This window comes from Chiloscyllium punctatum, chromosome 45 (assembly GCF_047496795.1).
Source record: "Chiloscyllium punctatum isolate Juve2018m chromosome 45, sChiPun1.3, whole genome shotgun sequence".
In the NCBI taxonomy this organism is placed as follows: Eukaryota; Metazoa; Chordata; class Chondrichthyes; order Orectolobiformes; family Hemiscylliidae; genus Chiloscyllium; species Chiloscyllium punctatum.
Window position 1 is genome coordinate 44,431,828 of NC_092783.1, and position 140,578 is coordinate 44,572,405.

At 41.0% G+C, this 140,578-nt stretch overlaps 1 protein-coding gene and 1 long non-coding RNA gene across 10 annotated transcripts in view; one reads left to right on the forward strand and one right to left on the reverse strand.

Annotated features, from left to right (window-relative positions):
- The window catches only part of LOC140467325 (uncharacterized), a 7,488-nt gene extending 2,739 nt beyond the window's left edge, over nt 1–4,749 (reverse strand). Inside the window, exon 1 of the mRNA XM_072563604.1 lies at nt 4,480–4,749. The gene's annotated coding sequence lies outside the window, so the exon portion shown is untranslated. The remainder of the gene's footprint in view (nt 1–4,479) is intronic.
- A 17,700-nt stretch (nt 4,750–22,449) lies between these two features.
- On the forward strand, nt 22,450–117,441 carry LOC140467326 (uncharacterized). Of its 9 annotated transcripts, XR_011955415.1 has the most exons (9): nt 22,450–22,475; nt 22,599–22,682; nt 29,325–29,402; nt 60,069–60,279; nt 73,763–73,894; nt 80,789–80,924; nt 94,706–94,873; nt 114,960–115,093; nt 115,416–117,441. It is a non-coding gene; the product is annotated as an uncharacterized lncRNA (long non-coding RNA). The 9 variants fall into 9 exon arrangements; XR_011955414.1 differs by lacking the exon at nt 22,450–22,475 and having other exon boundaries at nt 22,506–22,682; nt 73,763–73,898; XR_011955409.1 differs by lacking the exon at nt 22,450–22,475 and having other exon boundaries at nt 22,506–22,682.
- The last annotated feature ends 23,137 nt before the right edge of the window (nt 117,442–140,578 follow it).

The following is a 140,578-nucleotide window of genomic DNA, read 5'->3' on the forward strand; positions in this document are numbered from 1 at the left end:
ACAGGAGGTTCCCCCTTCGGCCCATGGAACGGGAGGCCAAATAACATTTCGAAAGGGGAGACGCCCAAATCCCGCCTTGGCTGGGTGCGAATTTGCAACAGGGCAAGGGGTAGGCATTTGGTCCAAGGCAGGCCGATTTCACTAGTGAGCTTGGTTAGCTGCTTTTTGATGGTCTGGTTCATTCTTTCGACCTTGCCCGAGGAGGAGGGATGCCAGGGGGTGTGCAAATCTCAGTCAATCCCCATTGCTTGCACTACATTCTGGAGGACGGTCGAGGTGAAGTGGCTCCCCTGGTCAGAGTCAATAGTGCGGGGTAGCCCAAATCGTGGGATGATTTGCTCGAGTAGAATCTTGCTAACCTGAGTTGCCGTTGCCGTGGTAGTGGGGAAAGCTTCCACCCATCCTGTCAGGTGATCTACCACTACTAATAGATACTTCAGGCGACCTATGGGGGGGAGCTCAGTGTAATCTACCTGGATATACTCAAACGGCCTATAGGCCGGACTCCTACCCCCTTGTCTTGCATGCTGCCGCAGCCCCCTTTTGTTAATCTTTCGACATGTTATACAATCTCCTGTGACCTGCTTGGCTACCGTGTACAGACCAGGGTGAGCATATCGGCACAGGAAGGCATCACACAGTGCCTGGGCGCCCCAGTGACCCCCTTGGTGTAAACGGGCAATAATGTCCCGCGTCAACGGTCGATTTAGTAGCTGGCGGCTATCGGGTAAGGTCCACTTGCCTTCCCTATCCTTTGTACCCCCCAGAGACGCGAGAAGAGTTTCTTCTTTGTCAGTAAACGTGGGCACTTCGGTAATTTCGGATATCTGTGGAATCCTTACCAGGCAGTTTATTACTTCCTTCCCCATCCCAGCCAATTTTGCCTGTTCATCTGCCAATTGATTCCCCAGGGTCTCTATTTTATCGTCTTTCTGGTGTCCTTTCACATGTACTACAGCAATCTCTTGTGGCAGCAACAAATCCTCCAAGATCATGGCTACTAGTTCCTCGTGGACCAACTCCTTTCCTCTACTATTTATCATTCCCCTTTCTTTCCAGATCTTCCCAAAGGTGTGTACTACCCCAAAGGCATACTTAGAGTCAGTGTAGATTGTCCCGGCTATTCCCTTTAAAATTCCTCAGAGCCCGGTGCAAGGCGTACAATTCGCACGTTTGTGCGGACCAGGCATTCGGTAGCCGTCCACTTTCCACTAATTCCCAACCAGTCTCACTAATGACTGCATAACCGTTGTGTCTCTTCCCATCTATCACTCGAGAGGACCCATCAATGTACCACCGCCTACCTGCATGTAAGGGGGTATCCCTCAGATCTTCCCTCACTTTACTCTGGTACTCTATTATGTCTGAACAGCAGTGTTCCAGTTCCTCCTCCCCTTCCCCTTTCCAAAGAAAGTCCGCCGGGTTCTGGCAGCCCCCGACTTCTATTCGGAGGTCTTCTCGGTCTAACAATATGGCTTCATATTTCAGAATTCTCGAGTCAGTCAGCCACCTCCCGGCCTTCTGATTCAGGATAGTTCTAACCTGGTGGGGAGTAGTGACTGTCAAGGGGGCCCCAAAAGTCAACTTCCTGCTTTCCTCTACCAGCTTTGCCGTGGCTGCCACCGCTTGGACACACTCCGGCCACCCTCGGGAGACTGGATCCAGAATTTTTGACAGGAAAGCCACGGGCTTCCTTTTACCCCCCCAGTCCTGGGTCAATACTCCAAGAGCGGTTCCCTTTCTGGAGTTCACAAAGAGGCGAAATGTCTTACTAAAATCCGGCAAGCTGAAAACAGGTGCGGCCATCAATTTTCCTTTTAGGATTTCAATTAACTTTTTCTCCTCCTCCTCCCATTTTATTCTGTTGGGTGCCTCCTCAATGAGTTTTAGGTACAAGTCTTTAGTAAGGGGGGCATAGTCGTCTACCCATAACCGACAATAGCCTAAGAGTCCCAAGAACTTCCGCAACTCCCTCTTGGTCGTTGGGAGGCCTAGTTCGATTATTGCCCGCACTCTTTCCGGACTTATTCGTTTCTGTCCCTGGCTTATCAAGTGTCCCAGGTACTTAACCTCTTTCTCGACATATTGGAGCTTCTTCTGACTCACTCTTAAACCCTTCTCAGCTAGGTAATTTAACAGGGCATTAGTCCCAAGTAGGACGTCCTCCTCCGCCGGTCCGGATAAAAGGAGATCGTCCACGTATTGTATAAGCTTAAGGGCCGGGGACAAGGTTAGTCCCTCCAATAATTGTTCCAGAATCTGCCCGAACAGAGTCGGGGACTCAGTGAATCCTTGGGGGAGTACGGTCCACCTGTACTGTTGTTTTCTGCCAGTATCAGGATCCTCCCATTCAAAAGCAAAAAGATCCCTACTGTCCTTGTCCAGGGGACACGCCCAGAAGGCATCCTTTAAGTCTATAACACTAAACCAGCCGTGGTCCGGGGGGATTCGCCCCAGAATAGTGTATGGGTTCGGTACCACAGGGTGCCGTACTTGGACAATTTTATTTACCTCCCTTAGGTCTTGGACCATTCGGTAGCTCCCATCCGACTTCCGGACCGGCAGGATGGGGGAATTGTATCGTGACATACAGGGCTCTACCAATCCATCTTTTATTAGGTCTTCCATAACTGTCTTCAGGCCCTGCCTCCCTTCCCAAGAGATGGGGTATTGGCGCACTCTGACGTCGGGGCTCTGGGGCTTTAATTTTACCTCCACAGGTCGAATTGCGAGTCCCCCCCGGTTCCCTTTGGCGACCCAAACCCTAGGGTCTATCTCTGTCAATCGGGACTCACTAAGGTATGACATGGTAACGGCTAATTCTTCCTCTCTCACTTCTGCCCCGTCTCGCTTCTCTCCCTCTCCAACTTTTCTTCGACGTTCCTCTTTCCACCCCATAACCTCCCTCCCCCATTCCGGTGGACTTACAAGCTTCCCGTACGGCTGCCACCATCATTTTTGTCTTATGTTTCTCCCTTATTACATCCCTCTGAACGTACACCTTCTGTGCTTCCCGTAATAATTCTGCAACATCCTTTTCAGCCCAATCCTCCACTTTCTGTAATTTCTTCTGAATGTCAGGCCATGACTTAGTCACAAAGTGCACCTTAAGCATGCTCTTGCCTATTTCCCCATCGGGGTCTAAACCTGAATACTTTCGCATGGACTCCCGCAAACGGTCTAAAAACTCACTCGGGGATTCATCCTTTTTCTGTCCAACTTCAAATGCTTTTGCTAAATTCCGCTGTTTGGGCACGCAGGTTTGGATTCCCCTGATTATAAGGCTTCTGAGGTCTGTCATATTGGCCCTTCCCCCCGCGTCGTTATGATCCCACCGGGGGTCCTCTAAGGGGTACTTCTGCTCTCCACGCTGAGGGCCGTCCTGATGCTCCCTATCCCAAATGGCCATTGCACTATTCCGGATCATAACAATTTCATCGTAATTAAATAGTATTCTCATCATGGCCTGCAGTTCAGCCCATGTGTATATACTGGGCCCCAGAAATTGGTCCAGTTGTATTCCCACACTGACGGGGTCGTCCAGTAGACGGGGTAGTTCATTACGGAGTTGCCGGATATCCCCAGAATTTAAAGGTTGTACTACGAACCCGGTCCGTTCGTTCCCAAACGGCACCTCTCGTAAGGGGTTCAGCTGTTCAATATTGTCACTCCTCCCAGCTCTCAATCCCTCTTCTCAACCTCTCCGCATCTCGAGTCGGACTGATTTCCTAGTGCCTGGGGTGAGTTCTGTGCCCCCTCCTGTACCCCCCCCAGCAGTCCCTTCCTCACTGGTCGTAGCCTGCTGGGACTCGGAATTATCCATCGCAGGAGGGAGGTCCGCGCTGGACGCCTGGTCGTGCGCGGGTGGTATATACGGGGGCGGGGAAGACGGTGGCAAACCGTCGGTGAGGATGTCCCAAGACTTCTGGGGCTTCCTCGGGTCTGTTTGGGGAATCAGAGGATAGAGACGCGTGGGACTCTCGCCGTCTCCCGCCAACCAGGCGGCGGCATATTTGCTCTCCTCTGGGTCAAACGGTTGTTTTCTGTTAACATATACATTTAGGATTTGACACACCCAGTCTTCATCAGACCCATACTCGGGCCAAACTACCGAGGGGGCGCGGATAGGTTCTTTGGTCCATATAAAACAACAATATTTTATCATGGTCTCTTTCTTTAAGTCCTTCGTTCTACTACTGTCCGTCCATAGACTTAACTTCTGACCTAATGGACTATCGGGGGGTATTTCTTTCCCATTTGCAGTCTTCCCTGACTTTTCCTTAGTAAATCTAGAAGTCTGATTTCCCATGGTTTATCTTCGGTCCTGGTCTTAAACGCCCAAAGCGTTTTCACAGATGACCGTCAAAACCACAATTTCCCGTGGTTTATCTTCAGTCCTGGTCTTAAACGCCCAAAGCGTTTTCACAGATGACCGTCAAAACCACGCGGCCAACAAGGAAGAACAAAAGAATCTCTTACCTTGATCCGTGCACGGAGTTGTCTGGCCTTTTTAAATGTGTGTACCCCCGTGTATAGTCACTAACCGGTCGTCCCAGCACTCGTCCGTGTGTTCCTTTTCCAGGATTCAAAATTATTTTTAAATGAGCCGGGTCACATCGTCTCTTGGCCGACGGCCAACGGACCAAGCCGATCAATGAGAAGTATAAATATATACTAGACGCATCTTTGTTGTAATCAGGCTTGATCCGTGAGCCGAAGAGACTGCCCCCCCCGGCAATAATTATTTCATCCCGGACGAGCCCCCAATTGTGCGAGATAAGTGGCTATCCAGCCCCATCTACGGCACTTTTTCATTTCCCTTCCCAGGAACAAAGACACGGAGGAGTCAGTCCAAAACTTTTCATTCAACTTTGCAAAGTCGGGTGCTGTTCCCAAAGGTACACACACACAAGCATAGTAATCTCCACACATTATATACATGTATATGTGGGCTGGGTTTACTACTGCTGTCTTGACCAACGAGTGCTCGGATTCCCCACTGTTTTCCTTATTTGGGTTCTGGTGCCTGCGATTCTTTTATCATTCACTTGGCCAATCAGTGTTTGAGCTTCCCATTCTTCCCTTATATGGATGATGTTGTACAACTGTGGTTAAGGGCGGCCTCTCAACTATCGAGGAAAGCTGTTACAACTGTTTCATTCATATAAACGTGGGGGAGGTCCGGCAACAGTTGAGTGTCTGCTTGTGTTTACTATGAGGTAGAAAAGACTAAAAGGCAGCTAACCGTTTAAAAATTACACTACCCCCTACAATGGTAAGGTCCTAGGGAGTGTTGCTGAACAAAGAGACCTTGGGGTGCAGATTCTTGAAGTTAGAGTCGCAGGTAGATAGGATAGTGAAGAAGGCATGCCTTCCTTTATTGGTCAGAGTATTGAGTACAGGGTTTGGGATGTCATATTGTGGCTGTACAGGACATTAGTTTGGCCACTTTTTAAATATTGCATGCAATTCTAGTCTCTTTCCTATCAGAATGATGTTGTGAGACTTGAAAAGGTTCAGAAAAAATTTACAAGGATGTTGCCAGGGTTGGAGGATTTGAGCTATAGGGAGAGGTTGAATAGGTTGAGGCTGTTTTCCTTGGATGATCAGAGGCTAAGGGGTGACCTTTTAGAGATTTATAAAATCATGAGATGCATGGAGAGGATAAATGAACAAAGTCTTTTCCCTTGGGTAGGGGAGTCCAGAACTAGAGAGCATAGGTTTAGGGTGACAGGAAAAAGATATAAAAGAGACCCAAGGGCACCTTTTTTATGCAGAGAGTAGTACGTGTATGGAATGAGCTGCCAGAGGAAGTAGTGGAGGCTAGTACAATTGCAACATTTAAAAGGCATTTGGATGGGTATATGAATAGGAAGGGTTTGGATGGATATGAATTAGGTGCTGGCAAATGGGACTAGATCAGGTTGGGATATCTAGTCAGCATGGACAAGTGGGACCAAAGGGTTTATTTCTGTACTGTCCATCTCTATGAGTCTATGACTCATCTAATTTTAAGGTGTCCCTAGTTCTGAATTCAAGTACAAGACAAAGCATCCTTTCCATGTTCATTTTATTAAGTCCTTTCAGGATCTTTAATACTTAAATCCAGTCATTGCTCACTCTAAATTCTAGACAAACCAAACCTTTCAAACCTATCCTCAATACAACTCACATGTTCCAGGTAAACCTCCCATGAAAAGCTTAAATGCATTTACACCTTTCCTATTCTTTCACCCCTTTGCTACCAAGGATCTATTTCTTCCTTTATAAAAAATCAAGGACTTTGCTTCCACCACCTTTTGAGGAAGAGTTCCAAACACTATGACTGAGAAAAAAAAGTTTTAAATGGTGGTGATGGTGGTGGTGTTGCGGGGTGGGGGGTGGGGGGGGAGCGGGTGCTCTTACTTTAAACAGTGACCCTTAGTTCTAGATTTTTCACATGAAATATTCTCCCCACATCCACCCAATCACAGCCAATTATATACAATTATATATTTCAATCAAGTTGCCTCTTACTTTTCTAGACTTCAGGAATACAAGCCTAGCCTGCCTGTCCAACATTTCCTCGTGAGACAACCTGTTCATTCCAGGTATTAGTCTGGTAAACTGACATTTGCTTCTGTTTTTCCCTCCTTGGTGAAGCACTCTACAATTTGTAATCAATTTCACCCATCATTTTTCCCCAATTTCATATTTTGTCCAAAACATTCTGTCATTTCTAAGCTGCCTCTGACAATTCAAACTGCTCCTTCCCAGTTAGACATTAGCTGTACGTATGATAACTTTGCCTGGGACTTCTAAACTAAATTATTTATGTAAATTGCAAATAGTGATATCCTCACACTAAGCCCAATGAGTACTTCCATTCTCTCGGCCACAAGTCTCCTCACGGTTATTATTTTGTAGTCTGTATCTGTCTCCAATACAATTATATTTGTGGCAATTCACTTCATAGTTTACATTATGCCTATTGTGCTGCAAAAATTCTTTTTTTCAACAGTAAGTCTGTCTGCTATAAAAACTGTTTATGTTGTGTTTGTATGCGATTTTTTTGTAAACACTATATCCAGTTTCCATGATAGCTGTGTACTGCCCTCTGTTGGGACAGTTCTTTTGTCAGAAAAGCTGAACCTTACCAAATTAATTTCTACAGTCCCATAAGATATGGTTAGTGGTTCTTTTTAGCTGAAGTAATAATTGCATATTTCTGTACTCATGTATATGAACATTAAGAGCAACATTATGATAATATATATGTTCTAAGAAGTAGCTGCTCAACTGACTAACCCATTGGATTAAGTTATCCATTAGAGCAATTAATTTGACAGTGTAGTATGTGGAGATGATGAACTTGGCAGTAAAAATTAATGTATATTTAGGCCTGTAAGAAGGGGAACATCTGCTATTGCTAAGGATTCAATTTTAATCCAGCACATTGCTAGCGGTCACAAAGTAGAGATCTATGCAGGAGGCATTTATATGGTGGCATGGTGGCTAAGTGCTTAGCACCACTGCCTCATTGTGTTAGGGACCTAGGTTCAATTTCACTTTTAGATGACTGACTGTGTGGAGTTTGCACATTCTCCCAAAATTTACTTGGGTGTCCTCCCACAGCTGAAGATGTCCTGGGTAAGTGGATTGGCCATGCTAAATTGCCTTTAATGGAAGTACTCATTGGGCTTAGTGTGAAGATATTACTATTTGCAATTTACATAAATAATTTAGTTTAGAAGTCCCAGGCAAAGTTATCATACGTACAGCTAATGTCTAACTGGGAAGGAGCAGTTTGAATTGTCAGAAGCAGCTTAGAAATGACAGAATGTTTTGGACAAAATATGAAATTGGGGAAAAATGATGGGTGAAATTGATTACAAATTGTAGAGTGCTTCACCAAGGAGGGAAAAACAGAAGCAAATGTCAGTTTACCAGACTAATACCTGGAATGAACAGGTTGTCTCACGAGGAAATGTTGGACAGGCAGGCTAGGCTTGTATTCCTGAAGTCTAGAAAAGTAAGAGGCAACTTGATTGAAATATATAATTGGCTGTGATTGGGTGGATGTGGGGAGAATACTTCATGTGAAAAGTCTAGAACTAAGGGTCACTGTTTAAAATAAGAGCCCCCTCCCCTCCCCATTTAAAACAGATGACTTTTTTTCTCAGTCAGAGATTTTGGAACTCTTCCTCTTGCTGGGTTAGCCATAGGAAATTCATGGCTATAGAGTCTGAGTGGGATGCTCTTCAGAGGCTCAGTATTTACTCAATGGGCCAAATGGCCTGAGTCCACACTGTAAGGATTCTCCAATTTCTCGTTGTTAATTGTGGATGGACTATGGTAAGGACAATTGTCATTTTTAGGTTTAGAAGTTTCTGAAATATTTTGCACTGTTTCTAGAATTGAAACTTGAAAATCTTGCTTTGAAGCAGTTAACTGTTATGGAATCCCTGTGGAGAAACAATGTGGAATGTAGAAATTTGAAGAATCTGTCTAGCGATTATCAAGATGAATCAGAGCAGATGGTGTAGTTGTAATATCACTGGACTAGTAATCCAAATCTACAGGATACTCAGGGGAAAACAAATGCAAAGCTTATGAATGACACATACTGATCCTACACATCTTATAGGAGAAAGTGAGGACTGCAGATGCTGGAGATCAGAGCTGAAAATGTGTTGCTGGAATCCTGAAGAAGGGCTTATGCCTGAAACATCGATTCTCCTGCTCCTTGGATGCTGCCTGACCTGCTGCACTTTTCTAGCAACACATTTTCAGCTACACACTTATATACTTCAAAATGGAGCAACATTTCCTTTGCTTCTAAATACAATAGCCTTTAAAAAAATTTTTTTTTCCCCTCTTAGGAATGTCTTGGGGGCATGGCTCCAAAGCCCAACAGATAGATGGTTAAATTTGATATCAGTTAAAAATCTAGAAGGAAGAGCTATCAGAATGGTGACCATGTAACCGCTGTGAATTATTGTAAAAGTCCATCTAGTTCACTGATGCCTTTTAGGGAATGAACTTGGCTGTCTTTACCTGATACGGTCTACATGTGACTCCAGACCCACAGCAATGCAACTGATTCAACAGCTCTGAGCAATTAGGAATGTGTACTAAATATTGGCCGAGTTAGCAACACTGACGTTCCATGAACAAATCAAAACAAAAAAAACTTACAAATCCTTTCTGGCTCAACTTTACAGGGAGAAGATTAGCTAGAATTCTTGTTTTAGCCCCTGCTCAACAGTGTAAACACATATTAGTCGAAAACAAGGCATGTGATTGTGTTAGTCCACAGGCAATAAACCATTTCTCAGCGTACAGGCTCATGTTAATTTCCATTTATTGAAGGTGGCAAGATATTGTCTCCCATTATGTTCCAGGGCAGAGGGAGGAGAAAAATAGAATCTCTGAAAAACAGAGATAAAAGAAAATAATAAACATACTTCTCTGTAGGAGACTCAATCAATTTAAATGCCCGGTGAGAAGAGAAGGCTGCTCTGCAGTGGATGGGATCTGTGTGCCTGCTGGCAGCACTGGCTGTGGGTGAGGGCATTCTCATTTGAAGTCCCCAGCCCTAACAATCACAACCTGTCTTGGAACATCCCTTGGGCAGGATTGACCACAAGGCTCACCGTGGAGATAGGATGGCAAAGACTAGATCTGTGCTTTTATGTCCATTCATGGAATGCAGGCATTTTCTGGGTAGGCCAACACTTATTGCCTTTTCCTAGTTGCCCAGAGAATATTGATATGGGCATGGAGACACATGAAAACCAGATCAGGCAAGGATAGCAGATTTCTATACCTAAAAGACATTAATGAACCAGAATTTTTTATGACAAACAGTGATTACCCAGTCATTGTTAGGCCACCCACTTATTCCAGAATTTTTGAATTCTAGTTTAATCACATGCCATGTTGGGATTTGAATCCATGTCCCCAGAATGTTAGTCTGGGACTCTGGATTGTTAGTCCAATAAAAACTACTTATTGCCATGTTACCACCTCCCGTGTTGCTTGCTGTGTAGCAATCTATTCTGCCTGCCCCTTCAGCCTGAGATCTGCATCCTTGAATGCCCCCACAGTCACCTGCTCGATAATAGCCTTTCTTAGTCTTAAAAGAGGAATCTTTCCCCCTTGTCTGGATGTTATCCTGTGCTTCAAAGAAAGATAACTGAGTTTGTCTTATTAAGCCACCCCCGCTGTCTAGATGTTATCATCCTCCATCGTTCTGCTAGGTGAACCTTCAGTATCCAGACCCTCGTCAGTCAGAAGGAGGGATCCAGGAGGATGATGTGATCAAACGACTTTGTAAAGCCCAGGGATATGGAAATGATATTCTCCCTTTTGGTTTGTTTGTACTCCTAAAATCTCTGTTGCAGATGTGTCATGCTATTACTGTCCCTATAAATCCACATCAGTACTTCAAAGATCTGCTGGAAACCAATTTGAATATCTATACTTTTCCCAGTATTCCCTGATGGGCTTCCCTGCACTGATGTTTGATCGGGAATACTGCCTGCTCACTCATGTTGGGCCCCTTGCATGCCACAACCAGCTTCAATTGTAAGATCAGACAATTGTGGTCATCTCCCAAATCTTTACAGCTTCCTACTCATCAGCGTGTAGATATCCAATCAGGAATAACGCTTCCTTCATCCATAACAAAGGAAGATGCATGGCGAGCCTCTGTCTGTATTTAGCACAAAGGTCAAACTTCCTCTGCCAATAACTAAGCTTCTAATGAACATTACCACTTTCAATCCCTCCACTATCTGCTCCATTTTGGACAAACATTTTTCAATCTTGTCTGCCAATTCTTGACACCCCCCATTTTGTATTCCTGCCAAAGACATCAAAAAACATGAGATTAGGAAACACGGAATCCCCAAAGATCATGAAGCAGGGAGTCTTTGTTCCACTGACATTAGGCCATTATAAAGTTGAAGGGAAATTAAGGATAAAAGGGAACTATTTTGTGTATGTACATGGAATGAAGCCTGTGCATTATATTTTGCTAAGGAATCCTTTGACCATGCAGTGGCTTGCAGTTGAAGAACTGAGGAGGCTGGTTGCCTTGGTGGTTGCAGGAGTATTATCATCAAGAAAATTGGATGATGGCTGTGCCAAGCATTTACTGAGATGTATCCACCAAGTAACCACAAGGTTCTGCATGTCTGTAATTTTTGTGTCTAGTTTTGAGATGGAGGAAAGAAGAATTGGAAGTGGCATAAAGTGGAGTTTGAAGAGATGCTAATGCATGAAAATTAGGTTGATGCTGTTCAGTAGCAAGATTTTGAAGTAATTATTTAAAGCTCGAAAAGAAAATCCAAAAACATTCTCCTCAAATGTCGAGAATCCAATTTTCTCATTCTCTCTAAGTTCCACCTTTCTCATTAATACTCATGCCATATCATTTGTACAGAGGTCTTGCTGTTCCTGCAGAGACTTTTTAAGTTGTGTAATTTAGTGTATATTTCCCATCTTCATGCTTCCTATCAAAATGAATTACTTCTCACTCCCTCTTAATTTCTACCTGATGTTTATCATCCACTAGTCTAAATCATCAGGCAGTCTGCTAATGTTCTCACTTTGCTACCTTTCTCAATTTCAGGTCATCTAAACTTTGAAATTATGCCTTTTCTACCCAAGTCCATGTTATTAATATGGATCATAAAGAGCATTAAGGTTCTAATACTGACACCTAGTGGACACCACTTTATACTTCCTTCCAGTCTGAAAAACACTTTTTGGCAGAATTATTTTCATCAAGTTTCAAAATGGATTTGTCTCTGAAACCTAGTCTGTTCAGAGTCAGAGAGCATAGAACAGGCCCTTTAGACCATCGAGTCTGCGCTGACCTATCTAACTAATTGCACTTTCCAGCACTTAGCCCAAATCCTTAAACGTTATGACATTTCAAGTGCTCATCCAAGTACCTTTCAAAAGGTTAAAAGATTTCCTACTGCTATTACCCCCCAAGGTTGTGGATTCCAGATTCTCACCACCCATTGGAAAAATGTTCGTCAAAGTCCCTAAGCATCTTGCCTTTCATTTTAGGATTGTGCCCCATTGTTATTGATTGTTCAACTGAGGGGAACAGCTGTTTCCTACCCAATCTATGCATTCCCCTATATCTTATACATCTCAGTAAAGTCCCCATGCAGCCTTCTTGGCTCCAAATAGAAAGCCCAAGCTTATCCAGCCTCTCAGTGGCTATAATGCTCCAACCCAGCTAACATCCTAGTAAATCTCCTCTGTAACCCCTCACAAGTGTAATCGTATCCTTTCTAAAATGTGTCACTCATTGTCCAAGGTTGTCTGGCTAAGTTGCTCAAGAAATGGACCACAGTAAGTCCTGACTGTCCAGCCACTAAAAATCAGAGGAGATAACTATAAGGATGATTTGGAGACACTGGTGTTGGACTGGGGTGTACAAAGTTAAAATTCACACAACACCAGGTTATAGTCCAACAGGTTTATTTGGAAGCACTAGCTTTCGTAGTGCTGCTCCTTCATCAAGTACTTGTGAATAAACCTGTTGGACTATAACCTGATGTTGTGTGATTTTTAACTGACTATAGGGAGCGAGTGTTGCAAGAAGAAAGCTGGAGAACTTAACTGTGGTGATTGAATGTAGCATGCTGGAAGGGAGAGGAGATTAAAGTTGTGAAGAGTAAAATCAATTCTTAATGGAGAAAGATGATAAAGCATGGAAAGGTTAGGGCTAATCTGGGATGTTCGGGATCATCAATAGTTGATGGATTGATGGATGGGATTTGGGGAAGCTTAAAGCCTATGAGATGATGGGGGAGGACTAACAAGAAGAAATTTTTAAACTTACGAGTTTATCAATAATAAGAGTCGAAGCCTAACACACTGCATGAAGAGCAGCTCCATTTTCCTGGAAGTTAAGTGAATGATACCTCTAAAGTTTGAAACTTCTCAGTAAGGTTTATCTAATTAAAGTTGGGTTATCTCCAATTAAAAATAGACCCTGCTATGTTTTACTAGCACCATGAGGGGCAGCTTTCAGATATCTTTATGATGTATGTAGATGATTATTTGTTGGGTGGAAGCAATGAATTTGAAAACATTGTCATAAATGGACTTAAGTCAGAAGTCAAAATTGGAAGTCAGGCTTTTTGGGCTTTCAAATACATTGGATTGGAAATCAGACAGAACGGACCATGTATCTCTTCGCATTAGTAATCTTATTTAGGAAATGTTAGCCCCATTGCTATTAGTCAAAGAAGGGTTTCACAACAAGGTGCAGTGACTTCTGAAACTGGGATGAAGAAATTATGATATCTGATTGGACCGCTGAGTTGGTTGGCCACCCCAAAAGAGGTCAGATGCTAGATCTGAAGCATTAGAGTTGAATACAACTATGAAAAATCTCACAGTCAAAGATATCATTCAGGTGAATAAAACATCAAAAAAATTCAAAAGAAGTTTTGTGTTTTGAAGTTTCTATTATTGGGAGAAGGCAGGAACATGAAACATATTGTTTTTAGTGATGTTTCTTATGTCAAGAGTGTGATGCTACAAAAGCACATCAGGCCACACAGCATCCGAAGAGCAGGAGAATTGACGTTTCAGGCATAAGCCCTTCATCCAGGAATGAAGGATGCCTGCCTTGAAGAATTTCTCCTCTTCCAGTGATGCTTCTTATGCAAATCTCTCTGATGGGTTCTTGGATGCAGAATGATTTATCATTCTTTCTAGTGGAAAAGGGAGGTAAATGGTGCACTTTATCGGCCAATGGTAGAGGAATTCTCACTGTCAACTTCCACGGTGATGCAAATTGCAATTGCGCAATAGCGAAGATAATGGTTGCACAAACACACTCAGAATGGATAGGGAAAGTGACTTGGCCTGTGAGGGAGGGAACTGCAGCAACCACCAATCATAGAATTTTTAAACAAAAAGAACATTGATCAAAGATATGTGGATTGTATGGCACTCAATCTACTCACTTGCTATCTGACAGCACTGTCCCTTCTCTTTACGGCACCTTCCTGGCACATCCACAGGTGGATAACTCATTGACAGCTAAACCTTTGCATACAGAAAGTTGGACAAGGGTACTAAAGGTCGCAGTATGAACCAATGCCATGTTTACACATTGCTCCCCTGAATCCAGATTATGTAGTAGGCTATTATTGCTGACCTGCATCCTTTGAGCCTGGACTGTAGTCATGAATTGATGCTGAATGGTGTGAAAATGCTTTAGCTCCTACACAGTGAGCCTAATAACCATGTATACAGTTAAAGGACAAACACTTATACATAAAGTGAGGGTCACATATAAGTAAGTCACTGACACCCACACCTTTAAAATGCTCTCAATAAGTTTTTGCCTTCTTCTCTCTCCCACAGCATCTTATTGGCCTCCCTGGTTCTGCAGCTGGAGAACAGGGAGCCAGCTTGGCAGTGGAACTCGGTGTCCCTGGTTTACTGGAGTGATCTTAGGGCACTTCTGTCTGGAGAGGACACACAGGCTGAGGGACTTCTTGCCAAAGCTAAGTTGACTCTCCTTAGCTTGAACTTCCAAGTGTCAGAGGGGTCAGGCAGAGTGGGTATTGAGGTATCATCCACATCTGCAGTGTCCCGAGTAGAAACCGCATGGGGCCTGTGTTTGGTTCCTTCTCTGGAAGAGTCCCTCCTGGCACTACCCTGTCTCCTTTTGAGAGGGGGCACCCAGAGTGGAGTCAAAAATTGCTGTACCTCTGTCACCATGTCTTCAGTCCTGAGGTGAGGTGATGGAGTGTAGGCTTGTGCATATCTTCATCACCCTCTGAGGGGCTGACCTGGCTCACCCTGGAGGTTGCCAAACTGGCAATCGAGACAGACAGATGATTGTATGACTCATTGAACTGCTGCAGCTTCTTGGCAATGGATGAATTCCTTTACACCACAGGGTTAATTCCTGACTGAGGATGGTCCCCAACAGTCCTCTGAGTGCCAGCAGCCTAAGACATTTCCTTCTTTGGCTAGCTGCAGAGCTGTAACTATGAGATGCTCAACAGATTGTGCTCTCCCACTCTCTATGCCTAATGTTTCCACTGAGGTGACTGAATTCGAACTGCAGGGATGGTATGTGCAGGAGGCATCCTTGCCAAAACTTACTCTGAGGCTTCAGTATTGTCACCCTCAGAGTTTCAGGAGGGTGCTTCATAGGCAACCAACTGTCCCACCGCAGAGGTCATGGGAGGTTGGCAGAAAATATAAGCATGAGAGAGATAGCATCACGGGTAATAGTGTGCAACGAATAAGAGTGACAGCAGTGTTAATGGGAGTGGTGGTGCAGTGCAAACTGATACTTACTTTTTATAACATGGATGTTTTTGCATCCCTGCCAGAATGGTTCCAATCTTCTCTTGTGAGGTTGTAAGGTGTGGCGATCTGAATGTTAGGCACTCCTAGCCATGTGGCCTTGCTGTGCCCTGTTATGGGCTCAGTGCTCCTGTAACACAGTAAGTCAGAGGGAATGAGTGAGATAACAATGGGTGGTGCAACTCTTGTGCATGTTGCAAAAATATGGGGAAGTGTTCCAGAGGATTGTAGAAACAGTGTAGAGGACATGCAGAGTTAGTGACTTGGGACAGTGGGTGGGGGAGGGTTGCAATGACAGCAAGTGAGGGAAGATGTAGCATACATGAGTGAGAGTGGCAGAGCATGGGCCCTGGTGGGTGATGGGGTCTAGTGGCACAGATAGAGATGTATGAGGTAATAGAGAGAAGAGTGAGGCATTCCTGGAGGAACAGAGAAGGTCATTGGCTTTCTTGTGGCACTGCTGGCTGTCCCTCTATGCCCCAGAGATGGCATTGTCCTAGTGGATGATCTGGGATCAGGCTGGCAGGGTCTGGTAGCATAGACTTATGCTGTTTCTCCAGGCAGAAGATAGGTGGACTATCCTGCCCACCAGTGCTTTCAAGTCCCTGTTGCAGAATCATGGTGCCATTCTTCCTTTGCTGCTATTTTCCGATTCTGTTCTTCAATGAACAGGGCAGCTTCAGAACGCCAATGTTCATCCGGGTGCACAGCACCAGTTTAAAGATGACGCACATGCAAGGGATTCTGAACTTTTGGCAGATAGCCACTAAGTAACGAGTTGTTCTGGAAACAGTGTAGGGTGGGGTGAAAATTAGAAGTGAAAGATGCCATGGGGAGGAGTAGGTAATTGGTAAGCTTGGTAAGAACACAAAGCGAAAACCAGCTTGGCCTCATTCCAAAATCTCTCCAAAAAGCTTGGCGCAACTTGGACTTAGCACTCAATCATTATTTTGATGGTATTGTTTTTCACAATATTCTATAATCTCCTTTGCCAATAGAAACAAATAACGTTCTTGTAAACCCCTGCTGGCCTTTAAAATTTCCTGCTTACTAAATGGTTGAGCTACTACAGGTTGCCCACACAATGCAAATTAAACTGATCCCTAGAATATGTACATGGCCAACAAGTGAGCTGCTGGGAACCACTAACAGCATGTCGCCTGATTCACTGCACTGGAGGTCCCAAGCTATGGTCAACAGTGACCTGGGTCACTTTCAGCAGACTAGCAGATTGTTTGATTCATGCTCATGAATTCTTAGCATGCTACACGGAGTTGCAATTCTCTGTTTTGTTAAATAGTTCAGAGTGTCCAACTATGCAGTTGTTAAGTGGCTATTCAGGCTTAGACGATAATCCATTTTATTCCTGCATGGATTTTACATTCTTCTTTTGTTATTTTAGTTCCCACAGAGAAGATCTGATTTAAATTTGGTTTATAAGTCAGCCTATAAAAGCAATATTTTCTTCTTAGCTTACTTCTGCTTATAGCAGCTTCATAAAATCCAGATATAACTGATGGTAGCTGAGGAGGCAGGTAATTTTAATGAGCACGTATGAAAGACCAGCTACACAGCAGCAGTAATTTATAGTCCATTGAAAAGGAAAAAGGAAAGTTGCAGCCAAAAATCACTTTTCATCTGATAAGGACAAGAGACTATGGATGACATTGATTGAAATAGAAAAGATTGCAAAGGTATTTTCAACAATCTTTCAAATTAAAAGCAGATAATTAATTAATTGCATTCTAACTTTACACCCCATAGTCTTGCCCAGTTGCAGCTGGACCCCATTCTTTTGACAGTATGTGGTGGTGTGACTGATGTAGTACAGTATTTTGATGAAGTTGAGACAATTGTCAATATGCTTCATTTATGTGAATACATACCCTTCTTGTTACTATTTTCAATTATATTTGATTTTACAGTTAACCATTAAAATATATGGGCAGGGAAACAAAATTTGTAAATGTAGCTTTTTATTTACCAACAAGTTCCTTTTACAACCCAACACCACTTTCTTAAGCATACAGTAATTAGTCCCATAATAGGCATTCAACTATTATTGCTACCATCTTTGCCAACATATTGTAGTCTCTAAATTGTCAAAGAAATTACTCTTGCTCAATTTCATAAAATTAAATATCAAGACTTATGAAATAAAGATACCTGACTGTCTTTCAACTCACATGAAGTTCTGCTGTCAATCTATCATTCTTGAGTGTTTGCAGAGAATATTTTCATAGCAAACTGAAATTCAGCCTACTAATCAGTCAATATTTTTTTCTCTATGTGTGACAGTGTTACCTGAGCAAAGAAAAGGTGAAGAGCACAAAATATGTGAGGTTACATCACATCCTATTAAAAACTGTATCTCTGGTTCTACCTACCAGATTCTAACTTGCTTTGTAACTCTAATAAAAGGTCATTGAGTGAAATGTTAACTCTCTCCACAGAAACTGCCCGAGATGTATACTTCTAGCTATTTCCAGTTTTGTTACTTTACTTTTAATTACTTTTGTAAGTTTCAAAAATATTCACTGACCTGGTGAAAATTTGTCCCATAGGAATTTTGTCCTAGTGTTTTCACTTCAAGGTCTTCTTGTCAGTTATTTTCTTTGAAAATATGAGAATTAAGAATCGTAATATCACATATTTGCATGTTCTCACCTCTGAGAGTATTATATTTCTAAAAAGCTGACACCCTGAGCATCTCCCACTTATTTTGTTTTAGAATTCCCTCCCTGAAATATTCTGCCCCAACATCCTTCAAGAACTTCTTTAAAGCTCATTGTTTTAACTGAGCTTTATATCAACCCTCCTAATATTTCCAATTTGATGTCAATGCTTTTATAATTACTGTTTTATGCAACTTGGAATAATTTTCTGAAAAGTATCAAATGAGGAATGCAAGCTGCTATTAAATAATTTGTGTATTAAAATTGCAAATTATAACTTAGAATCAATTTACAAATTATTATAGTCCTAGACTCAAAACACAACTTTAATTCAAACTTGTGTCTGTCTCATGCTACACATACTAAAATTAGATATGGTTAAAAGGTATACAACTCCCCGTATTGGACCACAGATGGGAACCAGTAACATACAAAGCAGTGGAGCTTGATGACAAAATTCACAGATTTAGAATAAAGCTGGTCATCCTAACACTATAAACTTGTTCTGCAGCAAAATCAAACTCTGATTAAATGGTCATCAATCCAACTTCCTGTCTGAATGGACTTTGCCAAGTGCAAATTGGCTGCTGTATTTCCTTACGCAGTAACAGTGATTAAACTTTGAATTTGAGTCATTTTTGGACACCCTGTGTAAATGCTAAGGTACCATAATATGAAAAATTTGCCAAAATAACCAGTTACAACAATACAGTATCAGTGTCACTGTTGCAAAATAATTATTATTGTCTATGAATTAATGATGACTTCCTACTTATACCTGCTTTACTCATGAGATCGAACAAATCAGGCATTCTGCTGAAGAATAGATAAAACAAACTCGTAGCAAATTCCTGTGTACCAAATGCAGTGCCAACATTAATATTAATTGCCTTTTGCCTCAAGAACACAAAATGCAACTTAATCCTTTCTTTATGAACATTACTTTTCCTGTTGCTGAAGCCTTCTTCATTGAAAGGACAAGCATGGATATGATTTGAACCAAAGCTTTTTATTAACATTTCCAAGTATATTTCTCCTTCTGATAGCAAGTTCTAATTATTCCAAAAATGAAACAAGTTTTCATGGTTATTAAAGTTGTGGAATATTGAGTCCTGTTGTTTCTTTTGATCTTAATTACTGTTCTCTCTGGAGGATATTGCATCACTCTTGGTGATATTTACTGGAGAAACAGCAATGGAATGCTGCAGTTCCTTTGGCAGCCACTGATGTACACATTACTGTCACAGGAGGTCCAATTAGCTTTGAATTTTCCTTTCTTAGTCGAACCTGTTCTTGCTACATTACAAACTCCAATCTGTTGACTTTTTTTCTCCATTTCACTCAAACATTGACTGGCTTCCAATGACACATAAACAGAACAATTCCAATCATTTTGCATACACCTGTCTAAAGCATTCCATCAGGTCATACTCTTTACAAAGGCAAGGATGAATAAATATGACCTCCTTTATATTTCTCCAAATACTGATGCTGGCAAAGCAAGGTGGTCCAAAGTTGAATCTCTGCATGTGGGTGAGTGACTCCTCAATGGTGGGTGAGAGTTGGCAGCTCACTCAAAACATTAAGATGAAGATGGATCAAGGTCAAATGCTTCTTGAGCTAAGTTCTCTTTGTGCATGTTCCATGTGTTCCACTCAATTTGCAACCAAAAACAGATCTGGATGATTTTACCCCTTCACAATATTCCACTTCAAAAAAGAGACTTTCAGTGGTTTTATACACAAGCAATCAAGAACATGGGCAGGAATTTCCCAACAGCTTACAGGATGCCTCTCAAGTTCATATGGTCGTGAAAAGCCCACAAGGTGTGACAAACAGTTACTCTCTGAGGTGGGTATACACAAGTCAGGGAAGGGGATGTTGCTGCACCCAAAAAGAGAAGAGCGTCCAGGACTGCAGGTGTATGTCATTATTGGCTACCTCCAGGTAGTCCCCTACAGGCATCTGCACTGTTCCCTGTCATGTGCAAAGATCTGAAAGCCAACTGGAAAATCCCATTTCATCTCTGATAATTGCCCGTATGTGACTATCTGCTAAGTGAAGGGGTTACCCACTGAGGCAGGCAGGTAACCTTGACACTTTCCCACTCCTTTATCCTGCCTCTGTTCCTTTGATGCTGCCTGACCTGCTGCGCTTTTCCAGCAACACATCTTCAGCTCTGATCTCCAGCATCTGCAATCCTCACTTTCTCCTCTGGAGAAATAGTCCAGTGGCAAAATTGAGTCCAGGAATTATCCAGATTTGTTCAGAGACAGGCTCTACCATCTTATTTTTGGGACCTATACTGTAATGCCTAGCAAGCCATTTTACTGGAAAGTAAGGTAGGTGGCCTAAAATGTCTCCTACCATTCAATTCTATGGTTACATCCCATCCTTTAAGACAATTCCCCGAAATCAAGGCAACATGAGAGTGAGAGAAATTAAGCTAGTTCCTTGCCCCTTTTTCTTGAACTTTTGCATATGTGGAAATTGATATTTCTACATGGAAAAGTCTGGAAAATCAGTTATTATCATTATCAGTTAAGCTTTTATTAGTTTTCGTCTTTCTCCTGGTTAATCTCCATTTTCATGTTCCTCCCTTACTATTCAAAACATTGATGATAATTTTTTTCCATTTTAATCTCTTTTTTCTCCACTACAAGGAAATTTAAAAATACTGCTTTTCACTAGCCATTTGGAGGATTTCTTGCAATTAACTGTAAATATATGATACGCATGATTTACACTAATTTTTCTGTTTTATATCAATACTTTCTTGCATGATTTTTCTTTGTGTAAAATAATGACGAGATGTCTGAGTAGAAACAAAACGTACCAAGCCAAAAGATGGAAGAGTTCAGTATCCAACTTGTTCTCTGTTCAGAATACTCAATGGGACCCACCCTCCTTAGTACCATAGGATTCTATTGGGCGAAAGGTTTGGAGGAGGAAGGAAGAATATAAGCATAATTCAGCTACATAATTAAAACATGGTCAGTGTTTGTTTCCTCATTCAGTTCCATCCTGTTTTATAAATTATTTGTGTTCCTTGCACCATCATCCTCCCAATGCAACTGACATTCCAGGGCATCATTTAGGTTGACCTCTGGGAAACAGACGATAATGATAAAAGTTGACCTCGTCTCTCATTTTCCCTGCCCTTCTCTGTGAAAGAATTTAATTTCAGATTAGATCACTGCATTTAATGGACAGATAAGCCTTGGACGTCACTGTGTAAACAGTCACCATGGAAATCCATTACTCAATGTCTGCAGTCCAGAGAATTGGTTACATAATCGACTGTGAAAGTTAAGCAACCGTTAATTTAAAAAATACATTGTGCTGAACCTAAAAGGTTCATACATAGGAATTTCATATAATCCACTAAAATCCACATTACGTTCTACATGTATGTCAGTTTGCAAAAGCTTGATCCCTTTATTAAACTTTACTAAATGGGTGTCACTGGTTTCCACCTTGCCATCTTTCCTATCAAGAACTCCTTCTATAATTTTTAAGGCAATCTTGCAACCTTCTTTCTCGCTGGAGGAATAAAGATCTCCAACTTGCTCAAAAACAAAACACAGCAGATGCTGGAGATTAAATTAGATTCCCTACAGTGTAGAAACAAGCCTTTCAGCCCAACCAGTCCACACCGACCCTCCGAAGAGTAACCCACCCAGACCCGTTTCCCACTGACTAATACACCTAACACTATGGGCAATTTAGCATGGCCAATTCACCTGACCTGCACAGTTTGGATTGTAGGAAGAAACTGGAGCAGCCAGAGGAAACCCACACAGACATGGGGAGTATGTGCAAAGCCCACACAGTTGCCCAAGGCTGGAACCAAACCCGGATCCCTGGTGCTGTGAGGTAGCAGTGCTAACCACTGAGTCACCATGCTGCCCTGAAATGGATGGAAGATGGAAAGGGCCTGATAGCAACTGCAACATTAAAATCCCAGCTAGCTAATTCTTTCCTGAGGGTTACATTGGACCTCTTAGTGGTACCTTCCCGGATGCCCTTGAGGATACTTCAACAAATGTCAAGACAGATCAATGCAAAATCTCAAAAAAAAAGTGGAGGGAACAATTTGATTGTTATAATAACATCATACTGGAATAATTTTGCAGTTAACCCATCCGATTTACCAGAGGCAGGTGATGAGGGGATTGAGTGGTGGGTATTGTCCTGTGGTTGGCTGCTGGGAGTGGGGGGGGAGGTGAGAAAGGATGCGCGATGGCACGGTGTATTACAGTAATTTGGGTCCCGATCCCTGGAAGTTTCCATGGCAGCTGAAGGCAGTCACGTGCCCCACCGTGTTTTTGTTTTCAAAGTGCGTCACTGCCACGAGACGGGATTGATGGACAGCTGAATGGACCAACAGAGGAGCGCTCAGGCCACGGGATTGACGTCACAAGGAAGGTGGGCGGCGCCGCTACGCTTGCAACAAATGTGAGAATGTCAATAAGGAGGCGCGGCGGGAAGAGCGGGGATACTGTCAATGTAGCAATTGTGTGCAGGTGGGTTTCCAGTTCGCAACTTCTGAATACTGTTTATTTTCTGCTTTCTTTTTAGGGAGAAGAAATGATGCGGAGACAGCAAGAGAGCGGGGCGGGGGGAGACAAGCAGTGGCAGCGCAGTAACTAGTGGTCCAACAACGTGAGTGAATGTTTACATCACGTAACGACACCCCCTCTTCCTTAAAGGGGTGGGTTAAAGTGTTGAATCCGCTGGACATTGCCTTCCCCCTATATAACGCTGCAGTCTTTTCTATCACCTCCCTGCCCCCTTCATTCTCTCTCTCCCCCCCCCCCCCCCCGTGTCGCGCAGTTTGATGCAGCATCGTGTGGTAAAATCTGCTGCGTATGGTTTTCTAACTGTGTTTTCATTTCAGTTTAAAGATGCCCCTATCCATAGGGAGAGGGCTTCTTCAGGTGCCCTTCCTAAGGTTTGTGTTTGCTGTGGCATCGAACCCTGTGCATGGGGGTGAATTCATTTTGTATTGTACTGTAAGCAAGTGCAAGTGGTTTTGCCCAGCAATTGCAATATAGCATCTCTTGAATTTGGAGTGAAAGTAAGTTACATTTGAAGGTTTAAATCTGCAGTGTTCATGATGGAAGCTTAAGGAATATGATGGGATTTGGGAGGTGTTTCAATTTGCTTGACTGAATTTCATTTGTAACTTATCTTGTTTATGTTTCTTCAGATGTTTCTCCATTTTTGGAATGGAGTATAAACTGACGTTTACTTTGTTGATTATCTCTTTTATTCTCAAGAATAATCTGGTCAAGGCCATTAGTGTAACTGTCAGCCATGAAAGCTTAGTTTCATGTAAAAATCAGTCTGCTTGCAGTTTATCACAATTCAGTTACATTATATGCTTAGGAAATGTATTATTCCTTGGGCACAACTCATGTATGCTGTTACTATTCTGATCTGTTTTTAGAGCTGTAGGACTGCAGTGTTATGTAATTCTGAAAGCGATTTATTTTTTTTGGGAGATCTGAAGACGCTGGTTTAACAGAATGTGTAGCATCGTTGGCACGGCTTAATTGTACAGGGTACTCTGCGCAATTGATATGCTGCAGGTTTCTAGATTTTCCCATTTGTCAGCTTCCAATTTGTGATCTTTTGACTGCTGTTGTTTGATGGGCAGGAGGCTATTTCCTCTACAAGAGGAGAGAATTTTTGTTTTCAGACATGCACCTCTAAACCATCAAAGAAAGCCATTGAAAACTCTGTTATAGTGACTCTACAGTACTGCTGACCCTTGATATCACTATCTGAGTGGGATGAAGTGAGGATTGCAGCTGCTGGAGATCAGAGTCGAGAGTGTCATGCTGGAAAAGCACAGCAGGTCAGGCAGCATCCGAGGAGCAGGAGAATCGGCTTTTCAGGCAAAAGCCCTACGTCAGACCTCCATCACTATCTGAGTGGGCTAAGTGTCTTAAAGGGTTTGGAAAGCAAATGTTGAGGAATTTGGAGGGAATTTGATCTGAGAATATTAGAATATACCATTACTTTTTTATGCTGTAGCTCATCTGATTTACCTTCTCGAAAAAGTGATTTTTGTTTAGGTAAATGTGTAATGTATTATGTTATGACTCCCTTTTCACTTATCAGGGAAAACCTCAAGGGACATTGCTTGATAAACATTTTCTTTTTATCCACATCAATAGGATCAAACTTCATATTTTACTCAGTTTTTATCTTGATATACCTTTTTCCTTTTTATACTTGTGTGGAAATCAAAATTTTACCCATCTGTCTGAGGATCAGTAACTGTTTAAATATCATAAGTCAGGGAAAGAGATGACTGTTACAGTTAAAATAAGGTTTCAGTCATGTAGCCATTTTCCATCCTCGGCATTTCAAAATCAATCAATTTATTTTTAGTATTCACTAGTCACAGTAATTGCAACAGCATATGGTGAATATCGTAAAAGTTTAATCTTTAACCTGTAGGTGCATTGTAAATTCTTGAGAATAATAATTCTAGCTCCAGAAAAGTAAGGTGCATTCTCATTCCAGAGAGGCACAAAGTTTGGGAGAAATTGGGTAAACCAGAATATTTGGATTTGATTGTTAACTCCTGTGTCATTCTGTTTTAGTAGGAAAAGTGGGAAATTGTTTTGGGCAGGCCTGGTTTCCTCCAGTTGTAGCCTTCCTCATGGTTGGAAACATTACAACACCACTGTGGCAGTTAAGCTTTTTTGTTCAGGTACAAACCGGATTGGTTAGATTGTCCTGGAATAGGATTAGGACCAATCCACTTTGTAGAGAGGTTAACTTGTCCTCTGGAAGTGGGTTTAAACTCAAACTTGTTGTAGCAGAGAAAAGGAAAGCATATGGAAAATGTGAAGGAGCAAACAGAGCAATTGGATGTGAGGGGATGATTTTCAAAAAAAAAAGCCAACTTGCAACAAGGTTCTCAGGAAGGGTCACTTAGCCTGAAACGTTAACACTGATTTCTCTTCATAGATGCTGCCAGACCTGCTGAACGTTTCTAGCAATTTCTGTTAGTGTTTCAGATTTACAGCATCTGCAGTTATTTCGGTATTTAGCTTGGGACTTGTGTTGATTCTAGTTCTGGAATGAAATAGAAAACCAGCGAGGGCAAGGGATAATTGAAAAATAACTTATGGATGATAAAGAGTGAATGTGAGAAAGAAATGCATGTTTGATATGAGAGAGCCTCCACATTTTTAAAATATTCCAAAGAATGGTCAGTTAATTAGAGGCAAACAAAGTTTTCTTGTGGAGACAGGGTGTGATTGAGGTGCTAAATCAATGAAGTTAATGTCACAGTAGGAAAGAGGAAAAGAGGGTATATTGGATAGAATAAGCACTGTTAGCAGTGGGGAGTCACCTGGTCTAATGGAGATGTACCCTGGGTTACTCAGAAGACTGAGCGGGAATCATTGTGGCTCTATTGCAGTCTTTCATTCTGAATGATTGCAAATATTACAGCAATGGAAGAGAGAAGTAAATCCGGTAAATACATGTCAATCAGTCTAACATTAGTGAAAGAAAACTACCAGAGACCCCAGAGGGGATATTTAATTCTCACTTGGAAAAGCAATAACTGGCAACCAGCATGAATTTCTTAAAGCCAAATTATATCTGTGAAAATTGATTGGATTCTGTCTTGAAGTTGAAGAGAGGACTACAAAGGTGGTTCAGAAGATGGGTATAAATGTGCTCTTTCAAAAGACAATAAAATCAGAACAGATCTCTTCAGAAAATAGAAACACATTGCATTACGGGGACTATAATACCATCGGTACATAATTTATAATATTAAGAGTTAGGAAACAGAGGTGAATAAATGTCTTTTTAATTTGAGAGAAGAATGCAGTAGGATCTATCCGGGTTGGTAATATGTTAGTGGCTTTTTCTTTATACATAAAAAGCTGTACTGGCTGTGGGAATTCAAGTTTGAAGCATGTGGGTGATTCAGAACTTGAAAGTGTTGCAAGTAGTGAGCTGGACAGTCATAGCTCAAGGGGACATCAGTGGACTATTGAAATGGGCAGACATGTGGCAGATGCAGTTGCAGTGAGTATGTATGAAGTGATTAGCTTTGAGAGGAACAAAAGAAGAGGTAGTATAATCTGAACGGTGTTGCTTTGAAGAGTTAGCATACAAGAACAAAAGGACCTCCTGAGTACATATTCACAAATTTTTAAAGGTGGCAGAGTGAGTTGACAACTTACCTAAAAATGTGTATGAATACTGGCGTTTTAAAATAAGGAAATTGAATACAAAATCAATGAAATTGTGCTAAACCTTTATAGACCTAAGCCTTGGTCATTGTGTGTTTTGGAGGTCAAACTACAGAGGAAGGACAACACAGGTTGGTACAGGGTACACTAGGGAAGTACCAGATGAACTGGGGATGAGGGACGTCAGTTACTTGGAAGATAGAAGAAGCTAGGACTTCCCTCCAAGTAGACAAGACTGGGGATATGTAACAGATATTCAGAACTGAGGGATTTTAGGAACAACTGGGGAGAGACTTTTTTCTGACAATTGGGTCCGGAAGCAGAGGTCATATATTTAACGCCATTCTCAGAAGACCTAGAAGCGAACAAAGCTTATTTCATCAAGTAGTTAAAATCTACTGTGCATCATATGAAAGAATGATTGAATTGGATTCCATGGAAACTTTCAAAAGGCAATTTGGGACAGTTAAAAAGCTGGTGTTTGAAGCTGCATTGGACAGTTCTGGCAGAGAGGAACAATAGTCCTATCACTTGAATAAATGACTGAGTAATTCTGTCCCCTGCTGAGTAAAGTTTCACAGCTATTGATACTTTAATGCAATGCTGTAACATGTAAGGACAGTGTGAAATAAGGACCAAGGACTTTTTATATTCTCCTCTTTCCCTGCATTTTTGCAAGGGGTTAATTCATTGAGCATTGGCTTGTACCCCACTTGAATGGGTATTCTCATCCAGTGGCTCTTCACTATTATCCAGCAGGTTGGGATTGCAATTAGCTCGTTCCATTCTTAATAAATTGGCCATAGCCAGAAAATCACATGCATTGGCTTCTTTTCCTGCAGTGTGGGTCTTAGATGTCCCTTCTACATGTTTCCTCATGTTGTTATTTCAATCATAGTATCTATTTTTGGATTTAAAAAAAAATCAACCTATTTTCTAATCAACCTGTTGAAAAGATATTATTACACCCCTCTAGAGCAGCTGGGACTTGAACCCAGGCCCCTCTGTCCAGAGGGTCTGGGACACTACCATTGTGTCACATGAGGGCCCTCTTAGGATTTATTTCTGCATGCACATTGACAAAAAAATGCTGTGTCTTTTCAGCCCCTCTTTGACCCTTCCTGGGTTCATGTCCCGCCCGCTCCAGAATCTAAACTGCCTGATTAGATCATTTCTCCCTCCATTGTCTCTAAAATGTGAGATTGCTTGCCCAACATACAATAGTGGATGAACAGAAGTTTCCTCCAATTTAAATACTGACAAAACCAACAGCATTATTTTCAGTCCTCTGTTCTTGCTGTCATCTATTTCTTGATTAGATTCTCTACAGTGTGGAAACAGGCCCTTCGGCCCAACAAGTCCACACCGACCCTCCGAAAAGTAACCCCCCCCCCCCCGACCTGTTTCCCTCTGAATGATGCACATAATACTATGGGCAATTTAGAATGGCCAATTCGCCTTACCTGCACATCTTTGGACTGTGGGAGGAAACCGGAGCACCCAGAGGGGGGCCCATGCAGACACTGGGAGAATGCACAAATTCCACGCAGACAATTGCCCAAGTATGGAATTGAACCTGGGACCCTAGTGCTGTGAGGTAGCAGTGCTAACCACTGAGCCACCGTGCCGCACACTTGTGCTATCTATCTGTTTCTGGCCCTCAAATGTTTGAGACTGAATCAAACTATTCACAATTCTGCTACCTTATTTGACTACTATCATTAAGACATAGGAGTGGAAGTAAGGCCATTTGGCCTATCAAGTCCACTCCATCATTTTATCATGGCTGATGGGCATTTCAATTCAATTTGCACTCTCCCTGGAGCCCTTAATTCCTTGCGAGATCAAGAATGTATCAATTTCTGTCTTGAAGACATTTACCGTCCCGGCCTACACTGCACTCCATGGCAATGAATTCCAGATGCCCATCACTGTCTGGCTGAAGAAATGTCTTCTCATTTCCATTCGAAATTGACCCCCTCAAATTCTAAGGCTGTGCCCACATGTCCAAGTCTCCCTGCCTAACGGAAACAAATTCCCAGCTTCCACCCTTTTTAAGCCATGCATTACCTTCTGTTTCTAATAGAGCTCCCCTGAACTTTCTAAACTCTAATGAATACAATCCCAGGATCCGCAGCCATTTATCATATGTTAAGCCTACCATTAAGATGCCTACTTCCAGCCCTGTCACATCAAGCTCTGCCCTGACTCTCCTCATCTGCTGTTGAAACTGTCTTACTTTGTTACCTCTAGGTTTGCTTATTTTAAAATGTCTTGTTGGTCTCCTATATTCTTTCTTTGAAATCATCCATCTGTTTACCATCTCTCATATGGCATTTAATCCCAATGATCCCTCCATCTCACTCATGCTTACTGATCAGCTTCTGGTTAAGGCATATCTCAACAACGACGGGAATTTTAAAATTTTTCAAAGCGTTCCATAGCCTTGCCCTTTTTATCGTATTCTCCTTCCAGCCCTATAACTTTGTATTCATCTTATTCAGATGTTTGTGTATTCTTGATTTTAATTGTTCAGTTATTGCTCACAGTGTCTTCTGCTGATAGGACATTAATCTTTGGAATTGTCTCCCGATTCACCTCATCCATTTCCCCTCTACATTATTCATATAAGGATCTCAAAAGCATTCTCTTTGATCAAACTTTTGGTCATTTGGTGATGTGAATTTTATGGTAAATGTTTTGTTTGCATCTTTGGAATGCTATGCTCTCAAGGTGCAGTATGATGGCAAATTGTTTTTCATGTTTGTCATGTGTTATTAGCAGCTGTGCCCATTAGCCAAGCTTAATCCTATTCTTGCCCACAGTTCAAGCAGTTATTCTAAAGTCACTCCATAAACATGGAGGGTGACCTGTGTGAGCTGGTAAGAATTTTCTCCTCAACATCTATCTCAAAGCCACTAGTCCTAATTTAGCATTTTACTACTTTGCTTGGCATCTGCTTCCTTGATGAGAGACTGGAAATGGAATCTACAATCTCTTGCCTTCATGACTCAGTATTATACAGAGGTAGCGCTAAGTTACAGCAAATGCTGAGATATTTATTCTTGTCTTCCAGCAGCAGGACCTGCTTCCTCAGCAAGTTCAGCATGAGAAAACTGCAGATAGGCCAACACTACAGCAACATAAGTGCAGGGTAGGTAACCATTTTAAATTTTAGTTCCAGTTCCAAAATCAATTCCTGGCAACTTTTAAGGAGATTCAAGCTGGGTCTGAATAGAAAATAAGCAAAGTGCACCATACTTAGCATCTATATTACAATAATTCAATTTGTAAAAGCTAACAGTTGAGAAGTATACAACAGGAATCTAAACTTTAACAAATCAGGATCTTTTGTTTTTTGTAAAAGTACTAACATGATTTTACTTCACTTTTGGAGCTAGTTTACAATGTTATTGTATGACAGAAGGAAGCCTTTCAGATCACTGAGTTCGTTCTGGTTCTCCAGAGCAATCTAGATAGCACACAGGGACTGGGACTATCTACATAACCTTTATCTCTTCAAGTGCTGAACAAATTTCCTTTTGAAACCATTGATTATTTCCTGTTTGACTTCCCTCATAGGCGATGAGGTATGGCTTTTGGACTTCAGAATTTTAAAGAGAACAGAATTGCATGGATACAGGATTCGGTTCAAGTACAAACTTGATGTTTCTACTAAAACAACATCCTCTGACACCCTGATTTTTTTTTAAAAAACAAACTCTCTAAAGGACACAACACTTCAATCCTTTCAAAATACAACTTCTGCTCCCACACAGAGTATGCGGTCACTGTAACTTAATGAGGGAGGGGTGGGGAGGAGCTTTGAGAAACCACAGGCTAAACCTCATGTCTTGGATTTGGTTGATATCTTGTAATCCTCCAAACAAGTGGTCTTTTCAGTGAGAACTGTAAGTCCATGAGCAAACAATGTTCCTGACCCTCATGATTGTGGACCCTTCCAGACCAGGATCGTTATGATTTTTCAACATGGCTGGTCCATCCAGCATTGATTGTATCCCTGAGTGAAACTAACCATACCTGATGCTTCCTCCTTCAGTTGCTTCAGTTTCAGTCCTTTTTTTTTTTGTGAGAGCTTCACATCAACATTTCATAGCCATTTCAAATATTTTCCTGTTGTTCAGGAGGTCTGAGACCAAATCCTCTTTTGTGTATTTAGTGCGCACTCCAGCCAAGTATGATCATTGAAACAATGCTATCCTTTTCCATGGAGAAACCAGTCCAGTCAACATGATCAGTTCACCACGGGTCTAAACATCTCTCCTGTTGTCTGGTGATGATGCAGCACTTGGCCCTCAGGTGGACAAAGATTTAATTATCCATTTCCCTACTCAATGCTAAAGGATCATAGAAGCAATAATGAGTCACTGCCTGAATTTAATCCATGTATTTTTGCTGAGGGTTTTGTTTACAGCACTATGTCCATTGGTTTTGAGATTCTTTTTAATATTTCATGAAGTCCAGTTGGAGGAATTCCAATGCAATATCAACTCGAATAGTACAGAGTCTAAGGATATCGCCTAAACCGACAACTGCATAACCATTGCTGAAACCTCTGCTATCAAAATCCTAGGGATTGTTGTTGACCAGAAATTGATTAGGACAAATACCTGCTTCCCAAAGCTTCATCAACTATCAACAAGGCACAAGTTAGGAGTGTGATGCAATACTAGGATGAGCTTTTGAGCTCACCTAGTATTGCAACGGTGCTCAAAACTCTATACTATCCAAAACAAAGCAATATGTTTCATCAGCACGACATCCACAACACTAGGGATTACTTCCTTGCTGTTCAAAATTCCCTCACGGCTTGAGGGCAAACAGTGCCTTGCTTTAATTTGAAAGAGACGACCTACAAGAGTTCGGCACTCCCTCCCTACTGCACTGCTGTTTCAACCATGATTTTCTTACTACATTTTTTTTCTTATAGAATCCCTACAGTGTGGAAATAGGCCCTTTGGCTCAACAAGTCCACACCAACCCTCTGAAGAGTATTTCCCCCCCCCCCCCCCATGTCCATTCCCATACTACTCTACATGTACCCTGACTAATGCACCTAACCTACACCTCCCTGAACATTATGCGCAATTTAGCTTGGCCAATTCGTCTAACCTGCACAACTTTGGAGTGTGGGAGGAAACCAGAGCAGACACAGGCACAGGGAGAGTGTGCAAAACTCCATACAGATAGTTGCCCAAGGCTGGAATCAAACAGAGGTCCCTGGCACTGTGAGGCAGCAGTGCTAATCATTGAGCCACTGTGCTGCCCGCTTAATTCCAGAATTTTGAACAAGATGAGGGTGAGTCTGGAGGTGGGGAGCCATGAAAATTCATACCATCTGCTGGCCTGCACCATTCTTCCTGTAGGCAGTTTTCCTGGAGATGGGATCACAGTTGTCCTGGTTACTTGCCCAGGAGCAAGTTGTGGGTATTTGAAAGCCTATTAATGTTTGTTGATGAATTCTGAGTGAAACTTTCTGGTTGTAGAGGCTTTGAGGTACATGATTTCCCGCTTTCCTGACCCTAACTATGACCATGGTCATAATGTGTGGGAGGGGTCTCCCTCCCTAATGTTCATTGGATTGCTGATCAAATTTTAAAATTAAATAGAGGACAATTCAAAATTGAAGTGTTTTCTCTTTTGTCTTTTTCTCTCTATCTGTCTCACCTGATCAACAAATTGCAAGATGTTGATTGGACAGTAAACTCCTTCTCCAGCTACCAGTTGACTCAATCAGAGCACACATTGCCAGATGACTGTTAGTCACAATATGGAACCTCCATTGGTTCTGACCCAAGAAACAAAATGTCTGTAGTGTGGGACTTGAACATACAGCTTTCTGACTTGGGATTTTCTCTAATTCTGTATTACTTTTTGAGTAATGAATCTATCAAATCAACAAACATAAATTGTTTTTAAAATAAACTCTACCAATATACTGCACTTTTAATAAAATGAAAGAATGTTACATATGACAATATAGTACATTAATTTTGCGTACTTGAATGAATGAATTGATTTAGCTTTAGTGTCACATAAGCAATGAATACAGCGAAAGTTTATATGTTGCCACTTACAGCATCATCTTTGGTACAAAGGTACCTGGGTACAGCATCTTTAATCACAAGGCCGTAGAAAATCGAGAAATAAAATGTCCAGCATTGAAGTGAAGTATAACAATGTATTGAATATTGCCTTTTGAGTGAGAGGCATGGATTTTTAGCCCTCATCAGGATCCGGAAAAGGACAAACAAGCAGGAAATTTCACATTCAACTCCATGCTAGTTCTGGGTCTCAATCCGCACCTTGACCTTTTCCCATTCGTGGGATTAAGGAGAGGGTGGCATCTGCAGGGCTATTAAAATGGCCAGATCAATCCTATTATGGCCATTTAACAGGTAAACTAGGAACTTACCTCTGCCTTCAGGCTCTGTCAGGTGTTGGGTATATAACTTGCCTGAAGACATTAACCTTTCAGTGGACCAGATGGCCTTTGATAGCACTTCCGCTGTCCTTAATTGGCTGCCCTGGAGAAAATCACAGAGTGTTTCCCACCTTATGAAGGCCTCTTATCCCCATTTGAGTTTGATGGTAGAGTTCAAAGGTCCACAGGGCACATCCTGTCCAGGGTATCTGTTCACACCAAAATGTCAGTCAATGAATGAGAAGTAGTTGTGTTTTGCAGCTAGTAGATTCACTCAACATGCTGTGTAAATGCCAGGATGATCATTCATTTCATTTTGGTGGAGAAGTAGGGGATGGTTACATACAAAGTCAATCATGGTTACAGAGGAATTTCTTAATCCTCTCCATTCTGCAACTAATATATGTAGCCCCTGTTGAATGGGATCTCCACTGCAGATGAAACACTTTTTTTTCATGCTTTCTGGAGAAAGGAAGGATGAAAGTATGTCAGCACAGACCTAGGTTGGAGATGTCGTTGGCTGAACTATAGCAGTTGTTTGTTTGCCTGATGTTTCCAGTTTGAGATTAGCACATAACATTAGGATTATGTGGGGGTGAATAAGTACTGTGGAGCATACGAGTGCCCTGTTGTGGTTATGGGACATGTTCCGTGGTGTACCAGTGCTGCTTTATCAGTTAATTCTGAAATTACTGGAAGATCTCCCACTGAGACTTGTGCATTTGTCTTTTATTCAACCTTGCCAAGGACGTGTTATTTCATGTGTTCACTCTTGGATGTTTTGCAATGGAAGTAATTGTGCAGGAACACGAAGCTAGCTTTATAGCAGTTTGACATATATATCAGCAGCCAAGCAACCAATTTTGTTTAGTGAGACCTTTTTTATTCACCCAGTTGTACAATTTTAATGTAAACCTCTTTGAAATGATTCATTAATCCACATGTATAACTTGTTATTTTGATAATTATCGCAGGCATTTTTGTGTTGTTCACGTTACCGCTAATCATGATGCCAAAATTGGTTACCTCTTCTCCTGTCCACAAACTGCCATTTTGTGACATCTAAAAATAATACCTTGTGATTTCAGCTGGTAGTTCACTTTTTGATACCCATATCTTGTAATTAGATTTATTGTGTAGCCCTTCCTGATCTGCAGAACCCACTTCTGTCTTATTGTGTAGGCTAACATTCATTGCCCACCCCTAGCTGCCATAGCAGCAACGAGTCAATCACATTGCTTTTGGCCAGCTCAGATAAAGACGGCGATGTTCCTTCTCAGCTATTTATGACCATTGAAATGGTGACATGGCCATTATTTATTTCAGATTCCATTGAGTTAAATTTTACCATCTACCATGGTAGGATTCAAACCCATGTCTCCTGAACATTAGCTGGTGGTTCTGGATTGCTAATCTAATAACCATTAACACTGTCATGTTGTGACTATTTGGAAGTTTAGGAATTAAAAATTTCCACTTATATAAGCTTTTCATGACCACTGAGCAATTCAAAGCACTTTGCAGTCAATTAACTACTTTGGCATTATTGTTTAGTATAGGAAATGTAGCAGCTAATTTACATAAAATAATTTCCCACAAAGAATGATAAGATATTGATACTGGTATTTTGTTTATGTGATTGTTTTCTGAGGAATGAGTATTGACTAAAACAGGATGATCTCCCCTGTTCTTCAAGTCATTGGATCTTTTACATTCACCCCAAACAGGCAGTGGGTACTGCAGATCAGGAAGGGCTACACAATAAAACTAATTACAAGATATGGGTATCAAAAAGTGAACATCTCTCATTGTGCTGCTACGCTTTTGCAGAAGAACTTTCAATAATAAATGTGATATTTGCAAATTAATTTGAATTTTCTAAAGTTACTCTGGATGCAATTAGTGACTGGAATTGTCCTCCTATCAGAGTAATGTGTCATTAATAGTCACAACAGTTCATTTATATTTGCATTAGTGGTAATTTTGAAAGTTGTCAGTTGGTGGTCTGTCTGATCTTTGTTGCAACATCCCCTACATTCAGATTTGGTCTAACTGAAATTGAGATTCTGTGTAAATAAGACTACAATTCCCAGTGTGCCTATGGGGCCCAGAATGATCATATGACAGAAGGTTGCCTGACGTTGGGTTGCTATGGCAACAAATCATTAAAACAATGTTAAATATTTAGGGAGGGGAATTAATGTAAAAATCTGTTAAACATTTGCATTTAAATTTAAATGTTTTCTTAAGGTACCCATATGTCAATGACAACATTTTACAAAATAAGAAATTGTGCTAAGCATGCTGGGATTTGCCCTCCGATTACAGACTTAAACTAGAAGCTTGAAAACGCACTGCAGATTTAAGCTGTATATAGTAGGAGCTTTAAATTGCTTCATAAGCAGAAGTAATTGGAAGATTTGTTCTTTTATTAGCTGAGACTTTCTTCAGTTTTCAGAGTCTTATTAACAGGGTTAATAAGTCATATTTTCCTTATGTGTATTTGTACAATGATCTAAATGTGTGGATTTGAGAGCTTTATATGAAATATCTTGAATATATTTCACTACTGCATTTATAGTTGACAAGCTGAGGTTCAGTGTGGACAGTACATGCCAACAAAATTTAACTCTTCAGTGGCATTCACTAAATAAAAGATGATTATGCATTAACTTTTGTATTCTGAGATTGAGGAAATAAAAATTATATCTTGCCTGTATATATCTTATTCATCCCTTTCAAATATTTTGTAGGTTTCAGTGAGATCACCTTTCACTCTTTGAAACTCTAGAGAATATAGGCCCAGTTTGCCCAATCTCTCTTCATGGACAATTCCTCTATCTTGGGAACAAATTTGATAACTCTTCTTTGCATTCCCTGTAGGGTAATAAGATCTTTCGTAAAGTAAGGAGATCAAAACTGCACACAATACTCCAGGTGTGGTTGAACCAACCTTCTACAGCATTGAAACTAAACTTCACAACTCCTCACGAAAGCAATTAGATTGCTCCTTTTATTAATAAACACTAACGTGTTGATTTCAAAATTTTCAGTTTACCTGGTACCTCTTCACCACAGACATGCTATATCTCTGCACGTCTATCCCCTATCAAATGGTCTGAGGGCTCTCCATTTCTTCCTTGAGAGAAGGTCTGAACCGTCCCCATTCACCACTACCACCCTCCCCTGGCTGAGCTTGACCTTACTTTGACCAACTTATCCTTTAACTCTTCCCACTTCAACCACATAAAAGTTGTGGTCATGGATACCTGTATGGGCCCCAGCTTTGCCTGGCTGTTTGTTGGATATGTGAAACATTCCTTGTTCCACTCCTACTCTGGTCCTTCCCCAGGGCTTTCTGTGTTACATGGATGACGTCATATTGCTTCCCTCTCTTGTCTAGTATTGGAAAAATGTATCAATTTGTCATCCAATTTCCATTCTGCTATCGCTTTTACCTGGCCTATCTCTAACTCCTCTCTTCCCTTCCTCAACATTTTCTGTTTTTTAGGAATAGGCTGGCCCCTTTTATATCCATTAAAAACTAACTGACTTCCTCTGTTACCTTGACTCTCAACCTGCCTCCAGTAAGAACTTCATCACATTTTCCCAGTTTCTTGCATTTGTTCTGATGATTTGAGGGGGTCCTCTGAAAGATTTAGTTGTTCTTCTTCAACCGAGGACTCCCTGCTGTTGTAGTTGACAAGGCTCTCCAATCATATCTCACACTTCTGTCTTTCCCTTTCTGTTTCTCCATCTATTCCTACTTTGCTTTTTTTTTAAAATGAGTAAAAACTGTTAACAGTAACTTGTGGAGAGAAAGTGAAGTAGCAGATTTCAGGTCAATAAATAAGCTTTGCTAAATTGTGAATAATAGGAGTGTAAACGTTTTAAAAATTCTGTCGGAGGAGGAGTAGAATGAAATGTTACATTAGCACTAGCAAAGTGTAAAGGGAAATCCTTGCTTGACACTCGCTTTACACAGATGCAAGTTGCCCTCTGCTTAGTTCATGTCTTCCAGCATTCTTCCTCATTCTTGTAGATAAGAGCACTCCATTTTGTATGCCTTCGGAGTTGGGAATGGAAAAGGAGATGTTGTCTGGAAAATCCAAGAAGAATGGAATAGCAGAGTTGTTTTTTTTGTTGAAAGATGAGAGACTAGAAAAGATTGAGAAGAACTTACAATTGGATCATATCTTGTATGTACAACAATAGAGGGTAAAAAATACCAATGATATGTTCATATTTAATATAAGAGAATGGTGTATAACAGTAAGAAAGTATTGCAATATGGCAAGACTTTGGTACCTTTAATACTCTGTGCAATATTAATCTCCCTACCAAAAGGAGGAATTTTTAAAATATTCATTTGTGAGATTATGTGTCGCTGGCTAGGCCAGCATTTATTGCTTGTCCCTAGTTGCACTTGAGAAGATAGTGGAGAGCTGCCTTCTTGACCTGCTGAAGTGCCCCTGCTGTGAGTTGACTCACGATGCCATTAGGGAGAGAATTCCAGGATTTTGACCCAGCGACAGTGAAGGAATGTCGATTTATTTTCAATATCAGGATGGTAAGTGGCTTGGAGGCGAACTTGCAGGTGGTGGTGTTCCCATGTATCTGATGCCCTTTACTTTCTAGATGGAAGTGGTTATGGGTTTGGAAGGTGTTGTCTGAGGATCTTTGGTGAATGGCTGCAGTGAATCTTGTAGATAGCAGCAGTATATACTGAGCATTGGTGGTGGATGCTTGTGGATGTGGTGCCAATCAGGTAGGTTGCTTTTTCCCAGATGGTGTCAAACATCGAGTGTTGTTGGAGCTGTCCAGGCATGTGGGGAGTATTCCATCACACTCCTGACTTGTGCCTTGTAGATGGTGGAGTCAGGAGATGAATTGCTTGCTGCAGTACTCCTAGCTTCTGAACGGCTGTTGTAGCCACTGTATTTGAGATCAGTCTATTTGAGTTTCTGGTCAATGGTAACCCCCAGGATGTTGTGGGGAATTCAGTAATGGTAACACCAGTGAATGTCAAAGAGTGGTGGTTAGATTGTCTGTCTCTTATTGGTGATGGTCATTGTGTGGTGCAAATGGACTGCTTCAGTATGTGAAGGGTCGTGACTGGTGCTGAATATTGTGCAGATATCAGCTAACATCCCCACTGCTGACCCTTATGATGGAGGGACGATCATTGATTAACTAGCTGAAGATGGTTCAGCCTCTGATCTACCCTGAAAAGTTCCTGCAGACATATCCTGTAGCTGAGATGACTGACCTCCAACAACTACGCCCATCTTCCTCTGTGTCAGGTATGACTTCAACCACTAGAGAGTTTGCCCCCTGATACCCACTGATTCCAGTTTTTGTTAAAAAGGATATAGCAATTGATTCCTGAAATGAGGGCAGTCATGCAATAGGCATGTGATCCAACATTAATTGTTCCTTCTTGTTGGTTTGGAGGATGTGGTGGTGGTCTTCCTCCTTGACTACAGTCCATTTGCTGTAGATGTCCCTCTTGGCATCGTGTAGCAAAGTTCTAGGACTTTGAACCAGCAATACTGAAGGAATAGTGGTATATTTCCACATTGTGATGGTGACTGGCTTGGAGGGTGCTTGCAGGTGGTGGTGTTCCTGTGTATCTGCTGCTGTTGCCTTCTGAGATGGAATTGGACCTGTGTTTGGAAGCTGCCTAACCAGCTTCGGTGAATTTCTGCAATGCACCTTGTAGATACTGCTGCCACTGAGCATCAGTGGTGGAGAGATTGGATGATTGTGAATGTGGTGCCAATTAAGTGGACTGCTTTGTCCTGGATAGTGTTAAGCTTCTTGAGCATTGTTGGAGCTGCCTTCATCCAGGCATGTGGGGAGTACAGGGGTGTATTCTGTCGTACTCCTGACTTGTGCCTTGTAGATGGTGGACAGGCTTTGAGGAGTGAAGAGGTGAGTTACTTGCCACAATATTCCTAGGTTCTGACCTGCCCTTAGTGTGTGTGTGTGTGTGTGTGTGTGTGTGTGTGTCGAGTCCAGTTGCTTTTCTGGCCAATGGTAAACTCCAGGATGCTGATAATGAAGAATTTGGTGATGGTAATGCTGTTGAATGTCAAGAGGCAATGGTTAGTTTGTCTTTTATTAGAGAAAGCTGTTGCCTGTTGCCTGTGATACAAATGTTTCTTGCTGCTTTTCAGCCTAACTGTGAATATTGTCCAGGAGTTATTCCATTTGAATGTAGACTGCTTTAATAGCTGAGGAGTTGCAAATTGTGCTGCAACTTATGCAGTCATTGGTGAACATCTGCAATTCTGACCTTTTTATGAAGGAAAGATCATTGATGAAACAGCTAAAGATGGTTGGGTGTGGGACAGTACCTGGCGGAACTACTCCAGAGATCTACCTCAGAGATGACTGACCCCCGCCCCCCAAAAAAAAACAATCACAACCATCTTCCTATGTGCTAGGTATGGCTCTCCAATCAGCAGACAGTTTTCCCTGATTCCTTTTGACTCCAATTTTGTCAAGACCTCTTGATGCCACATGCAGTCACATGTGGCCTTGAAGTTAAGGGCTGTTACTGTTACCTCACCATGAACGTTCAGCTCTTTAATTCAAACATGAACCAATGCTGTAATGAAGTCACGAGTCGAGTTGCCTTTTGCAGAACATGAATGGGGCATCATTGGACTATTTTCCAGTGTTTGGTAGATGCCAGTTTTGCAGATGTTTTGGAACAGCATGGCTACAGGTCTGGCAAATTCTAGAGCACGACAGGAATGTTGTCAGTTCGCATAGCCTTATAGTATCCACTGTGTCCAACTATTTCTTGATATCATATGGAGTGAATGGGACTGTCCCCTGCCCCACAACACAACTGCTACCAAATTCACCCCTGTCCCTTCCAGAACCTATAGCCACCTTCCCAGTGCTTATAATCAACACAATAACTACTTCATTTGTACATCCTCCAAGTCCAGCTCTGCCAATGCTCCCATTTATTTCTGAGCTAGAATCCAAACCAGGTAGAACCATGACTTGCCAACACATGTAGTCCTCACAGTATATTTGTAACAGGAATTTGTTTTATTGTCATTAGAATTTGTAATTTCCACATGCCGATAGTCCTGCAGCTTGTCCCCAATCATTATTTAAAACACAATCTTGTGTCAGTGTTCAACAATTTTTAGTGTGCAGTCCTCACTGGAAAACATTATTTCCTGTGAATTACTGGGAGTAAATTCATGGGAAATCTGCAGATATGAAATGTTTCAACCAGTGTCCTTTTATTTGAATGCGTTTTTGTTGAAGCTCTCAGTGCTTAAAATGTTTCACCCTTGTGTTCCTCCTAAGGTTGCCAAGCATTTAGTGAATACAGATACCAACCTGCTTTCTAATGTTCTTTTGACACTTAAATCCCTTTTGTGCTGTGCTGTAGGTGGTGGAAGTAAATGACAGTGCAATGTTTATCTGGAACCACATTTTAGATGTTGTTTTCTACAATCATAGTTTTTTTTGGATCCTGTTTGTAGACTGTATAATTGATATCAATTTCTGAATTCTGTTTGAAGATTTCAATCTCAACAACTAAGAAGTTTGCAAACATTAAATTTGTTTTGTATTGAATTATTATAATTTAAGTAAAATCTAATTTGAAGAGAAGTATTTTTAAAGAAAACAGAAATGGCTTGTTTTTTTTTTCTCCATTTTCATTGAGACTGTGATTGGAAGCGTGAGAGTGCTTTAAAAACATGATGCTGCTCGAATGCATGTTGATTCCCTAGCTCCATCCCACGACAAGTCATTTTTGCTGAGGTGAGATGGTGATGACTGCAGGGCTAATCACCTGTACTTGGTTGTGCCAATCCAGTTTGCTAATATGGTCACTTAAGAACAATTAAAGGGGATCAACTGAGGATATCGAAGTTCAGAAAGGAAAATCTGTAGTATTTGGACATGAAAATGTTGGTTGTACTGGACATCCATGGTGAGGTATACAAGATGATTTGAGCCAGTATGGTATCATCTTTACCAGTTTTACTGGTTTTCCTTGCAGATGTCTGCAGGTGGCCAATTTACTACTTGGTTGCAGCAGATGGGGGACAGTGTTGAATGCAGACCTGGAGGCCGCCATGGTCTGTCTGCAATTTTTAATAATTCAGAGGTTGGAGGGAGCGAGCACCTGCATCTCCAAAGGATCTCTGTCCTTCTCTACACAAAAACAATTATAATTCCTGACTTTATTGCTGCTTTAAAACTGTGGTTTTGTTACAAAGCCAAATCTTCAGGGATGCAATGAGAAAATTGCAGCTTAAGTGCATAGTCATGACTCAACCTGACTCCGGATTGAAATGGAGGGGGATTTTAAAGAAATAATCTTTCCCTAATAAGCACAACATTTGATCAGATTTTTAACTCCAGTCTAGCAGAAGATGAAGCTGAGAGTGTGTGTTTCTCCTTCCCTCCTTATGTATAGATGCAGAAATGCTGATCACAGGAGCTTGTCAGATGAAGGAAAAAAAGCCTGCAGTTCTCAAAGCAACAAAAATGCTGCATCTAATGAAATTTGCAAAAGTGCTCGCTGTCCTTGAATATGTAAATTTCAAAATATAGGGACTCTCTTAAAATTTCAAAAATGACCATGAACGAAGAAAGATTCTGTTCCTTCCATAAACATGAAACATAAAACATTTTTACATTCAGTAACCCATTTTATGAACATATGGATTAAGAGCAGGCCCTTGAATATAGGCCATTCGTTCTCTTTTGTTAGCTCTAATCAATCAGTAAGAGCATGACTCATCAGACTGTGACTTCAAGTTTACTTCCCTTTCTGTCCTAGATAGTCTTCTTAATAAGACACTGACTCTATAAAATTTATCTGGTCATACTGCACAGAAACCGACTCTTTAGTCCAACTCATCTGCACCAACCAGACATCCCAATCTGACCTGGTCCTATTTACCAGCATTTGGCCCGTGTCCCTCTAAGCCATTCCTAATCATAAGACCATCCAGGCACCTTTTTTTAAATGTTGTAACTGTACTAGTCTCCATCAATACTACTGGCAGCTCATTCCATACATGCATTACCCTCTGCATGAAAAAGTTACCCCTCAGGTCCCTTTTTAAATCTGTCTCCTTTCCCCTTAAACCTATGTCCTCTAGTTTTGGTCTCCTCCTCTAGGAAAAAGACCACCCTATCCGTGTCCCCTCATTGTTGCATAAACCTCTATAAGGTCACCCCTCTGTCTCTGGTGCCCCAGCCTATTTAGCCTCTCACTATATATCAAGCCCTCCAGACCTGGCAACATCCTTGTAAATCTTCTCTGCACCCATTCAAGTTTAGCTATGTCCTTCCTATAAAAAGGTGACCAGAATAATATGCAGTATTCTAAAAGCCTCATCAGTGTCCTATACAGCTGCAACGTGATAGCCCAACTTCTGTACTCTGTTATGACCAATGAAGGCAAGTGTTTCAAATGCCTTCACCACCCTGTCTGTGTGTAACTTCACTTTCAAGGAGCTGTGCACCTGCACTTCAAGTCCTTTGTTCAGCAACACTCACCTGGGTCCTACCATTAACCGTATGAGTCCTGCCCTGGTTTGCTTTACCAAAATGCATCATTTGTTTAAATTAAACTCCATCTGCCACTCCTCCATCCATAGTGCCTCTGGTAAAGGCCCTCTTGTGATATCCTTCTTCATTGTCCACTACATCATGAATTTTGGTGTCATCTGCAAACTTCGTACCTGTGCCTTTAAAATGTTTAATGACCCTCTCCCTCTTCCATTTCCTGGGGATAGATGTGTGAATAAACTCATGACCATCGGAAATCCTTTACTAACTGTCTTCTGATGCTACTCTTTCCAACAAATGGAAATACCTTTTCTGTACCGAGATTGTCATGTTTCCTCAGGACTGTTCCATGTTGCAACGGGGTGATCTTCAAACTTTTGAACAAGGAATGTGTGAGGTTGTGGAATGATCTAAATTTTACATTCAAAGTGATAAATGATGGTCTCAACAAGTATTAACAATTGCTGGCTGCAAAACGCGCTAGGTAAAATGTTCTTATTTTGGTGGTTTATCAAGGGAGATCCATTTGTGTTTGTTCTACCATGGCTCCGTGACTTTTTATATTCGAGATAGTCATCTGCTCTGTACTTTATTAATTATGCAGTTGGGCTTTTGGATGCGCTTGCCACTGCTGCTGTGATGTTTGTTTGGAGCCAGGCTTCAATGTCAGATGTTGCAAACCAGGAATGACCCCTCACTTTGTGGTACCTGAGCCTTAACCTTTGGGAACTGGCCCAGAGAAAAGGAAAACTTGCTCCCCGCTTCAGTAAGGAATGTAGAGATCTTGAGCAGACTGGTGGGAAGAAGGCTATCCTTTTCCAACTGACCACTATAGGAGGCCACACCATCAAATACATTCAGCCTGGGTCATTGCTGCACTCTGAGTGGATCAGAGCAATGTATAATGAAAGAAAGTGTTTTTTACACTGAGTGGATACGTATTTAATCTTCTCTCTGTTACCTCGCACTTTCAGGACCATCACTCACTCAAATTCTGCCACTGTACATACATCACAACAAGAATCATGGACTTCAACTGTCTTTGCTTGCATCATGTCCACTCAATGGTTCTCGTCTACCTCATGCTCCCTAATAACTAAATGTTTCTGCCCTCTGCACTTCCTACTCACACCCACTGGGAACACTTCACTCTCTTTGTCTTGTTCATGCATCACCACCACCTGCTGTCCCATCCACTTCCAATATAGTTAATCCTTCTGTCTCATTATAGAAAACATTGACCCACGCCACAAATGATTGTCTCTGCAACAATCTGACATATCTTGGTCTGCAGGACTAACCAAAGCCCAACACACTAACTGCAAAGACCCATGTCTGGATTCTTGTGGCACCAAGTGCCTGGCTGACTGGTGGTACCTCATGATCATAGTGCCCCTTTACCTCATTAAGGACCTGCCTCCTTTAACTTTCACACAGGCCATTTGCTTGAAGCACGTGCAACATGTTTGCTGTGTAAGCTGCTGACGTTGCACAGTGCTACACTGTAACATGGCCAGCCATTAGCCATTCTGTGATTGCCACCTTGACAAGTTGTTTCTCTTCCTGTACAATTCCAGCCGTAGAGTTAGTGCCAAGGTTGGTGAGCGTGTACTAAGAATATAATGTGAAGTAAACACACGCTGACACAATGGGTGAGAGAGTGCTAAGAGCTATCAGATACATCCTGTGTATGTGCATGAGACGAGTGTGTGTCCTGTCTGCAAAGTGATTTGAGATGTTACCTCACGTTTGTACCACATAAATACCAGGCAATGTCCATTGCCAACAAGAGGTAATCTAACCATTGCTCCATGATTCCAATGGCATTGCTATCACTGGATTCCCCCACTCTCAATATCTTGGGTGTTATCATTAATTAGATGACACATTCCTGATGAAGGGCTTATGCTCGAAACGTCGATTCTCCTGCTTCTCAGATGCTGCTTGACCTGCTGTATTTTTCTGGTGGCACACTTTTTGACTCTAATCTCCAACATCCACAGTCCTAACTTTCTCCTTGAGGTTTTAATAGTTGTGTAACCTTATGATAATAGGCCTCAAAAGGGAATGTGATGAATGCTCATGTGTCTCTATATACACTTAGGGGGGAAAAACATCTAATTGTGGATATTGTGCTGATCAACTTGCTGATAGTAAAGTAAATTTTGCTTCTGTATTCACCTGTCAACTTATCATTTGTAAATTCCAACGTTCATATTTCTGATGAATCCAACTGCACAAACTTCTAAGCTGCAGTAAACATTCACTTGTCACTAAAATTACTGCCATAAATTAAACTGTATAATTGCAGCACAGGAAATATCCATTATAAAGGTAGACTGGAGAGTTAATTTTAAGGAGAGAAAATCAAGCCTTTAAAGTGCGGACTAAATTGTATCTACGTTGCCAGCTTTAATTAATCCTCCTCCTCTAACCTGTTTTTGTTGAAGACTACATTTAGATCTTCCTTTTCTGTACTGCCTTGAAAGATCAAGAAACCAGAAAAGCATAAAAATGCAAATAGAAGAGTTTCTGTTTGGACATTCTGTACACCCTGGCCAAGTTTGGTTGTGTCCACGTGTAACATTAGTCGTTTGGTAGATTTTCACTATTTCATTGATGGCAGACATTCTCTTGTGGGATTCCCAGTGTTAAGCTTGTCTGGTTTTGCTCAGAGCCTTTTTGATTTAAGTCGTGTATGTGCAGCAAACTAAAGATTTCCAGTGATAACTGAAATGCTGACCAAGTGGAAAATAGTCTGCTCGAATGATGCCCCATTTGCTGCATCCACTGATGGTGCAGTGTATACTATCCATATGAGACATAGAAGCAGAAATAGACCATTTGGTCCATCAAATCTGCTCCATCATTGAATGAGATTATGGCTGATCTGATGCCCTCAACTCAGTTTTGTGCCTCTTCTCCATATCCCTTGATTTCCTCCACTAATTCAAAGCTGAGAGGCAGATTTTTAATACTACTTAATGACCCAGCCTCTTTACAGCAGAACTCCACAGCTTCATCCACATTTAAGAGAACAAATTCCTCCTCCTCAATGTTCTAATTGGGCAACTCTTTATTCTAATATTATGCCGTCTAGTCCGAGAGCCTCCCTGTAAGGGAAACCACTCCACTACATCTACTGTGTCAAAACCCCATTAAAGCCAGAGTCATAAAGCATTGAAGCAGGCCCTTTGTCCCACCATGTCTATGCAAACTCAGCTAGTCCAATTGACCGCACTTGGTCCATGTCCTGCTATGCCTAGACCTTTTAAGTGCTCATCCAGCTGCTTCTTTAATGTTGCAAGAATACCTGCCTCCACCCCACCCTCAGGCAGTGCATTTCCATATTTCACCCTTTTGGTGCGGAAAGAAAATACTTCCTAAATCCCCTCTAAGCCACTTAGTCTTCACCATGAACATATGCTGTCTGATCCTAATCACATGTGCCATGGGGAAGAGATTCTCACTATCTACTCTATCGTAATATTGTCTACCTCCATCTATCCCTCCGCTTTCTCTGCTCTGAGGAAAACAAACCCAGCCAAACCAGTCTCTTTTAATTGAGATTTTCCATCCCTGGCAATATCTTGGTTCATCTCTTCTGCACCCTCCATAGTGTAATCACATCCTTCTAATAGTGTGGTGACCAGAAAAAATGCACACAGTATTCCATCTATGGCATAGTAGTGCTTTAAAAAGTTGTAGCAATACTTCCCTGCACCGATATTTTGTGCTCTAGGTAATGAAGGCACATATCCCATATGCTTTCTTCACCACCCTATCTTCCTGTGCTGACACCTTCAGGGATCTATGGTCTTGTTTACCAAAATCCCTTTGTTCCTTTAGTACTTACTAGGATTCTACCATTCATGCATAAATCTTTCCCAAAATGCATTGCCTCACATTTATTAGGATTACATTCCATCTGCCATTGCTGTGCCCAATTTATTAGCTGACCAATATTGGAATGTAACCTGAGACCATCCTTATCTCTATCAACGACACCACCAGTTTTCATACCATCTGCAGACTTACTAATTATACCTTCTACATTCATATCCAAGTCATTAATGTACGTGACAAACAGTAAGGGTCACAGCCCTGTGGTACACTGCTGGTCACAGGTTCCAATCATGAACAACTTTCCATCAATACACTCTGCTTCACATTTGTACTCTAATTTTTAATTCCATGGGCTCTTGTCTTTTGGACTAGATTTCCATGTGGGACTTTATCAAAGGCCTTCCTGAAGTCCATATAAACTGCATTAACTGCACTACTCTTATCAATATATTTAGTCCCCTTTTTCAAAATAAGGTTCCTTTAAATTAGACAGGATCTCCTTCTGTGTTGACATTTACGGATCAATCAGTATTTATTCCAAGTGTTAACTAATCCTATTAGTGTTAACTAATAATTTTCCGACCACTGATATTAGCAACCAGTCTGTAATTATCTGGCCTATCCTTACTGCCCTTGAACAAAGGAACTGCATTAGCTATCCTCCAGTCATCTGGCACTTCAGCTGTGGCCACCAAAGTATTAAAATCTCTGCCAGAGCTCCACCTTACTTCCCATAGCAACATGGGATACATCTGATCAGGCCCTGGGGATATATGCACTTTTATATCCATGAATACAGCCTCCTCTTTACTCTTCTTAACATGCTGTAGGATCCCTCTGTTTCTGAAATAGTCAGTTAGGATAATGTCTTTGTCTTTCTCTTTTGTGAGTACAGATGAAAAATATTCATTTAAGATCTCACCTATGTCCTCTGGCTCCACAGATGGATTGCTCCTTTTGGCTCTAGGTCGCATTCTTTTCCTGGTAATCCTCCTTGGTGTTAACAAACTCCAAAGCATTTTATAAGTATTTCTTCAATTCTATCTGCAAAAGACATTTTGTAGCTCCTCTTTGCTCTTTTTTTAAGCAGCACACTCTATACTTCTAAAAGGCCTCTTCTGTTTTTAGTGCTGTATACAGCCCTTTTTGTTTATCAATCTCTTGATATCCCTTGACATGACGCATGACAATAAATTCCGTTCAATTCAACTCAAGACGTCCAGGGTTCCCTAAACTTGTTGCTTTTGCCCTTCACTCTTGGAGGAGCACAATGGCCCTGAACGTTGCCTGTACTACTTTTAAAAGACTTTCACCTTTCAAATGTAGACTTAGCTGCTCCCAGTCTATTTTTTCCATATCCTGTGTAATGATATTGAAATTGGCCTTTCTCTGTTTAGATACTTAATTTCTTCACTATCCTTATCCTTTCCATAATGATTTTGAAATGTGGTTATGCTAACTATTCCAAAACACTCACCTACTCACACCTCAGTCACCTGACCAGCCTAATTGCCTAGGAATAGGTTTAGCACCGCTCCATCTCTGAACAGGACTTACTGGGACAAAGTGAGTCCATGAGAAAGCTTTCCTAATGCACTTTAAAAATTCCACCTAATCCTTTCACACTTGAGTGATCCCACTTGATGTTAGAAAAGTTGAAATCCACTACAATTATAACTGTGTTATCTCGCACCTTTCTGTGATTTTCTTAGATTTGTTCCTCAATCGCTTACTGATTATTGAGAGACCTAAAATCCAAGCAGATTGATCATCCCTTTCGCTATTTCTAAGCTCTATCCCGATGGCCTCATTTGAAGAACCTTCTGAGATATCCTTCCTTATGACTTGCTGTGATGGTTTCCTTTATCAGTGATGTAATGCCCCCACCTCTCTTAGATTCCTCTTCTTTCACCCTACTCTGCCTGAAATTCCTATACCCTGGAATGTTGAGCTGCCAGTCCTGCCCTTCCTTCAGTATATCTCAGTGATTGCAACAATATCATACTTTCACATGCTGATCAAAACTGTAAGTTCATCCACCTTCTTGCATTAAAACAAAAATCTAAAGTCCTCCCTCCTACACCGCTTCTTCAGCCATACATTCATCTAACGTATCTCCTTTTTCCTATACTTGGCACATGGCACTGGAAGTGATCCAGAGATTACAACCTTAGTAGTTTACTCTTTAACCTACTATCTAACTCTCTAAGCTCCTGTTGTAGGACTTCTTTTTTTTTGAACCCTTGTCATTGGCACTGACATATATCATAAATGCTGGATGATTTCCCTCCCCTTCAGAACACCTTGTAGCTCCTCTGAGACATCCCTGACTCTGACATCTGAGAGGCACCATTCCATTTGAGAGTCTCATTTGAACCCACAGAACTACTTGTGAGTTGCCATTACAACTGAGTCCCCAGTTACCAAAGCACTCCTGGTCTTGTTCCTCCCTTGGCTGTTCAGCAGAGCCAACTGTGATACTAGAAACTTGGCTGTTGCTGCTTAACCCTGAGATGAGGATGGCTGCAGGGGACTCCTGCACTACTTGCTCCCACTTACTGGTCTTCCTGGCGGTCACCCAATGCATTTCTGCCTATGTAGCCCTTGTTATATGATGAGCTCACTAAACATGCTACCCATGATGTCTTCAGCATCATAGATGCTGCATAGTTTGTTCATTTGCATTTCCAGCTGTTCCATGCAGTGAATCAGGAGCTGCAGCTCTACACTTTCTGCATATGTGGCCATATTGGATTTCACCATCCTGATTGATGTCATGTTGCAGGAGGAGTATTCCATGGGGCTGGGTTCTCTGCCATTGTGATCCTTGCCAACCACAAACAATAGATTAGGAACAACTTACTCCACCTTGCCTACTACTCACCAAATCAGATCTTGCTCTCACTTCCTCATGCTGTTCCTGACAAACTACAAAGCTTACAAATAAGGACTTTACCCTCTGTCTCTTTCCTGCTACTACTATCTCAGTCCCTAAAGCTGGTTCCTATCTTGTGTGTTTCAATAAGGATTCTTCTGATTCTTCTAAGTTCCTTTGGGCTCTCAACTTACTGAACCTTCTCCAGACTACATCCAATGCCAGTTTGTCTTTCAGTGCGTAAAGGAATCAAAACATTATGACATGTTGCATGATGCATTGTAGCAATTTGCCGCAATTGTTTTGACCTTGTCTCCCTAAAAGCATTACTTCTACCGTCTGCTAGAGGACAGTAGGTACAACAACATTATCATCACCTCCAGGCCTCCTATTTGTGTGTATTGCTTTAATGTTATTTGGTCAAAATTCTAGAGCGCCTTCCCTCACAGGTCTGCTGGATTAAACATGGTGGCACACCTCCATCTTCTTGAGAACGATGTAGTAAATACTGGCCTTACTTTGTCTGTGGCACCCACATCTTGGGATCAAACAAAGGGATGTAACAATGGCAATGTCATGGGGAAATATTTGGAATAACATTTTGAATCTACGTACATAATTTAACTTTCTGATTTTTGGAACAGATCTGTCAATGTTTGTTATTTTGAGGAAAAAATGACAGTACACTGATTACACATCTGTTGTAGCTTTAATTGCTACATTCTGTCGACTTCAAAAAATGTATGAAGCAGAGAGATGAAATGAGCTCTATTATCCATTGGATTTTGTTGATAGTACATAGAACATTTTGTTCTAAGACAGACTGACAGAAACCAAGACTGATGTGCCGGCACAATTGCGGGGAAAAAAACAGATTGTTGTTTTCAGAGATCCTTTTAGTAAGCCTCTGCTCAATTCTGGCAGAGATTGAATGAATTTATGTTTACCCTGCTGGATAGATTTTTGATAACCTTTCACCTCTTGCTTATCAGCGACAGATGGGAATGTGCATATGAGGTCAGAATGAGGTTTGCTGTGATCGTATTTACGTGATTGAGCAGGATGGAGAGGCTGAATGGCCTACTCGTCCTTGTTTGTATGTGCCTCAACCCTTGGCTTGTTACTGATACACACGCACACAATCTACTTGTAAACCAAACCTTGCATTGCACCCGCGGTGATGCTTTCAGACTCCAGGTGTTTGCCTTAATTCTGCCAACACCAGGACTATATTTCTCAATGCTATCAAAAGTCTAAGATTATTCTACTCCACCCCCCCCCCCCCACACACACACACACACACACCCTCTCTCCCTCTCTCTCCCTCTCAGTGCAGCTAAATGCTATTTCCTCCAGTGTCACTAAATACCAGCTGTCCAGCTCCAGTTTATGCATCATCCATAATTCTTAACTTTTAAAAATTGACAGGGGATTGAAAAGTTAAATACACGGGTAAGGGAATAAATTTTATATATATCACTTAGTTGTTTTTTTTCACAGATTAACGGAGCAAGCTGTGAAAGTTGATTCTCAAAGCACCAAGAAAGAAGAAATAGCAATAGTATTTCATGATTTTAGTGGCCCTGATGTTCTGCCTTTACTTATCATAAGGGATTCTATTTTCACAAAGCAGTGAAACCTCAGCTCATTGTGAACAATTATGTGGATTGAACCACCGTGGGTCGGGCAGATCTTGATGAAGTGTGCATGAAAACACAAGTCATCCACATTGAACTATTTTCCACATTGTATTTTCATTACAATTTAATGAACATTTGATCAACATGATACGGTTCATATGGATTCATTTCTAATCGTCGGTATTTGTCATAATGCTAATGTTAGTAACTCAAATATTTTGTGTACTGTGAGGTTGTATTGTTCGGTTTGCCTTTTAGTTGTCTTCCATACTTGCATGCTGCTAATATATGTAGAGCTCAATGAATTATCCTCAACTGTAGCCTTTTTCAGAGAATCAGCACTTTTGTTTTTCGCCTCCATTTTGGAGTTTAAGGGATGAGCCAGCCTTCAACTTGGATGAGGGATAACCTCGCTCAACATAAATGGGTTGAGCATCCCTTACATTGACTATAATCCCACTAAAATTGTATCTATCACGAACGTTTCATGTGTTTTTTAATAGCCAAGTATTTGTGTGCTTTTCTGCTTTTTCAGTTGGCAGATTTCGGACAGTGGCCTTTAGAAATTCTCTACCCAGTTGTGTTAAGCTTCTTAAAAACAAAACTGTTAAGCCTAATAATCACTGATAATATAATAAAAGAAATGACATCTATATGTCACATCTTGTAAGATTGTGCTAATGCATCCTTACTTATGAGTTGACCTCAGAACTCCCAAAGTCTTGGGGGTATTGGATGTAGGCTTGCTCGTTGAGCTGGAAGGTTCATTTCCAGATGTTTCATCACCCTACTAGGTAACATCTCCAGTGGGCCTCAGATGAAGCACTGCTGATAATTTCTGCTTTCTATTTATATGTTTGGGTTTCTTTTGGGTTGATGTCATTTCCTGTGGTGAAGTTCATTCCCTGATCTACCATCCCTGAGAAAAGGAACAGGAAGTGGCTTCACAGGAAGTGACATCATAGAACATAGAACATAGAAGAATACAGCGCAGTACAGGCCCTTCGGCCCTCGATGTTGTGCCGATCAAAGCCCACCTAACCTACACTAACCCACTATCCTCCATATACCTATCCAATGCCCGCTTAAATATCCATAAAGAGGGAGAGTCCACCACTGCTACTGGCAGGGCATTCCATGAACTTACGACTCGCTGAGTGAAGACAGGAACACAGGAAATGACATCACCAACCCAAAAAGCCCAAACATGTAAATAGAAAGTAAGAATTATCAGTAGTGCTTCGCCTGAGGTCCATTGAAGATGTTACTGTGTAGAGTGACGATATGTCTGGAAGTGAACCTTTCAGCTCAGCAAGTAAACCTATATGCAAATCCATTAGCTACAAGTCTTCTCAAACCTCTTGGGGGTATTCTACTCTGTTTTAAACTGTGGCCCCATCATTTATAATTAAAATGTGTCTGTGACAACAGCTCAACTTAACCTGACTTGTATCTAATTCCAGCCTAACTAAGGGCCAAAGCTTGTATCAGCTTATGGTTGCCTACAGGACAGGGAGATAAATTTAGGGGCCCAAAACTTTAGTGGTGTGCTGTGCCTGGGTTAAGGGTGGGTTTTCAGTGCTTGCATTGGTGATCAGAGCCCCTTTATTTCACTCCAGTTTCACCACTGGGTGCAGGAAGGTAAGCACTGGACAAAAAAATAAATTCCTTAAGTTCGAAACACTACTAATCAAAAATTAAAATGATTAGCATAGTCTGCTGTATTGTGCATCTCCCAATCCCATCAATAACTTTTTGATTTTGTTTTTGAACCCACATCAAAAGTGTAATTCTACTCCTTTTTTGAGTTAGTTGGAATGAACCCTGGACAATAGATTATTACATATTGTTGGACTGTCTTTATGGGATTGGAAATCTTTGTGGAGGAAGAATTATATGGCAGGCTTGACATTCCTAATACGAGATAGCACAAAGGATATAAACAGACTGGTATGTGGCCTGACTATATTAATAATTATGCTGGAAATGAAGTAGTGAGATAATTGAGCAGAGATCCAATTTAACAGTGCATTTAAATTCCTTGCATTTATAACTTTCATCAGATTGAGGGAATGTTATTTTGAAAAAAGGAGAATTTTGAAGAAAACACTGGGTTATGATATATTCCTGCAGCCTGTTACCTCACCTGTTCTCTTTAACATTGTTTATATTGCTGTGCAGCAGCAGCTCCTCTTGACTATCCATGTCCTGCTAGTATCTATTTGCTGTTGTGAATTCCACATTAGCTCTGGTACATGTCCTCCCTCTGTTGACTGGACAGTTCCATGCAGACCCTTGGGCACGACAGTGAGCAGGAGATGGAGGCAATACCTGTCACCTTGCCAGAACGATATTTTGATGTTAGAACATGAAGAGTGAGGAAAAAGCGAACATCCAGTTAATCCTATGATTACAGCAATGATCTAATGTTCCGTTCCATTCCAGGAGACAAAGCTTGAAAAGCTTAAAAAAAAAAGTAGTTTTTAAATTGATCTGTTCACACAAGAACATTTGTGATAGTTAATTGATTCTGAATTCGATTTCATTTAATAACAAGTTTGTTGGAGCTTTGGCACCACATTGCCCCAACTTAAATATTATTTTATAGAAGGTACCACTATCTTCTGAACCATTCCTTCCAATGTCAGTTGAACTGGAGTACGGGAGCCACTGTTTGATAGACTGCAGGCATATATAGTGCTGAAGAATCGAGGGAAGGGATGTTGTGTGCTGGCAGTTGCCAATCCCAGATTATTGTTTGCATCCTTCATAATCCTTCACCTTTTTTAAAATGTTCAAACCCTATATCTTCCATTGATCGAAACAGTCATGATCTAATGAACATGGTACGTGCATTTCCTTGGTGTGGTTCGCTTGGTACCCTTAAGACACAAAATGCCTTAGCTGAACTGAGCTCACTCAGCACTGTGTAAGATATGAAGCAAAGGCTTGATTAGTTCCTGTGATCACGTATTTGCTGTATAAGTACTGATGTTCGGCTAGCAGCAGCCCTGTAATTTTTAAACACTTGGTTTTTGCTTTCTTTTACACGCCTGCAGAAATTAGTTAATAGGTTTTTCTGGTCTTCATCAAAAACCTGTAGAGTTTTGTTATGTATGAGTGATAAGAACAAACATCTAAAATTGGCATTCTCCTAGAAACTCAATATTTATAGGTAAATTTGTGTATACTTTGGGACTCCTGGGTTGCACATTTCATGTGATTAATGTTTCAGTTTACAGCACTATCATTATCAACAAGATCACAATTCATCCCTGACTGTGGCCTTTTTTTGACTGTTTCACGGGTTATCTGCACGGACCTGAGAGATCAGTTTGTGCATTGAATGTTCTGGAAATGCAGTTATGTGAACAAGTGGAGGATGGGGGCAGAGTTCATTTTGATACAACTTTTGGGTAGCTATTAGTTTAGTTGAATGTGTCAAGTGTTTTAAGACCAGATTTAAAACATTGATAGTTAGGAGTGAACCACAGACTAACAATCAGTCTTGTGCCAACTGAGAGATCCGTCAAAGCAAAGGTCAACCCCAAAGCTGGAAAATAATTGATATTCTGCCTTTACACAGCACAGCAATTATCATTTTAAGCAGTTAGAAGAAATCTTATGGGTGAATAATCATCGTGTGATTGAATCAGTTGAAAGTGTTGAGATGCATAATAAACACATGTGCATTTTCTCTCTTAAAATTTTCCTGCTGGCCACATGCCATTCTGATTATGAAAGCAAATGTGGAAAATTTAATAGATGTTCTAGTCACTTTATTTAAAGTAAACTAAGGATTCCTTCTATTAGGAGTAAGGAGTAGGTACAGAGTTGTGTGGGGAAATTGACAAGTAGAGGCATTAATCTAATATTAATCATAGGCATTTGGGTGTGAATGCTCCTTAAAAGGCTCTGGATGCAAGGTCAAGTTAAACTTTCGAGCCTGAGACTGACTGGTGTTTGTTATGTAGGTATACCAGGGCGAATTTGAGATACAAATCAGCTGCAATCTCTTAGAATGATTGATTGAGCACGTTTTGAAGGACCTACTCCAGTTACTCCATCTACCACCCCCTGAAAAAAAAGTAAATGACATCACCACAAGAAATGACTACCACAGGAAATGACATCACCAACCCAAAGAAACCCAAACATATAAATAGGAATTATCAGCAGTGCTTCGCCTGGAGGCCCACTGAAGATATTACCAAGTAGGTTTGACAAAATGTCTGGAAATGAACCTTCCAGCTCAGCAAGCAAACCTACATTCAGGACCTCCACCTGAGCTACAAATCTTCTCAAAACTCACCAGTTCTTATATTTCAGTAAAAATCACAGTTTGCATTTGGGTGCTTAAACTCAGATGACAGTTTGCGTAAATTGTGCTGTTTGATCATGCAGGTGCTAAAATTTTTGCTGTACATCATATCCATCTTGCATTATCATCTTCCAAATATTCCTGCAGTCAAGAATGCCATGGACAAACCACAAAGCCATAACACTCTTCTGTCCTATAATGCTGAGTTAAAAATGTATGGGATAATTCCCCAGTTGATGCTGATTTTGTTCAAAGTGCTTCCTTCATTCTAGGGAGCAGCTTTTTGGACACACTTCTACTATAATTAATGTTAGTGTGTCCTTTTCAGCTTCTGCAGCTAAACACGCATGCTGCGTAGGACCTCTTTTCCAGCAAACAGTTCCCTGAGTATAACTGGGGGCCCACCTTAGATGCGTAATTGACCCAGGCTAGTGAACCAAAGATGCTCGAATTCCCCATTGGATTTCTGATATTCCCCATTCTATAACCCATCTTCAGTTTTTCCACTTTTCTCAACCATCTTCCCTGCCAACCCATTGAAAAGGCTGCACCATTTCAAAGCTCAATGCAATGGTGTAGTGGGAACCTGACTGAATTGGTGCTTTTAGTTTGACTTGATACATTGGATAAAATTTGTAGCTCAGGTTGTGGATCAGGTTGTCGGTCTGCTCGGTGAACTTTACCAGAGGCTTACTGATGATGTTATCAACCATGCTGATGAAACGTGTGAGAACTAACCCACCAGCTCAGCGAGCAAACCGACAATCTGACTTCCAAATGCCTTTCCCCATACTTGTCCTTAGCTTCTAACCTGAGGCTATTGATAGTGACGAATGCAGTTGCTGATTATTTGACAGGAAGTGCAACTCCACAATCTAACATCAAGGCACGAACCAAATTACTATGCATGATAAAGGGTGACTGTGAATAGCACAGTTGAAACACAGAATTCTATTGCAGTAAGTACATATTACAGTTTCAATTTGTGGAACTTGTTTGTATATTTGTTCCTAAGCTTGAGTTGTCATGCTTGCACTATTTCTGATGCGCAAAGTTAATTGAAGTATATGCAGTTCCTATTAATGTTAAGAAATGTAAAAAAGGTCGTCGAGTTGTGGGCTGCAGAATTTGCCAAGCAACTTTTCCAGGAGAGCACTGTAGGAATACAGAGGGAAGGAGGTCATATGTTTCTTTTAGAGCATCAAGTCAGTTGAGTTCCCATTGTGCCACTGCATTGAGCTTTAAAATGGTGCGGCCTATTCAGAGTTGGGTTGGCAGAGGAACATGGTTGAGCAAAGTGGAAAAAATGAAGATGGGTTATAGAGTGGGGAAAATCAGAAATCCCTGAGGGATTGAAGCATCTTATTTGCAGTAAAATAAGTTATTCTGTGTTAAAGGAGTTAAATGTAATGGCAAAGGCATTGGACTAACAGGGTTGAAAATGTATTATAATGTGATGCCAGGTCCTTGCCCTTTCCCACCCGTCAATGTTTATATGCTATTTGTGGCTGAATGCAAAGAGACCTGTTATGGGTGGGCACATGAAATTAGATTAGATTCCCTACAGTGTGGAAACAGGCCCTTTGGCCCAACAAGTCCACGTCAACCAAACAATCCAAACTAATCTAGTCCCATTTTCCAGCACTGGGCCCATATCCCTCTAAATCCTTCCTGTTCATATACCCATCCAGATGCCTTTTAAATGTTGCAATTGTACCAGCCTCCACCACTTGCTGTGACAGCTCATTCCATACACACACCACCCTCTGTGTGAAAACGTTGCTCTTTACGTCCCTTTTAAGTCTTTCCCCTCTTACCCTAAACCTATGCCCTCTAGTTCTTATTACTTGGAATTTAACAATTTAAAGAAAACTGTTCATTCTGCAGTCTGACTCTGTTTAATCTGAAACACACAGAGCTGGGGAAATGCTGGAGATCTGGCAGTGCCTGTGGAGGGAAAAACAATAATTCATGTTTTGGGTTTGGTATAACTCTTCTCCAGAACCATTAGGGTTTGGAAACTGGAGATTGTTTTTCATACTTTTCCTCCTGAGCCTCCATAATCATGTATTTTATTCACTCCTCCTACTTTGCTAAAAGAAAAAAAAGGTTGTTAATTGTGGCGAGAGAGAAATTAAATTTGTGGAAAGGAGAAAACTAGTTCTCTCTACTGAGAGCAAAGTAAACAAGACACCTACAAGAAATAGTCTTGGGGGGGAGGGGTGTGTACAGAATGTAAGAGAAATGGAGAGGAGACATCATGCTATCTAGCTCTGAAGTTATGGAATTCCGTAGTGAGTGCAAAAAACTGTAAAGTACCTACATGGAAAATGTGGTATTCCTCAAGTTTGCACCTTGTGCTTTTATTTTGTAACATTGCTGCAGGCCAAGGACAGAGAGAGAGTAACATGAGCGCAAGGTGGTTTATTGAAATAGCAAGCAACTGGAATGTCAGTCATTCCTACAGACAGAGTGGGAGTATTCCAGAAAGTGGTCACTGTGCCTGCTTTTGCCAAATGAAAGAAATTGCACTATGAGCAGTGAATACAGTAGATTAGATTAAAAGATTGGGGTAAACCACTGCTTCAGCTGCAAGGTACATTTGAGACCTTGGACAGTGATGAGGGAGGAGGTAAATTGTCAAGTGTGACATCTTCTGCAGTTGCATGGAAAGATGCCATGGGTTGTTGGAAAGTATGAGGAACAATGGAGGAGTGGACCAGGGTGTCACAGTAAGAACAGATCCTGTGGATTGCTGATTGTGGAGGGGAAACAAAGCTGTTTTGTGGCAGCCATCTGCTGGAGGTAGAAGATTATCTTCGAATGTGGAGACTAGTGGGGTGGAAAGTAGTGACAAGGAGAACCCTATTGTCCTCCTGGGATGCAGGGAAAGGGGGGAGGACTGATATGTGGGAGATGAGTTGGATACAGCTGAGGGCATCGTCCACTGCAGTATGTGGATTGGAATCCTCAGTTGAGGAAAAAATGGGGTCATACTGAAGGCACCTTTGTAGGATGTGACATGTTGGAACAGATATAAAAGAGAAACTAGGAGAATGGAATGGAATCCTAGCAGGAAATAGGTTATGAGGATATATAGTCAAGGTGACTATAGGAGTCTATGGGCTTCAGTAAGATATTGATAGACAGCCTATCCCCAGGAATCGAAATGATGATGTCAAGGAAGGGAAAAGTCAGAAATGGACCATGTAACCTTTTAACTCTGATTTCTTGAGTCTTAAAGTTTGTTGAACGAAATTTCAATATTAAGGACTTGGCAGGACGAGGATTCAAAGTCAGAAGCAAGCAGACATGAGTGATAATTCATTGAGTGAATTAAATCCTTTATTATCAACTGAGTCAGAATTACAATTCTAAGAATTTTATGTTTTTAATGTATTAGTTATGGAGTGTGGGGGAGGGGGTCAAATTGATGCAAAACAGTTGTTCATTTTCTTGGTATTGTGATTCATACTTTTCATTATTTTTGTTTAGAAAACACTTTGGGACTTGGTAGAATTTTTTCTCTGCTGAGGCTTATTAATGGGAACTTGCATTTTAAATTTATAGAAAAAACAACGTAAATGGATTGTTTGGCCATATTGACATTTATTCTTTATTTCCATGGTAGTTGTCATCTCATACAGCTGTGCTATTTAGATATCCTGTCAGTCTCCTTTTCTTCAAATAAAGATCTAATCACTTTAAATACTCAATCAATTCAACAGTGCATTCCATAGCCTCTCAAATATCTTTTTAGTATTGTAGAGTTTTTCCTGCTCTCTGTACGATGGTTCCAGCTACTCTACCCAATTCCTTCAGAAAGTTAGTCATCTCTAACAAATCTTCTCAACACCTCTTTTCAGTCATGAGAAGTGTACAGATTTACAAGCCTTTCTTCGTATGTTGAGTTCCTTATACCAGACCACGTCAGAGTGAATCATCTTTTATGACTGGCTGAACCTAAAAATGGGTAGAGGGATCACTGTGTTCAGCTAACCTATACCCCTTTGATGAAATGCTAGCAGCTTCATACTGTCCGCTCATTCGAATGATTTTTTTTATGTGCCGATTATGGTAACCTATTGTTCACTGGCTGCAAGCATCAGTAGGGGACCAAAATGTTAACTTGCAAGCAGCACTTAAAGCTAGCATGTGTCAGTTAGCGGAGGTGTATTATGGCTGCATTATATGCTGACAGTCATGCAAGAGAGGCATCTGACCCATGACATAGTAAAGAATGGCACATTAGGTAGAGTATGTAACATTTTTTGGGTGCAATTTATTCATAAGACCCAATTTAATTACAATTATAACTGAGTTTGAGAGCCGATCTAAAAGGTTACTCATCCTGATTTTGGTTACAAGACCCATTCCAGGTAAAGATATGTTTTTATGTTTTGAGAATTTATTAAGCTTATCATAACCAGTCCAAAGGAAATAATTTTTAATGAAAACAGCAGTTTTCAGCCTGTCCAGTTCAGGATACTAGTTTGTGACACTGTTGACTAGGCACAGTGGCTCTTGTTATCTGAAGATGATGTTCTATGTTCAGTCTTCCTCCTCTGTGCACTAAACATCTAGAATCGATGCTTATTAACCTTTTGGTAACCACCACCCACTGTCTATAATCCGATGCACCTCAACTCTGACTGTGAACTGTTTATTCCACAAATAAGCCATTCTTGGATTGACTAAATAATTATGCCCGATTTTTGATTTTGTTTTTAAAGTAAAGATCACCTTTGAACATGTCATGTTATCTTCCAGTGATTACCTATATTGCAAATGTACAAACTTTATACATCTAAAAAGATTAAAATCACAAAAAGACTCTCTAAGAACTAATATAGATACACCCATAGGCCTGTTACAAACTTTAAGTTACAATGTTCAAACATCTTTCAGTAAAAGTTATTCATCTAAATGTATTTCCACATTTGTTACCTTAAGTTACATTAATTTGAGCCACAAAACATAAACTGAAACATAAACCAAGGACCTTACTTTTGACCTAAGTCAAATAATTTTCTTCTTTACAACTAACCCTAATCAAGCAAAACATTATTTAATTCCTCACTTGTTTAATCAAGTCAAAATGATTAATTATTGAAAACAACTCTATCCTACAGAATGGTCTCAACAGTGTGTCGATGCCCCACTGGAGCCCTTGCTGGAGGAGGTGAAATGAGGGAAGGGTGCTCAATGTCTGCAAGGAGCCAGAAGGTCATCTAGAGATAAATTAGGAAAGCAATGGTAGCAGTTGTGGTTAGTACAAGAAGTCAAGCCCTGAAGACCTAGAAACTGTGCCACAAGAAATTGGTGACCTCACGTGTAGTCAAGGTCAGTTAATACATTTTGAAATACCATGTCCTAGCAGCTGCAATAATAATTTCGCTGCTTAAATCTTCACATCATTTTTGGTTAAATGTGAATCGTACACCTCCAGCTTCCATCCCTACATCACTCTCACCCTGCTACCTTTTCCCTTTCACATACTGAGGAAGTACACTTTGGTCAGGTAGTGAAGGAAGACTGTGAAGAGATTAATACTGATGACATAATAGCACTCAATTTCACATAACCATCAACTCAGATACTGACACTGCGCATAACCAAGAGGATAAATTAGAGGCGGGATGTGCACACAATGAGAACTGGTCCCTACACTAGCTGCAGTCTACTTGTGCCTGAAGGTAACAACAGTACCAGCTCATTGAAAGTTAGAATCGCACAAGGGTACTGCTGCAGAGGGCATAAATGTGTGCCTCGATTGGGAACCTCCAGCAGAATGCTGATTGATATTCATAGCAAAATGTTTGGTGCATTGGGAAAACTGCCAGGAAACTTGTAGTCAATGTCAAGCAGCTCAGAGGAGTTTAGTGCCAACTTGGCACACAGCTGCGGTCCGCAGAATCAGAGTGGTTTGCAACTCCATTCACATTCTTCTGGACCCACCCATAATGCAGTGTCGGATGGATCATCTTTTGCAACGCAAACAGCAACACAACACTGGAGTGCTGCAGTGCAAGCTCAGACTTCTGTCATGGATGGTCACCTTGCTTACAAAGAGGTTTCCAGGCTATCACGGCAAATTCTCAAACAGTTTATTAAGACTGATGGGGATCCATTCCAACGACTCCAAACAACACAATGCAGCTGTCTCTCAGGATAATTGCTTTTTCCATCCACCCCTAACACTCTGCTTGTGTCCTCGCTTTTGTCTGAAAGTCAGTCAAACCCAGAGTGGTGCTCCTCTCACTGCCTTGCGAAATGATGCAGTCTGTATCCAGGCCTTATAGGCCCAGAATTGTTCAATGTCATCTTTAAAGAGCATTTGTAATATCTTCCCCTGAGAGTTAGTCTGCACAGCTCAAACTACTGAGTGGTATTTCTGGAATACACTCGGAGTTAAGGTTAGTCATCCAATTGTAAAAAAATGTCTGCTCCTCTCCAGAACCTTTCGATTTATAAGTATAATGACCAGGAGAAAGTGAGGACTGCAGATGCTGGAGAGTCAAAGCTGATAAGGCGTGGCGCTGGAAAAAGCACAGCAGGTCAGGCAGTATCCGAGGAGCAAGACAGTCGACATTTTGGGCTAACCCTTCTTCAGTTTGGGGGGGGGGGGGTGGAAGGGGCTGAAAGATAAATGGAGGGCTGGGACTAGAGGAAAAGTAGGTGGGTGACAATAGGAGGATGAAGGTAAGAGGTGGTGATAAGTCAGTGGGAAGTGAGATGAACAGGTAGGTCAGGTGAAATGTGTGGCTGTATATATCAGGAAAAGATCGACAAATTTGGTTTCTTAGCTCTTGAAGAAAGGCTAATGGATGACACAAACAAGTCTTTGAAATTATTGAAAGTTTTGGTAGAGTGGATGTAGAGTGAATGCTCCTTCTTGAAGGGAAGAATATAATTTAAGATAATGAATGTTTAAGGAGCAGTTGTTGCTAGTGATGCACAAATTTGTCCCTCTGATACAGGTAAGGAGGGGTAAGATTAGGGAGCCTTTGATGACAAGAACAGAGGAGGTTCTCCTCAAAAGGGAAAAAGGCAGCTTACACAAGGTGGAGGAAACCAGGATCTAGCATAGCATTAGAGGATTACAGGCTTAATAGAAAGGAACTCAGAAATGGACTGATAGCCAGGAGGGGGCACGAAAAAGGCTTGTCAGGAAGGATTAGGGAGAACCCAAAGGCATTTTACTCATACATGAGGAATAAGAGAATGATCAGGGAAGGTAAGGCCGATCAGGGATAGTGTAGGGAACTTGTGCGTAGTGTCTGAGCAGATAGGGGAAGCCCTAAATTAGTTTTTTGCTTCGGTTTTCACGAAGGAAAGGGACCTTGTTGCGAATGGGAAATTTGAGGATCTGTGATACAGGCTTGAACAGATCAAGATTGATGAAGTTGATGTATTGGAAATTTTGGCAAACATTTAAAATTGATAAGTTCCCAGGGTCAGACCAGTTTTATCCGAGGTTGCTCTGGGATGCGAGAAAGGAGGTTGCTAAGCCACTGGCGAAGATCTTTGCTTCCTCACTCTCCATGGGAGTCATACCGGAGGATTGGAAGGAGGCGAATGAGTTCCTCTTTTCAGGAAACTTAATAGGGAAATCCCTGATGATTTCCAATCAGTCTTAGGTCTGTGGTCAGCAAGGTTTTGGAAAGAATTCTGAGGGATAGGATTTATGACTATTTGGAAAGGCATAGCGTGATTAAAGGCAGTCAGCATGGTTTTGTGAGGGGCAGATCATGCCTAACTAATCTTATTGAGTTCTTTGAGGAGGTGACAAGATAGGTTGAGCAGTGGATGTGGTGTATGTGGATTCAACAAAGCATTTAATAAGGTTCCCCATGGTAAGCTCATTCATAAAGTTAGGAGGTATGGGATACAGAGAGATTTGGCTATCTGGATTCTGAATTGGTTGACTGACAGAAGGCAGAGAGTGGTTGTAAATGGAAAGTACTCTGCCTGGAGGTCAGTGGTAAATGGTGTCCCGCAGGGCTCTGTTCTTGAGCCTCCGCTCTTTGTAGTTTTTATAAATGACTTGGATAAGGAGATTGAGGGGTGGGTTAGTAAATTTGCAGATGACACAAAGGTTGGAGCTGCCGTTGATAGTATCGAGTGCTATCGCAGGCTGCAGCGTGACATAGACAGGATGCAGAGCTGGGCTGAAAAATGGCAGATGGATACATGCGAAGTGACGCATTTTGGAAAGTCAAACTTGAATGCTGAATATGGGATTAAAGAGAGGATTTTTGGTAGTATGGAAGAATAGAGGGATCTTGGAGTTCAAGTACATAGATCCTTCAAAGTTGCTACCCAAGTGAATAGGGTTGTTAAGAAAGCATATGGTGTTTTGGTTTTCATTAACGGGGGATTGAGTTTAAGAGCTGCGAGGTTTTGCTACAGCTCTACAAATCCCTGGTGACACCACACTTGGAATATTGTGCAAAGTTAAAAATCACACAACACCAAGTTATAGTCCAACAGGTTTAATTGGAAGCACACTTGCTTTCGGAGCATCGCTCCTTCATCAGGTGGTAGTCCCACTACCACCTGATGAAGGAGCGACGCTCCGAAAGCTAGTGTGCTTCCAATTAAACCTGTTGAACTATAACCTGGTATTGTGTGATTTTTAACTTTGTACACCCCAGTCCAACACCGGCATCTCCAAATCATGGAATATTGTGTCCAGTTCTGGTCGCCCCCCCTATAGGAAAGATACAGAGGTTTTGGAGAGGGTGCAAAGAAGGTTTAACTGGAAGCTGCCTGGACTGGAAGGCTTGTCTTATGAAGAAAGGTTGACTAAGTTTGGACTTTTCTCTCTAGAGAGAAGGAGGAAGAGAGGTGACCTGATTGAGGTATACAAGGTAATGAGAGGCATGGATAGAGTCAATAGCCAGAGACCTTTCCCCAGGGCAGGACTGACTGGTACAAGAGGTCGTAGTTTTAAGATATTAGGAGGAAGGTATAGAGGAGATGTAAGAGGTAGGTTCTTTACGCAGATAGTTGTGAATGCATGGAATGCTTTGCCAGCGGTGGTAGTGGAAGCAGAGACTTTAGGGACATTTAAGCAACTGCTGGACATGCACCTGGACAGCAGTGAATTAAGGGGTTTGTAGGTTAGGTTATTTTATTTTACGTTATAATAATCCTCAGCACAACATCGTGGGCCGAAGGGCCTGTTCTGTGCTGTACTGTTCTATGTTCTAATGTGATAGTCACCAGAAATTCCATTAGAGAATCTCACCCAAAGCACAGTGACAATTTGGAACTTGCTACCACCGAGGAAGAATTTACAAGGGAAAGCTTGACAAGCACATGAAAGTGAAGTAAGTTAAGGGTTACAGTGATAGATTTAGGGAAGAAAGTTGGGAGGAGGCTCAAGTGGAGCATAAATTGCAGCATGAACGGTTTTGAAGGAATTGATATACAATTCAGAAACAAAATTGTCAATCTATAGAATTCTCTCCATGATGGGTAAACACATACATAAGACAAATATCAAGGCAAGGCACTGGATTATTTATATACTTTCCGATACAATATGGCATGATTCACTTGAAGTTTGATTTGGAATTTGAGGGCTCCTTCTTGTTCTTACGCTTGAACATCTACGTTTGCAGTAACTCCACCATTTGGTATCCGTGCCATCAGCTACCTCAGGCCTAAGGAGTGGAATTTGCTATCTAAATCTCTCCAGTTCCACCTCATTTATTTTATTTAGGAGTCTAATTTAAAACCCATCTCTTTGACCTAGATTTTCATTAGATGCCTTCCTTATGTGGCTCAGTATCATGTTTACAGACACTGCTAATGCTGTTCTTGCCCTGCTGTGAGGCCACAGGTTCATCTGATAGGTCACTGTCAGCATTTCCTTTGTGAGACTGGTGCGTTGTGCATAGTCTCCCTCATTGAGGGTAAGATGGGAGATTTTTGTTCCTTGAAGATCCTGGGTGGATGTTGATTTCCTGCTGAGCCCTCCTTCTTCCCACTTTTTAAGCAGTTTGCCTATTAACTTCTGCACTCCTCTCTGACCATACTCTTGTGAGACTCTAACATTCAGCAGACTGGTACCAGTGCATCTTTGGTCCCTGCCCTAACTGCATTTGACTCTTGCCCAGTGTCTCCACATGCAGATCCTGTCTCTAGTCTATCCTCTCAGTTATGTGCAATGTCCATGACTGAGCTGATGATTGATAGAAACTACAGGCACCCATGATTGGGATCAGTGGTCTGAACAGTGCTCTTGAAATGAGAACCATGTGCTGCACCTGTCCTGTCAACTTCAGAGTTTTGAACTGCAAGAGTTCTGCTGATTCACCAGAAGCCTGTAGATAACCAACTTAGCAATGGCTGGTGATCTCTTTTTTTTAAGTACAGCAGGTGGATGGAGTGGTTGAGGTAATGAGGTGTTTCTGTTGCACACTGAACTCTGTGAGGGCATAAGCTGCAGTGTTTATATTGAAATTGGCACTGAGTCAAATCAGTACTACATGCTGACGTCAGGATTAGCACAGAGTCCCAGATACTGGAGCAAAATTGCAATCAGGGATTCAATACCAAAAATGTGCATTCAAGGCACAGATGTGATTTTTGGTTGCAAAATTCTCCAAGAAATAGGAGTATTAAACAACTCAACCTCTAGCCTTGAACTGTGCCCTGACCCCGAAGTTAGTCTGAGGTGCTTATTTCATATTAACATGACTTTTTCTATTCTGTCCTTTTAGAAACGTACCCCAATGTTTACTTTGCTCTTTAGCTGTGGTCACATTAACTTGCATTGCCATTCGGTGGTTTCTATCTGTTCTCCTAGATCCCCTGCTACTCCACTCTCTTTTTACCCAAGCGATGCATCACCTTCTTTATTCTTCCTACCACACTGCACCACCTCAAATTATCTGCATTTGCCGTTGAATACCACTTTGCAAGTTTAATAGTGCCTGATATGAGGTTTTACAGATTAAGCAATGATATCTTGACAGTAAGAATATGGAGAGTTTGGATCTGGGTCAGAATATAAATTGATTTTACTGCAGTCTGATTAAAATTGAAAGAAGTCTGGGATCATAATCTGCAGAAATTGTATTCCTGCAGTTCTTCATTCAGTGTTATTTATTTAAAAATATAAAAGCTCTCTTCTATTTGGTGATGTATAGGTTAGATCTTAAATTGAGCAGATCTGCTCACAAGAATAGATGTGGGACAGGATTTTTCCAGTCTCATTGTATGAAAGTAAGAAGGATGGGGTCTGATAGTTCCCTGGTCCTGATTCTCCCCAGGGCTGGCCACGGTTTTTGCAGAAATAGGATCAGGGCCAGAAGGGAGACCTGGCTGTTTTCTGCACCTGGAGATGGGCATCTAGTGGCACGTGCCAGCATTCTGAGCAGTTGGCTAGACACATCCTATCTGCCTGGCTGGAGGTGCAGTAGCCACACTATAAAGGGATTCTTCTTCCACACACAATGGTGGCCTTGGCTGCCGGTTTTATCTTTTTGAAATCTATTTTTTTTTAAAGTTTCATTTAAATAATTTGGTGGGCTGACACCTTTTTGTTGAAGTACCGTCTCAGTCGGTTATACTTTTTGTGTTCCCCCTCAAACTGGAAGATCTCTTCTAATTGAACAGGGATTCTGTTTCCGTGCCAATTCAGCAAGCGCCCCATGTAAAATTACGAAGAGCAACTGTTTTCATCCAACTGCAGTTCTCCCCAGCGTGAGTTTAGGCCCCTGAATTTGTCTTATCCTGTTTCCTGATATGTAGTGAAAATTCATCGTGTAGTATGTAGCAAATTCAGCTATAATTAGGAAAGCATCAACTGGCATCAGTAGAGAGGATTGGGTAATTGATGCACTACTGACAGAGGAACAGGCCCAAAACTGCCTTCCCACAGTCAGACCAGCTATTCTGTTCCCTTCTTTAATTTTATTTTGTGCAGCTGTTCCTGTATAGTACAGAAAAATAAGGATCTGTTTCCATGCTGTACATCTCTATGACTGTATGACTCTATATCTATCTTTTTCCCCTCTTAAGCTTACTTAGGGCCATGCGAGTCTGTGTTTTCATTCTTCCCCAGCTTGTGTATAGATTTTTGCTTACTTATTGGTGCTGGTTTGAATGCTTGCGTGAATTGTAAGAGGATTATGCATGCCGGTCAAATCCAGCTACATTGCAATTGGGGAGTTGGTGGTGTAACAGTATGTCATTAGTCCTGGGGAATAGGTTCAAATCCCACCTTAAATTCATGAAATGGAATCTGTAATTAAAAACTACGGTCAGTAATGGTTACCATGAAACAACATTGTTGTAAAAAAAAACAATTAATTTACTAATTGTCCCTGATTGGAAAGAGGGCCAGGAGGCTCTCATTGACTGAGTTTCTTGATTGATCCAGGTTAACAACCCCAATCAGGGAACCCTGGTTGATGGATATAAATGAGGGATTGTAGGATTTGAAGTTTGTCCTCTTCTCCCAGAAAACTGGTTGAACAGTGGGGTTTGGGGTATGACTTTGCTGTTCTTTACCCCTGTATATAGTTTTTTTTTTGAGAACTGCTGCTTTCTGTTTATTGTCAACTGTATTTTATACTGTTTACTAAAATTTTAAAGAAAACAAGAGATTCAGGGCGTCACCTTATTCTAGGGAGTGGCTCTGAACTGGCTGGTCAGATCCCATGTACTGTGCACGTGTAATTAAAGGGCGACTTGGTGATGGGGTACTAGCCTCTGTGCAGTTTTTTTCAGAAATCTTCCTTTTTTACCTGTCTGACCTAAATGTAATTCCAGATCCAGATCTGTATCGATGCAGTTGACTGTTTACCTGCCATCCAAAATGGCCCAGAAAGCCACTGTATTTTGGGGAAATTTGAGACTGACAACAAATTAACAGCAGCACCTATATCTCGTGAAAGAACATCAAAAATCTTTTATCAAGAAGCCTTTTCATTTTCACAAAATAGGCCTCCTATTTTTGTCCCTTATTTTATATTGCTGCTCTCACACAATTACTGTTGTCAGTGCTTAGTTAAGCTGGTGAATAGAGCGCAGGAACAGGAGAGACACTGAACTGCTTCCAGTGCAAGAGCAAGAAAGAATGGAATGAATATATATTTAGATTGGCTTCCACAAATAAGCATTGCTGGACATTATTTCAAGGATTATGAAGACCATGTAATTGGATAGTCCTAACTATTTACCCCTCTATTATATCCCTTCTTTTGGTGATTTTAATTTTGGTTTCAACTTTGCTCGATGATCATTAAAAATCATTTCTTTTTGCCCTACCCTCATTATTGAGTTATTTTAACTTCATTTAGATTTGACCTCTGAATAACTTTGAACAAGTTTACTAATTTGATCACTAAGGTCAATAAGCATGAGATTTCTCACATTTGTGCTACTTCTAGTAGTTCATTTTTGGCCAACGTACAGAGGAACCTTGATTATCCGAAGGACACAGGCGGGGACTATTTCATTCGGCTAATCGAATGTTGGATAACATAGTTTAGCCGAGCGTCAGGACCTTACAATCTTGCCGGATTATCCAATATGCGGATAATCAAATGCTGGATAATCAAGGTTCTTCTGTATTGACAGCATCTTAAAAAGATATTAAATGTCTAGAGTTGAGTTGATGTATTTCAGTCACAGATGTAAATCAAAGGGACAGTTTGTGTCTCCTCTGATCTCCATAGTTATAGTTGTATCAGACCATGGCTAAAGAACTGGCATTTCTGGCATGTGTAACTACAGCACGGAAATAGACCATAGGCCCAACAAGTGCATGTCAGTGTTTATTATTCATAGGAATCTCCTTCTTTATATAACTCTAGCAGCATGTCCTGTTTTTTCTTTCTCCTTCATATGTTTATATCTACTTCCCCAATAAATGTATGTATGACATTCACCTCCATCATATCTAATTGGTTTGACCCTGTCTCAAGATAAAGCAGTTTTGCCTGAATTCCTGTTGGATTAACAAATGTGTTGTAATTATGACACCTATCAAGTTGAAATTTGGCTTCTGATTCCTGAAGCCTTATTGCCTAAATAAGGTGGGAACATTGGTGCCAACACAAATCCTTATGAAGCACCAATTCTCACTTATATGTGCATCTATAATTTATATACAGTCAGTTGGCTTTGTATAATATGTGTACTGTTAAACACCGAGCATTTAACTTTGAAATCTGAAAGGTGGTGCTTCTATGGTTCTTAAGCTACTGTAAATAAGATGCTTTACTGATTGGGATTTTGGTGTTTTGGTAGATTAATTTCTACTATATATCAGCTCAGCATTTCTGATGAGTGAGAACTGATTGCATTTAGAAAAGTGTATGTGACATATCATGCAGTTGTTTTCTGGCAAATTTGCCAGTAGTGTTTTTCATTGTAAAACATACATGTCGTTTTTGGTATTGATATTCTGGTATCATCCTGAAGGTATGAAAAAAATAATTCCAATCATTTACTGTAGATATACTGTATAACTAGAGGCAACTGTAGATAACTTAGAATAAGCTTGGATGTCTTGGAAAATTACTTTGATAGTTACTGTTTACCAATGATCAACAGATTTTGCCTGTAGCTTAATGTATGTCCAGTTGTACTAGATTCTGCTTAGCCTTCTGTATTGATAGCAGTGAATTTTAGCAAACGATAGAATTTCCTGGCAAAAGGAATCCCAGGCAAACAAAATGCTGCTTAAAACATGTGCCGGATCATTTTTGCGAGGTAGAATTGATCAAATTTGAGTCACTTAAATTTTCAAAATTGTTTAGTGGAAAGACGTTGACGGAGAACTTGAATTTTGGTTTGCTTTATTCAGCAATGGAGAACAGAAATTAAATTGAGGTAGCTCAATCAAGCTGATGTGGAAAAAGGCCATTGTGTAACTTATATTGTCACTTACATTGTAACTAAACCAGAAGGTTACAGTGCTTATTTTGGGAATGCATCAGGAAATGATCTATTCTTTTTATTCTGTACTGTAATATAAAACACGAAAATGCAGGAGGATTTGTTATGAGATCAAGGATGAAATCTGCACACATTCTTGATACTGTAATCTCCGGAGAGATTCTCTGTTTGTGAGAAATTCTTGTTTTATTTAGTATAATAATTCAGCTCTTGGCTTTGCAAGGTGATTATCACTTCACAGATGCAGAGTAGAGAATATTACTTGTTACATAAAATTGTTGTTGTCTGCCCAGCTTCATTGCATTGGAGAATCTGCACACAGACTCTGGGAGATGGAATAGGGGGGAAGGATTTTTATGAAATCATTTGTTGGCTGCACAACTTCTGAATGTTATTTGTCATACTGTCTGACCATTATGGTTTGGAAGGTTAAGAAAGCAAAAAATGTACTTTTAAAAAGTTATTTTAGTTCTCGATTTAAGAAGCTAACAAAATTTGTTTTGTTTGTATGCGTGTGTATATAAAAATACAGGTTCAGTATTCAAAGAGTTAATGGTGTATTGCGGTATAGTTTTGAAAACTGCTTCAAGTGGCTATCTCACAAGGACAGAGTAAGCGATGCGCAGAATGCACGTGTTAATGTCCGAATGGCCTGGTCTGTGCTGGCAACTAGTAGGGGTTGGAAAGATTGAAGTTCCACAGCTTGACACAGGGAGCAGGCTAGAGAAATTCTTGCTGCGTCACAGAGCTGTGCCGATAGGTCTGCAAGAGGCAGCATTACTGCATCAGAAGTATAGGCAGAGACATCGATAGATAGATAGAAAAGGAGAGGAAAGTGCTGGGAAGAAAAGTGTTTACACGATTGACTCTAGGAAAAGGATTCCATATACTGATGAAAAGCGCACCTGAATTTCTCAATGTGTGGGTAGGTTGTTGTAGTATGCAGTGATTATGTAAAGCAAGATGAGAACGGACTGTGATTTCTCCCAGAGGCAAGGAAGAGAAGATTATGCTGAAAGGGTTAATATGGATGATTTCTGGAATATTCCACGCAGGACGATTCGCCAAGAAAAGCAGAGCATTCATAAAGGAAGAAGGCATTGCGCAGCAGCAATTGGCAATGGAATCACATTAAAAAATGTAGTTCTTGCCCCAGGTAGCTCCACATCGGATATTTAGGTCCTGCGAAGGGTACATTATTGTGTCTTCCAGTGGAAATCCCTATCAGCTGTAAGTTTATAGTGTAATTTCTGCTTAACCTATAATTTTCAATTTTAGAAAGGATTACTGTTGTTCTCGGCTCTAGGGCCCGCTTCGTTGGTTGTCGAGGATGTTAGACTATGATAGCGCAGCGCTCGTGTCTGTCGCATTGCGAGGTAATGTGCGAAGAATATTTAGGTTCATGGTGGACTGTCTGAATGAAGTGTGATTAAAGACTACTGATGACTAGGGAGCTCTATTTCAGTATACCAATAGAGTAAATGTCACAGAGCCTGGCGTTAGAAAGTTGTTTACCTTGTTCTCTCTGTCTCGATCTTGGCAAGCTGCCAGCTCACTTGTGATAGACTTCCTTGTTGTGCTGCATCATCATGTATATGCCTACCCTCCCATCCCATTGGTTGAAACTAGGCTGTCTGCAGAACCTCTCTTGTGACTGGCTGATAAGCAAGTTATTTGTGAGGAGCTTTACCTGATTTGCTGAGACAGAAATTCCTGCTGAAAATTTCACTTCGATTGGCTTCGCTATTTTAACTTTTCTATTATTGGCTGAGTGACTCAATTACCTGGTAAAATTAGCTGCGACTGACTGAACGTGGAGTATTACTTTATTTCCTTGTATTCAATGTTTCACTCTTACATTCTGTAGTTGAAATTCAAAGTTTACAAATGCACCAGTAACAATTTATTATTTTCTTGAGTTTTTTGGGGGAGTGCGGTTGATGATGTATAATAAATTGAAAATATTTAATGCCTTATGATCCTGCATCACTTTTTCTCCACTGGTATTAATTAAAGTTCACTTTTTTATTTCCAATAAATTTATCAAAGCAGGGCTGCAATACATTATATAAGACATGAGGATTTCTGTAGGGTCTAGTGTTTTGTGTTTAAATTAGTTCCATCAAAACATTTCACCAAAGTCCTGATTCTTGGCATTCAAGCTTCCCTTCAACCTAAGCAGGTTATAATTAAAATAGTTTGTAAGCAAAGAGGTGCATCTTTTCAATAAGTACGTTATTTTAGTCATCAAATCTAGAAAGAACATTATATTTTCAGTGGTCGAATATTCTTTTTTTTCATTGTAATTGCGTCACTGTAGGTACTGCAGTGTTGATATTCTGATGCAATAGCACCATGGACTACACCTATAATTTTTGCCATGTTGATGACTGTTATTGCCACATAAGGGCGTTAAAACTTGACCCCTCTCTCTATTTCTTGATGTGCCTGCATTCTCAGTTAAATTGAAAAATACACAATCACCTTTTGAGCCCTCAGTGAAGAGATATTGAGTGGGAGGGTGTTGGTTCAGCCGGGTGTAAGACTAACCTGACATTTTCTCACAGCTTCAGTTGGAGGCGCTAGGCAGCGTTCAGAAACAGAAACCTCTGCCAATTGTTTATTGAGAAGAAAACCTTCTCTCCCAACCCAGGGAAGCAGAGATTAGTTCCATCAATTCTCTGGGCTCTACTGTTGAAATCCACACACAAAGAAATGTGTGGAGACCTTTCTAGATGATCCAGTGCAGTCTGATGATGGGCACTGGGTTTTACTTGCATTAAGTGGTTATCTGTGAGATCTGACATATGTGATAGGAATAAACAAAAGGGTAAAGCACCACAAAAGTACAATTCTGGCATTGTGAACATACAGTTTCACTGTCACAGTAACTGTATGAAACATGCACCCACCTCATTACCTGTCATTATAATTTCTCATGCATTTTCCAGGATTTGGAGATGCAGATATTTTTCATGAGCACCCTTATTTGTGTCCGTCCTGCTGGGAGTGCTACTACCAAAAGAGAAAACGCTGGAAACTCTCAGCAGGTCTAGCAGCATCTGTCAGGAGAGAAAAGAGCTGATGTTTCGAGTCTAACTGACCCTTTGTCAAAGCTGAATCCTACTTGATGGATAGGTGGGCTAATTGGTGAAGGGGGAAATAACATTAGTTAGAACCTTGGTCAGCTTAGATAACTGGTCATGAAGCACTTTTTCTGCATCTTAAAAGTTCTTCGCACAGGAAGTCTTAGTTTTCTGATCTTGTATCGAAGTAGACTTGCTTAGTTTTTCTGACTGATGAGCTCACTCTACAGCAACTCCTCCCTTCCCCTTGATTCTCCTACTTCCAATTCAGGGAAGGCCTTGAACTTGTGGACAGGGTCATCCTTGTGTCCAAGTGGGCTCCTTGCATCCATTTGCACACATGCTGCAACACGTCTGGATGCATCTTCAGTCTATTATTTTATTGGAGTCATTGGGCTGAATCTTACTTTGACTAAGTGTTGGTTTCATTGAGTCATGTTTGGTTGGGGGGGAGGTGGGGTTCTCTCCATGAAGCCGAGCGAGCTTTCTCATTGCATCTTTCTAAACTCCTTGCTAAATCACCTGTGTGGTCCCTCTTTCATCTGATTTGTAGCCCTGTCTTACCACTGTATGTACCCAAAACACCTCATTATTACTGGGATATCCTGGAATAATCTGGTATCCCTGGCATTGGTGCTATCTTTAAAATGCTGTTGTAGGTCTAGCACTGTTGATCTGGAGTTGCCCTGCACAGTTCCTGATGTTTATCATGAATGAGGCAGAGAAGGGAAAATTAGTGTACAGCTTTGTAGACAGGAGCATAGAGGCCTTAGATGGGGTGGTGCAGAGTTGGATATCCTCTTTTTTTTTTACCCTAGACATGACAGTGGAAGCCAAGACACAGACCATGCTATCTCCAGGTTTGCCACCATATTCTGTGCAGTCTCGCCATTTGGAGGAATGAAGAGAAGGGTTGGATGAGGATGAATGACGTTGCCCACTTCATCAGTGCAAGTATCACTACCTTCTCTCTATTGCCTCTCACTCACTCTATCTGAGCTACAATACGCACCTCCCACCAAAACTCATGCTCTACCACTCAAACTATTGCCTGCAACATCTTCCAAGTTCATTCTCACTGCTCTAACCCCTCATGCCTCAAATCCTGCTTGCCTTCTGCTTTGTCTAATCACCATCACCCAGGTCATCTTCACAGCTGTGGCACCCACTTCCATCTCCCTAATACCTGCCTCTCATTCCAGGAGGAAAATAGCCCACAGTAGGGCTGCCAGACTTTCAACTCCTGCTGACCTTTTATGAGGAGGGCATCCTGAGTCTGATTGGCTGACAGATCAAGTCCAAGCCCCACACCAGAATCAGCGGTACCCTTGACTTGCTGTGCCAGGACTCTCTGATTGAAGGCTGTCTCCCTTTGTGTCACTGTGGCTAGCTGATAACCATGACAAGCTTCCAAGCATTTGTTCTACGCTAAATAGCATGGCAGTACGGCAGTACTATGAGCCTGGTATCTCTGGCTGAGGGGGAAAGGAACAAAATGGCAAGATAGTATTCTGTGAGCATCTGAGTAGGCTCATTGTGAGTAAGTGCTGAGAGTTGAAGTGAACTGAACTGACTGGAGTGTGCCTGTCTTATTGCACACAAAGATCTTGCTGCATCATTACAATTATAGTTGGCATTGTGCCCCAAGGTGCAACATTGAAGTGCAGCAGTGTACTGTAAGTGTTTTGGAATGTCATTTTAGAGGATGGCAGATGCCAGATGCAAGTGGATGTGACTGGTGCAGTACTTGGTGCTTTTGAGTCCAAAATGATGTCCTTTAGAACATGTGGTAAGCTAAAGTCAACAGGTACTGAGAATGTTGGGAATAATGTTAAGAATTCTTGGTGTCCAATTTGCTTGTGGTGGTTGGGACAGTGTAAAGGCACATATTTGTTGAGGCAAGGTCTGCTATAAATGAGGTTGTTAGCAATCCTGTCTAATTGGCGATTTGACCATGCCTGCTGAGAATCTCACCTCAGTGTACTCAACTTAGTTAAAAGGTACAGCAATTTGTTGCTGACACCTGAGGCCTCACTGGACCCCTCATGCAATTCTACTACATTTCTTGGTATAACCCATATCATTCAAATCTCTAAGATTCTGTCCATTTGAAACCAATATAGCAGTGAGCTATAACCATGTGATATAGCAGCTGGTTTTGCAAGGTATGGGAGTTTGCAGCTTGTCCTTATCTATAATGTTACTTCCTTATTCTCCTAACTATCCCTATCCTACCTGAAGCTCTTGGTAATCTTTAGCAAAATACCTTACTAATTCTGTGTGACTTCTGCCCATTTCCCACATGAGGTTCTGCAGTCCTTAATCTCAAACCTAACCCATATCCTAGCTATGTTCCTTCCTCTTTTCTGAGATTAGTCACTGTTTTAGTTCTGATCACCACGTACCTTGCAGTAACATTTAGGGGTGGAATTGTTTGTCTGTGCTATTCCACCGTACATTCCCCAAATCCCACTGTCCAAATTGCTGAAACATTAATGGAATGCTGCTACAGACTGACAGCCTGTATTTGAAGCATGTAATTACTATTGTTCAGCTTCTATAGCAACAGAAATGTTAATTCAAAATGCTATTCCTGCCATTTCTTTTGAATTAAAAAGGAGAATCGGCAAGATTTTTAAAAATGCTGATTTGACATATCCCCTTACTGGAGTTTATTGGCCGATGTTCTTCCATTCTCTGGCTTAGCTAGAGTGTGAAAATTTTTTCAAGCCACCAAGTTTTACTAATTTCCCTCTTGCCCCACTTCCCCGTCAATCTCATATGCCCTCCTCTACGTTGTTTTTCTCTCTCATCCTTTTAATCATGTATTAATTTAGAGTTTTTCTCCTACAGCTGTTTCATCAATGACTTTCCCTCTATTATAAGATCAGAAGTTGGTTTGTTCATTCCTGATGGTTTAATATTCAACACCAATCATGACGACTCAGAAGCAGTCCATGACCGTATGTATGAGCTGGACCTATTGGCTGACCTACAAGTGTGAGGCAACAACATCTCCAACAAGAGAGAACCTAGCCATCAGTCATTGACTTTCACTGGCATTAGCATCACTGATACTCCCACTGTCAACATCCTTGGGGTTACCATTGACCAGAAACTGAACTGAATCAGCCATAGAATTGCTGGGGCTACAAGAGCAGGTCAGAGACAGGAATCCTGGCAGCAAGTGACACTTTTCCTGACTCCCCAAATCCTCTCCAACACAAGGCACAAGTCAGGAATGTGATTGAATACTTACCACTTGTCTGGCTGAGTGCAGCTCTTACAATATTTACGAAGTTTGATTCATCCAGGGCAAAGCAGCTTTCTTGACACCACATCCACAAGCATTCACTTCCTCCATCACTGATGCTCAGTAGCAGCGGTTAGCATTGACAAATACACTACAGAAATTCGCCAAGGCTCTTTAGACAGCATCTTCCAAATGCATGCTCTCTGCCATCATGAAGGACAAGGTCAGATACCTGAGAATGTTGTCTTCGGCAAGTACCTCTCCAATCCACACACCTTCCTGACTTGGAAATATATCACTGTCCATTTAGTGCCGCTGTGTAAAAATCCTGGAATTCTCTCCCTCCCAGATAGTAGGTGTACCTAAGCCAAATGGACTGCAGCTGTTCCAAGAAGTTAGCTCACCACCACTTTCTCAAAGAACAATTTGAGAGAGGAAATAAATACTTGCCCAGCCATTGAAGACCATGTTCCCTGCATGATTTTTTCTTTAAAAATCGTAGCTGTTATTAAACAAACAGTGGTTGACATCTAAAATATCAAAGTCCAGAATTGAATGTATCTATGCAAATGCACAAACACTCAAAACAAAATTCCAGAATTGGAAGCAACATGGATATGTGAATGTAACTCAAACAGAAAGTTGCCTTCATGTGAATGACATTTTGAACTGGACGTCTCTGGTTCTGATATTTTTGGGAGACTTCCAAGTAGGATGGTCATATTAGCAAAGGATTTGCACTCTGCCAGAAGAGAGATTCTGGAAGTTGTAGTAAAACAAAATCCAAATGTCTTCAGACAAATAGAAAGGGAAATGTTGCAAATGTTGACTGATTAATGTTACAGATGAAGTCTTACAGATATGCAAGAATACACTTGACCATTTATTAGTAAGTAATTTTAAGCATGTGAAGATCAAGTGATACGGTTGAAGAAGAAAGCATATTTTGTAGTACACCCTTGTATGGTTCCCTATTTAAACCCAGCAAGTGACGATATAAGGCTAGCAAACTAATTGGGATATAGTGATACAACATTTTAACATAAGTAATCATAAATAGTACAAACATTTTGACAGTACATGGGATTGACCTTCATAATTACATTGCTTCATTTCATAATTTTAATGGCTGAGAAATTTTCTGTAGATCAGGGTTATTTGAAGATTATCAGACTCTTCAAATGTTTTAGTCCACTCAATTTGCTTCTAGCAAGTTTTGAGAAGATTTGTAGCTCTGATTGATGAGAAATATGTAAGTTAGCTCACCGAGCTGGAATGTTTGTTTTCAGATGTTTCGTCACCCTGAAACATCATCAGTGCAAGTCTCCAGTGAAGCGCTGGTGGTACGTCCCGCCTCTATTTATAGGATTTGGTTTCTTAAGTGGGTGATGTCATTTCCGGTTCTTTCTTCAAAGGAAGGTAGATTGATTTAGACCCTATGTGTTTATTGATAGCGTTCTGGCTAGAATGCCATGCCTCTAAGAATTCTCATGCACGTCTTTGTTTCGCCTGTCCTAGGATGTGTGTGTTGTCCCAGTCAAAGTGGTGGCAAATTTCCTGTTTGTTTGTTTGTCCGATGTGTTTCTTTTACAGTTCTTGCATGGTATTTTGTAAATGATGTTAGTTTTGCTGGTGGTATCTAATGGATCCTTTTAGGTTGTTTGTGTGTTGGTAGGTTTGTGGGCTACCATGATGCCAAGGGTTTGAGTAGTCTGGAAGTCATTTCTGATACATCTTCGATGTGAGGTAATATGGATATGATTTTTGGTTGCACTGAGTCTGCTTGTTTGGGTTTGTTTCTGAGGATGCATGAGCATTATTTTAAACAAATCAGACTGTCTTAAAAAGACAAATGCTCTGCTTGCAGATACTGACATTTACCAGAAGGTGGCAATAGACCTGGCCCCCACAACTCCTAAGCAAAATCTCATTTTCCTAACACAAAAAAAATCAGGAGAATAAAACAGGACAGACTTCCAAAATATGAAACCAGATGGATCCAACACACCACACTTCTACTGATTACCAAAGATACACAAACCTGCCCACCACCACTGCCCTCTCTACCCCCAAACCCCCAGACCCATTGTGTCTCTACCTAGCACACCACCATACAAACTAGCCAAGGAACTCCACGAAAAACTAAAACACCTAATTGAAGATTCACGCCACTCCATTCAGTCCACCCAAGTATTCCTGAACGCCATCAAAGATACCAACATAGAAGAGGAAGAAATAGTAGTTTCATTGGACAGCCAGTAACATTGATCTGGCCAAAGAAACACTGGCAGCACAACTAGAAAAACCAGGACCATTAACACCAGGCAGCACCAACATCATCAGCAAAGACGACATCCTCAAGCTAGTGGACCGTGCCTCACCACCCATTTCACATTCAAAAATAAAACCTACAAACCAGTCAACAAAAACCCATGGAATCACCAATATTAGGACTCATTGTGGAAGCAAAAATGCAGAGACTTGAACAAGTTGTCCTCTCATCTCTCCAACCCAAACTTTGGGTCCACTATACGGATGACACCTTTGTCACAAAACAGAACAAATTAGAGGAAACCGATAACACCACTAACAATATCCTGACAGGCATAAAATTCACAAACGAGGAGGAGAACGACAACAGATTCCCATTCCTAGACATGACAGCTGAATGTACATTTAATGGAGAGCTTCAAACCTCCGTCTGTAGAAAAGCAACAAACCCAGGCCAAATGCTTAACTTCAGATGCAATCATCTCCACAACCACAAGTGGAGCTGCATCAAGATATATCAGCGAGCTACATCACATTGCAGCACCCAATAACTACAAACAATGGAAGAAAAATATCTATACAACATTTTCAAGAAAAACTGTTACTTAACAATGCGCCGATTCCTCAGAAACAAACTCAAACAAGCAGACACAACACAACCAAAAACTGTAGCCACGTTACCTTACATCAAAGACATATCAGAAATGACTTCCAGACTACTCGGACTCCTTGGCATCATGGTAGCCCACAAACTTACCAACAAACAGTGACTAATGAACCTAAAGGATCCATTAGATGCTACCAGCAAGATTAACGTCATTTACAAAATACCAGGCAAGAACAGTGAAAAACACTATCGGGCAAACAAACAAACAAGCTTGCCACCAGGATACATGAACATCAACTAGCCCCCAAAAGAAATGACCTGCTATCACTAGTTTCCATGCATACAGACAAAGAAGGACACCACTTTGACTGGGACAACACACACAGCATAGGAACAAAAACACATCCTAGGTGAAACAAACACATGCACGAGAATTCTTTAGAGTCGAGGCATTCTAACCAGAACTCTATCAATAAACACATTGATTTAGATCCTAGCTACCTTCCCTTGGGGGGGAAAAAAAAACTGGAAATGACATCACCCACCTTTAAGAAACCATGATCTATACATAGAGTGGCAGGACATACTGCTTCACTGGAGACTCTCACTGATGATGTTACCTTGTCATGGTGACGAAACATCTGAAACCAAACCTTACAGCTCAGTGAGCTAACTTACATACTAATTTGCTTCTGTTGATTGGTGTGAATAACCAGGTGTGTGGGCAGCACAGTTTAGTGTTCTTTGGAGCGGAATTTGGTGATAATAAGGATATCTTGGTGAAGATTATTTGGGGAATCCACATGAAATATTATGGATAATTTTGAAGAAAATTTGCTCCCACTCCCCATTAATAAATGTATTATTGGTGTTTAAAAAAAGAGCAAAATAAAATGTTGAGATGGGTTGAATAGTTTTCTTTTTCTCTGACTACTTTCCTTTTAATAATTGAAGTAACATTTAATATGCTTATTAATCAAATAATGAGGTGACAGCCAGTACAAGATATTTTCTTTATGGGCACTTATTAACAGGCAGCTTAGGGGCATACTCTGACTGTTAAAAGACCTTTTTGTTTGAAGAACATGAAACATAAGCACTCTCCATAGTGTACCTTTCGAGCATAAAGCTTCATGCAGGCATGAATTGATACCAGCGGATACCTTAGTTGCAGGTAAGAATTTTTCTGAGAGAACTATCTCTTGGCTTTGTTAGAGAGACATTAAAATGCAGACCAATAAAATAGCCAATAATTGTTTTTAAGTTGTATTATCAAGGCAAATAAAGTATGCTGAGCAAAGTTTGGACATGAGTGCTTTGACAATCATTGCCTGCTGAGTAATACTGCTGTTCAAGTACATAGCTCAATGTATTTTGATCTACCTGTATGTGACTTTGCATATGAATTGGCCCATCTTTGAGGGGTATGTTTCAACTCTGCTATTTCTGTTAAGGACTACAACCATAATAAATGGTTTCGAGATACAGAATTCAACTAGACTGACTGAAGTATATTAATAAATAAAGAAGAATTTGCTATTTCCTATATCCAAACCTTATGACATTGGCCCTGTATAACATGCCTTTTGCGGCCCATAGTTCAGAGTTCTAGATTCCTACATTAGTGGCTACGCTTCAAATGTTGGGTGTTAAGTGCTTTGGAACATTCAGCGGTAGTGAAAAAGGCTATATAACACTAGTCTTTCTTTCCAGATTGTCACAAGTGGAGCATTGAAAAAAGGCTGAAAGCAACCAGACAAGGAACGCTCTTCATCTGGAAATAGCCCAAATTCATCTTTAAATAGGTTTACTTGTGATTAAACCTTACCAAGTATTATCAGAACAAAAGGTAATGGAGATTCTGCCCTAGGCATCAATGCAATTGAACTGTATCAATGGATTTTTTTAATAAGCTAAAAGTATGTTGCCCGCTATTATTCTCAAGATCCAAGCAGAGTGAGAAACATAAATTATAGTAACTCTTTGTGTTGACAAGGTAAATTGTTATGATATAGTGATTTTTTTTTTAAAAATGGGAACTGTTTGGGAAAATCTTAACTATTTCTCTACCTATATCTAGTTTTATGCAGATTCGGACTATACATTATGTTTGTGATTAACTCTTAATTAGATTAGATTACTTACAGTGTGGAAACAGGCCCTTCGGCCCAACAAGTCCACACTGCCCCGCCGAAGCGTACCTACCCATACCCCTACATCTACATCGACCCCTTACCTGACACTACGGGCAATTTAGCATGGCCAATTCACCTGGCCTGCACATCTTTGGACTGTGGGAGGAAACCGGAGCACCCGGAGGAAACCCACGCAGACACGGGGAGAATGTGCAAACTCCACACAGAGAGTCGCCTGAGGCGGGAATTGAACCTGGGTCTCCGGCGCTGTAAGGCAGCAGTGCTAACCACTGTGCTACCGTGCCGCCCAAACTCTCTTGTTCAGTGCTAGTCTTACTGCATTTTTAAATGAAAAACCTGATGTATACTTCCAGAATGAGATCTGTATACACAAAAGGGACTAGAAGGCGATCATCTTTTGAGTAAAGCTAGTGGGGTTTTTGCAGGGATGATGTGTCATCTGTAGGATTCTTTTATTTGTCTGTATGTGGTACTACTGTAAAAGTTTAAAATAATTTACAGTCTGAAACAAAAGTAGTATAGGAGTTGGGAGCAAAAACCTTTTTTTTAAAAAAAGACTTTTTTAATATGGCATCAAATGTACAGAACTGTAGTTGGTGTACTTTAAAAGGTCTTTATTTTAAATAGAGCACAATTACCTATATACATATTACATGATGTAATGGAATACCTTCTACATCTCAAATTAAAGTATGAAAATTTATTGATTTTTGTGGCTCTGAATCATATTTATTAGAGGAAAAATTGACTGGAATTAGTTCTTGAAAGCCATTATTACTGTGGTTATATCAACTGTTAGGGTCATTAATGTGGTCACTTCAGTTATGAAAACGATTAGCACGATAGCTAGTGTGTGGTTCAGATTAATGCCAACAGCAAAGGTCTCATTGAAACTCAGAAGAATGAGGGGGAAACATAGAAACATATAAAATTATGAAGGGAATGAATAAGATCGAAGCAGGGAGGTTGTTTCCACTGGCAGGTGAAACTAGAACTAGGGGCATAGCCTCAAAATAAAGGGGAGCAGGTTTAGGACTGAGTTGAGAAGGAACTTCTTCACCCAGAAGCTTGTGAATCTCTGGATTCACGCAGTTCAAGGCAGTTGAGATTGCCTTGTTGAATGTTTTTAAGACAAAGATAGATTTTTGAACAGTAAATTACATTAAGGGTTATGGTGAGCAGGTGGGTAAGTGGAGCTGAATCTATGAAAAGATCAGCCATGATCTTACTGAATGGCTGAGCAGGCTCACGGGGCCATATGGCTTACTCCAGCTCCTGTTCCTTATGTTCCTAACAGCAAGGATCAATCCTTATTTTGTTTTAAGTCGAATCTGGGGTTCTATCCTCCTACTTAGATGCAGAGTCATGTCGGTCAAACCATATGACTCATTGTATATCTTTCCAACAGACAGAGAGAGAGATGGTTATGGTCCCTTGTGGGCTATGGCTAATTGCCTTCCTCCCTAAGTTAAGATCGCATGCAAAAAAAAAATTATTTTACTGTTGATTTCATTGAAACACTTTTTAATTTTCACGGTTGAATTTGGTCTCCAGTCTTACTGGTTTATGTAAAATATATAATGTCTGTTTTAACCAATCTTGTTTTCTTTGTGTAAAAGTGTCAACTGCGTGGCTACAATGCTAAGAGTTTCTTGATCACTTCCAGACTGGAAGAAAGAAGTGATGCTGGTAACATCAAGTCCAATGTCTGTGCTGATAAATCAAGGCATTCCAATTTTTGAATAGTTTGGTTGCTTCCCCAAGCAAAAGAAGTTAAAAACTTCAGTGGGAGAAATCGAATTCAGTACCTGTACTGTGTTAGAGTTCTTTATGAGCACTTTTATACATCATCGTTCTACCTCTACTTTCCAAAAGTGATCCTGCTTCACAAGTATTTCACTGATTGTAACATTTAAAATTATTGAGCAACTACTTACAAAGCATTACTTTAATACTTCTGCTTCTAATTACTTAATCTCTGAGTTGCTTTTTTAGATATAGTCACTGTAAGCAAATGCGACATTATGAAGGGAACTTCAAATCACTAATCAGCTTCTTTCAGTAATACATTGACATGCCATCCTAAGTTGTGTGCAAATCCTGGAGTGGTTCTCAAACCCATATTCTTCTAATTCAACACAACAGCCTCAAACTAGTCAAACTTAAGCAGAAAAGAGGAAGAACAGTGGGTGATTTGAAAGATGAGGGTGTTGTTGACAGTGGAAGGCTGTAGGGGTTGAAGAAGAAATTTCAAGAAAAAATCTTTGAGAAAATTCTCTTGGTCATTACCTGTTAAATGTTTATTGGTGCACTACCGTTTGTCTATAACTATTTCACATTTTTTTTATTAAATTGAGGATTTTCATATTTTTCAAGTTTATCTCTTAACATTTTGTGTCTTTGCACTTGAATAAGTAACTCTGTCTCAAATCTATTTGTCTTTCCTTGAACTCCACCTTTGAATTCCTCCAATTTAGATTCTACCCTAATACCTTCCTTACACCACTCTTCCTTTCTATATCTGATTCCTCCTTTAAGCCACTCCTTTAAAGCCTTCTTCTTAATGGAGCTTTTGGTCACCTGAATAAATACTTCCTTGGGTGTCTCAGTCAAATTTCATTGCCCCTGTGTAACAATTTAAAATGCTTTACGACATAAAACGTAGTATGTAAATATGGGTTTTAAATTCCCACAAGGAGATAAATTTCCTTTTACAAAGCTTCCTGTTATAGCATTGGTGGTGTCGACTATTGCTAAGGAGTTAAAACTGAATTGAGATGTGCGTTCTCAATTCATTTTAGCCTTGTCACTGGTCAGCATTATCCTAGTTGATGTAAATTCATCAGTCCTCGCCTGTAAATTAATGCTTCGAAGAGGATGAAAGTAGGAATTCACCCCTCAAGCTAATTCCACGACCTTAGATCGTAGCTAATCTGTATCTCAAATCCATTCAATCTTGTTGATTCCATATCCCTTAATACCCGTATCTCAACAAACCAATCTCAGTTTTAAAATTTTCAAATGACCTGGCCTCAGCAGTCCTATCAGGACAGAATCCTCACTTTTTCTTGCCTAAGAACTAAAAAAAACATCAACATAGTTGATGGCTAAAACGTTAATTTAAATTCAAGAAAGCATTTACTGCCCATCCCTAATTGCCCAAAGGGCAGTAAAGAGTCAACTACATTGTCGTAGGTCTCATGTAAACCAGACCAGGTAAAGATGGCAGATTTCTTTCCCTAAGAGACATTAGTGAACCAGATGAGTTGTTAACAACAATCAACAGTGATTGCATGTTCACCATTAGGCTAGCTTTCTCATCTCAGATTTTTTATTGAATTCAGTTTCACCACATACTATGCAGGAATTTGAACCCATGTCAGCAGAACATTAGCCTCAACATCTGAATTCCTAGTCTTGTTTTCATCAGGTAAGTTGCTTGTGTGAACTGTTTTTGCTGTACAAAATACTCGGGTGGAAAAATGCAGCAAAAATGATACTGTGTAATTTTCCTATGTTACTTTGTGCTCAAGCAAAAACTATTTTAGAAACTTGCTTTAGGAGATTAAGTGGATCAAGTTAAAGTGATATGACATGCAATTTGTGATCAGAGTGAAATTAACATTGTATTCCATATCTTTTTAAGATGCAGCATTCTATCTTGTTTGAGCCCTCTTCTGGAGTACTGTGTGCAGTTCTGGTCACTCTGCTATAGGAAGGATATTAAATTGGGGATGGTTTAGAAAAGATTTACCAGGATGTTGCCAGGAATGGAGGGTTTCAGTTATTAAAATAGGCTGGTGCCGTTTTCACTGTAGCTTAGGAAGTTGAGGGGTGACCTTATAGAGGTATATAAAATCATGAGGGGCATGGATAGGGTCAATAATAGTAAGGGTCTTTTCCCTAAGGTGGGGGAGTTCAGAGCCAGGGGGCATAGTTTTAATGTGATAGGAGAAAGTTTTAAAAAGAACATGAGGGCAACGTTTTTACACGGACTGATTAATATCTGGAATGACCTGCCAGAGGAAGTGGTGGATGCAGGTACAGTTATAGTTTTAAAAGACATTTTGGATAGTTACATAAATAGGAAAGGTATTGGAGGGATGTGGACCAAGCACAGACAAGTGGTACTAGTTTAGTTTGAGAATGTGGCTGGTGTTGATTAGTTGGACTGAAGAGTCTGTTTTCATGCATTGTGACTCTACGTCAACTGTTCGACCAAAAAATATGAACTCATTTCTTGCTCAACTTTTATCCTTACCCTATCTATCTTTTTGTGTTCTTTACTGTTTTCTCTTCAGTTGCATCTTTGAAATTTGAAAAATGAAATTTCTTTCATGTTACGGAATCTTCCATTTGTCGGTTAATGGCAATGTCCTTAATGTTTGTGGCAATGTAAGCTAATTGCCCTGACCTTGAGGAAATCTGACCATGGTTCAAGCAATTGCTGTGGTAGGAATCTCCTGCAGACTGATATCACTTTAAATGTGGCCTCATGGTGGAGAATGCTTGGCTGTGTAAGTTCATTGATTTTTAACAAGCAGGCTAAACAGTCAATGAAATCAATATATTTATATACAGCGAGGCAGATAGTTTCAACAATCACTTTTCCATTTAAATTTTCAGAAATAAACTAATGGATTATTAAGTTGGAAGATAAAGTAACATAGACTATATAGTTGCAAAATGTTTCTTAGAGATCAGGATGATTTAAACTGTTTTATAATTAACTTTGGAGCATGAATACAGGTGAAATATACACAATAGCAGAGACATCCACAACATTTGCAATGAATTCAGTACCTTGCAATAGTGCTTTTGTAAAATCCCCATCCCATGCCATCCCTCTGAAGCTGCACCCATTCCTTTGATCCCTCTTACAACATCCCCATCCATTCATGGGGCTCCCTTTATGTGCCACTGTTCTTTTCTGCTAGGCCCCTCCCCTGCCACTACCAGCAGTCATTGGCAGTTGCCCACACCTCATACACTCCAATCTGTGTGCATGACGGAGCAGCTGATCCTCAAAGCACCAGCCGCAAACTCTCAGAAAGCCAGTCTTTTTTTTTAGTTTTTGTGGGGACTTTTAGAGTATGTGAAGGGACCCAGCTTTGAGTCCTGATCTTCTCATTTTCTGAACTTCAATCTTCCTCCAGTGGAATCTAGAATCATCCTGTATCTCTTAGGGTAGATGTTGGGGGAATGGTGGTTGTTTGGAAGTCACATGTAAGGGTTGCTGCTTTTCTTAGCAGTACGGGGACCTCAGTAGTTCCATTGAAGCCTGGTTTAAGGTCTGCCTAGTAGACTGCAGAGTGTTCACCCAGCCAGGAAAAGGAGAACCTGATTCAAACAAATTAAAAATGTGAGATTAGAACTGTTTGAAATCTGAACTTAGCTACTATCTGTAGCCCTTGAATTAACACGCTGCCAGCCTCATGTTTTAGTGTTTGTGCATACCCACAAGTCCTTTTGTGGCTCCTGTCCATCAAACCAACTTTATGACAAAAGTGCAGGTGGGCAAACCTGTTATAGAATGCTTTCCCACTATATGTTCATGAGTCAAAGTCTGTTCACTGGAGAAATAAGATATAAAAATTTAGCTTGGGGGTGTATGTGCACAAAGCTTTGAGTTCAGGTTTTCATACTGACACGTGCGTTTTTTCTGTGAGATGGATTTGATGTTGATCTCGTTTTTCATATTATCAAGTATACTGAAATGCTTATATTACAACTTTTACATTTAATACATGCCCAATGCATTTATTGATGTGAAAGCAACCTAACTAAGTCTTTGCCATTTTTCAATGCAGTGCAGATTTAGGGTATCAGTTTGAATCTTTGGCACTGTGGATATGCCTGAAGTTCTGGATTTACGTTTTTTTTATATCGTAGATTAAGTGCTATTACAAAAGGGAAAGATTACTGTTCTTCATGAAGTGGTTTGAATTTTGTTTAAATCCCTTTGACAATAAAGAAAGAGGCTGATTGGGATATGAAGTCTCCTGTTTTCCAGGAGAGAGACAGATTAACATGATTTAAATCCACAGTTTTAGAGAATGACATCAGCAGGTTCCAACGTGACCAACTGGCTGCCAACTATTTGACTTGATACACTGCCATGGCTATGCAGTCATAGTTTTGTTTGTGGTTGCATATGTCTGATTTTAAAATTAATAAGATTGTGCATAATTCTCATGAACACCAATGAAGCACTTTTTTGGTATTTAAGGAATAGCTTGTTGCTATACAGGTTACTGAAATGAGAATCTATTCCATTTTTATTTGCCTGTGGCTGTTTGCTTTCATTCTCCAAGCTTTGTCCTTAAATTGGACTGAGCATTTGCCTTTTAAGACTGAGAATATGAGCATTTAAAATGTTTACTGTCTTTAGGTTTCACATTATATGGCATATATACAAAATACACAAATCTGATCAAAAGGAAAAGATTTCAAATGGTAATAAAGAAAACCTTGTGGTTGGGACCTCTGTGTAATGTTTTGGCTTGTCGGTAGATGTAGCACCACCCTCCAGTTTTTAGATGAGATGTCAAACTGGAGTTGTCCTTTCAGACAAATGTAGAAGATCCACGGCTTTATTTGGAAGAAGAGCAAAGGAGTTATCCCATACCTGTTGTGTGTTTTAACCTTGTTTGGTATCACCATAACACATTATCTGATTTTTATTACATTTCTGTTTGTGGGTGTTTGCTGTGTGCACTATGTCCTCTGCATTAAGACTACCTTCAAAGTACTTCACTGCCTATAAACTGCTTTGGGATATCTTTGGGATATTTTCTTTTTTTCCCCAACACAGCACCTCCGAGTCTTAGCCTAGATTTGTTTTTACAAACTCATGGTCCCATAGGCTGGAAAATCTTAGACAAGCCTGGCTTACAAGTCCCACCCTTAAATCTTACACTTATCCAGCAATCATACTGAGGCCATGGCTTCCAACTCCATCTGGGAGGGCATCCTGCTCCCAAGAGGACCCACTAGTGAGTGGTAGCCACTGCTGTGACTGCAGTGAGTCCTCAACGAGGCACCCAGGTAATGAGGCAGGTTAGGGTGCTTCACCGAGTCAGTCCAGCAGGTCCCTCAGCAAAGTTGCATTGTGATTATATGGACACCAACGGATAGACCATGAAATCTTGCCCTACTCTTTATTTCCCAGCTTGTATTCTTAGGTAATGTCAGGTTGGTGTTGGCGGCCTCATCAGATTCCATTTATTAGTTCCTTAATAACCTCAATTGGATCAAAAGCAAGCATACCTCTGACACCTCTCTGCCAGCAGAGCCAGGTAGGTGCCCCCTGCCATAGCATTCAATTTTCCTGTCTCCACTTGGTAGTTTACACTCACCCAACAGAGCATAAAATACCAACCCAATTTTCTGGAATGGATCTGAACTTACAACCTTTAGTCTTTTGAGGTGAGGTACTCCCAGTGAGCTAACTTTATCAATAGAACATTATAATTACAGAAATGGGAAGCAACCCTGACAGCATTTGTTCTGGTAAAAGGTCTGTGTTAATATTTTGGGTGTATGCCTTGAAAAATTAAAGACATGAGACTTGCAAAGTTCAGCTTACTGTTAACTGCGTACTGAAGACTCCCAGGCTGACTGAAGGAGGTGGCGCTGTTTCCCAGACTAATCCAAAGTTGTTGAGGGTCAGTCGACATTGTCCCAGGACACAATGAAAATCCATCCCTAAATATCATTTTAAAAAGTAATACTTGCTAGCCATTGCAAAAAAAATTATCAAGCACTTTCTAATTGCATTATTTAATTGACCGTATCTAGTTTACTTAACACCAATTACATTTTGTTTTTAAAGAGGCACAGCACTAAATTAGCAGCAGAATAACTCACTAAATTCGATGCGACAAAACAGCACATTTTTCAAATCAGTTTTTTTTTGTTTGAAATATGGGCATTTCCCCTCAATAATTGTTTTTGAGAAGGTGACAATGAGTTGCTGTCTTGAACTGCAACAATCCATGTGGTGTACATATGTCAGCTGTTGTATTTAAATTATTTTACTCCTGTGATCCAGTCCCCTTACGATAAAGGCCGCCATACCATTTGTCTTCCTAATTGCTTGCTTTGCCTATATGTTAACTTCCTGCATTCCTTGTATAACTGCATCTAAGCCTCTCTGAATGTTTAAAATTTGCAAGTTTTGCACCTTTTAAAGCAAGAGCTTCCTAGTATCTCATGGAGAGTTCCAAGTTGTTTAGCTAGCAACGGTTGAACATTGTTATTTTTATAAGTCATCATGCTGGTGTATAATTTCTGGGGAACGTGTCGCCAGCATTCTTATGTGTCTGCTGCTCTTGTCCTTCTAAACAGCAGAAATAATTGGTTTGAAAGGGGCTATTGAATGTTACTCGCTACTTTGTAGCCTGGAGATTGTCCACAACTTGCTGCATGCTTTCCTGAGGAGTTGAATGGCCTCGAACCATCACCGAGTAGGCCATGTCTAACCTTTATGATGTTGGGAAGATGATTGATGAAATAGCAATGATTGGCACTAGGACAGTACTCTGAGGAAAGCCTGAGGCTCAGATGGTTTGCCACAAGGAACCACCAGCATCTATCTTTGTGCTAAGTATGACTCCAACTAGTGGACAGCTTTTTTGATTGCCATTGATTTCAATATTACTAGGGATCATGGATGACTTAATCAATTAAATGATGCCATGCTGTCAAAGGCAGTCACTCCCCCATCACTTATTGAATTCTCCTCTCTCCATGTTTGGACCAAGACAGTAATATAATCTGCAGTCAAATTGTGCTGGTGGAACATAAACCAAGCATTGCTGAGCAGATTACTTCTAATTTAGTGCAGTGTAATAGGCCTTATTTACAGTGTCATTATTTTGATTCATAGTAGATATATAGCAATTGTTTTTTATTTGTATATTTACTTTTCTATTTTATATTGGTTGATGTGGTTTATATTTGCCTTCCTTTTGTGGGCAGGACATCCCCATGTAATTTTCCACCTTTGACTTCCTATAGATATGTATGTGTTTAGCACTGGACTTGGCTCTGTGCATAACATTACAGTTACACCTAAAGTGATTTGCTAACACTTTTTAGCCCCCTTCCCTCAAACAAAAGGTTTCTACAGTATAATCAACTACCTTCTCCTCTTCAAATATTTCTGCATATCTTGCCATCTAGAAATCAACCAGGAAAGTTATTTGATCCCAAACACATCCAGGACATGGATAAAAGTAGTGAACGAAGTGGTCTACACAATTACTTTGTTAATGACACCTTGGGAGCAACTTATTTTATAAAAGTTGGAAGTTTTTTAGTGATCCTTCTAGCTGAGGAAACCTCTTCAAAGTTTCCAACTCCATTGTTCTGTTGAAGGAGGAGCAGAGATTTTAAATTGCACCTGCTCCTTTTAAGCATCCTTGTAAAAAGAATTAGGAACAAGAATGCATCATTCAGCGTCTTGAATCTGCTCCACCATTCAATAGGAACATGGCTGATCAGCCACCTCAGTACCCAGTTTCTGCTTTCTCCCATACCTCTAAATTCTTTTAGTCCTAAGAACTATAACTCCTTCCTGAAAACATTTAACATTTTGACCTCAGCCACTTTCTGAAGCAGCGAATTCCAGTCTTAAATGGTCTACCCCATAACCTTTGACTGCGAAACTGGTTCTTGACTCCCCTGCCTTCAGGAATGTCCTTCCTGCATTTAGCCTGTCCAGTCCTTTTTTTTAGAATGTTTATACATTTCCATGAAATGTCACTTCATTCCATTAAACAACAATCCTATCTGGTCCAATCAGACTTCATACATCAGTCCTGCTGTCCTGGAATCCATATGGCCTGATCTAAGCTGGCTAGCAGCCTGATCTAAGGTATCACATTCTATCTAAAATGTGATCTCCTAGACTAAAAACGACTTTATTGTCACTACCCAAGAGAGGGACTGATGCATTTGTCTAGATTAGAGTGGTGCTGGAAAAACACAGCAGGTCAGGCAGCATCCGAGGAGCAGGAAAATCGACGTTTCGAGCAAAAGGCCTTCATCAGGAATAGAGGCAGGGATCCTGCAGAGTGGAGAGATAAATGAGAGGGGGGGGGTGGTTTGGGGAGAAAGTAGCATAGAGTACAGTGGGTGAATGGGGGTGGGGATGAAGGTGATAGGTCAGAGAGGAGGGTGGAGTGGATAGGTGGAAAGGAAGATAGGCAGGTAGGACAGGTCATGAGGGTGGTGCTGAGCTGGAAGGTTGGAGCTGTGAGGTGGGGGAAGGGGAAATGAGGAAACTGGTGAAATCCACATTGATGCCCTGAGGTTGAAGTGTTCCGAGGCGGAAGATGAGTCATGCTTCCTCCAGGCATCGGTGGTGAGGGAGCGGCGGTGGAGGAGAACCAGAACCTGCATGTCCTCGGCAGAGTGGGAGGGGGAGTTGAAATGTTGGGCCACAGGACGGTGGGGTTGATTAGTGTGGGTGTCTCGGAGATGTTCCCTAAAGCGCTCTGCTTAGAGACGTCCAGTCTCCCCAATGTAGAGGAGACTGCATCGGGAGCAATGGATACAATAAATGACATTGGTGGATGTGCAGGTAAAACTTTGAATGTGAAAGGCTCCTTTGGGGCCTTGGATGGAGGTGAGGGAGGAGGTGTGGGTGCAGGTTTTACAATTCCTGTGGTGGCAGAGGAGGGTGCCAGGAAGGGAGGGTGGGTTGTTGGGGGGCTTGGACCTGACCAGTTGATCACGGAGGGAATGGTCTTTGCGGAAAGTGGAAATGGGTGGGGAGGGAAACGTATCTCCGGTGGTGGGGTCTGTTTGGAGGTGGTGGAAATGTCGTCAGATGATGTGGTTTATGTGAAGGTTGGTAGGGTGGAAGGTGAGCACCAGGGGTGTTCTGTCCTTGTTACAGTTGGAGGGGTGGGGTTAGAGGACAGAGGTGCAGGGTGTGGACGAGATGCGTTGAAGGGTATCTTTACTCACGTGGGAAGGGAATTTGCGGTCTCTAAAGAAGGAGGCCATCTGATGTGTTCTGTGATGCATTTGTCTAGTGTGTGCTGCTTTTGAAGTTACTAGGGAACATGCAGGCATGAATAACTGTTTAAGGATTTTTTTCTTGTTTATCAGTGTTAGAGAAGTGTCTTTTTAAACCAAAATAATGCATTCGGTGATTAAGTTCTTAACTACCGTGTTTGCAACAAATGCTATGATTTTCAATTAGGTTAGTTGAGTTTTTAAATTTTAGTTTCTTGCTACCAAGCTAATTATTCAATTGTAAATTATTCCAAAACCAAAATAATACAGATTTTTCTTGAGGTCCTTCATTTAAAGATTTCAGCCATAAAAGCCAGCCTTCTGCCTCCCTCAGAGGAGAACAGCAATGCAGGAAAAATTACATTTAATCTCCCTTGGCAGAACTAGCAGCATTTTAATTTCAATCTCCTTACACAACAAACAACATTGTTAAACTTTGAAAACAACTGGGCACCTACTTGCCAAGAATTCAGGGATTCTGGGTAAAATGTGAATAATGCCAGGATTGCCAACTCCTTCCCTGTACAATAGCTGACTGCTACCTGTTAACGCCCTAGTATTCAACCTGCGTCATTCCAACTGTGGAGAGCACAATATTTTTCAACGTCGGAATACAGCATTCACTTCAGTAAGGAATATTTCTGTGGCAGTGATTGATTTGAATTCTCTTATTTTAAGTTTCTTCAATAAAAGTTTGAATCGGTTTGGTGGCAGTGCTGCTCAGGCCAGTCTCTCTCATGAGATTTGCAATGAGTTCAGATTGTCATCATAAGTTTAGTTGTGGTTGTGTTGGATACTGAAGCAATTCTGCTACTAAAATACCTGAGTTTACGTTTATGTGGGCACACTACTGTAATGAATGTTGCAAGCCGAAATCCTGTCATCATTTACTTCAGAATGTTTTAGAATTTTATAAAAGTGGATTTGTTGCCAAAATACCTCAAAGACATTCCAGCAAAGATACTGCATTTATATAGCAAACGTACGTATTCTATATATGTTGTGAGACGTTTTTGAAAGAAAGATTAAGCAATAGCAAGGATGTAGCTGGCAGTATTGCACTGGTTTGCTTTTAGATATTTTAAAATTACTTTTGCTTTCCTTTTGAAGATATTGCTGAGATAATTAGTCTAAAGTGGTGCTTAGTTGGGATGAAATAAGTGTTACAAGTTCTGTATTATCGTGCAAGTATTTTCTTCTGAAATGTTTGATTTGAGTTAGATTTTTCTTTATCAATTTACAATGAAAACTATGTATACATAAAGCAAATTCCTCTCTATAGCTGCAACCTACAAATGGCTCAGTTTTCCTTTGTGTACCTTTTTTAATATCTGTTGCAGACTCTTGTAACCATTAGCCCTGTAAACATCCGGCTACAGTAGCTGAAAGCACTGCAACCATTTTGTGTCTTTAGTTAAGGAGCTAACTGAAATATTGCTACTTCAGGGCAGAGAGCCCACCAAATTATTAGACTTGACAGATGAGTGATTACTGCCAGTCACCTATTGATGGCGAAGCCAGCATTTTGGCTCCAATTGAAGACCCACCACACTCCTCCAAAAGAGTGGACCTCGGCTTGGATGTTGCTTCCAGTGGGTGTGGCCCTGCCTAGCTACCTGCTGCTGGAAGTTCACTGAGATTGTGATTTTTGTGACCAGCAAAGTAGTCAAGATAATAGAAGGTTCTCTTACCGTACAACATGCACAGCCATAACATTTCAGTTGTAGCTTCCTCTCTTGGACACTGCCAAAGACTGTCTAACCACAATACCGCAGTACAGTATCTGTCATAGCCACTTCCTCATTCTGCAATGTTCCTTTAATCCTAGTTCAAGTGGAAACTTGTATACCAGTTATTCCAGTATCTCTTTCCACCTCTGACGTTGGCATGTGATACTTGCACTCTGTCTACTTTTGTTTAATGATCTACAGCCAAGAAGAAGATAGAAAGTGCCACCTCCATTCCAGCAAGGATCCTGCTAGCAGTCATTATACCGCAGAGGGCTACTGAGGCTGAGTCACTAAGTTTATTCTGGGATGAGATAGACAGATTTTTAATCAGTGAGGGAATTCAGGGTTATGTGGAAAAGGCAGGAAAGAGGAGTTGAGGATTATCAGCTGTAATCGCGTTGAAAAGCAGAGCATACGTGGATGGCTAGAATGACCATCAAGGGTTAGGTGAGAAGGTAGGAGAATGAGGTAAAGAAATGTATCAGCTATGATTGAATGGCAGGGCAGACACAAAGGGCCAAATCGCCTAATTCTCCTATATCATTTGGTTTTATGACCCCAAATACTTCACCAGAGTCCAATTTGTATTTTTAAAGAAGAACCTCATTGACTTCTGGTCGATGTCCATCTTGCCTGAGCAAGCTGATAAATGACAGTGGCCATTTTGACTGCCTGCCTCCCCATGTTATATAACCTGGTGCAACCTCCCTTTTCAGGTACGCCAGTCAGCCTGCTCTAGTGGCACCTTTCTATCTGCAGTTACACAACTGATTGGGATTGAGAAGGTGGAACACTCATAATAGCCGCAACAAGTGTGGAAATTGAGCCTATGCTGCTGGCATCACTCTACATCACGAACCAGCCTTCCAGCCAACTGAACCCTGGTAAGAAAGAAAGTATTGTGTTAGTGGCAGTTTTTTAAAATGTATAGAAAATGTGTATATTATAGATGCTATGAAACGTATCAGAACAGAGGGTTGGAATAGGCATGAGTGTATGTAGAGAGGAGGTATGGTACTGTGACAATAGGAGAAGTGTTGGTGTGTATTGGTGCTATAAGTATTGGGGCCCTGAACAGAGATTGAGCCTTAATTACTCTTGTAGGGTTACTGTATTTCTTGTAATATTATAGCCACATCCTTCAAAGCTACACTCTTGATATTGACTTGTGTTCTTCATTGATGAGAATGGTGAGTACAGATTTTCCTGTACCTTGTGGGGAAGGAAATTACAGGGCCTGGAGGACTTGCAGAGATCTATTTCAGGTATTCATTGTCTGTGTAAGGGTACTTCCACTTTTACTGCTGACCTTTTTTAAGTAGCATTGGGGAATGTTACCCCACCACAACCTCAAGCAGGAATGAATCCAGCAGGTAGCATATTATACTCAACATTAATGCAGTCTGTTACCTGTGACCCATTTGCAAGTGAGGTTGAATTTCTGTCCAAGATCTTTGTGTTAATACTAACATGGTGACATCCATTTGAGATAATTTAGAATTCTGTGGCAAATCATTAGACTAAAATCAAATGCATTACCTGTGATAAGCTATTGTTTAGATAGCATATAATGATGCACTTCAGCACTCCTCTGCAGCTAGCTGGTTTTAACATGTAGTTCCTCAGTTCCTCCTGGTTTTAACATGTAGTTCCTCAGAATCTCATCAGGAACTTTTCTACAATGTGAATATTCTTTCTATTGGTATATTAAGGTTGAGCAATAATAAATGACAATTTTCTGATTTAAGAAATATGCTATCAATTTCTCATTTGACTCAGCTTGTTGCTTCCTCAGGGCCAAGAAAAAACTTGCATTCTGTAATTTTGCCCTACAGTAAAATACAAATATATCTATCCATTCAAAGTGCAGTTATGAAGGCAGTGATTGTGGGCAGTATTTAATAAGGCAAAGGGATTCTCATCTGCTGCAAATAATCTGGTAAAAGCCGCACATTGCCACTTTTTGGTTTCTCAACTTAACTGGGAAGAATGCACTGATAATTGTAGCCCACAGTTCAATAAACCATCACAAAATTTATAAGTGCATAAAACCCAGTGATGCCATTAAAATTATGAATTTCTCTGACTGCTACTCGGGTAAAACTAATTCCTCCAAAGTCTTGTCAGTAACATTGTGACGATGCTACTCTTTTAACAAGTTATGCAGTCCTTGGCTATTTTGTCAGAGAGATAATAAAAGCAGCGATTAAGAAAAGTTTGGCTTGGATGGGTTTTTGGGCCAGTTTGATTATAGCTAACAGATACTGCCTCACGCAAAATGTTTTTTGAGTTTTTTAAAAAAGCACTTGTACATGAAAGGGGAGCGGCCAGTTCTCCCAGCTCAGCTTTTCTGTGGTTTGATTTTGGTTTTGGCAGTCTGGCTATTCCCTGAAAGCAGTCAGGCAGCTGCTGCACTAAAAGAAGCAAGTCCAGGCTAATCCTCCTCTCTCAGACATCTTTCCTAAAAGACATTGTGTTTGATTTGACCTTTTTATTGCCAAGGAGTGTTTATGGGGATTATTGTAAAAATTTAGAACAGCATATTAAGGTGGGATAATCTGTTGGGTTTTCAGATAGGTGAAGTTATTCTGTTTTCTGTTCTCTTCGTGTTTGATTTGGTAATCCTGTAAATAAACTCAGTTTTGTTTGAAAACAAGGGGATTGACCAGCTGCATCCCTCATGGAATATCCACGTTATACCTGCTTAAAACAACTAGCAACGTTAGGTCTGGGTGATTTTCTTGAAATGTTTCGAGGGGGTCTGGCCTGGTCCATAACAGATTGGGGGCTCTTTGGGGGATTTGTTCTGATTTAAGATTAGGGTTGCTGGACTTGAAAGCAGCGAGTGGTAGGTGTTAGTATCTTTCATTCTGGATATGAATTTGTTTTTTTTAATGGTGTTTGGGGTAACAATGGCTTTTTCAGACACTGGGTTTGCTGGGGGTAGAAGAAATTACTTTGGGGGTTTCACAAAAGGTAATTAAGGCCAAGCTGCTGAAACTAGCAGACAGGCTGGAGTTGGAACTGCTTCCTTCCATGACGAAAGGAGATAGTTTTACTGCAATATCTCAGCATTTAAATTAGCTGGAAAAGCCATTAGAATCTTTAGAGATGGTTAAAATTCAATTGAAAATAAAGCAGCTTGAGTTGAAGGCAAAAGCCAAGGAATTATGAAAAAAATTAGGAAAGAGAAAAAGGACAAATCGCTTTAGCAGGGCAAAAAGAAAGAGAGAAAGCGAGGGGAGAGGAAAGGAAGAAAGAGGGAATTTGAACGTCAGAAATTGGCATTTAGACAGGAGTTCAAAAATTCACTTTCTAAAGTAGTGAGACCTCATGTGAAAGAGCAGAGAGTTAAAACGGCAAGATTAGCAGGTGAAATGGCTGATGATTGTGAGTTGGTCCATCAATCAAAATTTTGGCTTCCAAAATCTGATTTAATCCGTGTAGGATAGAAACTGGGGAAAAGAGTAATCTTTGAAAAGGGAAAGGTAGATCTCGGTGAAGACCTTAAGGATAACTTACCACAGGGTTAAAAGGAAACCCTTGAAGGGGAAAGAGAAGTTAAAAAGTTCTGGTGTTTTCAGTGCAATAAAGTAGGCCACATGAAATCAGTGTTGGTGTGTTAGGAAAAATATTGGGAAGCCAGATGTTGCAAAACAGGATAAGCCAGTGAATTTTGTCGGAGTGGTAATGGAAAGCACAGTGGAGACTAAAAGGCTGCACCACAATGATATAGCTGGTTCACGGGTGGGAGTGGTGCTGATTGTGGTTGAAAAGCCAATGGAAACCCAGGCAACTAAACCATTGTAGGACACATCCTGGGATTTTTCCTGACTGGATGGTAACAAGGTCACAAAGTCACCAGATATCAAAGAGTATAGATAAGAAAGTTGAAGTGGAATTAGCAGAGACCCTGTTTGATCAAATGGTTGAGACAAATCAGGAGCCGATAGAAGTTTAGTTCAGATAAATTAACAGAGTTAGAGAAGAAAGATGAAAGTTTTAAGCAATTGTATCAAAAGGTGTACACAGAAAAATAGTAGGAATATATTCCTGAGTGTTATTATCTTAAAAAATGATGTCTTGATGAAGAAGTGGAGAATATCTGGAATGTAGGACCAATCTGAAATGAGGAATTAAGAGGGTTAAGAGGTCATGAGATACCTTTAGCGAGCAAGGTGAAGGAAAACCCCAAAGCCTTTTCTCCTTCTATAAGGAAAAAGAGGGTAACAAGGGAAAGGGTTGGCCCACTCATGGACAAAGGAGGAAAGATATACATGGAGTCAGAGAAAATGGGTGAGATTCTTAATGAGTACTTTGCATCAGTATTCACTGAGAGGGTCATGGCGGATGTTGAGGTTAAGGATAGATCTTTAGTTATTGTAGGTCAAGTTGGTCTAAAGAGGAAGGAAGTATTGTGTATTCTAAAAGGTATTAAGGTGGACAAGTCCCCAGAACAGGATGGGATCTATCCCTGGTTGTTGAGAGAAGTGAGAGAGGAAATAAAGGACTGGAGAATTGCTAATGTTGTCCCCTTGTTTATGAAAGGTAGCTGGGATAATTCAGGTAATTGCAGACCTGTGAGCCGAAGGTCAGTGGTAAGGAAGCAACTAGAGAAGATACCAAGGGATAGGATATAGAGAGGAAGCTCAATTATCTGAACGAGATGGTCAGGGACTATTTTGTTTGGATAGATGATTATTCGGTTAATTGATTTCCTCTGGAGCTCCGTGTTCTGTGAAGTCTGCTAGGGACTAGGCAAAAGTACACTGTGTGTGAGACCCCACCCCCATCTGCTCCCTCCCCACATTCTGCTCAGCCCCAACATCTTCCAACGCCCCCCCCCACCAACTGTCCCCGTCAGCCCCCAATCCCGGCCAACACCAACCCCCGCCTGCTCCCAATCCCGTCCACTCCCACCACACCCCAGTCCACCCTCAACACAGTCCAACACTGCCCCAACCCCCAATCCTGTCTGTTCCCAGACAGGCCTTCACCCGCCCACTCGCCCCCGTCCAACATCACCCCCACCCCCATCCGCTCCCACCTCCAACCCCATCCAACACCCGATTGCTCTCAACCCCATTCACTCCCAACCCATCCCCCCCCGCCCGCCTCCAACCCTGCCCAACAATGCCCACTGCCGCCTGCTCCCCACCCACCCTCAACCCCATCCAACACCACCCTACGCCCTGCTGCACCCATCCAACAATGCCCCCTGTCCGTTCCCAGACCCGTCCACTCCCAACCCGCCCCTAGCACCGTCCAACACCGCCTCCCCTGCCCCAACCCCATCCAAAACTGCCCCCCCCCGTCCACCCCGCCCCAACCCCATCCAACACTACACCCCCACCCATTGTGCCCCCACCCAGGATGCCAACAGTAAAACTGCTGCTGCCTTAGTAGGGTAAGTCTCCCAATAAAGAGTGTGTGCACGCATGCTTGCGCACGCACACACACACACACACACACACACAACGTTTTGACAAATTTCCACTCTGCCCTGTTCAGGGTAATGTTGGAGAGATTATCTGGGGAAGGGTGGTTGACGGTACACCCCTATGTAGAACTTCAGTGAAAGTGTCGTGGGAGAGAAAGAGAGAGAGAGGGCATTTCAGTGAGCCTAGTTCATTTTTAATCATTGTACCTGTAAACAAAAGGCGTGATCAGAGTTGAAACAGCTCTTTGACATAATGTTTCTATCGGGACGTTGAGATCCCCTTCGGATAATCCAATATAATTGATATTCGGATAATCGAGGTTCTTCTCTATACCCATTTGGAAGAAAATGCGCTTATTAGTGTACGACAGCATGGTTTTGTGCAGAGAAGGTCATGTCTTACAAACCTAATAGAATCCTTTTGAAGAGGTGACAAATTTGATTGATAAGGGAAGGGATATAGATGTCATATAAATGAACTTTAGCATTTGATAAGGTTTCCTATAGTAGGTTGATGGAGAAGGCAAAGTCACACGGGGTCCAGGGAGTTTTAGCGAGATGGTAGAGAACTGTTTGGGCAACAGGAGATGGAGTAGTAGGGGAACGGAGCTTCTCAAAATGGACACCTGTGACCAGTGGTGTCCCACAGGGATCCATGCTGGGACCACTGTTGTTTGTGATATACGTAAATGATTTGGAGGAAGGTGGAGATTGCCTCATTAGCAAGTTTGCAGCTAGCACTAAGATTGCTGGAGTAGCAGGTAGTGAAGGGCACTGACAAAGAATGTAGCAGAGTATAGATAGATTGGAGAGTTGGGCAGAGAAATGGCAGATGGAGGTCAATCCGGGCATATGTGAGGTGATGAATTTTTGAAGATGCACTTTCAGAGCAAACTGTACAGTTAATGGAAAAGTCCTGATGAAAACTGACGTACAGAGAGTTCTGAGTATTCAGGTCCATTGTTCCCTGAAGGTGGCAATGCAGGTCAGTACAGTGGTCAAGAAGACATATGGCATGCTTTCCTTCATCGTACGGGGTATTGAACACAAGAGTTGGCAGGTCATGTTGCAATTTTGGTTGCCACATTACCAAAACGGTGCCATTGTAGAGGAATTACTCAAATTTTTCACCAGATATGGACTAACCAGAGTGATACAATCAGATCAAGGGTTAAACTTTACATCAAATTTATTCAAGACAGTTAAGACAACTTCAGAATAAAAAAATTCAGTCTACTGCGTACCATCCAGAGTCACAGGGAGCGCTAGAAAGGTGTCAGCAGACATTAAAGACCATGTTGAGGATTTATAGTCAAGACTATCCAGGTGATTGAGATAAGTCTATGCTTCTTGCGGTCAGAGATATACCAAATCAATCGACCAAATTCAGTCCATTTGAATTTGTTTTTGGGCACAAAGTGAGAGGACCTCTAAAATTATGAAGGGGAAATTGGTAAGTCAGAATTCAGAGCCCACATATTTGGACTGTGTGTCAAATTTTAGGAAACGATTAAATAGAGCAGGGGGGTCTATTTAATCACAGCATATCATGAAACGGGAAGCAGACAAGAAACCAAAAACTCGTGATTTTTTGCTATCAGGGATAAGGTGTTAGTGTTATTTCCAGTGATAGGTGAACCTTTAAAAGCAAGGTTTAAGTGGACCTTATCAAGTCGAAGTGTAATTGAGTGAGGTGAACTGTTAAGGACTCCAGACAGAAATCGATGTGTCATGTGAATATGTTCAAAAGGTATTTTGATAGGGAAGGAAAGCAAAAGGAGAATGGGTTATTGGCCACAACAGAGTGAACAACCAACTTTGGAGGATTCCAAATTGGACGTTCCTCAAATTAAATTGGACAATGAATAAGTTTCAAAAATTGGGTATAAATAATTGAGTTGCCTTGCAGAAGAATATCAAAATGACTTGAAAGGGTTATTACTGTCACATGGGGAGATGTGTAGAAATTAGCTTGAAAGTACTAACCTAATTATGCATGGTGTAGATATAGGAGATGCCGTTCCAATTAAGCAGCGTCTTTATAGGCATAACCCTCTAACGTTGGCACAGTTTCGAAAGGAGATTGAATGCATGCTCCAAGATGACATCATTGAAGTGAGTTACAGTGACTGGAGCTCACCCATACCAGATGGTAGCCAATGGTTTTGTGTGGACTATTGACAAGTCAATGCAGTTACAAAGTCTGATGCATATCCGATTCTGTGTTAGGAAGACTGTGTTGAAAAGGTGTGACAAGCAACTTATATTTCTAATTTGGACTTGCTCAGAGGACACTAGCAGAATGAGCAAAGGCAATTTTGGCTTCTGGAACACCGAATGGACTGTATTGATTTAAGGTCATGTCATTTGGTATGAAAAATGCACCAGCCACATTTCAGAGACTAACCAATAAGGTCATTGCCAGATTACCCAATTGTGTTGTATTTTTTGATGACCTACTGATTTTTAGTCACACATAGAAGGAGCATTTGCAACATTTATCAGAATTATTCGATTGACTTCAGGTGGCAGGCTTGATGATAAACCTGGCTAAAAGTGTATTTGCCAAAGCCCAAGTCACCTTCCTGGGCCATGTTATTGGACATGGACAAATGGCCCCATGGAATGCAAAAAAACAAACTTAATTTAGGGATTGGACAAACAACGGTTCCTGGGATTGACTGGATTTTATCAAAACTTCATACCACATTTTAGCAGTGTGGTTGTTCCACTCATTGAAGTACTAAAGAAAGGCAAGATGTTTCGTGGACAACAGACTATCAGAATGCATTTGACAGCCTGAAAGCTGTGTTAACCATTGCCTTAGTATTAGCCACGTTTAATTATGCAAAGCCATTCAAGGAGTCTGTCGACACAGGTGATGTAGATGTTGGTGCTGTGCTCTTGCAGGAAGATGATGATAAGGCAAAAATATCTTACCGGGTTTTTCTCCAGGAAATTGAACATTCTTCAGCAGAAATATTCGACAGTTGAGAAGGAGATTCTGAGCTTGGTGTTGGCGTTACAACATTTCAATGTTTATGTTACCAGTAACACATCTGGGACAAACATATACACTGACTGTAACCCATTGAAGTTTGTGGTGAAATTTAGGGATAAAATTGCCTGACAGTTTAGATGGGGTTTGTTGTTACAGCCATTCAATTTGAAAATTGTGCATGCGACAAGATGAGAAAACGACATTGTCGAGACTTGAATGAGAAACGAAACTGTTCGGTGGTAGGAGTAAAACAGACTGAAACAAAATGTAGCAGTGTGTGTTTGCATGATTATTGTCAATGTAATGTACAGGTGTACCCTGGTATCTGGGGTTGATACGTTCGAAGACCTACTGCAGATACCCAGGACTGCAGATAGTAGCGAACCGCATCATTTAAATGGGAAAGTTACCTCCCTGGCAGCCTCCTGGAATTATTTCTGGAATGTTCCATGTAATAGTTTTGGACTGCGGTAAACCGTGGAAACTGAATCTGCAGATACAGGGATTCTACTATATATGTGTGTTACAGTGTACTAACAATTTAAGATTGAGGTTTTAAAATGAAGCCATTTTTGGATATTGATGGTCCACTTTTCTTAAGGAGGGAGGTGTGACGATGCTACTTGTTGACAAAGTTATGCTGTCTTTGGCTTTTTCTTTTATCAGCTCATAAAATCAACGATTATGAAAAGTCTGGCTTGGATGGGTTTTGGGGCCAGTTTGCTTATGGCAACATATACTGCCTCAAAAAAGGCTTTCAAGTTTTAAGCAAAAATAGTTGTACAATGAAAAGGGAGTGGCCAGTTCTCCCAGCTCAGCTTGTCTGGTTTGATATGGTTTTGGCAGGCCAACTATTCTCTGAAAGCAGTCAGGCAGTTGAAAAAGCTGCTGGAGCCAAAGAAGCAGGTCCATGCTGATCTTCCTTTCTCTCAGACATCTCTCCTGCAAGACCCTGTGTTTGATTTTACCTTTTTTGTGTCAAGGGATGTTTATGGGGATTGTAGCAAGTATTTGGAACAGCCTCATTAAGTTGATACAATCTATTGGCTTTTCAGGTAGGTGAAGTTATTCTGTATTCCGTTCTCTTTTGTGTGTTTCATTCATTAATCTTATAAATATACTTTGTTTTATTTGAAACAAAGTAGTTTGACCAGCTGCATACCTCCTGGAATATCTGTGTTACAAATGCTTAAAATAACTAGCAAAGTTAGAGTCTGGGTGACTTTCTTAAAATGTTTGATGGGGTCTGGCCTGGTCCATAACAACATAAAATCCCGTATTGTAGCACAATTTAACAAGCATTGGAAAAAGAATTTTTAATCAACTACTATGCAACTTAATTATACCCTTCAAATTCTCAAATCCACCACAATTCTAATTGCTCCAGAAAACAGGTAAACAGTTTAACACCTATACTCTGAGAGGGAAAATAATGTGGTTAGGGTAAACAAAATCTGAATAATCAGAGGTCTAGACCACAAGGTGTAAAGATTACCTCAGTCTTTCTAATTTAGACAATAGCACAACAATGTTGCAATAGGGTGAAGACTGTTCTTTGATTCATTGGTTGGTCAGGTGGACCTAGGACTAGAATAAATTCTTCATTTTAAACTTCCTTGGTTTTTTTGTCTTTCCCACGTGATGGGGAAGTGAGTGAATGTGAGACAAAAATACTTGACTGCAGGATCTCCCCATTTCTCTTCTGTGCTGCTGTTGGCACTTGCATTTTTTTTAATACTCAGAAACTCAACCAATTAGATGGATGTACCAGACAGAATCCTGAAAGATTCTCAGTATTGCTCAATCTCATTCTCCCTCTCTCTGCTTGAGAAAGCAACATTTTACCACAGCTGAACAATATATTCAGCACTTGTTCTTTAAGTTGAAAATTTTCCTGGTATTCCAGTCATGATAGAGAAATATCCGTTTCAGTTTACAATTCCAAAAATGAAAAATATGCTGTCTCTTACGTAGGTAAGAGTAACAAATTTGGTCGATAATTCATTGAGCTGCCCAACCATTTGTTGTATCTGTCCAAGTAACTTAATGGATATGAAATAAGTTAATTCAGGTCCTTTTTTGACGTAAAAGCCAGTTATGGTATTTCATTGTGGAATGACCTGATTATCAAACATGTCACTAGTTTCCTATGATGCAATCTTTTTTTCCAGTAAATGTCCTTTTATTTTTATGTGAAACACTTTGCTGCAGTGAAATTGGCTGTGACGTTTTAACCACTTTTTTGAAAAAAGTTATGGTAATTCATTGCTTTCTTCCTCTTGTTTACGACTGGTATTTGTATTAACTTATGAAGATCACTGTATCCAATGAGCTTTTTTTCCAATCTCTACTAACTTCTTGTCATGTTCAAATTCTCACAAAACTTGGCAAACCAATCAGCTGCCTACACACTTCACAGTGCTATTCAAACAGAATAAGCAGCCACATATACATACATCTTAAAAACTTTAGAGGCCTCCACATTTTCACTTGTTTATTAGAGAAGAGAAATAAGGTCTTTTTATATTAGAAGCAGGAGTAGGCCATTTTGCCTTTCTAGCTTTCTCCCACCATTCAATATGATCACAGTTGATCATCATCAGCTCAATACCCTGTTCTAGCTTTCTTCTCATATCCCTTGATTCTTTTAGCCCTAAGAAATATATATTTAACTCCTTGAAAACATTCAATATTTTGCCTCAACCACTTTGTGTGGCACAGAATTCCAGTCACCACTTTCTGCATTATTGCAAATATTTATACATTACGTGAATATTGCGCACATTAGTTACAGAGATTGTTAGGCACACACTAGCCTCTGGTCAGTCTTGAGGCCCTCCTTGATGCTGGCATCATTGTAGTCATCATTGTAGGTCCTTGTGGCATAATTGTAGTGGTGCTTACTGTAATCAGGTATTAACTTGTTCAGACCCATGTACAGCAGTATGTAGCGGGGCTCCTGTGCTGCATTGGTAAAGTCCCTACCTCTGAGCCAGGAGGCTCTGGTTCTAGTCCCACCTGCTTCAAAGGTTTGTAATGACATCTCTGAACAGATTGATTCGAGAATACTTACAACACTATTCAGGAGAGGTTGTGCATTTCATTTTTGATAACTTTTATCAATGTCATTTAATATTCAGCCTCCCCCCCCCCCCCCCCCCCCCCCGATATGTATGAAGTTTCCCATTTGATTGGACGGTCTGTTAGCCAATTAGTACTAAGGCCCAAAATATGATTTGCTTTCCTAGCATAGATTATCCTATTGCAGCTTCATCAAGCATGCTGTACACATCAATGGAGATATTCAGTGTCCCATTCAGCTGAGAATGATAACTTGCTGTGTAATGAGGTACCAATATCCTATCAGCCTAATGTGTAAACAGAGAGAAAATAGAATTACATAGAACATTACAGCATAGTACAGGCCCTTCGGCCCTCATCGTTGTGCCAACCTATGGAACCGATCTGAAGCCCGTCTAACCTACACTATTCTATTTTCATTCATATGTTTATCCGTTAAAGCAGTCATCCTGACCCGTCCACCTGGATTAGAGACTGGAGGATGAAGTTTCAATTCAGGACTTGAGCACAAAATGATGGTAACATTGAGGGAATGCTGCATACCTACTCTTGGCATTGTTTCTCTAAACTAGTGGCTTTGGTCTTGATTTAACATATCAACTGAACTACATCACCTGGGCTCTTACTTTGGTCCTGTATGTTTCAGCCTGGAAAATAATAACCTCACTCAACAAAATAATTACATAAAACATTTTTAGCTTTTAAAAATTCTTCAATGTGGTGTGGGTGTTGCTGGCTAGGACACCATTTATTACCTAGTTATCCTGGGCAAAGTGCTGGTGAGCTGCATTCTCAAACTGCTGCCAACCTGAGGGTATAGGGACACCACAATTTTGTAAATAAGAGGGTTCCAGGATTTTGACCCAACAACTGAAAGAATAGTGATAGATTTCCCTTTTCAGGATGATAAGTGGCTTGGAGGAGAACTTGCAGGTGTGGGACTTCCACAGATCTGTTGCCCACACACTTCAATGTGGTAGAAGTTGCAGGTTTAGATGCTGTTGTTGGAAGAGTTTTGATGAGTTACAGCAGTGCATTTTCTTGACTGCCCTAAAACTTGAGTTACAGAATATAGTTTCACCCTCATTACCATTGGATCCTGAGTCAGAGTGGTCCGAGCTGAAATCTTGGTGAGTAGTTTTCAAACAAGGGGGAGCATGATGAGGTAGAAGTAACCTTATGGACATCTGAGATTGAAAAAGGAGTTAATGTTTCAGTAAAGCAACTTGGTCAATGGTCTTAATCAGACTGAGAGCTTTAGTCTGTTTTTCTACTGGCTTTTTTTTCAGATCCATTTCCTGTTAGAGAGTAAAACTACAATGAAACTCAAGCAACAAGTGAACAAGGCCATAGGGAAATACTGTAGATATTTGAGTAATAGTTGAATATTTTTGACTACATTTTAAGGTTAAATTTATGGGGTTGACCATGACATGGATACTACTTTCGAGGGGCTAAAGTTCATGCCTGTCAAAATTCATACCGTATCATTAGCAGAAGCCCTTTGATCTCTAAATGAATAAAGATTTAAAAAAACGAATTATGGTAATTCTGAAAACCCGGAGCAGAGAATAACAGCCAGTGGACTGGAACACCCAGAGCAGAGCGGAACAGTCGGTAGACTAGAAAGACCGGAACAGTCGGTAGACTCAATTGCATCAAGTGGCTGCCCAAATCTAGGTGTGAATATGATTTATTTAATTGACTGTGTGCCTTGGGCTTTGATTTTGCTGATTTTTATTTAAAACTTGAACTATTCGTGAACATATGAATACAGAAAACTAAGTGGGGTTTTAATACATTAGGAGAAAGTGAGGACTGCAGATGCTGGAGATCAGAGCTGAAAATGTGTCGCTGGAAAAGCGTAGCGGGTCAGGCAGCATCCAAGGAACAGGAGAATCGACGTTTCGGAGTGGGGGTGGGGGCGGAGAGGTCAGGAAGAAGATTGCAGGTTAGGAAGGTAGTGCTGAATTCGAGGGTTGGGACTGAGACAAGGTGGGGGGAGGGGAAATGAGGAAACTGGAGAAATCTGAGTTCATCCCTTGTGGTTGGAGGGTTCATACAACCACAAGGGATGAACTCAGATTTCTCCAGTTTCCTCATTTCCCCTCCCCCCCCACCTTGTCTCAGTCCCAACCCTCGAACTCAGCACCACCTTCCTAACCCCCACCCCCACTCCGGCCTATCACCCTCACCTTAACCTCCTTCTACCTATCGCATTCCCAATGCCCTTCCCCCAAGTCCCTCCTCCCTACCTTTTATCTTAGCCTGCTTGGCACACTCTCCTCATTCCTGAAGAAGGGCTTATGCCCGAAACGTCGATTCTCCTGCTCCTTGGATGCTGCCTGACCTGCTGCGCTTTTAATATATTAGCCTTTATTTAGAGGGAGGGCCGAAGTCAAGATTGCAAGAAGGAAAACAATGAAGCAAATGAATGACCAAAGTAATTAAGCCTTGCAATTTATCTTTTCTTTATCCTCCATTGCAAAAGAATTAGGACTCCTATGGAGAGAACTTAACAACTTTTCTATGTTCTAACTTCATGGCAGTTACCTCAATCTCTGTGTCTTCCCTAATATATGTTACGTCTCCATCCAGGAACATTATTGGCTTATTAACTGCTTTATTATCCTCTAGGTGCAAAAAAGATGTTACTTCAGTGTCATCTTCTAAATATTTCAAAAGCTTTTTTTCTTCTCCATACCAGAATGGCTCAGTTTGCAACAACCTCTTGTTTCTTTTTCCTCAATAAAAAAAAACTTTGCTAACTTCTTGGTTCAACATCAAATTCTCATTATAGGGAATATCTTCAGAAAACAATTTTGCTGGAAGTGGTGTTTAGTTTTTAAGTCCTTTTCTTTTGAAAGGTGCAACAACTGACTGTTCCAGTATAAGCAGCTTATTTTGGGACTTTGCATATCTGTTACAGAGGGTGTTAGGTCAGTTTTATTGCGGAAATGTCTTCAGTAATACTTTATGATCAGGGATGAAAGGATATTTTTGCTAATGCACTTTCCTATCCATTGAGAATTTGGTCTTGATTTTATTCATCTCAATCCAAGGAGTAAAAACACAAAATTGTCTTGTGCGTGGGAAGCCTTTGTCATTAGTTGTCAGCTTCATATTGAAACAAATGAAGCACTAGCAAGTTTTGAGAAGATTTGTAGCTCAATTTGAAGTTCTGGATGTAGGTTTGTTCGCTGAACGGGAAGGTTAGTTTTCAGGCGTTTTGTCACCATACTAGGTAACATCAGTGAGCCTCCGGATGAAGCACTCATGGTATAGCCGGCTTTCTATTTATGTGTTTAGGTTTCCTTGGGTTGGTGACAACATTTCCTGTGGTGATGTCATTTCCTGTTCTTTTCCTCGGGGGGAGGGTGGGTGGTAAATGGGATCCAAGTTGGTATGTTTATTGCTAGAGTTCCGGTTGGAATGCCATGCTTCTAGGAATTCTCGTGTGTGTCTCTGTTTGGCTTGTCCTAGGATGGGTGTGTTGTCCCAGTTGAAGTGGTGACCTTCCTCATCTGTATGTAAGAATACTAGTGAGAGTGGGTCATGTGTTTTTGTGGCTAGTTGATGTTCATGTATCCTAGTGGCTAGTTTTCTGCCTGTTTGTCCAATGTAATGTTTGTTACAGTTCTTGCAAGGTATTTTGTAAATGACATTAGTTTTGCTTGTTGCCTGTATAGAGTCTTCCAAGTTCATTAGCTGCTGCGTTAGTGTGTTGATGGGTTGGTGGGCTACCATGATGCAAAGAGGTCTCAGTAGTATTGCAGTCACTTCCAAAATGTCTTTGATGTAGGGGCAAGTGGCTAGGGTTTCTAGACACATTTTGTCTGCTTGTTTGGGTTTGTTGCTGAGAAATCAGCAGACTGTATTCATTGGGTACCCATTCTTTTTGAATATACTGTGTAGGTGATTTTCCTCTGCTGTTCATAGTTCCTCTGTGCGTGTGTAGTGGATGGCCAAAATAAAGTTCTAATGTAGTCTTGTTTGTGGGTGTTGGGGTGATTGCTTCTGTAGTTCATTATTTGGTCTGTATGTGTTGTTACCCTGTAGATGAAGCACTGTATCCTGCACCCCTTGCTTGCACGAAATGTGAATACTTTAGACTGGTTTGCATTTTTAAGAATCTTTATGGACAGTTTAAAGTTAATAGGTGGAATATTTATACCACGATCATTGATATTGCAATTGTAACCAGAGTCTTGTTAATGCACGGATAACAATTTACATTTTAAAGTGACTTTCTAGTTGAAGTTGGTGGAAACTCAGCTGTGATTTGTACACCATTCTCAGCCTGACAATAACTATAATTAATGGGACAGTACGTGATCACATGTCATTTTCAAGCCATCACTACATTGTCATGACACAGTTAAGATGAATCCTGTAGATGTTAACTATTCATGAGAAAATGTCGTCTGCAATTCAGAAACTATTGGTTGGATCACCAGTGAATCATAGAATCCCTACAATGTGGAAGTAGACCATTCGATTTATCGAATCTGTACTGACCCTCCAAAGAGCATGCCACCAAGATGCACCGCCCGTCCTAGTAACCCTGCATTTCTCATGGCTAATCCACCAGCCTGCAAATCCCTAGACATTCTGGGCAATTTAGCATGGCCAATCCACCTAACCTGCGCATCTTTGGACTGTGGGAAGAAACCAGAGCACCATACATGCAGGGAGACTATGCAACTCCACGCAGACATTTGTCCGAGGGTGATATTAAACCCAGGTCCCTGGTGCTATGAGGCAGCAGTGCTAATCACTGAGCCACTGTGTCCTGTGTAATGACAGAACTATTTGAAATTTCATGAGTGGTTTAGTTTCTAATTCCCATGAGCAACATAAATATGTATTAAGTTTACAGTGCCAATGCAGCCTTGCCTTCAGCAGTGTTGTCTAATAAACCAAGCTAGCCTGAGATCTTCTTAGAGATGATTTTTCATTTTGGGCTCCAGAACTGCCATTCTCTCAGAAATGACGCTTCTAAACATTCTGTGTTTTTTGTGCTTCTTCTTGTGTTCCCACACTACTCTGGATAGCTCTGCAAATATTTGAGTCACAACATTCAGGTCAGGCTGGATTTAATGCACCCTGTGGCAGTGAAAATTCTGGAGGATGGGCCCATTGTGGAGACTCTGTATCTATCTATTGATGCCCTGATTAAGTCAGAAGGTGGTGCACTGACATGGGAATCCAGAGCCAACCTCATGGATGTCAGTTAGGAACCTTAAAAGCTAAAAGACACAACCATAATCCACAAGCTATCTGCCGTTTTGTGGCTCAGGAATAAATAGAAGCCACATAACTTTCCTGTATCTCCTGAAGTCACTTAGCATAAACCTGTCAACTTTCTCTTACTTTGAAGTACTGTATGCCTAATCAAAGGATTTGTCATCGGGAAGATGGGAGGCCACTGAAAGCCAGTCCTGCCTCCGTGCTACCACCCAACTCCATGGTCACCATCCTGCTCTTGTTAATCTCTTGATCTGTGGTCCCTTAACAATCCTAGATTCATGTTTAGTGTAGCTGCAATCATTTCCAGTGACACTGAGCACCAGTGGAGAACCGCTGGCTTCTGATATGGCAACAGCTTTTGATGGATGGTATTTTCATCACAGGTCCTGAGTTCTGGCGAAGACCCTATGGTGTCTGATTATCATCCAACCTCCCCCAGTGTAACTGGGTGGTCCCTCCCTATGCTCCAGCAAAGACCTTGTCAGGCTGATGTAAATCCAGTACACAATTGGAAATTGTCTTTCGAATATGTCAACTACAATAAAAGGAGAAGGATGTGCCCCATGAGCCATTAGCATTTCTGGTGCAAGATTTATTCTAAAACACTTGGTGTTACTGTTACAAATGCTCATTTTGTGTTTTTTTAAATTAATTACAAATATAACACAAGCATACAGTCATTAAAATGCCTGCAACAAACTTGGCAACTGTACCCAATCTATACAACAGTGAACAATTCCCTCACTTTTTTTGGATTGGTACTAGTAATAATGCTAATGAATAATGGCTCATGGCTTATTAAAGATACATATCTACATTCAAGCCTGTATCCACTGGTATCTTATTATTTATTCTGGTGCTGTTGGGCATATATCACTAAAATATATGACCATGGTTACTGACAGACCTTTGGAGTCCAGAGGAGAGACTACAGCCGCTACATTTTATAATGAATGGTGGTATTGATATTAGGAATGAGATGACACTTTAAGTCTCCTGGCAGCAGACTTAAACTTCTGAATATTCTTTCAAGACAGGTGGGTTTCCACAATAACCTGCTTCAAGGCGGTTTTAAGGGGTAGTAATTTTTGTGCCCTTTGCCACTTCAAGTTGGTTCCTTTCGACAAAGTGGCATTGTGCCGTGCAAAAGAGTAACTCTGCTGCGATGTTGTAAGCAGCAGAAGTATGTGCATTGTGCTGAGTTGTCATCCATCACTGATGTCATTGTAGCTGGGTTCTTTTGTATTGTTTTCATATGAGGCTCTGTCAAGGTGTGCTTGTCAAGCTGTAATGTATGCCTCTGGGTATGCAGGGTGAATAGTGGAAGATTGAAAAGATATGTGAAAGCTTTGCATAGGCCAACAGAAAAAATACATAGTTGCCTGGAAACATTGTGGCACTTGTGTTCTTGTACCTTCCTTTTGGAAAGGCTCATATTAACTTATATTGTTTTTAAATTAAATCTCTCGTAATTGTTCTTGGATCTTGCAGATTGTTATTGCATTGTCAAGCTTTTCTACCACTTCCTGTGAGAGTGAGGGCTGTTTCCTCCAGGTATTGTTTTTTGTGATGGTTGGTTGCTTGTCAATTCTGGTCTCCAATCTCTCTCTTTATCTGCACCTTTTGCCTCTTGAGCAGCACAGTGGTGCTAGTGGGGGCAAGTGGCATTTCTGTAGGCAACACTTGGTACAAACAGGGCTGCTAATTGCTGCATTTGTTGCCAATGAACATATTCCCTACCTTTTGGTATTAGCAACAAGAAGGATTTTAACATACTTCAGGAGGATTTGCACTGATGAAGTAGGCATACGTATGAAATGAAATGCAGGTTTATGTGAAAATATTAATAAGAAGTGATATTAAGTGTAAGTAGGTACAACTTTATAAAGGATGCTGGACTCTGGGGTATATGTATGCAAATCCTGGAGGCAGGACAAGTTGAGAAACCTGTTGCATCCTTGGCTTTAATAATGGGTGTATCATATACAAAAGCAATGAGGTTTTGCGAAACTCTAATGGGACCACAGCTGAAGTATTGGGCAGCATATGTTTTAAGAAGGTCAAGGCCTTGGAGAAACCTCCAGGGCAGGAGGAGGGAGAGGGGTAATGCTCATGAAGAGAATTTTAAGAACAATACGTGGGATGACAGGGTGTTCGGTTAAGTTGAGCGATTAACAATGGTCAAAGATGCTCAAGACAATGAGTGATGTGGATTGAGGAGATAGAAATTGAAGATGATTTATTGCACAAGCACAAGAGGCGATCAATACATGGGGAAACATTTGTTTACGCAACAAGTTTGTGTGACCTGGAATGCACTGTCTGAAAAGACAGTGGAAGTGGAAGCAGAATCATGAATAACATTTACCAAAGACTTTGGGGGAAAAAAAGAAACACAGTGAGAAGAGCAGAGGAGTGATATTAATTGAAAATCTCTGATCTGGCACAGGCACAATGAATGAAATGGTCTTAATCTTTGAGTTCTTATGAGTGCAACAAAGAGACAGAAGTTTTCTGCATAAACACACAGAAGAGAAACCTTTTTTTATTGAGGCCTGGCTTCATATTGGCAAAGATGCACTTGTATTTCTCCAGAAGTGATAAGGTATTCTTTTCCCCAGGTATGAGAGACCCGTGAGACAGCACTTATTTATCATGTCATTTTCATCTTTAGAGAGATTGGTCATCTATCCCAGTAGAATCCTTATCTACTGCTGTGCTTTGAATAAACAAAATTTTCAAGGTGTCTCAGTGAAGGGAAGAGTTCCTTGTAACCTACTATCCTCATGCACATAATGGCGTGTTTGCCCACTCAGCAGCAGCTGCCTAAGATATGCTGAGTGACCAATTGCTATAACTCCTAACCATTAGCTGCTGGTCAGTCTGTGTTCCTATTTTTTAAGTAGGACCTTGAATATCGAAATTATACCATGGAAATCTGTAACCTCAACAAGCACAGTCTTGGTTTGGCTGACCTCAGAAAATCAGGACTTTAGTTTACCAAACTGTCGCCCCTGTCAGTCATATTACTGCATTGTTTAAGTTCTTGGTTGTAGTTTAAACTCCAATCAAAATATTGATTTGTTTGTTTGGGACTTCAATCAATAAGGCAACAGGAGATAGCCTGCTGCAGGAACGTCAGGAAACGTGTGTTGCAAATAATAAGCTGATTTGCCTGGGTTGCAACCGAACTGGTATATCCTGGCTCTTGCTTTCCAGTTCAGCTTCGAACATAGGTCAACAATTGGCCTCTGGTCTCTCCCCAAGCAGCACGGTGGCACAGTGGTTAGCACTGCTGCCTCACAGCACCAGACACCTGGGTTCAATTCCTGCCGCAGGCAACTGACTATATGGAGTTTGCACATTCTGTGTCTGCGTGGGTTTCCTCCGGTTGCTCTGGTTTCCTCCCACAGTCCAAAAATGTGCAGGTTAGGTGAATTGGCCATGCTAAATTGCCCGTAGTGTGAGGTGAAGGGGTATATATAGAAGGGTGGGTGTGGACTTGTTGGGCCGAAGGGCCCGTTTCCACACTAAGTAATCTAATACCATGAGTCTTTTGCTTCCAATTGGACAGCAGGATAACCTCCCTTTCAAACTGTCCCCAAATTGGTCAGCTAAAGCTGTTGTTTAATAACTCCTTGCAAGTCATAATCCATAGCATGATCAATAACTTTACATTGTGATTGGCCTAGGTGGGGTCAGACTTAATGCTAATTGTTTGAGTGGCATGCGTTCAATGTCTAATTGGCTCCTAAACATGATAGAGATTGATGTCATCTCTCACTGTCTCCTGTCTGGTTCCTTAAACTATCAATTATCCATAGGCCTGTCCTCTCAGTCTTCACTTTAATTGGCAAAATTCCATTAAATCAATCACTTATGACTGACTTTTTGTCTCTGAGAGGCCACTGTTACATGATTTTTTTTGTCTCCGTGGTTGAATAGCAAGAAGGAGTTTCCTTTTTTAGAAAAACAAAGAGTATAGTGTAAGTAGTTGCTTTGAATCTCAAAGGCATATAAACTAATACATATGTACAGATCGCAAACTACTAATTTGAACAGATTATTATAGAATATCCAAGAACCGTGAAGTACTGAAATGTACTTTATTACATAGTCTTGAGTGATCTGAATAGTCAAGAAGATAGGCAACCACAAGCTTAAAAACACCTGATTACCTTTTGTCAATTTTTTTCAGTTATAGAACCGATTAAAACAACAGCAGTGCAGAGGCATAGATATGACCATGGTTTCTTGATAAGGGTTAATCAACTTGGAGGATATCAACTCTGCCTAATTCAAACTTGAACTAGGATGTCAAGTAGAAATAAGGTAAACGGGGCCTTTTGGATTTGTAGCAGTAACGGTCAAATAAACGTGCATTGTTTGTTAACAACCTCATGGTGAGGCGAAGCAGAGTCATGTAATATTAAAGAACTGAAGCAACATTGGTTGCAGTTAAATACAATTATATATGTTTAGATTAATCAATGAATGTACTTTGAACAATAATAAATAAACTAAATCAATTATGAAATGTTAATTTCCTTTCTAATCCTACACATCTTCGTGGTGCAAGAATGCTACTACTGAGGTTAAGAGACTTTTATAAATGCAAGTGACGCAGTTCATGTTTCCTCTTGTGTTCGCTCAGCAGATGGATGGTGACTTTCCTGTGATGCTACTTTTTATAAATGACCGGACTTCTTCCAGCTACTCGGCGAATATCCCTTCGTCCTGAAAGGATGAGTTGTTACTGGATGAACAGCAGTTAAGAGGAAGTGCACATGCTGATATTCCTTTTGCATTAAAAGTATTTGATTGTTAATATTTGTGATTTTCCCACTTCAATGCCCTTAGAGTCTCAGAGATTTATGGCACGGGAACAGACCCTTTAGTCCAACTTTGTTCATGCTGACTAGATATCCCAAATTAATCTAGTCTCATTTGCCAGCACTTGGCCCATATCACTGTAAATCCTTCCTATTCATATGCCCATCCCGATGTCTTTTAAATGTTGTAATTGTACCAACATCCACCACTTCCTCTGGTAGTTCATTCCATACCTGCACCAACCACCCTTTGCATGAAACTGTTGCCCCTTGGGTTCCTTTTAAATCTTTCCCTTTTCACCCTAAACCAATGCCCTCTATTTCTGGACTCCCCCACCCCAAGGAAAAGACCTTATTTATTTACCCTATCCTTATCTCTCATGATTTTATAAACCTTTATAGGGTTAGCCCTCAGCCTCCGATACTCCAGGGAGAACAGCCCCAGCCTGTTCAGCCTCTCCCTATAGCTCAAACCCTCCAACTTTGGCAACATCCTTGTAAATCTTTTCTGAGCCCTTTCAAGTTTCACAACATCCTTCCTCTTGGAGGGAGACCAAAATTGCACACTATATTCTAAAAGTGGCCTAATCAATGTCCTGTACAGCCGCAACATGACCTCCCAAAACACTCAGTGTTGTCACATCCACATTGTTCTAGCTTATAATATGTTATGGGATGGTTTTGTTGTTGGCAAGTATGTATTGACCTGTGCGGACAATAGGATGACTTACTCTTGAAATCAGCCAGGAGAAAACTCATACAGTGGCACCTTATGTATGGTATCTCAGTTTTTGGATGACTGACAGCATGAGCTCTATCAAAGTACTGTGTCTCTCTTTTAAGATACAGGCTAGCACAAATCCCAATAACATTTAAACAACTGGGAATATGTCTGTACTTAAGAATATAGCAATGGCTTTCCAGCAATTCCTTTTTGTCCACATCAGCCCTGAGTTGCTTTTCGTCCTGCATGTGACCCAGATGTTGCTTGTGACTTAAACATGTCTTGTTTTATCTATGTGGTCATTATTTTGAATATAGTCATAGAGATTTTACAGGCCAGACATAGGTCATTTGGCCTGTTGTATTTATGCCAGTCATCAAACATTCTTCTGTTCTAATCCCATTTCCCAACAGTTGGCCTGTAGCTTTTTACCCTATGGCATTTCAAATGCTCATCTAAATACTACTTAAATGCCATTCAGGCAGTGACTTCCAGATACCCACAATACTCTTGGTGACAAAGGATTTCCTCAAATCCCCTCTAATGTCCTATTCCTTATCTATCCTTCATGTCTGTGCCCCTCATAACTTTTGTAGTCCTCAATCAGATACCCCCTCAGCCTTCTCCTCTCGAAGGAAAACAACCTCAGCCTCCCTCCTCGCTCTGCATTGCTAAATCGCTCCAACCCAGGCTACATCAAGATGGCTAAAGTGTTTCAGTGTGTCCCTGGAATAATCCGTATGGTGGAAATGTTGCTTTAAGACTGTGTGTAAAATGTTACTTCATGAAAAAGCTGGTTTCAGTGTGGGCCTCATGGTAATACGTAATAGAATTGGTTGTCATGGTATCTGGCTTTGTCACTTAAGGTTAGAGAGAATGGCTGGAATCCTCCAGAACCCAATCGTCTGGCTTGTCCTTTCCCCTGAAAAGATGTGATTTTTACAATTTCACAGCAGGACCTGCAGCTTTTACGAAAACTGAATAAAATGTGAAAGATGCTGAAGATGCTATCTCTCTCAGTCTATGTGCAATAATATCCATTTCATATGTGTGCTGATACATCAGTCACTTTTGACTAATCTATTTCAGACTTCTTGCATCCCTAGCTTGTGTACTGTACTCATAGAAGAATGGTAAAATAGAATTCTAATTTCTTGTTGGGGTAAAATGTGCAAATATTTAAATTACTTATGGATTTTTAAAATGTTTGGTATCATTGAACAGGCAACTGAATACTGTATTGCCAAATTGGATCACTAATTAATCTAACTCGTTAACAGAATAGAAAAATTACATTAAATGAATGTGAATTTTAAGAATTGTTTTCCCAAAAATAGATAACATTGGCTTCCTATGGCAAAACAAAAGTTGACTGTATAAAGTAACATGCCATATGGGCTTCAGGGAGAATAGGGTTAGTCAGGAAAGTAAAATCGAGGTAAAAATCATGATCAGTCCTTGTTTTATTGAATGCTATTGAGTTATTGAATTTATTAGGCTCTGAAGAAGGGTCACTGGATCCAAAACATTAACACTAATTTCTCTCCACAAATGTACCAAACTTGCTGAGTTTTTCCAATAATTCCTGGTTTTGTTTCTGATTTTCAGTATCTGGAGTTTTTTTTTAATTGAATGTCAGATTAGTTTGAAGAGCTATATGGCCTCTTCCAGTTCCTCTTGTTATGTTTTTGTGTGTCATGTAATAAACTAAGAACAAACCTGAATAGATGGTCAGATTTACAAAATTGGGCAGAAGAGAATATTTCCAATTCAGGGTCTGCCAAACTCTCAGCATTCTTTTTTTATCTTGAAGGCAAACTGGACGTTATCCTGAAATCTACATGAATGGTTCACATGGTTTCTTCTGGAAGCTGGTTTCATATGGTGTCTTAGATTGTGTCAATGCTATTTCTAGCACCATCTGAAATCAGTGTTTTAGGAGGAAGAATGACAACCAAGTGGATACTGAAGCAAAACCTGATTCAATGATTTTCTTTCTCTACTCATCAGTGGAACTTTGCAAGCAAGGATGGTTCTCTTCCACTGTCAGGGTGAGTCTGTAGGGGACTGTACAGACCAATGCAGCTACTTGGGCAGGTGGTGGTCATGAGAAAGGCAAGATAGGGCATTGGTGTGGCAACACCCTCCTTTTGCTGTTTCCTGTACTATCAATACACCCATAACCTCATACCTGCTCACCCCACCCGAAAAGAAAAATGCAAGAAGCTAATGAATTTCTGGTCTCAATCTTTGTGATTAAAGCAGCCTGTGCTGCAGCTGCCCTTTCTGTGCCTGTGGAGAAATAAAATTCTGTGTTTTCTCCTTTACCAATTCCTGAGCCAGCAGCCTGCTCTGGTTTCTCTGCACCTCCCTTGATGCATCATTTGAGCTCATCTTGGTGAGCAACCTGACTCCTGTGTTCCCATGACCTCAATTTCCATCTAAACTCTTGATAACTTCCCATTTTGACCTCTCCAAATCAATGTCATATTTCTTGCAATTCCATGTTTGAATCTGTCCATTTGATTTTCTCTTCCCACAACAACACTAATAGTCATGATCTATTTCACAAACAATATTGTCTATGTTGCACTTAATACCATTTCTCCTCTATCTTCTGACATAGTCAAACACGCCATCTACTTTCAACACATTTTTTCCATTGTTCAGGCACGTAGGAATTCCCTCACTTTTAGACACTTGATCATAGCAAGAATATCTCCAGCAATGGCTTACCCTGTTAGTCCCATTAGGTTACTTCTAGTATTCTCCAAGAATATATCCTTGGCTGTCTCAATACAAGCTACCTCTTGACATTACATCCAAAAGCAGATTGGAATCAGATGCAGATGTTCATAGTAGATTTAACTGTAACTTTAAATTGCCTCTGCCAAAGTGCTTCTGTGTTTGAACAGCATTAAGTCCCATATGAAACAGAGTTTTGTTCTAATTAAATATTGATGCTCTGCCTATTCCATCTTTCTCCTCAGCCACTGTAGTTTCAGTTTGAACTTTCATTGTCTTTTTTGGTGCCAAACTGAATTTCGAATTCCATGCCCTCTTCAATACGGGGACCAATACCTCTCGCTGCCTTAACCCTGGTCACTTCTGTTTCAGTCTTTCTGGTGCTGAAATCCTCTGTGAAATGTAGAGTGGACAGCGCTGCACCCCCTTCCCCACCCCCCCCACCCCCCTCAGCCCAATGTAAATCTCCACTGCCCTTCTACTGGATCTACTTTACAGAAGTGCCTTGGGGCATTTTAATATTAGAGGACCTGCACAAGTACTTTGTCCATTAGGCAACAATATATCAACGATTATATAATTCAGCAGTATTGTAAATAATGTTTTTATTCAATGTTTTGGTTCATTGAACCTGTTGAACAACAGTTATCTAAAAGAATTTTCAGTCAGTCATGACCTTTTCACAGGGTGACCGATTTCTTCTGGTGTTCAGAGTCTTGGTTAATTTCTAGCACCATTTGAAATCGGTTACAATGCAAAGGGAAATACACCAATGCCTTGAATGAAAAACAATGTGTAAGACTGAATAGTGTGATCACAGGAATACACATGGTATAAAATACAGTTTGATATTCGGAGAATGCACCATCACTGTGCAATCAAAAAACCTTAATGTTTTCATTGTCCAAATAATGACTACAATTGAAGCAATGGTTCCTGCATTTATATATGTAACAAAACCATCTACGAGAACAGTTATGATTGCTACATTATGTGAATTGTTCATATTATCGATCTTAAAAAGACAAGAAGTAGCTATTTTGCAATCCTTTAAGTGGATGAAAAATGACAAGTTTTGGATCCTGCATATTTTGGTGAAATATGATTTTAAATGATTATTGTAAAATGGTGTTCAGAATGAATTATGATCACATTTGTTATAGAACATAGAAGAATACAGCACAGTACAGGCCCTTTGGCCCTCGATGTTGTGCCGATCCAAGCCCACCTAACCTACACTAGCCCACTATCCTCCTTATGACTATCCAATGCCCGCTTAAATGCGCATAAAGAGGGAGAGTCCACCACTGCTACTGGCAGGGCATTCCATGAACTCATGACTCGCTGAGTAAAGAACCTACCCCTAACATCTGTCCTTTACCTACCACCCCTTAATTTAAAGCTATGCCCCCTCATAATAGCTGACTCCATACGTGGAAAAAGGTTCTCCCGGTCAACCCTATCTAAACCCCTAATCATCTTGTACACCTCTATCAAGTCACCCCTAAACCTTCTTTTCTCCAATGAAAACAACCCCAAGTGCCTTAGCCTTTCCTCATACGATCTTCCTACCATACCAAGCAACATCCTGGTAAACCTCCTCTGCACCCGTTCCAGTGCCTCCACATCCTTCCTATAGTATGGCGACCAAAACTGCACACAATACTCCAGACGTGGCCGCACCAGAGTCTTATACAACTGCAACATGACCTCAGGACTCCGGAACTCGATTCCTCTACCAATAAAAGCCAGTACGCCATATGCCTTCTTCACCGCACTATTTACCTGGGTGGCAACTTTCAAAGATCTGTGTACATGGACACCAAGATCCCTCTGCTCACTCACACTACCAAGTATCCAACCATTAGCCCAGTACCCCATCTTTTTGTTACTCTTACCAAAGTGAATCACCTCACACTTAGCTACATTGAACTCCATTTGCCACCTTTCTGCCCAACTCTGCAGCTTATCTATATCCCGCTGTAACCTGCCACATCCTTCCTCACTGTCAACAACTCCTCCGACTTTTGTATCATCCTCAAACTTGCTCACCCAACCTTCTAACCCCTCCTCAAGGTCATTTATAAAAATGACAAACAGCAATGGTCCCAAAACAGATCCTTGCGGAACACCGCTAGTAACAGCACTCCAAGATGAACCTTTACCATCAACTACTACCCTCTGTCTTCTTCCAGCCAGCCAATTTCTAATCCAAACCTCCAACTCGCCTCAATGCCATACCTCTGTATTTTTTGCAGTAGCCTACCATGGGGAACCTTATCAAACGCCTTACTAAAATCCATTTACACCACATCTACCACTTTCCCCTCGTCCACCTCCTTAGTCACCTTCTCAAAGAATTCAATAAAGTTTGTGAGGCACGACCTGCCCTTCACAAAACCATGCTGACTATCCTTGATCACATTATTCCTATCCAGATGTTCATAAATCCTATCCCTTACAATTCTCTCTAAGACTTTGCTCACAACAGAAGTGAAACTCACCGGCCTATAGTTACTAGGGTTATCCCTACTCCCCTTCTTGAACAAGGGAACCACATTTGCTAGCCTCCAGTCTTCTGGCACTATTCCTGTAGACAACGAGGACATAAAAATCAAGGCCAATGGCTCTGCAATCTCCTCCCTTGCTTCCCAGCGAATCCTAGAATAAATGCCATCAGGCCCAGGGGATTTATCTATTTTCACCCTTTCCAGAATTTCCAACACCTCTTCCCTACATATCTCAAAGCCATCCATTCTACTTAATTGTGACTCAGTATTCACATCGGCAACAATGTCCTGTTCCTGAGTGAATACTGACGAAAAGTATTCATTCAGTGTCTCCCCAATCTCTTCAGCCTCCACACGCAACTTCCCACTACTATCCTTGACTGGACCTATTCCTACCCTAGCCATTCTTTTATTCCTGACATACCTATAGAAAGCCTTAGGATTTTCCCTAATCCTACCAACTAAGGACCTTTCATGTCCTCTCCTTGCTGCTCTTAGCTCTCTCTTCAGGTCCTTCCTGACTACCTTATAACTCTCAATCGCCCCAATTGAACCTTCACGCCTCATCTTTACATAGACCACCCTCTTCCATTTAACAAGGGATTCCAATTCCTTATTAAACTACGGCTCTCTCACACGACCCTTTCCTCCCTGCCTGACAGGTACATACTTATCAAGGACACTCAATAGTTGCTCCTTGAACAAGCTCCACATATCAATAACGCCCTTGCCTTGAAGCCTACTTTTCCAAGCCACGCATCCTAAGTCATGCCTCACCGCATCATAATTTCCCTGCCCCCAGCTATAACTCTTACCCTGCAGTGCACACTTATCCCTCTCCATCACTAAAGTAAAAGTCACCGAATTGTGGTCAGTGTCCCCAAAGTGCTCACCTACCTCTAATTCCAACACCTGGCCTGGTTCGTTACCCAGAACCAAATCCAGTATGGCCTCACCTCTTGTTGGCCTGCCTACATATTGTGTCAGGAAACCCTCCTGCACACATTTGACAAACACCGACCCATCTAACGAACTTGAGCTATAGCTTTCCCAGTCAATATCAGGAAAGTTAAAGTCCCGCATAACAACCACCCTATTACTTTGATTCTTCTCCTGAATCATCCTTGCAATTCTTTCTTCTACGTTTCTAGGACTATTAGGAGGCCTGTAAAAGACTCCTAACAGGGTGACCTCACCTTTCCTATTCCTAAACTCAGCCCAAGCTACCTCAGATGGCGAGTCTTCATCCATTGTCCTTTCCACCGCTGTAATACTATCTTTGACAAGCAATGCCACACCTCCCCCTCTTTTACCCCCACTTCTGACCCTACTAAAACCCTGAAACCTGCAACAGCCAATCCTGTTCCTGCTCTACCCATGTCTCCGTAATAGCCACAACATCGAAGTCCCAGGTACCAATCCATGCTGCAAGTTCAAACCCACGCTGCAAGTTATATTTAGCCATTTCTCACATGCTTAATTCACCTATATTTAATATAATTAAGTTATTACTACTGTGCACAGAATGGAGGAATATTGTCCAAATCGTGGCTGTGGGGATGCATAGTCAATTTTTGTTTTCTTCTGCTTTTAATGGCCTTCTCAGTCCCGCACCACTCGCACAGCAAGAAGTTGGGAGAATGGCCTGTTCTACACGCATTTTGCCTCTTCTGGACAGCAAGGCTGTTACAGGAACTTCATTTTTCTAATGACTTTTTAATGCTTTTTTGTAAATATTTTTATTGAGGAAAAGATTTTAGATTTTACAAAATTATAGAAGTACGACAAAATAGTATAACAATCTTATATAAACCATTAACAGTAAACAAACTGCTACTCTACTCCACAGTTTAAAAGAAGTAGAAATTTTAAAAAGTTACCCATACTACAATTCAATAAATAAATTTAACAAAACAAAATAAACTTAAATTGAATTAAACCAAGGCAAATTAAACTAAATTAAGTTACAACACTCAGCGCAACCCCACCAAAGCTCCCCATCACCGAGAGCATCAGTTGGCATACCTATATTTATTCAGAATTCTTCCTCCCGGGGCCCCCGGCCTGCAAGACACAGGTCCCACAGCTATGCAAAGACCCTGACCAATATCACTGACAAGTCTGTGTCTGTATAGTTCAAAAAGGGCCAGCAAATCCAATAAAAGAATTCCATTTTCTGGTGCACCATACTTGTAAGGCAGTCCAGGGGGATGTGCTCCATAACTAACTTATACCACCCCGAGATTCCTGGGGGATTTTCTGACGTACATCTCATCAGAATGTTCTTCGCACAATATGGAAGAACATTAAAGTGTTTCTTGCCATGCGTGTCCAAAGAGGGCAGGTTTGGCAGACCCAAGAGGAGCAACACTGGGTCTACCTTGACATCAGTTCCCAAGACCCCTTCCAAGACACTTGCTATATTGGCCTAATACCTACGAAGCTTGTGGCATGACCACAAGCAATGAGTAAGAGTACTAAGATTCATTTTACATTTGGGGCACATTGGAAACACTCTAGTCTTAAATTTTGCAAGCTGCTCCGGTGCCAGATAAGCCCCGTGGAGGACCTTCAGTTGCCTAGCCTGCATTCTAATGCAAATTGAAATCTTCCATGCGTTCTCCCAAATATCCTTCCACGTCTCTGGCGAGATCACCACCCCCAATTCGAGTCCATACCCTGTACAGCTGTTCATTGTACTTTGAGACACTCCCTCCTCATAAATGATTAGAGGGTGCTAACCGAAAGAGTACCTGTGGTCCGGAGTACTCTCCTCTCCATGTTAAACTTATCGGGACTAACCATTAATGTAGTCTTTTTCTGTGTATAAAGTCCCTAATCTGAAAATAACGAAAGAGGTCCCTCTTAGATAGTTCATATTTCTGGTTCAACTGCTAGAGACATCAGGACCTCCCCCTCAAATAGATCTCCCAAACAGGAAATTCCTCTCGACTTCCAGACCCTAAAGCCAGAATCCATCGATTCCGGACGGAATCCTGGCATTGCTACTGTGGGAGTAAAAGGGCAAGTTTTTTTGTGAATTGCCCTCAATTTATCGCATAACTCTCCATGCTTTAACCGAATTAAGAACAATCTGATTTCTGGAATACTCCATAACAGTCCTCATCTTGTCCATGAATAAACAGCTTGTCATGGAGCCCACAAGAGAGCAGGCTATTCTGGACCTAGTGCTTTGCAATGAACCAGACTCTATAAAAGATCTTAAAGTAAGGGAACCCTTAGGAAGTAGCGACCATAATATGGTAGAGTTCAGTCTGGAGTTTGAAAGGGAGAAGGCGAAATCTGATGTAATGGTGTTACAGTTGAATAAAGGTAATTATGAGGGCATGAGAGAGGAACTGACTAAAATAGACTGGAAGCAGAGGCTAACCGGGAAGACACTAGAGCAAAAATGGCAGGAGTTTGTAGGTATAATTGAGGACACTGTACAGAGGTTCATTCCCAAGAAAAGAAAGATTAACCGGGGAGGGATTAGACAACCTTGGCTGACGAAGGAAGTCAGGAAATGTATTAAAGAAAAAGAGAGATCCTATAAAGTGGCTAAGAACAGTGGGAAATCAGAAGATTGGGAAGGATACAAAAGCAAACAGAGGATAACAAAGAGTGTAATAAGAAATGAGAGGATCAAATATGAAGGTAGGCTAGCCAGTAATATTAGAAATAATAGTAAAAGTTTCTTTCAGTACATAAGAAACAAACGACAGGCAAAAGTAGACATTGGGCCACTTCAAACTGATGCAGGGAGCCTAGTGATGGGAGATAAGGAAATAGCAGGAGAACTTAACAAGTACTTTGCGTCAGTTTTCACAGTGGAAGACATGAGTAATATCCCAAAAATTAAAGGGTGTCACGGGGCTGAGTTGAGTATGGTTGCCATTACGAAAGAGATAGTGCTAGAAAAGTTAAAAAGTCTTAAAATTGATAAATCTTCTGGCCCCGATGGGATACACCCTAGAGTTCTGAGAGAGGTTGCTGAAGAAATAGCAGAGGCATTGGTTGAGATGTTTCAAGAGTCACTGGAGTCAGGAAAGGTCCCGGATGATTGGAAGATGGCTGTAGTAACCCCCTTGTTCAAGAAAGGATCAAGGCAAAAGATGGAAAATTATAGGCCAATCAGCTTAACCTCGGTTGTTGGTAAAATTCTAGAATCCATCATTAAGGATGAGGTTTCTAAATTCTTGGAAGAGCAGAGTCTGATTAGAACAAGTCAACATGGATTTAGTAAAGGGAGGTCATGCCTGACAAACCTGTTGGAATTTTTTGAAGAGGTAACAAGTAGGTTAGACCAGGGGAACCCAGTGGATGTGGTCTATCTGGACTTTCAAAAGGCCTTTGATAAGGTGCCACACGGGAGACTGCTGAGCAAGGTGAGGGCCCATGGTGTTCGAGGTGAGCTGCTGGGATGGATTGAGGATTGGCTATCTAACAGAAGGCAGAGAGTTGGGATAAAAGGTTCTTTTTCAGAATGGCAGCCGGTGACGAGCGGTGTCCCGCAGGGTTCGGTGCTGGGGCCACAGCTGTTTGCATTATATATTAATGATTTGGATGAGGGAACCGGGGGCATTCTAGCGAAGTTTGCCGATGATACAAAGTTAGGTAGACAGGCAGGTAGTACTAAGGAAGTGGGGAGGCTACAGAAGGATCTAGACAGGTTGGGAGAGTGGTCCAGGAAATGGCTGATGGAATTTAACGTGAGCAAGTGCGAGGTCTTGCACTTTGGCAAAAAGAATATAGGAATGGACTACTTTCTAAATGGTGAGAAACTTAATAAAGCCAAAGCACAAAGGGATCTGGGAGTGCTAGTCGAGGATTCTCTAAAGGTAAACATGCAGGTTGAGTCTGTGATTAAGAAAGCGAATGCAATGTTGTCTCTTATCTCAAGAGGGTTGGAATATAAAAGCAGAGATGTACTACTAAGACTTTATAAAGCTCTGGTTAGGCCCCATTTGGAGTACTGTGTCCAGTTTTGGTCCCCACACCTCAGGAAGGACATACTGGCACTGGAACGTGTCCAGCGGAGATTCACACGGATGATCCCTGGAATGACAGGTCTAGCATATGAGGAACGGCTGAGGATACTGGGATTGTATTCGTTGGAGTTTAGAAGATTAAGGGGAGATCTAATAGAGACGTACAAAATAATACATGGCTTTGAAAAGGTGGATGCTAGAAAATTGTTTCTGTTAGGCGAGGAGACTAGGACCCGTGGACACAGCCTTAGAACTAGAGGGGGTCATTTCAGAACGGAAATGCGGAGACATTTCTTCAGCCAGAGAGTGGTGGGCCTGTGGAATTCATTGCCACGGAGTGCAGTGGAAGCCGGGACGCTAAATGTCTTCAAGGCCGAGATTGATAGGTTCTTGTTGTCTAGAGGAATTAAGGGCTACGGAGAGAACGCTGGCAAGTGGAGCTGAAATGCGCATCAGCCATGATTGAATGGCGGAGTGGACTCGATGGGCCGAATGGCCTTACTTCCACTCCTATGTCTTATGGTCTTATGGTCTTAAACATACTGCTTGGAAGGCCTCGCTGTCCAGCCAAATTGACCTTGAGTCCTGGCAAGCCCAATCAGCCACATTGGATAATAGGGAATTTAATTGATATTTCTTAAAATCTGGAAAGACCACACTTTCCTCACCCCCTGCGGGAACTGCAATTTGGCAAGCTTAATAAGAGGGCACCTGTAACGCCAGGTAAAGAACCGAGCCAGCTGTTAAGCCTCCATAGCCGCCTCCCTGGGCGGCATCAAAGGGAGCATTCCCATGGGATATATTAAAGGAGGAAGAACATTCATTTTGACCAGATCTATTCTACCCAACCAGGCTATTGGAAGATCCTCCCAGCACTGGAGGTCCTGTCTTATCTTCTTTAGTAACTGCACAAAATTAGCTCTATATAATTGATCAAAGGTGGTGATAAAAATGCCGAAATACAGGAAACTTCCCTGTGATCACCTGAAAGGGAATCAGATTCCATCCCCAAGATTGAGTCCTCTAACAAGACCCACACAGGCATGCCTCCAATCTCATAAAGTAGATTTTATACTCCAAGAAAGAGCAAATAAATTAATCACTTGTATTAAACGGGGCGCAGATATTGTCGGGTTAGTTATAAAAAGAAGAACGTCATCTGCATAAAGGGTCACCTTATGCCCTCCTGATCCTACCTCTGGGGCACTTACACTGGGGTCCCTCCAGATAGCCTCTGCCAACAGCTCAATCACTAATGTAAACAGCAGCGGTGAAAGGAAGCACCCTTGTTGGCTGCCTCTACTGATAATAAAATTGTCAGACCTTTTACCATTCGTGAAAACTGCTGCCTTAGGATCATTGTATAACACTGCCACTCACCTGGCAAAGACCCCTCCAAGACCAAACCGTCCAGGACATAGAAGAAGTGTGGCCACTCCACCTGGTCAAACGCTTTCTCTACATCCAGGGAGACCACTAAGCCCGGGATCGACCCTTGCTGGCATGCCTGAACCATATTCAGTATTCTTCTAACATTGTTAGACGACCTGAGATCCCTAAAAACCTGTCTGGTCCTCCTTTACAATGGAGGGTAAGACCATCTCCAGCCTCAATGCCAGCGTTTTCGACAAAATTTTAAAATCCATGTTTAATAGCGATATGGGCTGATCTGAAGTTCAATTCTCCGGGGCTTTCCCTCTCTCGAGAATAAGGGAGATATTTGCTTCTCCCAGAGAAGGTGGGAAGCAGTGCTGACAATACAAATAATTGTACATATCCAACATTGGCCCGGCCAGCATGTGTGTAAACTCTTTATAAAACTCGCTCTGAAATCCATCTGGGCCGGGTGCTTTACCGTTCTGGAGCTGCCTCCTGTATCTCTTGGATTTTCAGAGAGGCAATCAAAAGAGACGCTTGCTCTGAGGTTACACCTGGGAGGTCCAAGGTCTTTAAAAAAAAGGACTCCATCATCTCCAATCTGTCCTCACAGCTCTCCAACTTTAGAATTTAGAATCTCCTAAATGTTGCTTTAATCTTTTTTCGAGTTGCAAGTGAGAGTACCAGCACACACTCTGATGGATCTGATAGATTGGGGGGCACTCTTCTTTGGTGGCCAGGTACACCAGATATCTACTTCGTTTATTATCATACTTTAATAACCTCTGTTTCGAAAAGGAGATCTCCCTCTTTGCTGTCTAGGTGAGCCCAGCGTTCGCAGTACCCCTGAGGGCAGTAATCCACTGCAACTTGATCACAGACGGTCTGTCAAAGTGTGCTGTCTCAGCTGTCTTCAACCAGGCCTCAAGCATTCGCTGCTGCTCTCTCTCTCCTCTACTGCGTCCGGGTCGCCAAGTAAGAAATAATCAAACCCCTTACATAGACCTTGACAGTCTCCCAAAGCACCAATGGGTTACTGGCCATATCTGAATTAACGTCCCAAAAAATTTTAAATGCCCACGAAAAATACTAAGTGTACTTTGATCCTTTCCCTCTGAAGGATACCATGTGCTGATGCTGCAAGCCTGTCCCATCACCACCGGCCTTAACCCCCATGTACACTGCCGCATGATCAGAAATGGCTATGTTTCCAATTCGACAGGACAGCACTAAATTCAAAAAGACCGATGGGGGAAAAAATATGTCAATCCTACCGTAACACTTGTGTGGGTTAGAGAAAAAGGTGAAGTCCCTACCCTCCTAGTGAATAATTAACCTATTTAAAAAGAAAAGGTAAGGTTTAGGCCAACAAGGTTTCAACTTGATTAAGATGGTAGAAATCTCATCTTTTTAGAAGATTGAGAGTTCAGAGCCTGTTGTAAACAGATTTTTCATTGTGCAGAAAACCATGAATACAGCACTCAGTCACACCTCTCTGCTGTTCAGCTGAACGTATCAATTTCATTGCAGTACTGCAGGAACTTCTCCTGAGGTAATGTCCAACCTTTATTCCTCAACCAACAAACTGATAAAATGGATGGTCTGACCAGGGGGAATTAAGGATGGGCAACAAATGCTAACCTTGACAATGATAGTCACATTTCAGGAAAGAATAAGTTGTACTCATTTTGACTGTTGGTGAAATATTGCTATTTAGTGGTTGAATTTGTCAACATAACTGTAACCGTACTTCAAACTGATTGAAACCAATGTCCTTTGGATGTTCTACAATTGCAGATTTGTTTGAAAGGTGCTTTCCACAAGTATGTAACTTTACAGAGTGATAAGTGTTTTAGTTTGTGCCTAATTTCAAAAGGTAGCTGCTGCGCACAGTTTCCCAGAGTTGAGGTTACCAGTCTGGTTGTGCCACAGTGACAATTGTAATCTAGTATAGGGCCAAGAGTGGTAATTATATGGAGTATAACTGAGTCATTACATTCACCAAGTTACTTTTTATACATATTAAGTTTAAATATATAAGCTGACTTTAGATGTTTTGCAACATGGTTGATAACCTACTACGTGATGCGGCACGGTGGCACAGTGGTTAGCACTGCTGCCTCACAGCGCTGGAGACCCGGGTTCATATCCCGCCTCAGGCGACTGACTGTGTGGAGTTTGCACGTTCTCCCCGTGTCTGCGTGGGTTTCCTCCGGGTGCTCCGGTTTCCTCCCACAGTCCAAAGATGTGCAGGTCAGGTGAATTGGCCATGCTAAATTGCCCGTAGTGTTAGGTAAGGGGTAGATGTAGATGTAGATGTAGGGGTATGGGTGGGTTACGCTTCGGCGGGGCGGTGTGGACTTGTTGGGCCGAAGGGCCTGTTTCCACACTGTAAGTAATCTAATCTAATCTAATCTAATCATCTGCTCATCACTGCGTTTGTGTGTATTGGGCTGAAATTCATCAACAGAGAAAAGACCGGATGTAATGCCAGTGAGCAGTGCGACCTGTGGCAGCATTTTACTGATGTCAGCCACATAGGGGGCAGTAGTCAGGATTGTGATCCATTTGAGTCCAGCAAACTGCCTTGAGGTAAGTTTCTTTTAACAAGCTGAAGAGTTGATGCTGCAATCTTCAAAGAACAGTGTAATTGTTGCTTGGGAGTAGATCTCCTCTGTGGACTAAAGTGAGGTGGTGAAGCCATGCTCCCAAATACACTGAAAGGACTTGTTGAGAAAATGCTGGTGGTGTGGAATGTGGTCTTTAATTGAATACAATCAGGCATCTAAGTGCCCAGTTTAGTTGACTTGCATTTGGCCACATTGTGGAGATTCCCAACTTGTAAAAACATCTGTTCCTGCATTACAAAGAGATCTATTGCTACATGCAAGGTGTCAAGTCTTTTAAGATATCCCATGGTTGTGACAATGTATTTTTTTATAAACAACAGAAAGAAGTCCTTTCGTTCTGTCTATGTCTTCCCACCTACATTTTACCAGCCTGCCTCCTGTGGGCTGGTAGAAGTCCAGCACATTGTTCATTATTAGAGTTCAAAATTCTAACTATTTAATAACTATAGTCTGTATAGATGTAACAGTTCGACTGAAGCTGCACAGTAACACAGCTTGTTGAAGTAGCACTTTCCTTGGATTATCCCCTCACCAAGAAAATCATGCATTTACACATGTTTAGTGTTTCTTTTCCATTCATAACACTTGATACATTAGATTTGATTCTAGGAATTGTACTTGACATGATTTCCTACTCCCACAGTCCATGAATCATCAGGATCTTACTATTTTGCAAGGATTTTATTTTGAGTTTTATGCTAATTTACTGCAACTAGCATCAGTGTTTCCTAACTTCCAGAGTTGCAGAACCTGCACCTTCTAATGTCTTCATTGGAAAGGATTTTTTTTTTGGTGGTGAATTCATGTTGTTCTTTTCTCCTTATTTAAAATTCCATTCATTTTTCAGATCAGCAGCCATTGTGGAAGCTTGCTATTGGCTGATTTGAATCTAGAACATGCATGAACTAGATGCAGAGGTTGACTGTTAAGCACTACACTATTATCCAAATCTTTGATCACTTAAACTATCATTATTCCTCTGCAGCAGCCTTTGTCCTTGTCACCAATTACTTTCCTACCTGTCTTTGTGTCATCAGAAAACGTGGCTACATATCTTTCATCCAACAAATTTATATAAATTGTAAGCAGTTGAGTTCCCTGCACCAATTCTTGTTGGAATACCACTTGCCATCCTACCATCCCAATAAAAGACTCATTTACACCCACTCTGCTTTCTCTTAGTCTGTTAATCTGTGTTCCTGATGAAGGGCTCATGCCTGAAATGGAGGTTCTCCTACTCCTCTGATGCTGCTTGACCTGCTCTGCTTTTCCAGTGCCACACTTTTCAACTACTAATCTGTGTTGCCAGTATACTTCCACAATAGCCTTTGATGTAATGCCTTATAAAATGTTGGAAATCCCAAGTAAAGCATATCCACCAGTTCCTCTTTATGCACAGCATGTGTTCCCTTCACAAATAACTCCAATAGATAGGTAAAACATTATTTTATGACTACCTTGAATTTATTGAAGTACCCTGTTGTAACTTAATATTGTTTCTAGCATTTTCTCTATGGTAGATACTAAATGAACTGGCCTGTAGTGTTCTGCTTTTTCTCGCTTTCCCTTTATTCAAGTAGGAGTTCCGTTAGACAGCAATTGTAACCTTCCCTAAATCAAAGGAGTTTTAGAAAATTAAAATCAATGCATCAATTATCTCACTACTCTTGGCTCAAGGAAGCTTTTGTAGCCTTTTCTTTAAAATTGTAGTGTTTATTTTTCAATAGCGAAAGACTTACTAAGAATCTTTTCAAAAAAGTTCTATTTTTGTGTATTCTAGGGAGTACTTGAGTAACCAAAGAAATATGCTACATTAATGACCCCTGCAGAATATCAGGGATGTAACAACTTAGATTAAATATTTTTGAGCTTTCTAGTTACTGCTGTTGGCTCTGAACTGCTTTAAATTTAAAATTCTCATGTTCAAGTTTAAGTCTATGTTAATGAATCGCCCTTTCCTCTGAGAACCTTGCATTCATCTGACCTTTGCCTCTTGTGGATCCCCTGCACCATCTTTGCCCAACCCACACTAGCGGCAGCTATTCCAACTTCCTACTTGGATGTTGTAGTGTTAATGAAATTAACATTTCTCTATGGCATTCTGTATTGTCCAAAGACACACAAAAATTAAACAATTCTAATAAAAAGAAACAAGTCACATTAAAAAAACATTCATAGAAGTGGATGCTGAACTAGGAAATTCCAACAGCCAGATTTAAAATGATTTATTTTTTGTAAAATTGACCATCACAGATGCCAACTAATTTTAACTTGTATTAGTAGCTCCTCCAATCCAAGCCAACCACCTCACTTGACAATTTACCTGGCAAGGTCTTAACTTCAAAATTTCTATCCAGTTTGTTGGTATATTTTTAAGAAATCACTAAAGAAACAGATGTTATATAGTCATACAGCAAGGAAGCAGATCATTCAGTCCAACTAGTCCATGCCGACCATAATCCCAAATTAAACTAGTCCAATCTGCCTGTGCTTGGCTCATATTCCGCCAAATATTTCTTATGCATATACTTATCAAAATGTCTTTTAAACGTTGTAATTGCACCCACATCCACTACTTCCTGTTGCGTCCATTAGACACACAAATCACTCACTGTGTAAAGAAGTTGACCTTCATGTGTTTTTTTTTCTAATCTTTCTCCTCTCACCTTAGAACATTATGTATTCCCTATTTTGATTTGTTTTCAGTTTTAAATCATAGAACGGTATAAGTTAGCAACCTAAGCTATGGTGAACATTCTTCAAAGTTTAAACATTTCATAGAGCATGATATTTTTTATTTCCTGACTGAATTTCTTGAAATGGAATAATGGGATCTCACCTCAACTGTGACCTGCCCTTTGCTAATATCTCTGCCATCTCACCTCCTTTAACACCTTTGTTCAAAATAATCAATGATCAAACTTTTGATCATCTCTCCTTATGCTTTTCATGTCAATTTCTTTTAACTGTGAGTATACATAAATAACCTATCCACTTAAATCCTTCTGGAGGAGTCCTGAACTATTCGGCTGAGAAGACCTTGAGATTTGGAGTGGGTGTATGTTGCACACGTTGTCATGAATAGGCTACATTTCCTGATATCAGAAGAAGGATGAGACAGCAACTAACCAGTTCCTTACTTACACAAACTATGTGAGAAACTCCTGAGTGGCATTTGAGTAACCACAACCCGGACTCTTCATTAAATGTTAATACTTTCCCTTCATTGACCATTATGTCCTGTTGGCCATAGTACAAAAATGAAAGGAAATACAGAAATAATGCTCAAATCTAAATTTCTTGATGAAATTGGGTCCAAACCTGAATAATCACAATTGTGAATCTCCATTGTCTTTTTTTCTCTTAATTAATAGAATGTGTGTATCACTGACTATGCCTGTATTTATTTTGCTGTTTGGGATGCAGTGCCAGGAATTTGACAAAGCAACATTGTTCCAAGGAACTTGCAAGTGGTAGTGTTCTTATGAATCTTAGTTGTTATGAATTAAATTGAGAGCTTCTTGTTATTGGTAAACACTGCTGCCATTGTGCATTGGCATTGGAGAGAGTGAATATTGAAGGTGTTAGATGGGTGAATCTATTAAATAGACTGCTTTTACTCCAAAAAGTTTCAAGGTTCTTGATTGGTATTGAAGCTGCATTCATCCAGGTCAGTTGCATTTGTTCCATCACACTCCAAAGTTGTGACTTCTGCATAATAGAGAAGCTTGCAGGATTTGGCCTTTGCTAGTTATAGTGCTGCAAGACAGTGCTCTTGTGGCAGCAGTATTGCTAGCAGAAGGTTACTGACACATGGAATTTGGAGGATGATTTCCAGCAACTGTGGAACTTGAAGCCGTCTTTTCAGACTGAACCATCTCCCCACAAATGGCAGCAGACTGGTTGACTGCCAGGCAAAAGGTGTTGAGCAAGTGGTACATTGGGAACACAATGCATTCTTTTTTGAGAGAGAAGAGTTTGTTTCTTGTAGTGCAATGGCTAAAAGTCTTTTGAGAACAGATTTGCAGGACATTAGTGCCAGCTTGCCAGTCATCTTAAACACTGATATTCACAACGATGATGCCAGCAGTCTAAATTGTCATTTCACCATCTACACAATGCCCTATGCCAAGTTGGTATTTGATTCCTCTGTGCACCTTGGCAATGCCATCAGGTTTTCTGGCAGGTCTCTTAATGAATCAAGTGTTTTGTTTGTGCAGACTGATTAGCATTCTTGTACTGCCAGGCTCTTCAGGGTTCTCATCTGAATCCTCTGCAGCAGAGAGGCACTGAATTTTTCAAATTAATGAAAACTGCCCTGGTATGTTCTATCCAAAGTAAGGGACAAATCCAATTTGTCCAAATTCCATCCCATCAGTCCATTCGCAATTTAACAAGTAGGACCATTACCACTGCACCAGAGTCCCAAATTCCTGAAGGTTTGTCTTTACATACAGTCCACTTTTACATACCCCTTTACTGTATTGGACCCTGGCCAACAGCCATTGTGAGCTTGTGATCTGGTTCACTGGCACCAGACTTTATTTTTAATTAGGTAAAAACAATGACTGCAGATGCTGAAAACCAAATACTGGATTAGTGGTTGCTGAAAACCAAATACTGACAATGGGTCGGCCAGGGTGGTCAGGATTGTGGATCTTGGGAAGGAGGTAGAACCGGGCAGTGCGGGGTTCCCAGACTGAGGTTGGAAACTGTGGATGGGAGATCTCCTGAGGTGAACCTTCACATAAACCAAATCATCCGCCGACATTTCCGCCACCTCCAAAAAGACCCCACCACCAGGGATATATTTCCCTCCCCACCCCTTTCCACCTTCCTCAAAGACCATTCCCTCCGTGACTACCTGGTCAGGTCCACACCCCCCTATGACCCACCCTCCCATTCTGGCACTTTCCCCTGCCACCGCAGGAACTGTAAAACCTGTGCCCACACCTCCTTCCTCACCTCTATCCAAGGCCCTAAAGGAGCCTTCCACATCCATCAAAGTTTTACCTGCACATCCACTAATATCATTTATTGTATCCGTTGCTCCCGATGTGGTCTTCTTTACATTGGGGAGACTGGGCGCCTCCTAGCAGAGCGCTTTAGGGAACATCTCCGAGACACCCACACCAATCAACCACACCGCCGCGTGGCCCAACATTTCAACCCTCCCTCCCACTCTGCCGAGGACATGGAGGTCCTGGGCCTCCTTCACCGCCGCTCCCTCACCACCAGACGCCTGGAGGAAGAACGCCTCATCTTCTGCCTCAGAACACTTCAACCCCAGGGCATCAATGTGGATTTCAACAGCTTCCTCATTTCCCCTTTCCCCACCTCATCCTAGTTTCAAACTTCCAGCTCAGCACTGTCTCCTTGACTTGTCCGACCTGCCTATCTTCTTTTCCACCTATCCACTCCACCCTCTCCTCCTTGACCTATCACCTTCATCTCTTTCCCCCACTCACCCATTGTACTCTATGCTACTCTCTCCCCACCCCCACCCTCCTCTAGCTTATCTCTCCACGCTTCAGGCTCACTGCCTTTATTCCTGATGAAGGGTTTTTGCCCGAAACGTCAATTTCGCTGCTCGTTGGATGCTGCCTGAACTGCTGTGCTCTTCCAACACCACTAATCCAGTATTTATTTTTAATTAGACATGTTCAGAAGTATTATTAACACATAATTCTGGTGTGAGTATGACTTGAATCTAGACCTTCGGACCCAGATGTAGAGACACTTTTACTGCACCAGAAGATCCCTAATTCTCCAGTGTGATATCACAGACCCAACCACCTTCAGCTGCCTCATCAGTGACTTTCCTCGACCATAAGGTCGGTGGAATTGTGCAATGGTCAAAACTACTTATGGCCGATAAGATACTGCAGCAGTCAAAGTCTTAATACAGCAAAACCTGGACAATATCCAGTCTACAATTGATAAATGGGAAGTAAATAATTTGTGCTAAACAAACCAGATTAAAAGCATGTCAAATGGTAGAATCTAACCATCTCCCCTCGATATTCAGTGGTATTTCCACTGCTGAATCCACCACCATCATGCTAATTACCATTGACTAACAACCAAACTGTATCAGCCATATAAATACTGTGGCCACAAGAGCAGGTTCATAAGATCTGAAGAAGGGTCACTGGATCTAAAAGGCTAACTCTGCTTTCTTTCCACAAATGTTGCCAGACCAGTTGAGTTGCCACAGTAATTTGTTTTTGTTATCTCAAATAAATGCAGCAGTTCAAGAGCTCACCAATATTTTCTCAATGACTATTATGGATTTACATTTGTGCTTATAACTATATAAACACATGGGACTCTAGGTGTACAAAATGACTTGATGCATTGCACATTTTACATTGGAAAGAATGGGGTCATGGAGACTGCTAACTCTGCCATGTTCCCTTGGCAACATCCAGACCAATCCGAGTCTGCATGCCTGGACTGAAAACTAAGGTTGATTGTTACATGTGCATATATACTAATCAGATGTAGGCTGTTCAGTCCTTCAACTAATCTCCTCCATTCAAAAAGGTCATGACTGATCTGATTCTAACTTTTAAATCCATGTTTCCACCTACCTTTGATAATCTTTCAACGCTTTGCTAAACAAGAATCGATGTAGCTTCATGTTAAAAATATTCAAGAAGTTTGCCTTCACCACCTTTTTCAGGATGAATTCCAAAGGCTCATTGACCTCTGAGAAAAGGAAATGGTTTAACGTCTGTTCTAAATGTGGAACAGCTGATTTTTAAACACTGATTTCCATTTCTAGATCCTACCATAGAGGAAACAACCTCTCGACATCTACTTTGTCAAGACTCCTTAGGATTTTGTTTCAAGTTGCCTGACAATCTTCTGAAGTCCACTGGATAGAAGCTTAACCTGTCCAATGTTGTCTTATTAGACAGCCTTCCCATTATAGTAATAAAAACAGTACTGGAGAAACATGGTATGTCCAGAGAGATAGGAGTTAACATTTTGAGTCCAATGACCTTTTGTTAGAATTGACCTATGATGTTGAAACTTATCGGAGACTTCTGGATATCCATGTACTTCATATTCATTATTTTAACTTCATCCACAGCATGTGTTAACTCCTGAAATAACTACAGTAAATTGATCAAACCTGATTTCCTTGTTTCTAACATTTTCTTAATGCATATGTTAAGCTAACTGGGCTGTAGTTTTCTGTTTTCTGATTCCCCTTTTTTGATACAGGAATTACATCTACTGGCTTTCAATTTATTGGGGCTGACCATGAATCAAGGGAATTTTGGAAAATTAAAACTAATGTTCTCGCTATTTTGCTAGCAATTTTGTTTAGAAAAAAACCATGGGATGAAGCCCATCAGGACTTGGGTACCTACAAGCCTGCAACTCTGATAGTTTAATCCGTCCCACTCCGTTGTGACTTGCCTAAGTTCTTCCCTTCTTTCCAGTAGCTACTGTTAACTTCTTGCCTTTATCATTTCTAGTTTCTACTTGTATTTCTTCCACATCTTGTTTTCCTAAACTTAGGTTTTGTTTTACTTCACTTACGGAATGTGGATGTCACTGTCTGGACCTGCATTTATGCCCATCCCAGTTGCCCTTGAGAGGATGGTACTTGAATTGCTGTAGTTCATGTGCTGTAGGTAGACCCACAGGTCTCCTTTTGGGCCTATGCTGCTATACCATCTAACAGAACTACCACTCCATTCTTCCGTTATTCCCAAATATTCTGTACCAATCAAGATTCAGATCCCAGTTCATTTCACTATATGGCTACCTGATTGTATTCATTCATTCTGATTTACCCTTTCAACTCATGTATTTTGTCTTGAATGCTCCATGCATTCAGATACATGGCCTTTAGTTTTATCATTTTGTTGTCTTTGCAATTGGTTGATTGTTTCTTAGTTTCATAATTTCCATCTCTCTCTGTCTTAATCTGCTTAACTTGCCTTTATGATTTTTTTAATTGTTGACAGAAGTCTACACTTTGATTCACAGCATCTTTAGAAAATTAATCCCTTCACCCCACTTCAGTTTAAAATCTTATCTCTGTCCCAGCTATATCGATCTCTCATTTCGACATGTTGGTGCCAGTGCCAATGGACCAGAACACTTCTCCCTACTACAGCTCCAGTTTGATTTGCTCAGTGTAGTCAGGCAATAATCCACAGATTATTGCCTTTTAAGGTTCTGCATAATTTGATTCCTCATACTAGCTATGCTGACCCCTCCTCCTTTTTATTGTCAATGTCATTGGTACCCGTAACCCTGTGTACAATTGCAAAGGTTCTTCGGTTCCTGCCCTCTCTGTCCCCTTAACTGCCTCACTTGTTGGTAAATGCGCCTGTCCCTGATTGCTGACCAAATCAGATGATCCAATGTCAAGAGGTGTGAATTCCTCATAGTACAGTCAATCCAGGTAACTTTCCCCTTCTCTGATGTATCAGTGTCTACAGTTCTGCATACAGCCAGTAAAGTCTGCACCGAAGCTGCTTGAACTTCAAGCACTTGCTGCAGCGTTGTTTGACTTGGACCAAGCTGGCATCCATGAATTCCTATATACTGCAACTGTGACACATAACCTTTTCCGTTGTCCTTAATATGTTCTAAGGAACCTATAATTATTGTATTCAATGTGAAATTTAGACTTTAGTAAAGTGGTTCCCATATAGCATGTGTTTCTACAACACTAATTATCTATAACAATTGCCAAATTTAAATCAATATTTGCAGAACACAAACCTTCCTACCTGTAATGGCTAGAACATGATTCTGGACCCATTAGTTTAAATGCTGTTGGTATTGCACAATTTTCTTATAAAGCGAGTCCTCACAAGACCCAAACTATGGGGTTAAAGGAGAACTACCTGTCTTTAATTAACGTTCTCTTCAGTTGCTATACTATTTTGAGGCTTTGGCATACCATAAACCTTAATCACCCACAATTCCTGCTGTTTCATGCCAACAATAGCCCAAACCAGCCAGCAGCCTCCCCCTGCTATGTAAATCAGTGTTCTGTTTTTCAAATCTGTTTCTTGTGACCTTGTCCTGATATATGCGATACTAAAAAGCTTTGTTTTCTTATTTATGTTTTGTAAAATTTAAGTTTGGTATGAACAAATAATGATCAATTATGGTTAAGTAGTAAATGCTGATTTAGCCAGTGACACCCACATCCCATGAAGGAATATTGAAATCTCTATCTTTGGTCAGCTGTGACTTTCTTTTTCAAGTATTCCCCTTACTGGGCCCCATTTGTCAGAATTCCAAGGTCCAGCTTGAATAGTCACGGTGACTTCACCCATTTGTTATCTCTCACACTGTTATCAATCTCCAGGTTGGTACAGACAGACAATGTTTATTAGCTCTTAATAAGCAAAGGACTTTAATTTTTCTCTCTCTGATGTAAGCCATTTTGCATCGGCATGATTTTTCTTTTCGTAAACTTGCTAATTCTGACTTTTGACTTGGCCAAATTAGCAAAAGACGTAGCACTCAATACCCATACTAAACAGTCCTTCGATGTCTTCAATCTCAGGTTCTTGTTTTCACTTTGGTATCCTGTATCCCTCTACCACCAGGTAAACTCTGCATCAAGGAAATACCATAACAGGGTCAAATGTATTAATGTACTAAAACGACACATTGTTAAAAGTTAGAAGTGTTTGCTAATACAAAGGCTTACAGTCAGGAAGTCATTCTGAGAGGTTGGTATCAGCACCACCAGAGGGCACTGCATACATTTTGGGATCAACATACACACGCATGTTCAGCAGTAACATGAGCCATAGGATTCTTCAGCCAGTGCATCACAGGAGATTGAATACTCAGTGATTTAAGGGTGGAGATGTCACTTTCCTGCCAAAGTATATGAGTTGTTTGACTTCTTTCCAACACTGGACCGTGTTTATAATCACTGCCCTCCTCTCAATCTCAAATTCCAATATAATATCAATGTCGAAATGGAAAACAAAGTTAACAATCACACAACACCAGGTT